Source organism: Hyperolius riggenbachi, unplaced genomic scaffold (assembly GCF_040937935.1).
Source record: "Hyperolius riggenbachi isolate aHypRig1 unplaced genomic scaffold, aHypRig1.pri scaffold_143, whole genome shotgun sequence".
Taxonomy (NCBI): domain Eukaryota; kingdom Metazoa; phylum Chordata; class Amphibia; order Anura; family Hyperoliidae; genus Hyperolius; species Hyperolius riggenbachi.
The window spans coordinates 301,674-445,852 of NW_027152357.1; the positions used below are offsets into that span (position 1 = coordinate 301,674).

Genomic DNA, 144,179 nt, shown 5'->3' on the forward strand with positions numbered 1-144,179 from the left:
TCACGTTATAGCGTTGGTGATGGGGGCATCACACTTCACTTTGGAATGTTGATAAAAATGCTGCATAGGTGGAAGAAGGAGAAGTGGAACCAGAGATGGGGAAGAGATCTTAGTCATATTTAGAAGATGGAAGTGGCCGATGACAAGTGATGGAGTCTCCCGTGAGAAATGTGTGATGCACCACAGGACCAGTCATGGTAGATGGAAAGAGGGAAGGCATTACTGGCGAAAGACAATGAAAACACTTTCCAAAACCTCATTTAAATGCTCTCGAATAGCTGGCATGGTCTGGAAAGAGAATTACTGCTAAAAAGGTGTGACGTGTGGACCTGCTTCATAACTGTCTGACCGCAAACATGTCCACAGGCTCTTCAGCCACCAAGCCATTCCATTGTGGGTCAATCATTCATGGTAATAGAACCAATTCAAAACACTTTGGCATGGAACGTCATCATGAGATCGGCCCACCGAGGCACAAAAATCTCCATACTGAAAGGTTTATTGTTACTGGGCCAAAACCATCAGGGATGGCCCATCTGTGAAAGGCACTAAAGTCGCATATTGGCCATATACGTGGCACCGAGCAGCTGAACTGAGCTGTTTTTTTGTGGTTTTATTTTCCATAGAGAGGCGCTCCTTTCACTTTAGAGCAGTTCCATTCTTTTTTCCCTTTTCTCCATAAAACAAACATACATTTTACCGCAACACTGTTTTTCTCAGTAGATCTGGGAAAAGTAAGTGCTTACAACTGGCACACAAGTCTCCAGGTCTGCAGCTGCTTGTGACACCTCTGAGACCCTCAGTGACATGAAGGGGACATAACTGGACATGTCAGGATGAATGGCCTCTCTATAGGTGGAATTTTTAGAATGTCTCTCATATATTCCATGAATTAGACATTCTAGAATTCTTCTAGTGAGGGGCTGACCTCTGTTCAGGAGTTTCTCATGAAGTGTCACAGATCAGTTAGCCATGGCATGGAGACATACTGTATCTGCCCTGCCTATAGGGATGGCAATGCTTGAATGTGATCAGTTTGATCAGCTGATAGATTTAAAAGGCTCTGATTTGCCAGTCCTGATCATGTGGTAAGCCAGGAAGTCACCGCAGCAGATCACAACCTTACAAATCTATCAGCTGATCATACTGATCACATGCTTCTCCATGAGTTCTCCTAAGCACTGCCTCCCTACCTGCCTATGGTTGATGCTATAGCCCTGATATGGCCTAATGTTAGTAACGGTCGATTAACCAACAAAAGTCTATGACGCAATGCCGACTGCGAAGCCAAAATCACCTCTTGCCCTTTAGCTATCTGCTTTACTACAAGATCCAGCCCAACGGAAAGTCTTCTGTGTGTCATGAAAATGGCTGGGGAAGAGGTCACCTCAGGAATGACACCACTGAGGGCCCATATCGGTTCCATATGTTGGCGGTACAGTAATAAATAAGATAGCGGCAAGGGGAGGGCTGACGTTACTCTTTGGAATGTAATTGGGTTGGGACTATCCTTTGGCAGATTTGGAATACAATATGGTTACATTGTCTTTCTTTGTGAGATCTGATTGTAACTCATACTGACCAGGAGCTGACGGTATGTGCTTCAGGCTTCATTTGGTATGTTGGGTACCATGAATATTATGGAACCCACCAAATGGTACGAATGGAACATGAGCCAATGAACAATGACTGAACCCCTTGTGAGTCTGGTTCCACTCCAGCTAATGGGTAGTAAAATCTGGAGAGAAAAGGCCTTCTGGTCATGCACTTGGGTCCTGGCATCGTGGGCAAACCGCCATGTCTTCTAGATAACGCTCCACCTGGATAGTGCTGGTGAAGATCTCAAACTTTGTCTGCAGAAGTTCTGTAGCCTCTTTGAGGACGACGTCGGCATCGCAGCTCTCATCTGAAAAGAAAAAATGTGAAGATAGACATTGATAACAGCGGATGACCTAAACCTCTTCTCATCATACTTACCAAAGCCTCACATGACCCAACTGACTATACTGCAAGTCCACCTATTTACATCGGACCCTGAGGCAGGCAGATTCACCAAAACGTATCTCAGGAATAACTCTTATTGCTTTCTTGCCTCAGCTAAAAAAAATATTTTCCACCACTTTCCAAGCAAAACAAATAACTGAAAATTAGTTGTTTCAGATTTACTTAATTTGATTTTCCTCGATTTATTCCTGTGGCAAACACCCACCAACCCCGTCTTACTAGGCCACAGTTGCCATACAGGTCTCATCCACTAGAGGGTTCTGGAGGCAAATCCACTGTGAGCAAAGTAAACGTTTAAGATTGGTTGGCGTGCCCATACATGGTACAATCGGTAAAATAAAGTTATTGATTTCACACTGGAAATCGGGAATTTTGCTGCCACCACTCTCTAGATTGGTGAGGTAGAAAGACCTCGGAGCTAGCTATTCCTAAAAGGAAGAAGACAATTATTTGCCACCTAGCTAACGGATCAGCAATATATAAAAGAACATGCGGTAGTGTGTCCCTTCTGGAGGACATAACATAGGAAGGAGGAGTCCTCACACAGACTTGCTGGAACACTGTGTAGTAGTTTATTGTCCCATCACACACACACACATGCAATTTGTATCTGACCAATCGGAATACACAGACAGTGTTCCAGCAAGTCTGTGTGTGGACTCCTCCTTCCTATGTTATGATCTGAGCAGCCTTGGAATCCTGCACCAGCACTCACACACCCTGGGGGGCGTTTTTCTCTGATGGACCCTTTTGGAGGACAGAGAGTTCTTGCACAGATCGCAATAATCCAGTAGCAAGGGCAAAACTGGAACAGTTATCATTTTATCATTATACACACAGATATACATGGGAGCTGGCAAATCAACATGTCTGGCAGCTGAACAGATTGGTTGGGTAGAATTAAAGGAGTTCTCTGGGGGGAGGGGGGCAGACACTTACCTGGGGCTTCTATCAGCTCCCTGTAGCTATAATGTCCCGCGTGCGGCATCGGAAGCTTACTGTGCAGGCGCAGTACAAGAGAACTTCGTACTGCGCCGAAAGCATCCGATGACGCGAACGGGAGCGCGCATTAATCGTCTTGTTAGACGAATAATTGCCCGGTGCCAGCGGTGGGGAATATAGATGGCCCGAATGGTTTGCCCGCGAACGGTTCCAGGCGAACTTTAGGTGGTTCGCGTTCGCCGGCGAAGGTGAACTTTTGCGGAAGTTCGGTTTGCCCCCATAATGCTCCATTACGGTCAACTTTGACCCTCTACATCACAGTCAGCAGGCACATTGTCACCAATCAGACTGCACTCACTCCTGGAGCCCCGCCCCCCCTTATAAAGGACAAGGTTCTCCTGTCATTTTACTCACTCGTCTGCTTACAGTAATTAGTTAAGGGACAGCTGCTGACAAACTCTGCTAGGGAGAGTTTAGTTAGGGTCTTGTAGGTTTGTTCCTAGCTGATGGTTATTCCTCCCTCCCTCCCTCCTCCCGGAGGGTCTCGTCTTCCAGGGTATTGTAGTATTTCAAAAGCCAGCTTACATGCCTTGGCTGGAAATTGAACCCAGGTCTTAGTGCTTGGTAGGTAGCTCACTTCACCACTTTACCACCACATACACTACATGCTGAAGCCAGCCTAGCATGATATATCCAAGAGAAAATTGCTTAAGGATTTGTAGTATGTCAAAAGCCAACTCACATTGGCCAGGAATAGAACCCAGGCCTACCGCTAGACTTACTTCCTCCCTCCAAAAGACACACATACATCCTCATAAAATCATTCAACAGCTACTGCATGCACAGTCTTTGTGGTACACAGTCTCTGTGGCACAATTGATTAGCGCGTTTGGCTGTTAACTGAAAGGTTGGTGGTTTAACCCCACCCAGACATGGCCTTGCCTTTTGTGTTCAACAGTTGTCCGAAGATAACCCCAGATAGCCACGTAGATTCATCTCTCTCTCTCTCTCTCTCTAGTAGGGATGGTGACCGCTTTCCGCGGAATTGTATTTTCCGCAATTTTGGGCGGAAATTGGTCATTCCATTCCGTTTGGTCAGAACAGAATTGCTTTTTCAATCCGGCGGAATTCCAAAATTGCCTGTGAAATTCTGCCGGTATCCATTGATGGTTTTAAGGTGAAAATTCACTTTAATGGCATCAAGTCCTAGGGAGAGAGAGAGAGAGAGAGCTCATTTTTCTCTTGGGTATATCACAATGGTACATGCTAGGCTGGCTTCAGCATGTAGCATTGTAGTGTGTTGTGTTGGTGGTATAATGGTTAGGATAGCAGCCTACCACGCGGTAGGCCTGGGTTCTATTCCTGGCCAATGTGAGTAAGCTTTTGACATACTACAAATCCTTAAGCAATTTTCTCTTGGATATATCATAATGGTACATGCTAGACTGGCTTCAGCATGTAGTGTTGGTGAGAGAGAGAGAGAGAGAGAGATGAAGGGCACTAGACCTGGGTTCAATTCCCAACCAAGGTATGTAAGCTGGCTTTTGAAATACTACAATTCCCTGGAGTGAGGAGCGGAGGAAGAGAGGAAGTACAATTCCTGAAGTTGTAAAGTAGTGTAGGCCTGCAATTGAACATTCAATGAGATGTTTGACCTTAAAACACTGCTTAGTATTACATTTAGATTTTTTGCTGGGACTTTTGATGTGTATTTCACTCAGCCATGTCTTCCTCCAGGTATTCGACCCCTTGAAACATTGTTTCTATCATTTTTCTAGTCAGCAGAAATTTTTCTGAATTTTCAAGTTTGCCTCCCCATTGAAGTCTATTGCGGTTCGCAAAAGTTCGTGTGAACCAAACCTTTCGCGGAAGGTTTGGTTCTGAAAATTGGAGGTTTGCGACATCTCTAGTGGGGAATGGCGGATTGGAGGAGGACAGCGCGGGACAGCTACAGGGGGCTGATAGAAGTCGCCCCCACCCCCGGGAGAACCCCTTTTAAGTAAAAGGTGAGAAATGAAGTAGAATGTCTAAAAGTTCAAAATACCGTGTTTGGATTCAAATAAGTGATAAAGTCTTTGTATTGAATAATGTAAAATGGGGATTTGTGGCCAGTGTCCTGCCGGCATATATATTGGTACGCGGGCGTCAACTAAAGAACAAAGGACCCTGGACCAAGTTTGATCTCTCCAGAGAGATTTTGGCAGGATTCCCGCTTTGCCAGTATCTCATTGCCCGTAGGTCGTACCAAGAAATGGACTGCATATTTGCCTTCAACAAGGCGTTACAAATTCACCCATATGAAATATGATTATGAAACAATAAAGTATGCTTGAGAACCTTTATTTCTCAGGGTGTGGATGTCCGATTTGCCTGGGAAATTCCCGGAAGGTGTGTCAGATTGGCCTTAACAACTTCTGAAAAATGTGTTCATTTAACTTGCTCCTAGTGGCTAGAAAAGCATCAAATATGAAAATGAAGGCTTTTTAAAGTTACAGTGCTGTGTGGAGGGAACCACATGTATGGTCCCTTCCTTTGGACTCTGGTAGGAAGTGTCGAGGCATGGGCAGGTGTGACTCTGCAGACATCCAGTGTGTGAAGGCTGCTTTTGATGTATAAAGTACTGCAGAACTAATGTGTTCTTCAGCTGGGTTTGTCAGCTGCTGTCAGCAGGAAGTGTTGATTCAGACAGGAAAAGTCTTGCTAAACTAATTACCTCTGTTCTGTGGAAAGTTAATGAACTTCCCTGTTGAAAAAGCTTGCTGTTCTGTGACTCTGTGTGTAAGTGAAATATGGTGCATTCGCTGCTTCTTCATTATCAGTATTGAAAGATCCCGCAAGCATCACAGCTTTGATATCGGCGTTGGAGAAGATTGCGAGGGCGTCACAATTCCTCTTATGTATGGATGACATATTTATTGAACGGAACTTGGTGTGTAGGTGGTTACGGTGGTTTGGCTTTCCTCACTCTGACCCCTTCTGTCGTCAGCAGCCAATACTGAGGTGACACCACTGAGGACCTGCCTAGTAGAGGTGACTGCCCCGGGGAGAACCTGAACAATTATAAACATCTGAAATCAATGATCCCATTCCCATGTGACAACAGACAGATGAGGAGATCCTGGGGAAGATACAGGAGAGATGAATGATGGCCCTGAAGGGTCTGGAGATGACCTGGGAAGATCAGAATCCTCACCAGCCGTGACAATGAGTCCACCACAGGAACTCCAGCCCAGTTCTCCTTTCCCTGGTGAGGATATATCCACATCCCGGCATATCTACCCAGTGGCGTACCTAGGGCATTTGACACCCGGTGCTAGGTATTGAAAGACACCCCCCCACCCACGGTCCACCACCTGCGGCGCGCTAAGCGCGCCGCGGCGAAAAAAATGGGCGTGGCTATGACCGGATGGGGCGGAGCTAATTTAAAAGTGCACCCAAGTTTTAGTCAACCTTTCTCCAGAAAATTCACATCATTGCGCAGCTTTTCTCCAGAAAATACACAAAATGTCAGAAGCTTTCAACATAAAATACACGTAATGCGAGAACATTTCACCAGACATTACACGTTATGTGAGCAGATTTCACAAGAAAATACATTCAATCATGTCGGCAGATTTGACCAGAAAAAAATCATTCAATCTTGCGGTAGATTTGACCAGAACATACACAATGTCAGCACCAGATTTCACCACAAAATACACAATATCGGTAGTTAAACTGACCACAAAATACACAATGACGGTAGTTAAACTGACCACAAAATACACGACGGTAGTTAAACTGACCACAAAATACACAATGACGGTAGTTAAACTGACCACAAAATACACAATGACGGTTGTTAAACTGACCACAAAATACACGACGGTAGTTAAACTGACCACAAAATACACAATGACGGTAGTTAAACTGACCACAAAATACACAATGTCGGCAGTTAATCTGACCACAAAATACACAATGTCGGTAGCAGATCTGACCACAAAATACACAATATCGGTAGCAGATTTGAGTGTTGGCAAGCTGATAGCCTGGTGGGTAGGTGGTTAAGGGTGAGCAGCCTGATTGCCTAGTGGGTAGGTGGGCAGCCTGCTGGGTAGCAGTGGTGGGTAGGGGGGCAGCAGTGGTGGGTAGGTGGGCAGCCTGCTGAGTAGCCTGGTGGGTAGGTGGTCAGCAGTGGTGGGTAGGTGGGTAGCATGGTGGGTAGCCTGGTGGGTAGGGGGGCAGCAGTGGTGGGTAGGTGGGCAGCAGTGGTGGGTAGGTGGGCAGCAGTGGTGGGTAGCCTGCTGGGTAGCCTGGTGGGTAGGTGGGCAGCAGTGGTGGGTAGGTGGGCAGCAGCGGTGGTTAGCCTGCTGGGTAGCCTGGTGGGTAGGTGGGCAGCAGTGGTGGGTAGGTGGGCAGCAGCGGTGGGTAGGTGGGCAGCAGTGGTGGGCAGGTGGGCAGCAGCGGTGGGCAGGTGGGCAGCAGCGGTGGGTAGCCTGCTGGGTAGCCTGGTGGGTAGGTGGGCAGCAGCGGTGGGTAGGTGGGTAGCAGTGGTGGGTAGGTGGGCAGCAGTGGTGGGTAGCCTGCTGGGTAGCCTGGTGGGTAGGTAGGCAGCAGTGGTGGGTAGATGGGCAGCCTGCTGGGTAGCCTGGTGGGTAGGTGGGCAGCAGTGGTGGGTAGGTGGGCAGCAGTGGTGGGTAGCCTGCTGGGTAGGTGGGCAGCAGTGGTGGGTAGGTGGGCAGCAGTGGTGGGTAGGTGGGCAGCAGCAGTGGGTAGCCTGCTGGGTAGCCTGGTGGGTAGGTGGGCAGCAGTGGTGGGTAGGTGGGCAGCAGCGGTGGGTAGGTGGGCAGCAGTGGTGGGTAGGTGGGCAGCAGTGGTGGGTAGCCTGCTAGCAGTGGTGGGCAGGTGGGCAGCAGCGGTGGGTAGCCTGCTGGGTAGCCTGGTGGGTAGGTGGGCAGCAGTGGTGGGTAGGTGGGCAGCAGCGGTGGGTAGGTGGGCAGCAGCGGTGGGTAGCCTGGTGGGTAGGTGGGCAGCAGCGGTGGGTAGGTGGGCAGCAGCGGTGGGTAGCCTGGTGGGTAGGTGGGCAGCAGTGGTGGGTAACCTGCTGGGTAGGTGGGCAGCAGTGGTGGGTAGGTGGGCAGCAGTGGTGGGTAGGTGGGCAGCAGCAGTGGGTAGCCTGCTGGGTAGCCTGGTGGGTAGGTGGGCAGCAGTGGTGGGTAGGTGGGCAGCAGCGGTGGGTAGGTGGGCAGCAGTGGTGGGTAGCCTGCTAGCAGTGGTGGGCAGCAGCGGTGGGTAGCCTGCTGGGTAGCCTGGTGGGTAGCAGTGGTGGGTAGGTGGGCAGCAGCGGTGGGTAGGTGGGCAGCAGCGGTGGGTAGCCTGGTGGGTAGGTGGGCAGCAGCGGTGGGTAGGTGGGCAGCAGCGGTGGGTAGGTGGGCAGCAGCGGTGGGTAGGTGGGCAGCAGCGGTGGGTGGCCGGGCCGGTGCACCTGTAAAAGAAAAAAAACCCATTCACTTACCTGCAGATGAAACCTCTCTTCCGAATCCCAGGCAGCCTCCGCAGCTCCTCTTGAATGTCCCGCGCCGTCTCCTGCTGCGTCATCAGTGCAGGGCTACGGGAAGATGGCCACCGAAGCCCGCACTGGAGACAAAAATAGACGGCAAGATGGCGTCGGCGGCCATCTTGCCGTCTATTTTTGTCTCCAGTGCGGGCTTCGGCGGCCATCTTCCCGTAGCCCTGCTCGGGTAAACTGAGGGCGGCTATCAGCCGCCCTGTCAGTGCCCGTTGCCGGCGCCCGTGGAGGGGAAGCGCCGAAGGAGGGGACCCAGGTGAGGGAGATGTGGGGGGGTATTTCCCCCCTCCCCGCCGACGCTGCCACCCCTCCTTCAGCGCTGCTTCCCCTCCTGTGTCATCAAGGCTTCTGGGGAGGTCTTGATGACACCCCCCCTGGAGCTGACACCCGGAGCGGAGCGCTCCTAGCCGCCCCATGGTAGGGACGCCACTGTATCTACCTCACCAGCAGCTCGAGGAAAGGGCTCCGGAGAGAGCGAGCTTGTCTATCCATCGCTGCTGGAATCAGGTGCCAGGCACCGATGGTTATAATATCAGTAATGTAATATTACTGATATTTTACTATAGACACACCCGGCCCCAATTCTCACACTAACACCCCCCTCCCCGCCCCAATATCCCACTATGCCTAACACTAACCCCCCCATCCCATTGTGCCTAACACTAACCCCCCCATCCCATTGTGCCTAACACTAGTCCCCACACCCCACTTCCTGATGCCTAACACTAACCCCCCACCCCCCATCCCACTGTGGCTAACACTAACCCCCACCTAGTGCCTAATACTAACCCCCCACCCCCCATCGAACTGTGCCTAACACTAATCCCCCACCTAGTGACCAGGCCACTCCAGGCCTGGGCACTGGAGACTTACTAGGGCTGGCTCCTAGTACACAGTTCTTCTGCCGTGGAGACTCAGCAGCACCCCCCATTTGCAAAGAGTTATCACACAGTACCTTAAATGAGTCCGGGACTCCGGGTTGGGGATGCAGGCTCCACGGGGGTTAGATTAGGCTCATAACTTAATGTCCAGTCCCAAAACTAATGCAATTTCCCCAGGTGTGACGCGTCATATCCTTTCTGTGATATGCAACTTCAAAGCTTTCCTGTTTTAGCTTCCCACTGTCCAGACTCAGTTACTCAGGATTGTATATTTGGTCAACAGGTAGCTGTTTATATGAATACAAAGTTCAAAGCAATGCAACACCTTTTCAGGATGCAGGACAAAATCGGAGGTTGTTATGTAATTACCTGTTTCCTTGTTATGGCACTCTAGACTTCTGTACTACAAGTTAAGGTGGCCATACACTGGTCGATTTGCCATCAGATTCGACCAACAGATAGCTCCCTCTCTGATCGAATCTGATCAGAGAGGGATCGTATGGCCACCTTTACTGCAAACAGATTGTGAATCGATTTCAGCCTAAAACCGATCACAATCTCTGGAGCTGCCGCCATACCCCCCCCCCCCCCCCCCCCCGCATACATTACCTCTTCCGGCCGGCGCGAGTTCCCGCTGTCTTCTTCTCTGCTCCGCTCCAGACCGTTCCGGCAGCTACTGAACTTCCTGTTCAGGGGAAGTTTAAACAGTACAGGGCGCTCTACTGTTTAAACTTCCTGCTGGGACAGGAAGTTCTGTGTAGCTGCAGGAATGGTCCGGAGCGGAGCGGAGAAGAAGACAGCGGGGACCAGGGGACTCGCGCCGGCCGGAACAAGTAATGTATACCCGCTGCATTGCGTCAGTCGTCTGGCATTCAAACGCCGCTATCGACGCACTCCCGACCCGCCGGCAACCGAGAAAAATCTTCCGCACGGATGGTTCGACGGGAATCGACGGGAACGATCGATTTCAGACGGAAAACGATCGTTCTGTCAGCGGTGTGCGTGGCGATTTCACAGCCGTTTCGATCACTGTGATCAAATCGGCCGTATATCGGCAGGAAAATAGTTGTGTATGGGCCCCTTTACAGGTGACAAAGCAAAGTACACATATGAGACAGTATTCCATAGCAGATCAAAGGTAAGGACCTGAGTGGCTATTGACTAATTAGCCATCTCCTAATTAGAGGCTAGGTAGACAGTTCCTAATTGAATGTCTAGCTTAATTTGCCTATCCAACGTAATTGATCTATTCAGTATTCAATGCAGACAATGGTAGCTCTTCGGGCCCTTTCACACCAGAAGTATTTTTCGGCGTTTTAACGCCACGGCCGAAGTTGGCGTTTTGCTAGGTAAAAGAAAGTCCATAGACTTTCATTTTACCTTTCACATCTAACTCGGAGTTTTGGAGCGTTGCGTTTCAACGCTCCCAGGAGCTTTTTCAGGGCTGTTTACAGCCGAAGTTGGCTGTTGGCGTTTCAATGATAGTCAATGGAAAACGCCAACTTCAGCGTTTTCAAAGCCTTTTCAAAGCGTTTTACAGCTAACTTGTTCACTTATTTTTATAGAAGAAAAAAAAAAGGACGTTTTCATATGGGCTGTAAAACTCTTTCAAAACGCTTTGAAAAAGCTTTGAAAACGCTATGTATTGGCGTTAAGCAAAAGGCTGACTTTTAGCCTTTTCTACCGCAGCCTCTAGTGTGAAAGAGCCCTTCCTGCTGGCCACTTTGTAGCGCTCGCTATGCTACTCTGATAAGGCATGCTATTAGTCTTAGTGAATCAAGCCCAATATTTTTGTGACTGCAAAAATCGAACACCCCCATCTATCTATCTATCTATCTATCTATCTATCTATCTATCTATCTATCTATCTATCTATCTATCTATCTATCTATCTAATTAATTAATCAGGAAGTGGTTTTCTGGACACATAAACCTGGTGTTTATACATCGAGGGTCCTCAGTTGTGTTATGCCGAGTGTGTGGCCATGTGGAGGCCTGACTTACCGATAGCCAGATGAACAGATGCCACGTTCTGGCTGAGGGTGAGAGCCCAGAGCTGCAGGCAGTGCACTGATTGGACCCCCTGCACGGATTGGAGCATCTCCTTCACTGAGTTGTACGCTATGCTGCGCGGTGTACCTGGGAGATAAAGGAAGAGTAATAATGTTTCCATACCTGTGTCCTCCTCCTCCGCCCACTATCCTTATCTCATGCTGTACACACAACAGCCACTATTCCATCCTCATGGATAAATGATAAGATTGTCTATTGGTTGGAAGGAAACCCTTCAGTAGACTGATCAGAAATAATTGTATGTGTGTTGGTAAACATTGATTGATTCGGCATATGTTGCATCATGTATGCAAGCAGCTGACCAGCCCGTGTGACAGGAGCCTGAGGGAATTGGCTCAGAATGAGGGATTGGCCAAAAAAGCCATTGTACAGCTGTGTCTGTGTTCTGATTGGTTGCCAGGTTGCCCATTATTGGTTGTACAATCTCTCACTCCCATCATGCATCACTTGTATTATGCCCTTCCTCCAGTGTTCTGATGGCTACACCTTCATAGATTCCTCTGGACTGTCTGGAGTCATTCCTATGAGCTTCTCATTGCTCCATTCCCACAAGCCATGCTGGACCATGTGTCAGGCCCCCTGAAACCTTCATCACCATCTTATCTACCGAATATGCCCAATCTGCTTCTCTTCCATTGGCCACTTTCCCTCAGTACCCCCCAGCCTGGCCTTACCTTCCATCAGCACCCAAAAGACGTCTCGCATGATGGTCATGGTGGTCCCAACAACAAAGATGGAAAAGAGGAAGGTGCAGAGGGGGTCAGCAACCTTGTAGTGCGGCTGGAAGAGAAGATACAGTTAGCAGATGACTCTTCATACACAGTTCCTGCACTTCCTGTGTCATAGCTGCTGCCACGTGATATACAGGCCACCATGTGACACTAATGTCCACCCCGTGTCTATCTGCCACGGGCTGGAGTCTTCTGACATCATCCTTCCATACACAGTTCCTGCACTTCCTGTGTCATAGCTGCTGCCACGTGATATACAGGCCACCATGTGACACTAATGTCCACCCTGTGTCTATCTGCCACAGGGTGGAGTCTTCTAACATCATCCTTCCATACATAGTTCCTGCACTTCCTGTGTCATAGCTGCTGCCACGTGATATACAGGCCACCATGTGACACTAATGTCCACCCTGTGTCTATCTGCCACGGGCTGGAGTCTTCTAACATCATCCTTCCATACACAGTTCCTGCACTTCCTGTGTCATAGCTGCTGCCACGTGATATACAGGCCACCATGTGACACTAATGTCCACACCGTGTCTATCTGCCATGGGCTGGAGTCTTCTGACATCATCCTTCCATACACAGTTCCTGCACTTCCTGTGTCATAGCTGCTGCCACGTGATATACAGGCCACCATGTGACACTAATGTCCACCCTGTGTCTATCTGCCACAGGCTCGAGTCTTCTGACATCATCCTTCCATACACAGTTCCTGCACTTCCTGTGTCATAGCTGCTGCCACATGATATACAGGCCACCATGTGACACTAATGTCCACCCCGTGTCTATCTGCCACGGGCTGGAGTCTTCTGACATCATCCTTGCATACACAGTTCATGCACTTCCTGTGTCATAGCTGCTGCCACGTGGTATACAGGCCACCATGTGACACTAATGTCCACCCTGTGTCTATCTGCCATGGGCTGGAGTCTTCTAACATCATCCTTGCATACACAGTTCATGCACTTCCTGTGTCATAGCTGCTGCCACGTGGTATACAGGCCACCATGTGACACTAATGTCCACCCTGTGTCTATCTGCCATGGGCTGGAGTCTTCTGACATCATCCTTCCATACACAGTTCCTGCACTTCCTGTGTCATAGCTGCTGCCACGTGGTATACAGGCCACCATGGGACACTAATGTCCACCCTGTGTATATCTACCATGGGCTGGAGTCTTCTGACATCATCCTTCCATACACAGTTCCTGCACTTCCTGTGTCATAGCTGCTGCCACGTGATATACAGGCCACCATGTGACACTAATGTCCACCCTGTGTCTATCTGCCACGGGCTGGAGTCTTCTGACATCATCCTTCCATACACAGTTCCTGCACTTCCTGTGTCATAGCTGCTGTCACGTGATATACAGGCCACCATGTGACACTAATGTCCACACCGTGTCTATCTGCCACGGGCTGGAGTCTTCTGAAATCATCCTTCCATACACAGTTCCTGCACTTCCTGTGTCAAAGCTACTGCCACGTTATATACAGGCCACCATGTGACACTAATGTCCACCCCGTGTCTATCTGCCACGGGCTGGAGTCTTCTGACATCATCCTTCCATACACAGTTCCTGCACTTCCTGTGTCATAGCTGCTGTCACATGATATACAGGCCACCATGTGACTAATGTCCACCCCGTGTCTATCTGCCACAGGCTAGAGTCTTCTGACATCATCCTTCCATACACAGTTCCTGCACTTCCTGTGTCATAGCTGCTGCCACGTGATATACAGGCCACCATGTGACACTAATGTCCACTCCGTGTCTATCTGCCACAGGCTGGAGTCTTCTGACATCCTCCTTCCATACACAGTTCCTGCACTCCCTGTGTCATAGCTGCTGCCACGTGATATACAGGCCACCATGTGACTAATGTCCACCCTGTGTCTATCTGCCACGGGCTGGAGTCTTCTGACATCATCCTTCCATACACAGTTCATGCACTTCCTGTGTCATAGCTGCTGCCACGTGATATACAGGCCACCATGTGACACTAATGTCCACCCCGTGTCTATCTGCCACGGGCTGGAGTCTTCTGACATCATCCTTCCATACACAGTTCCTGCACTTCCTGTGTCATAGCTGCTGTCACGTGATATACAGGCCACCATGTGACACTAATGTCCGCACCGTGTCTATCTGCCACAGGCTGGAGTCTTCTGACATCATCCTTCCATACACAGCTCCTGCACTTCCTGTGTCATAGCTGCTGCCACGTGATATACAGGTCACCATGTGACACTAATGTCCACCCTGTGTCTATCTGCCACGGGCTGGAGTCTTCTGACATCATCCTTCCATACACAGTTCCTGCACTTCCTGTGTCATAGCTGCTGCCACGTGATATACAGGCCACCATGTGACTAATGTCCACCCTGTGTCTATCTGCCACGGGCAGGAGTCTTCTGACATCATCCTTCCATACACAGTTCCTGCACTTCCTGTGTCATAGCTGCTGCCACGTGATATACAGGCCACCATGTGACTAATGTCCACCCTGTGTCTATCTGCCACGGGCAGGAGTCTTCTGACATCATCCTTCCATACACAGTTCCTGCACTTCCTGTGTCATAGCTGCTGCCACGTGATATACAGGCCACCATGTGACACTAATGTCCACACCGTGTCTATCTGCCATGGGCTGGAGTCTTCTGACATCATCCTTCCATACACAGTTCCTGCACTTCCTGTGTCATAGCTGCTGCCACGTGATATACAGGCCACCATGTGACACTAATGTCCACCCCGTGTCTATCTGCCACGGGCTGGAGTCTTCTGACATCATCCTTCCATACACAGTTCCTGCACTTCCTGTGTCATAGCTGCTGCCACGTGATATACAGGCCACCATGTGACACTAATGTCCACCCTGTGTCTATCTGCCACGGGCTGGAGTCTTCTGACATCATCCTTCCATACACAGTTCCTGCACTTCCTGTGTCATAGCTGCTGCCACGTGATATACAGGCCACCATGTGACTAATGTCCACCCTGTGTCTATCTGCCACGGGCAGGAGTCTTCTGACATCATCCTTCCATACACAGTTCCTGCACTTCCTGTGTCAAAGCTACTGCCACGTGATATACAGGCCACCATGTGACTAATGTCCACCCTGTGTCTATCTGCCACGGGCTGGAGTCTTCTGACATCATCCTTCCATACACAGTTCCTGCACTTCCTGTGTCATAGCTGCTGCCACGTGATATACAGGCCACCATGTGACTAATGTCCACCCTGTGTCTATCTGCCACGGGCAGGAGTCTTCTGACATCATCCTTCCATACACAGTTCCTGCACTTCCTGTGTCATAGCTGCTGCCACGTGATATACAGGCCACCATGTGACTAATGTCCACCCTGTGTCTATCTGCCACGGGCAGGAGTCTTCTGACATCATCCTTCCATACACAGTTCCTGCACTTCCTGTGTCATAGCTGCTGCCACGTGATATACAGGCCACCATGTGACACTAATGTCCACCCCGTGTCTATCTGCCACGGGCTGGAGTCTCCTGACATCATCCTTCCATACACAGTTCCTGCACTTCCTGTGTCATAGCTGCTGCCACGTGATATACAGGCCACCATGTGACACTAATGTCCACCCCGTGTCTATCTGCCACGGGCTGGAGTCTTCTGACATCATCCTTCCATACACAGTTCCTGCACTTCCTGTGTCATAGCTGCTGCCACGTGATATACAGGCCACCATGTGACACTAATGTCCACCCCGTGTCTATCTGCCACGGGCTGGAGTCTCCTGACATCATCCTTCCATACACAGTTCCTGCACTTCCTGTGTCATAGCTGCTGCCACGTGATATACAGGCCACCATGTGACACTAATGTCCACCCTGTGTCTATCTGCCACGGGCTGGAGTCTTCTGACATCATCCTTCCATACACAGTTCCTGCACTTCCTGTGTCATAGCTGCTGCCACGTGATATACAGGCCACCATGTGACACTAATGTCCACCCTGTGTCTATCTGCCACGGGCTGGAGTCTTCTGACATCATCCTTCCATACACAGTTCCTGCACTTCCTGTGTCATAGCTGCTGCCACGTGATATACAGGCCACCATGTGACTAATGTCCACCCTGTGTCTATCTGCCACGGGCAGGAGTCTTCTGACATCATCCTTCCATACACAGTTCCTGCACTTCCTGTGTCATAGCTGCTGCCATGTGATATACAGGCCACCATGTGACACTAATGTCCACCCTGTGTCTATCTGCCACGGGCTGGAGTCTTCTGACATCATCCTTCCATACACAGTTCATGCACTTCCTGTGTCATAGCTGCTGCCACGTAATATACAGGCCACCATGTGACACTAATGTCCACCCCGTGTCTATCTGCCACGGGCTAGAGTCTCCTGACATCATCCTTCCATACACAGTTCCTGCACTTCCTGTGTCATAGCTGCTGCCACGTGATATACATGCCACCATGTGACACTAATGTCCACCCTGTGTCTATCTGCCACGGGCTGGAGTCTTCTGACATCATCCTTCCATACACAGTTCCTGCACTTCCTGTGTCATAGCTGCTGTCACATGATATACAGGCCACCATGTGACACTAATGTCCCCCCTGTGTCTATCTGCCACGGGCTGGAGTCTTCTGACATCATCCTTCCATACACAGTTCATGCACTTCCTGTGTCATAGCTGCTGCCACGTGGTATACAGGCCACCATGTGACTAATGTCCACCCTGTGTCTATCTGCCACGGGCTGGAGTCTTCAGACATCATCCTTCCATACACAGTTCTTGCACTTCCTGTGTCATAGCTGCTCCCACATGATATACAGGCCACCATGTGACACTAATGTCCACCCCGTGTCTATCTGCCACGGGCTGGAGTCTTCTGACATCATCCTTCCATACACAGTTCCTGCACTTCCTGTGTCATAGCTGCTGCCACGTGATATACAGGCCACCATGTGACACTAATGTCCACCCCGTGTCTATCTGCCACGGGCTGGAGTCTTCTGACATCATCCTTCCATACACAGTAGAAACTTAAACTGGATATTATAAAAATACTAGTAAAAAGGCCCGCCCGTTAAAAAACGGGCGCTAGGTCACAGCCACTACCCCCGCAATGTGCGCACATGCTCAGTCCAAAAAAGCTAAGGACACCCAACCATTCATCTGATGACGCAGGGACACTTGCATTTTATTATATAGGATATTGTGAGAAATGTTGCATAATGGAAATGAACATTCTAATTATATTTGATTTATAGTCATACAGGCACATGGCCAGGACCTGGGGACTGAGATTACTATATCAGGATTGGCCATACATTGTATAGTCATACAGGCACATGGCCGGGACCCGGGGACTGAGATTACTATATCAGGATTGGCCATACATTGTATAGTCATACAGGCACATGGCCAGAACCCCGGGACTGAGATTACTATATCAGGATTGGCCATACATTGTATAGTCATACAGGCACATGGCTGGGACCCGGGGACTGAGATTACTATATCAGGATTGGCCATACATTGTATAGTCATACAGGCACATGGCCGGGACCCGGGCACTGAGATTACTATATCAGGATTGGCCATACATTGTATAGTCATACAGGGACATGGCCGGGACCTGGGGACTGAGATTACTATATCAGGATTGGCCATACATTGTATAGTCATACAGGGACATGGCCGGGACCCGGGGACTGAGATTACTATATCAGGATTGGCCATACATTGTATAGTCATACAGGCACATGACAGGGACCCGGGGACTGAGATTACTATATCAGGATTGGCCATGCATTGTATAGTCATACAGACACATGGTCAGGACCCGGGGACTGAGATTACTATATCAGGATTGGCCATACATTGTATAGTTATACAGGCACATGGCTGGGACCCGGGGACTGAGATTACTATATCAGGATTGGCCATACATTGTATAGTCATACAGGCACATGGCCAGGACCCGGGGACTGAGATCACTATATCAGGATTGGCCATACATTGTATAGTCATACAGGTACATGGCCGGGACCCGGGGACTGAGATTACTATATCAGGATTGTCCATACATTGTATAGTCATACAGGCACATGGCCAGGACCCGGGGACTGAGATTACTATATCAGGATTGGCCATACATTGTATAGTCATACAGGTACATGGCCGGGACCCGGGGACTGAGATTACTATATCAGGATTGGCCATACATTATATAGTCATACAGGCGCATGGTCGGGACCCGGGGACTGAGATTACTATATCAGGATTGGCCATACATTGTATAGTCATACAGGCACATGGCCGGGACCCGGGGACTGAGATTACTATATCAGGATTGTCCATACATTGTATAGTCATACAGGCACATGGCCAGGACCCGGGGACTGAGATTACTATATCAGGATTGTCCATACATTGTATAGTCATACAGGCACATGGCCAGGACCCGGGGACTGAGATTACTATATCAGGATTGGCCATACATTGTATAGTCATACAGGCACATGGTCAGGACCTGGGGACTGAGATTACTATATCAGGATTGGCCATACATTGTATAGTCATACAGGTACATGGCCGGGACCCGGGGACTGAGATTACTATATCAGGATTGGCCATACATTGTATAGTCATACAGGCACATGGCTGGGACCCGGGGACTGAGATTACTATATCAGGATTGGCCATACATTGTATAGTCATACAGACACATGACAGGGACCCGGGGACTGAGATTACTATATCAGGATTGGCCATACATTGTATAGTCATACAAGCACATGGTCAGGACCCGGGGACTGAGATTACTATATCAGGATTGGCCATACATTGTATAGTCATACAGGTACATGGCCGGGACCCGGGGACTGAGGTTACTATATCAGGATTGGCCATACATTGTATAGTCATACAGGCACATGGTCAGGACCCGGGGACTGAGATTACTATATCAGGATTGGCCATACATTATATAGTCATACAGGCACATGGCCGGGACCCGGGGACTGAGATTACTATAACAGGATTGGCCATACATTGTATAGTCATACAGGCACATGGCCGGGACCCGGGGACTGAGATTACTATATCAGGATTGGCCATACATTATATAGTCATACAGACACATGGCCAGGACCCGGGGACTGAGATCACTATATGAGGATTGGCCATACATTGTATAGTCATACAGGCACATGGCTGGGACCCGGGGACTGAGATTACTATATCAGGATTGGCCATACATTGTATAGTCATACAGGCACATGGCTGGGACCCGGGGACTGAGATTACTATATCAGGATTGGCCATACATTGTATAGTCATACAGGCACATGGCCGGGACCCGGGGACTGAGATTACTATATCCGGATTGGCCATACATTGTATAGTCATACAGGCACATGGCCGGGACCCGGGGACTGAGATTACTATATCAGGATTGGCCATACATTGTATAGTCATACAGGAACATGGCCAGGGACTGAGATTACTATATCAGGATTGGCCATACATTGTATAGTCATACAGGCACATGGCCAGGACCCGGGGACTGAGATCACTATATCAGGATTGGCCATACATTGTATAGTCATACAGGCACATGGCTGGGACCCGGGGACTGAGATTACTATATCAGGATTGGCCATACATTGTATAGTCATACAGGAACATGGCCAGGGACTGAGATTACTATATCAGGATTGGCCATACATTGTATAGTCATACAGGCACATGGCCAGGACCCGGGGACTGAGATCACTATATCAGGATTGGCCATACATTGTATAGTCATACAGGCACATGGCTGGGACCCGGGGACTGAGATTACTATATCAGGATTGGTCATACATTGTATAGTCATACAGGCACATGGCCGGGACCCGGGGACTGAGATTACTATAGCATTATTGGCCATACATTGTATAGTCATGCAGGCACATGGTCAGGACCCGGGGACTGAGATTACTATATCAGGATTGGCCATACATTGTATAGTCATACAGGCACATGGCTGGGACCCGGGGACTGAGATTACTATATCAGGATTGGCCATACATTGTATAGTCACACAGGCACATGGCCAGGACCAGGGGACTGAGATTACTATATCAGGACTGGCCATACATTGTATAGTCATGCAGGCACATGGCCGGGGCCCGGGGACTGAGATTACTATATCAGGATTGGCCATACATTGTATAGTCATACAGGCACATGGCCAGGACCCGGGGACTGAGATTACTATATCAGGATTGGCCATACATTGTATAGTCATACAGGCACATGGCTGGGACCCAGGGACTGAGATTACTATATCAGGATTGGCCATACATTGTATAGTCATACAGGCACATGGCCAGGACCCGGGGACTGAGATTACTATATCAGGATTGGCCATACATTGTATAGTCATACAGGCACATGGTCAGGACCCGGGGACTGAGATTACTATATCAGGACTGGCCATATATTGTATAGTCATACAGGCACATGGCCGGGACCCGGGGACTGAGATTACTATATCAGGTTTGGCCATACATTGTATAGTCATACAGGCACATGGCCGGGACCCGGGGACTGAGATTACTATACCAGGATTGGCCATACATTGTATAGTCATACAGGCACATGGCCGGGGACTGAGATTACTATATCAGGACTGGCCATACATTGTATAGTCATACAGGCACATGGCCGAGACCCGGGGACTGAGATTACTATATCAGGATTGGCCATACATTGTATAGTCATACAGGTACATGGCCGGGACCCGGGGACTGAGATTACTATATCAGGATTGGCCATACATTGTATAGTCATACAGGCACATGGTCAGGACCCGGGGACTGAGATTACTATATCAGGATTGGCCATACATTGTATAGTCATACAGGCACATGGCTGGGACCCGGGGACTGAGATTACTATATCAGGATTGGCCATACATTGTATAGTCATACAGGCACATGGTCAGGACCCGGGGACTGAGATTTCTATATCAGGATTGGCCATACATTGTATAGTCATACAGGCACATGGCTGGGACCCGGGGACTGAGATTACTATATCAGGATTGGCCATACATTGTATAGTCATACAGACACATGGCTGGGACCCGGGGACTGAGATTACTATATCAGGATTGGCCATACATTGTATAGTCATACAGACACATGGCCGGGACCCGGGGACTGAGATTACTATATCAGGATTGGCCATACATTGTATAGTCATACAGGCACATGGTCAGGACCCGAGGACTGAGATTACTATATCAGGATTGGCCATACATTGTATAGTCATACAGGCACATGGCCGGGACCCGGGGACTGAGATTACTATATCAGGATTGGCCATACATTGTATAGTCATACAGGCACATGGCCGGGACCCGGGGACTGAGATTACTATATCAGGATTGGCCATACATTGTATAGTCATACAGGCACATGGCCGGGGACTGAGATTACTATATCAGGATTGGCCATACATTGTATAGTCATACAGGCACATGGCCGGGACCCGGGGACTGAGATTACTATATCAGGATTGGCCATACATTGTGTAGTCATACAGGCACATGGCTGGGACCCGGGGACTAAGATTACTATATCAGGATTGGCCATACATTGTATAGTCATACAGGCACATGGCCAGGACCCGGGGACTGAGATTACTATATCAGGGTCTGCCATACATTGTATAGTCATACAGGCACGTGGCCTGGACCCGGGGACTGAGGTTACTATATCAGGATTGGCCATACATTGTATAGTCATACAGGAACATGGCCAGGGACTGAGATTACTATATCAGGATTGGCCATACATTGTATAGTCATACAGGTACATGGTCAGGACCCGGGGACTGAGATTACTATATCAGGATTGGCCATACATTGTATAGTCATACAGGAACATGACCGGGACCTAGGGACTGAGATTACTATATCAGGATTGGCCATACATTGTATAGTCATACAGGCACATGGCCGGGACCCGGGGACTGAGATTACTATATCAGGATTGGTCATACATTGTATAGTCATACAGGCACATGGCCAGGATCCGGGGACTGAGATTACTATATCAGGATTGGCCATACATTGTATAGTCATACAGGCACATGGCCAGGACCCGGGGACTGAGATTACTATATCAGGATTGGCCATACATTGTATAGTCATACAGGCACATGGCCAGGACCCGGGGACTGAGATTACTATATCAGGATTGGCCGTACATTGTGTAGTCATACAGGCACATGGCCGGGACTCGGGGACTAAGATTACTATATCAGGATTGGCCATACATTGTATAGTCATACAGGCACATGGCCGGGACACGGGGACTAAGATTACTATATCAGGATTGGCCATACGTTGTATAGTCATACAGGCACATGGCCAGGACCCGGGGACTAAGATTACTATATCAGGATTGGCCATACATTGTATAGTCATACAGGCACATGGCCGGGACCCGGGGACTGAGATTACTATATCAGGATTGGCCATACATTATATAGTCATACAGGCACATGGCCAGCCCAGGACCCGGGAACTGAGATTACTATATCAGGATTGGCCATACATTGTATAGTCATACAGGCACATGACCCGGGGACTGAGATTACTATATCAGGATTGGCCATACATTGTATAGTCATACAGGTACATGGCCGGGACCCGGGGACTGAGATTACTATATCAGGATTGGCCATACATTGTATAGTCATACAGGCACATGGCCGGGACCCGGGGACTGAGATTACTATATCAGGATTGGCCATACATTGTATAGTCATACAGGTACATGGCCGGGACCCGGGGACTGAGATTACTATATCAGGATTGGCCATACATTGTATAGTCATACAGGCACATGGCCGGGACCCGGGGACTGAGATTACTATATCAGGATTGGCCATACATTGTATAGTTATACAGGCACATGGCCGGGACCCGGGGACTGAGATTACTATATCAGGATTGGCCATACATTGTATAGTCATACAGGCACATGGCCGGGACCCGGAGACTGAGATTACTATATCAGGATTGGCCATACATTGTATAGTCATACAGGCATATGGTGAAGACCCGGGGACTGAGATTACTATATCAGGATTGGCCATACATTGTATAGTTATACAGGCACATGGCCGGGACCCGGGGACTGAGATTACTATATCAGGATTGGCCATACATTGTATAGTCATACAGGCACATGGCCGGGACCCGGAGACTGAGATTACTATATCAGGATTGGCCATACATTGTATAGTCATACAGGCACATGGCTGGGACCCGGGGACTGAGATTACTATATCAGGATTGGCCATACATTGTATAGTCATACAGGCATATGGTCAGGACCCTGGGACTGAGATTACTATATCAGGATTGGCCATACATTGTATAGTCATACAGGCACATGGTCAGGACCCTGGGACTGAGATTACTATATCAGGATTGGCCATACATTGTATAGTCATACAGGCACATGGCCGGGTCCCGGGGACTGAGATTACTATATCAGGATTGGCCATACATTGTATAGTCATACAGGCACATGGCCGGGTCCCGGGGACTGAGATTACTATATCAGGATTGGCCATACATTGTATAGTCATACAGGCACATGGTCAGGACCTGGGGACTGAGATTACTATATCAGGATTGGCCATACATTGTATAGTCATACAGGCACATGGCCGGGACCCGGGGACTGAGATTACTATATCAGGATTGGCCATACATTGTATAGTCATACAGGCACATGGCCGGGACCCGGGGACTGAGATTACTATATCAGGATTGGCCATACATTGTATAGTCATACAGGCACATGGCCGGGACCCGGGGACTGAGATTACTATATCAGGATTGGCCATACATTGTATAGTCACACAGGCACATGGCCAGGACCCGGGGACTGAGATTACTATATCAGGATTGGCCATACATTGTATAGTCATACAGGCACGTGGCCTGGACCCGGGGACTGAGATTACTATATCAGGATTGGCCATACATTGTATAGTCATACAGGCACGTGGCCTGGACCCGGGGACTGAGATTACTATATCAGGATTGGCCATACATTGTATAGTCATACAGGCACATGGCCAGGACCCGGGGACTGAGATTACTATATCAGGATTGGCCATACATTGTATAGTCATACAGGAACATGGCCAGGGACTGAGATTACTATATCAGGATTGGCCATACATTGTATAGTCACACAGGCACATGGCCAGGACCAGGGGACTGAGATTACTATATCAGGATTGGCCATACATTGTATAGTCACACAGGCACATGGCCAGGACCAGGGGACTGAGATTACTATATCAGGATTGGCCATACATTGTATAGTCATACAGACACATGGCCAGGACCCGGGGACTGAGATTACTATATCAGGATTGGCCATACATTGTATAGTCATACAGACACATGGCCAGGACCCGGGGACTGAGATTACTATAACAGGATTGGCCATACATTGTATAGTCATACAGGCACATGGCCGGGACCCGGGGACTGAGATTACTATATCAGGATTGGCCATACATTGTATAGTCATACAGGCACATGGCCAGGACCAGGGGACTGAGATTACTATATCAGGATTGGCCATACATTGTATAGTCACACAGGCACATGGCCAGGACCAGGGGACTGAGATTACTATATCAGGATTGGCCATACATTGTATAGTCATACAGACACATGGCCAGGACCAGGGGACTGAGATTACTATATCAGGATTTGCCATACATTGTATAGTCATACAGGCACATGGCCAGGACCCGGGGACTGAGATTACTATATCAGGATTGGCCATACATTGTATAGTCATACAGGAACATGGCCAGGGACTGAGATTACTATATCAGGATTGGCCATACATTGTATAGTCATACAGGCACATGGCCGGGGACTGAGATTACTATATCAGGATTGGCCATACATTGTATAGTCACACAGGCACATGGCCAGGACCAGGGGACTGAGATTACTATATCAGGATTGGCCATACATTGTATAGTCACACAGGCACATGGGCGGGACCCGGGGACTGAGATTACTATATCAGGATTGGCCATACATTGTATAGTCATACAGACACATGGCCGGGACCCGGGGACTGAGATTACTATAGCATTATTGGCCATACATTGTATAGTCATGCAGGCACATGGCCGGGGCCCGGGGACTGAGATTACTATATCAGGATTGGCCATACATTGTATAGTCATACAGGCACATGGCCGGGACCCGGGGACTGAGATTACTATATCAGGATTGGCCATACATTGTATAGTCATACAGGTACATGGCCGGGACCCGGGGACTGAGATTACTATATCAGGATTGGCCATACATTGTATAGTCATACAGAGACATGGCCGGGACCCGGGGACTGAGATTACTATAGCATTATTGGCCATACATTGTATAGTCATGCAGGCACATGGCTGGGTCCTGTTCCTCTATAGCTGGAGCCATTACTACTCTATTACCAAGTCTTCTTCCATGCATGAACTGGTGGGAGTATTACTATTCTAGTCCTCTTCTCTCCGCCTTCAGGATGCTGATTGGAGAATTCTCTTGCTGCCTCATCCAATGTGTTTTCTGATTCAGACAGAACAATCCATTGTGCACCAAGTATGATTAACCCATCACTCACCTCAAAATAAATAACAATGGCCGCCACCATGACTCCAATACTCTGCAGGAGGTCTCCGATCACGTGGATGAAGGCCGCCCGGACACTCGTGTTGCTGTGGGGTGGAAGGTGGAGAGGAAGACCCCCAATAGGGCTGTCTCCAATCTTCTCATAGCCGGAGGCGTGGCTGTGTCCATGGAAGGTGGTGGACTGGTGGAGGATGTAGGCCATACTGGGGAGCAGAAGAGAGATTGAGAGTCACAGACTTCTCTTCAGGAGGTGCCCAACATTCTCTTGTGAGCCACAGAAATGAGGGACATTTTTCCAGAACACGAAGAGCTCTGACACATGTGCAACTTCTGTAATTGAACCAATCATTTGTCATAACTTACTTACAGAGTTATTTGATTTAAAAGATGTACGTAATACGTCTACGTCCATTGAGTTCCATCAATAAATAAGGTACAACACCAGCCTGCACACTGCATTGCTCCCAACTGTCCCTCTGTCCTCCTCATTTGTCCCTCTTTCAGGACTTTGTCCCTCTTTCAGGACTTTGTCCCTCTTTCTATGTAAATATACATATTTATCTACTAAAAATGTGTTTGATTGACTCTAAACTTTAAACCCATCCTTTCAATTGATATATTGCTAACTAGCTGATGACCCGGCGTTGCCCGGGAATGTATTTGGCTGCTGTTGGCTCTTCCCACTTTCTCTAACCCTAATACACAAACAGTTAATGTCCAAGTTTTGGAACGTTGGGGTCTTTGGCATGAATAAATTGTATATTCCTATAGAAAGTAAACAAATCAGATTGGCTGTTTGTGGCTCCGCACCTCTCCAGTATTTGAACCCCAGTCACCCAATGACCAAATGTAACAGGATTGAGGAATCTGTATTTAACAGGGTAAAAATGGCAGCAATTTAAATATTCCCCTTAAAAATCAACAGGTGACTTTTGATTGGCTATTATAGGCTCCACCCACTTCCCTGAATATTAATCCCAGTCACCCAGTGACCATCTGGGCAAAGTTTGAGAACCCTGCCATTACCAGTGTAAGAATAGCTGCAGTTTATATTTTCCCATGTAAAAGTTAGGTTTTGCTTCGCCCACTATTTCTAACCTCGACTTACAGTCACTCAATGACCAAGTTTATGAGCTTTGGGGTCCTTGGCATCAATAAGTTGCATTTTACCACAATAATTTGTATTTTACCACAGCAACAAACAGCCAATTAAACAAATCTAATTGGCTGTTTGTTGCCCGCCTGCCCCCTTTTCAAAATTTAAACCCCAGTCTCCCAGTGATTGACAGTAGCAGATTTGAGGCCTCTGCCTTTAACCGCGTAAGAATGGCAGCAATGTAAATATTTCAAATGAAAATCAATAGGTGGATTTTTATTGGCTTTTGTAAGCTCCACCCACTTTCCTGAATATTAATCCCAGTCACCCGTGACCATCTGTGTCAAGTTTGGGAACCCTGCCATTAACAGTGTAAGAATGGCTGCAGTATACATTTTCCTTTGTAAAAAATTTAGTTGTTTTATCCGCCCACTTTTTCAAACCTTGACACACATCATCCAGGTATAACCAAGTTTTTTGAGCTTTGTGGTCCTTGGCATCAACAATTTAAATGTTCCCACTGAAATGAAACAAATATAATTGGCTGTTTGTGGCTCCACCCCCTTTTCAGAATGTGTATCCCAGTCACCCAATGACCGACTGTACCAAGTTTGAGGCCTGTGCCATTAAGAGTGTAAGAATAGCAGCAATGTAAATATTCCCCTTGAAAACCAATAAGGGAATTTTGATTGGCTATTGTAGGCTCCACCCACTTTACTGAATATTAATCCCAGTCACCCAGTGGCCAACTGTGTCAAGTTTGAGAACTCTGCCATTAACAGTGTAAGAATGGCTGCAGTTTATATATTTCCATGTAAAAAATGTAGTTGTTGGCTCCACCCACTTTTTCTAACCTTGACATACAGTCACTCAATGACCAAGTTTGAGCTTTGGGGTTCCTTGGCATCAATACTTTACATTTAACCATTAAAATTAAACAAATCTGAGTGTTTGTGGCCCCGCCCCCTTTTCAGAATTTTAACCCCAGTCTCCCAGTGACTGACTGTACCAGATTTGAGGCCTCTGGCATTAAGAGCGTAAGAATGGCAGCAATGTAAATATTCCCCTTGAAAATCAATAGGGGAATTTTGATTGGCTGTTGTAGGCTCCACCCACTTTCCTGAAAATTAATCCCAGTCACTCAGTGACCAACTGTGTGAAGTTTGAGAGCCCTGCCATTAACAGTGTAAAAATGGCTGCCGTTTATATTTTCCCCGTGAAATTTGTTTTTGACTCCGTCCACTTTTTCTAACCTTGACACACTCAATGACCAAGTTTGTGAGCTTTGGGGTCCTTGGTGTCAATAATTTGTATATTTGCATAGAAATTAAACAAATCTGATTGGCTGTTTGTGGCTCCGCCCTATATCCCTATATCCAGAATTTGAACCCCTGTCACCCAGTGACCCACTGTACCAGGTTTGAGGCTTCTGCCATTAAAAGTATAGGATTGGAAGCAATGTAAATATTCCTCTTGAAAATCAATAGGTGAATTTTGATTGGCTGTTAAAAACAAGGAACACCAAGAGCCCCACTAGTGTAATATGTACTGGTAAATGGTTACTAGATAGAGTAAATATTAATACTCACAAACCAGGGTTACCATTAGGCAACCACTGTAAAGGCAGGTGGGGAGATTTTCCTGACCCCACTCAGGAATAAGAAGTCGCTCTCTGTAGATGAGAAAAAGGGGGTTCAACCCTCCACCCAGGGTGGCCTCAATATTATGCAGGAGAACAGAGGCGCCAAAAGGATAAAAGGAAGCTAAATAAGCTTAAAAACCAAATTCTTGGTAATTAGAGGAGGTAGTGGTGGACTTATCTCCTACGACTGTAGTAAAGACAGTCAATATAGAGGTGCCAGGCTCTTCTACTGACCACATATGCTATTGCTCCATTGTTATTGCCTGATGAAGCGGGATCAAACCTGCGAAACGCGTTGCATATTTGGGGTTCATAAATAAAATATATTGACTGTCTTTACTACAGTCGTTGTGTGTCTACTTGGAGGAGGTAAGTCCACCACTACCTCCTCTATTTACCAAGAATTTGGTTTTAAAGCTCATTTAGCTTCCTTTTATCCTTTTGGCGCCTCTGTTCTCCTGCATAATTTGATTGGCTGTTGAAGGCTCCACCCATTTTCTTGAATATTAATCCCATTCACCAAGTGAGCAACTGGGCAATGTTTGAGATCCCTGCCATTAAGAGTGTAAGAATGGCTGCAGTTTATATTTTCCCTGTGAAATTTGTTTTTGAATCCACCCACTTTTTGTAACCTCGACACACAGTCACTCAATGACCAAGTTTATAAGCCTTCGCGTTCCTGGCATTAAAAATGTAAGAATGGAAGCAGTTTATCCAGCAAAGAAATCTGATTGGCTGTTTGTGGCTCCGCCCCTTTAGTGAATTTGAACCCCAGTCACCCAATGACTGACTGTAGCAAGTTTGAAGTCTCTGCCATTAACAGTGTAAGAATGGCAGCAGTTTAAATATTCCCCTTGAAAATCAATAGGTGAATTTTGATTGGCTGTTGTAGGCTCCACCCACTTTCCCAAATGTTAATCCCATTCACTCAGTGACCAACTGTGCAAAGTTTGAGACCCCTGCCGTTAAGAATGGCAGCAGTTAACATTTTCCCTTTGAAAATTAGTGGCTGAAATTTGATTGGCTGTTTTATGCTCCACCCACTTTTCCTGAATTTGTAACTTTGGTCACCAAGTGACCAAATGTGGCAAGTGTGGGGACTCTGGCTTGATTACTGTGAGAACGGCAGCCTTTTACATTTTTCCCATTGACTTGAATGAGTGAAATCTGATTTGCTGTTTGTAGCTCCGCCCAGGTGTGCAGGGGGGAGCGCGAGACCCCCAGAACATATCATCCCAGGTAGTGAGGGATCTGTATACCAAGTTTCATTCAAATCGGTCAAGGCGTTTTCGAGTGATCGTGGCACATACATACATACATACATACATACATACAGGGGTCGAGTCCTGCGTGGACGCGGGTGTACAGCGTCCACCCACTTTTTCTTCAGCGTGGACGCCGTCCACCCTGGCTTGTGTGGAGGGGAGCAGAGCAGAGAAGGAGAGCTATCGGGACAGCGGGGATGGGCGGACATCTCCCCCCCCATCCCTCACCTTCGTGCTCCCCTTCCTTCCTCTCCCCTCAAGTGTTTTGAAGTGTCAGGCCCGGCGGCGAAAGTGGGCGGAGACTTTCCGCCCATCCCCGCTGTCCCCATAGCTCTCCTTCTCTGCGCTGCTCCCCTCCTGCTGGGGGCACACCTGGCTACCTGGGCACATATACCCCTGCCTACATATACTGGGTACATATACCCCCTGCCTACATATACTGGGCATATATACCCCTAGCTACATATACTGGGCACATATACCCCCTGCCTACATATACTGGGCACATATACCCCTGGCTACATATACTGGGGACACATACCCCATGGCTACATATACTGGGGACATATACCCCTGGCTACATATACTGGGGACATATACCCCTGACTACATATACTGGGCACATATACCCCTGCCTACATATACTGGGCACATATACCCCCTGCCTACATATACTGGGCACATATACCCCCTGCCTACATATACTGGGCACATATACCCCTGCCTACATATACTGGGCACATATACCCCCTGCCTACATATACTGGGCACATATACCCCCTGCCTACATATACTGGGCACATATACCCCCTGCCTACATATACTGGGCACATATACCCCCTGCCTACATATACTGGGCACATATACCCCCTGCCTACATTTACTGGGTTATACCCCTGGCTACATATACTGGGCACATATACCCCTGCCTACATATACTGGGCACATATACCCCCTGCCTACATATACTGGGCACATATACCCCCTGCCTACATATACTGGGCACATATACCCCCTGCCTACATTTACTGGGTTATACCCCTGGCTACATATACTGGGCACATATACCCCTGGCTACATATACTGGGGACATATACCCCTGCCTACATATACTGGGCACATATCCTACTGGCTTCATATACTGGGCACATATACCTCTGTCTATATATACTGGGCACATATCCCACTGGCTCTATATACTGGGCACATATCCCACTGGCTATATATACTGGGCACATATACCCCTGCCTATATATACTGGGCACATTTACCCCTGCCTGTATATACTGGGCACATATACCCCTGACTACATATACTGGGCACATATACCCCCTGCCTACATATACTGGGCACATATACCCCTGCCTACATATACTGGGCACATATCCTACTGGCTTCATATACTGGGCACATATACCTCTGTCTATATATACTGGGCACATATCCCACTGGCTCTATATACTGGGCACATATCCCACTGGCTATATATACTGGGCACATATACCCCTGCCTATATATACTGGGCACATTTACCCCTGCCTATATATACTGGGCACATATACCCCTGACTACATATACTGGGGACATATCCCACTGGCTACATATACTGGGCACATGTACCTCTGCCTATATATACTGGGCACATATCCCACTGGCTATATATACTGGGCACATATCCCACTGGCTATATATACTAGGCACATATACCCCTGCCTATATATACTGGGCACATATACCCCTGGCTACATATACTGGGCACATATACCCCTACCTACATATACTGGGCATATATACCCCTGGCTACATATACTTGGGACATATACCCCTGCCTACATATACTGGGGACATATACCCCTGCCTACATATACTGGGGACATATCCCACTGGCTACATATACTGGGCACATATACCCCTGGCTACATATACTAGGCAACTATACCTCTGGCTACATATACTGGGCACATATACCCCTGGCTACATATACTAGGCAACTATACCTCTGGCTACATATACTGGGCACATATACCCCTGGCTACATATACTGGGCACATATACCCCTACCTACATATACTGGGCATATATACCCCTGGCTACATATACTGGGGACATATACCCCTGCCTACATATACTGGGGACATATACCCCTGCCTACATATACTGGGGACATATCCCACTGGCTACATATACTGGGCACATATACCCCTGGCTACATATACTAGGCAACTATACCTCTGGCTACATATACTGGGCACATATACCCCTGGCTACATATACTAGGCAACTATACCTCTGGCTACATATACTGGGCACATATACCCCTGGCTACATATACTGGGCACATATACCCCTACCTACATATACTGGGCATATATACCCCTGGCTACATATACTGGGGACATATACCCCTGCCTACATATACTGGGGACATATACCCCTGCCTACATATACTGGGGACATATCCCACTGGCTACATATACTGGGCACATATACCCCTGGCTACATATACTAGGCAACTATACCTCTGGCTACATATACTGGGCACATATACCCCTGGCTACATATACTAGGCAACTTTACCTCTGGCTACATATACTGGGGACTACTATACTCATGGCTACTTATACTGGGGAACCCTATAGACCTGGCTACCTGGGGTACCTATTTTGGGGGAACTGCTGTCAGATTATCTGCATTTTTGTGGAACCGCTGTTATGTATTTTGGGGAACAGCTGCCAGATTATGTGTACGTTAGGGGAACGGCTGCTGCCAGATTACGTGTATTTTGTGGAACTGCTGCCAGATTGTGTATGTTTAGGGGACCACTACTGCCAGATTATATGTCCTTTGGGTGTTACATGTATTTTGGGTGATCCGCTGCCAGGTTTAGCGTATTTTGGGGAACAGCTGCCAGATTATGTCATGTGTATGTTGGTGGAACTGCTGCTGCCACATTGTCTATTTTGGGGGAACCACTTCCATATTATCTGTATTTTGGAGGAACTTCTACCAGATTATGTGTCTTTTTGGTGAAATGCTGTCAGATTACATCTATTTTTGGGGGATACACTACGGCAGAGCTCAAACTTCCTCGGCAGACCTTTTACATCACTGCTAAGGTCATGTATATTTGGCCCCACCCATGACCATGCCCACGGTGTGCTTGACCACGCCCATTTTTGCCGTGCCGCGCAGGAGTTCTCCAAGTGAGTCCACTCACTTCTTTTCCCAGGACTAGACCCCTGCATACATACATCTGATTTTATATATATAGATTTGCAGATGTGTTTTCTCCAAAAGCAGCAGATGATGAGTTACCCCCTCATAGGCCTTATGATTGTGCTATGCATCTTCTCTCTGGAAGTACGCCTCCTCGTGGTCGTCTTTACAATCTGATTAGACCAGAAGAGAAGGCCATAATGGAGTATATCCAGGACAATTTACAATAGGGGTTCATCAGAACCTCTTCCTCAACAGCTTGTGCAGGGTTAATTTTTGTAGAGGAAAAAAGATGGTGGTTTAAGACCTTGTATTGATTACAGGGGGTTGAATAAGGTTACTGTAAAAAATCATTATCCACTGCCTTTGATTGATGATTTGTTTTCACAGGTCGTGGGTGCTAAAATCTTCTCTAAGTTGGACCTTAGAGGTGCTTATAACCTTATTCGCATCAGAGAGAATGATGAATGGAAGACTGCCTTTAATACTAAAGATGGTCACTATGAGTATTTGGTTATGCCTTTTAGGCTGTGTAATGCCCCTGCGGTGTTTCAGCTCTTTGCTAATGATATTTTTCGTGAGTTCCTTGGAAAATTTATGGTTGTTTATCTTGATGATATATTGATCTTTTCTTCTTCCTGTGTGCTAATAAATGTATCTCTGAGGTAAAACAAGTCACATTTCTGGGTTATGTGATATCTGATACTGGTCTGACCATGGATCAGGAAAAAGTCAAGGCGGTCTTAGAATGGCCTCAGCCTAACAGTCTTAAAGGGAACCAGAGATGAACGATTCACACAAAATAAACATATCAGTTGATAGCTTGTAAAGAATAAATGCTCTACCCGATAATTTTGCCACTCTGGTGTGACTTTTTGAGTGCTTTTTATCCATTATTGCTCCAGGAAATATCCAATATGGCCGCCGGCTCATATACCTTCTGCTTCCAGGTTATGAGGTGTTCTGGATGTGCTGTCTAGAGACTATAGACAAGCAGGGCTGCTGCTGCAGCATTTCATCTGTGTGCTTTCAACTTCATATTCTGGTATGCTGTGTGGCTGCCTGTAGGAAGTGTCTCTCATAGTAATGAAACTGCATACAGTAGATAATAATGATGACTGGCTGCACAGACAGAGCACACAGATCACACAGCCACACTTGTCTGTTTCAGAGATTTTTCCTGCAGCAGCAACCCCTCCAATGTCATCAGAGCTCTCAGTATGTAAAGCAGGAAATCTGAGCCAGGAGGGGGAAGGCTTGGGCTTGAAAACACTCCACAGAAGAGTGACTCAGCTATAATGATTCCAGGTCAAACCTCGACTGACTCAGTCAGGGTCCAGGGATTCTTATCACACAGATTATTAAGCAGAGAAGAATAAAACTAAAAGCAGGGTAGGTGTTTACTGTCATGTTCCCACTGATAAATGTAATAAAATACATGAGGGTGCTTCCTCTCTGGTTCTCTTTAAACCTTTACAACGTTTTTTGGGTTTTGCTAATTTTTACATGAAATGCATTAGTAATTTCTGTGCTAAAAGTCGCTCCTCTGACGGATCTCACAAAAAAAAGGGCAGATCCTTCCGGTTGGAGCTCTAAGGATGTTACGGCTTTTGAAGAGTTAAAACAGGCTTTTGTTCTGCCCCAGTTCTGGTTCATCGTGACATTCAAAAGTTTTTCATTATAGAGGTAGATGCATCTGTGGTGGGAGTTGGGGCAGTCCTGTCTCAGCTTTCTGGCAGTCCCGAGCAGCTACATCCTTGTGCATTTTTCTCTCGGAAGTTTTCTCCCTCAGAAAGAGATGATGACATTGGGAACACAGAGTTATTAGCCTTCAAATTGGCTCTAGAAGAATGGAGACATTGGTTGGAAGGAGCAGAGAATCCTGTGACAATTTATACCGATCATAAGAACCTTGAATACATTGAAAATGCCAACTGATTAAATTCTCGACAAGCCCGTTGGGCATTGTTCTTCTCCAGGTTCAATTTTTGTATCACTTATAAACCTGGCTCAAAAAACATCAAGGCTAATGCTTTTTCGAGATGTTTTGAGAAAGAAAATGTCAACATGGATCCTGTACCTATAATTCCTATCTTATCTCTGCTTGTAAATTGTCTCCTGACCTTTCCAACCAGTTGCTCAAAATTCAAAAACAGGCACCTCGGGATAAACGGCCTGAGAAGTTGTTTATTCCTTGTGACCTTCGAGAAATAGTCTTTACACAATTTCATGAGTGTAAATCTGCCGGTCATCCCGGGGTTAAAAGGACATCTAAGGGATGTTTGGTGGCCCTCTCTCAGTAAGGATGTTGATGCTTTTGTTAAATCATGTTCTGTTTGTGCCCGAAGTAAGGTTGCACGTGTTGCACCTCAAGGTACTCTGTTACCCTTACCCATTCCTGAGAAACCCTGGTCACACATATCCATGGATTTTGTGGTTGATCTTCCAGTTTCCCATGGTAAAACTGTCATTTGGGTAGTGGTGGACAGGTTTAGTAAGATGACTCATTTTGAACCTCTTCCTAAACTCCCATCGGCTAAGGTATTAGCCCAGATTTTAGTTGAGAATATTTTTAAAATCCATGGTATTCCTGAAAACATTGCATCTGATAGGGGGGTGCAATTTGTTTCTCAGTGTTGACGTGCTTTTTGTAACAAATTAGGAGTTTCGTTGTCATTTTCCTCTGGTTTTCATCCTGAGTCCAATGGACAAACTGAAAGGATGAATCAGTCTTTGGAACAATTTTTGAGATGTTTTGTTTCAGATTGACAAGAGGAATGGGTTCAGTTTTTGCCTTTTGTTGAGTTTGCTATGAACAATCAGATTAATAGTTCTACAAAGATGTCTCTTTTCAGATCATTTATGGTTCTAACCGTAAGTTTAATGCACTTTCTGGTATTTCCAATCTTCCTGAGCTTGAGGAATGGTCCTCAAGATGTAATCAAATCTGGAAACAAGTGCAGAATAACATTAGGAATGCTGTAAATACCCAGAAATTGTTCTCTGATATGCACCGAACTGTTGAGGATGAATTCATGCCTGGGGATTTGGTATGGATCTCAACCCGTTACATTCCATTACGCCAGACTTCTGCTAAGCTAGGACCCAGGTTTATTGCTCCATATCCAGTGGTGGAGGGTTACTTATCGAGTCAAATTGCCCAAATCCATTACAGGGGTTAACTACTTTCATGTTTCCCGGCAAAAAGGAAAATGAAGGCACTGAGCTTGCAAAAGATATACCTTTAATCCACGGTGGGAAGACACATCAGGGTATACAGTGGGGGTGAGGGAGGCCTCCCTCACCCCCACTGTATACCCTGATGTGTCTTCCCACCGTGGATTAAAGGAATATCTTTTGCAAGCTCAGTGCCTTCATTTTCCTTTTTGCCATATCACAGTGCTTTGTTCCGAGGTGCACGTGCATGCTATGAATACAGAATCCGGTGAAGCGGACCTATGCCTTTCTGTTAACATCTAGTGCCAGTCCTTTTTTCCTCACTGCTGTGCTACTTTCATGTTTCTCTTTTGAAATCTACGGTTAATTATAATACTTCAGAGCCACCCCCTCCACCCATGGAAGTCGATGGTGAACAAGAATTTGGTGTGAAGAGAATTCTTGATTCCCGTTTTCTGAGAAATTCATTACAATTCTTAATCGATTGGAAGGGATATGGACCAGAGGAGAGATCTTGGGTAGGGATGATTGGAAAGAGCAAATTCCGTTCCGCCGGAATTCGCGGATTGCGCCAGCACTTCATTCCTTCGCTTTGAAAATTCCGCCGGATTTTTGCGAAATTCCGCAGAATTCCAGATTCCGGCGGAAAAATTAAACTAATCGCAAATGGAACCTTCTTTATGCTAAATGGTAGCCCATAGAACCTATTGGCTGTTCCCTTAGTCCTTTCTCTCTTCCTCCCTTCTTGCCCCCTTCCCTCCTCCTCCGGAGGAGGGTCTTGTCTTCCAGGGAATTGTAGGATTTCAAAAGCCAGCTTACATACATTGGCCGGGAATCGAACCCAGGTCTAGTGCTTGGTAGGCAGCTCTCCTCACCACTATACCACCTTGCTTAGGGAATGAGCTTGCTTAGGGAATTGTAGGATGTCAAAAGCCAACTCACATACATTGGCCAGGAATCTAACCCAGGCCTACCGCTTTATACCATTATACCACCAACACAACACACTACAATTGTGATATACCCAAGAGAAAAATGAGCTCTCTCTCTCTCTCTCTCTCTCTCCCTCTAGGACTTGATGCTATTGAACTGAATTTTCAGCTTAAAACCATCAACGGATATCGGCAGAATTTCACAGGCAATATATGTGGTGATGACGATATGTACAGTAATACGCAGGACATGGCGACTATTTATATATGGTCATGATATTAGAGGTAACTGCCATCTTGTTTGTCTGCTATGTCTCACATGTGTATTCTGCTTTGAAGCGATTGTCATCTGGCTGTACTACATTTGCATCTAAAGCGGACTTCAGTGAATAGAGCTGGGGTTAATCAGACAATGGCAGAAGTGAAGGGTTTTGTTCCACCTTATCTGGAGCTGAAGCTTTGAAGTCATTGACAGCTGAAACATTTACACTTCTGTTGATGAAGGCTGTTAAAGCATTGTGAAGAACTCTAGACTAGCCAGGAAGAGCCTCCTCACCAAACGTTTGACATGTGTGTTAAACACTATTTCATTGTGAGGAAATTAAATTATTGGTGGAGGTGCAAACTATATCCTGTAAATTACATCTATTGGGAGATAGGAAATCTCTGCAATTAGGGACTGTCTACCCAGCCTCTAATTAGGAGATGGCTAATCAGGCCAATAGCAGCCGTATCCTTTCCTTTGATCGGCTAGGAAATACTGTCAACAATGTGTTTGTCACCTGTAACTTGGACTAGGGAAGTCTTTTCATGTATGTGCTAAAATACACTTTTACCTGTGGAAATTAGAGATGGGGAGAGGGGAATTGTCTGGAAAGTTAATTAAAACTAGTTCCTCCCCTTTCCAAGGAAGTTGCAGCCTCCAGGCGTATATCCCAGTATAAAAAGCAGGGCCAGATACCTAAAAATTATCTTCTCCCGAGAGTAGCTCATCGCTAGAGATGATCCCGAGGAAATCGGTAAATCCGTGTCTCTCCACGGTTGGACATTTGCGATGGTAAAAGTTCACTTTACGTTTATTCCATTTTTATTTTTGGCAACTTGTCTTGTGTGTATCTTGTAACTTTTACTTTGTAACTTTTTTATTTTGTTTTTTTGTACATCTTTTGTATATAGTATTTTCTGCATTGTTCCATTTTTTTCTGGAATATTAAATTGTTATTTAATAAGATTGACTTCTGCTGTACTAAACTAACACTCATAGCCTAGAAGAGACTGAAGTGTAACTAAGTCCATGCCTGATTGTATGATTGAGCAACACTACCGTATGAGATTGTAATTGCATTGTGTGTATGGGGCACTTCTGCGCTCGACAGCCGAGTGGGAAGTCTAACAGTATCGTTCGGAATGACTGTTAGTGGTTTTGCTTCACTACAGTGTAAGATTGCAACTGTGTGTGGGTGCGTGGCGTTCTCGTATTCGGCCTAAAGTGCAAAGCTGACCCAAATACGAAAACGCAGATTGCGTGTTGAGCACTCGACAGCTGAGTGGACGTGTCTAGCAACGGCTAGTGGTGGCAGTGGGAAGTGTTTGAGGGGTCCCAGCCTTGTTTGTAGCTTGAATAAGGCTGCTCCCCGCTTGATCTGGTCAAACCCACAGTCGGGAACCGTATACGCAGGCGTGCCGCGGGCCGGTTCCTGACCATGCCAGGGTGGGCTTGAACCACCAACCTTTCAGTTAACAGCCAAACGCGCTAACCAGTTGTGCCACAGAGACTGTGTACCACAAAGACTGTGCATGCAGTTGCTGTTGAATGATTTTATGGGGATGTATGTGTGTCTTTTGGAGGGAGGAAGTAAGTCTGCTCCAAGAAGTTTCAGAAGTAGCGTTGGTGGTATAATGGTGAGGATAGCTGCCGACCAAGTGGTAGGCCTGGGTTCGATTCCTGGCCAATGTATGTGAGTTGGCTTTTGACATCCTACAAATCCCTAAGCAAGCTCATTTTTCTCTTGGATATATCATAATGGTACGTGCTAGGCTGGCTTCAGCATGTAGCATTGTTGTGTGTTGTGTTGGTGGTATAATGGTTAGGATAGCAGCCTACCAAGCGGTAGGCCTGGGTTCGATTCCTGGCCAATGTATGTAAGCTGGCTTTTGAAATCCTAAAATTCCCTGGAAGACAAGTCCCTCCTCCGGAGGAGAAGGGAGGAGGGAAAAAGGGAGGAAATAAGGAAGTCTGTTGAGCAGAAATTCTTATTATTAAGTAGAAACTAGTCTGGTGGGAAAAAAAAATTAGCATTCCGTAAAATTCTGCGGAATTTTAATTCAAATTTTTCAGCGAAATTCCGCCATAGTGATATAGCAATTCCGTTCTATCACAACGGAACGGAATCACCAAATTCCGGCCGGAATCGCGGAATTCTTAATTCCGCGGAATCTAGCGACCATCCCTAATCTTGGGTTCCTGCTAAACAGGTACATGCTGATTTAGCAATGAAAGAGTTTTACGAGAATATTCCTGGTAAACCTAGGTTGGAGTGTCCAGAGTCCACTCCTGTAAGATCCTCAGCATGTGTGCGGTGACAGAACGCCGAGACCCGGGCTGCAGCTCAGATTTCCGGGTTGCGGCGAGCTGCTGACGTCACTGGAGCGCAGGGTGGCTCTCAGACGCCATTGGATAAGCGGAGGACGTGTTACCAGTGGCGCTCCGCAGATGTAAACAGTAGTTCACATGTGCCTACGTGTCAGCTGATCAGCTGACATGGTTAAGTTTCAATTCTGCTTTGTGTTGATTGGTTAGCTCTTGTATTTAAACTCAGTGAGCGCCCCCAGTCATCGCCCGTGATAGCATTAGCTGTGGCTTGTTGCTGGGTATGCACTCACTATCTGATTGATTGCTGTTGCCGATTACTGCCTTGTATTCTGACCACGCTTATCCTCTGATTGATTCCTGTTGCCAACTACTGCCTGGTATCCTGACTACGCTTATCTCTACTGGATTTCCTGTTGCCAACCTTGCTCTTGTACCTGGACTACGCTTGCTATCTGCCTGAATTGACCTCTGCTTGGACACGGACTTGCATGTAGAGATGAGCGTAATGACGTAATTACGATTTCGCGAAATTTCGCGTAATTAGTGTAATTACGATTATGGCCGTAAGTACATAATCGTAATGAAGAAGGATTTCGCGAAATTTCGCGTAAGCGTAATTTTCGCGTAATTTTCGCATTACAATGGGTATTTGTTCATGCCGTAATTTCGCATTAAACCGTAACGCTCCGTATAATATAAAAAAGCCGCCGACTTTAACGGTTAATAGCAAAGCCTGCTTAAAGTTTAGGAACACCAAATTCCCAGGGTATATTAAGGGGATCAGTGGGAATAAGAGGAATTTTTTTTTTCCAAAAAGACCTTATAGTTTTTGAGAAAATCGATTTTTAAGTTTCAAGGGCAAAAATGTCTTTTAAATGCGGAAAATGTCAGGTTTTTTTTGCACAGGTAACAATAGTGTATTATTTTCATAGATTCCCCCAAGTGGGAAGAGTTTTACTTACTTCGTTCTGAGTGTGGGAAATATAAAAAAAAACGACGTGGGGTCCCCCCTCCCAGACCTCTTTAACCCCTTGTCCCCCATGCAGGCTGGGATAGCCAGAATGCGGAGCACCGGCCGCGTGGGGCTCCGCACCCTAACTATACCAGCCCGCATGGTCCATGGATTGGGGGGTCTCGGAAGGGGAGGGGCAGCCAAGCTTTCCCCTCCCCCTCCGAGCCCTTGTCCAATCCAAGGACAAGGGGCTCTTCTCCACCTCCGATGGGCGGTGGAGGTGGAGGCCGCGATTTCCTGGGGGGGGGGGGGGTTTCATGGTGGAATCTGGGAGTCCCCTTTAAAAAGGGGTCCCCCAGATGCCCACCCACCCCTCCCAGGAGAAATGAGTATAGAGGTACTTGTACCCCTTACCCATTTCCTTTAAGAGTTAAAAGTAAATAAACACACAAACACTTAGAAAAAGTATTTTAATTGAACAAAAAACATAACCACGAAAGAAGTCCTTTAATATTCTTAATTAACCATTAATACTTACCTGTCCCTTTAAATAAATGATCCCTCGCAATAGCCTCGGAAATGTTCTATCAGTTACAATGTAACAAAGTTATTACAATGTAACAACTTTGTTACATTGTAACTACGCCGCACCCGACGTCACTCGCCGCTCAGCCGCCGCATACGCGTCTGCGCTGCACAGACCCGACAGAGCTCTGAGCTATATAGCTCAGAGCTCTCTAAGCATCTTTGAATTTGGGCTCCAAGGAGCCCCATTGGTCCATAGCAGACCAATGGGGTTCCTTCAAATCAGAACATTGTAACTGATAGAACATTTCCGAGGCTATTTCGAGGGATCATTTATTTAAAGGGACAGGTAAGTATTAATGGTTAATTAAGAATATTAAAGGACTTTTTTCGTGGTTATGTTTTTTGTTCAATTAAAATACTTTTTCTAAGTGTTTGTGTGTTTATTTACTTTTAACTCTTAAAGGAAATGGGTAAGGGGTACAAGTACCTCTATACTCATTTCTCCTGGGAGGGGGGGTGGGCATCTGGGGGACCCCTTTTTAAAGGGGACTCCCAGATTCCACCATGAACCCCCCCCCCCAGGAAATCGCGGCCTCCACCTCCACCGCCCATCGGAGGTGGAGAAGAGCCCCTTGTCCTTGGATTGGACAAGGGCTCGGAGGGGGAGGGGAAAGCTTGGCTGCCCCTCCCCTTCCGAGCCCCCCCCAATCCATGGACCATGCGGGCTGGTATAGTCAGGGTGCGGAGCCCCACGCGGCCGGTGCTCCGCATTCTGGCTATCCCAGCCTGCATGGGGGACAAGGAGTTAAAGAGGTCTGGGAGGGGGGACCCCACGTCGTTTTTTTTTTTATATTTCCCACACTCAGAACGGAGTAAGTAAAACTCTTCCCACTTGGGGGAATCTATGAAAATAATACACTATTGTTACCAGTGCAAAAAAAACTGACATTTTCCGCATTTAAAAGACATTTTCGCCCTTGAAACTTAAAAATCGATTTTCTCAAAAACTAGAAGGTCTTTTTGAAAAAAAATTTTTTCCTCTTATTCCCACTGATCCCCTTAATATACCCTGGGAATTTGGTGTTCCTAAACTTTAAGCAGGCTTTGCTATTAACCGTTAAAGTCGGCGGGTTTTTAAATGTTTACATTTTTCCTTTGAAACTTTAAGATCGATTTTCTCAAAAACTATAAGGTCTTTTTGAAAAAAAAAAATTTCCTCTTATTCCTTCTGATCTCCTTAATATATTCTCCAAATTTGAGGCTCTTGGCATTTAAGGGGGCTTTGCTATTAACCCTTAAAGTCGGCGGCTTTTTTACATTATACGGAGCGTTACGGTTTAACGCGAAATTACGGTAGCGTTTAATGCGAAATTACGGCATGAACGAAACGCGAAATTACGCGTTGAAAATTACGCTTACGGTATTTTCAATTACGATTTTAATGGCAATTACGCTACCGTAATTTCGCATCGTAATCGCAAATTTCGCATGCGTAATTATAGTAATGCGAAATTACGAAAATTTCGGCTCAACTCTACTTGCATGAATGCTGCCTGGACTGACCTCTGCTTGCTTTGACTACGCTATCTCTGGAAGTATTATCTGGACTGCCTTGCCTTTCTGGAACATCTATCTCTGCAGTCATCTGACTCATTCGTCTGGATTGTCTCATCCTCCAGGCCTCAGGTGACTACATACATATACTTGTGAATACTGTGCCCATTGCATTGCTAGAGTTATGGGGTTCTGTTGGTGAATTACTATCTGTCAGTCTGTATGCTACATCTGCCTGCAGGGTGTATTGCAGTATTATGTTAGATAGGAGTATGCGCAGGTGTTACGGGCTGGGCTCTGGGTCACTTATATGGGCATACAGCCTGACCTATAGTCATTGACCAGACAAGCCTGACACCCTGATAATAGTTGGGGGGGGGGACTCACATGACGTTGACGACCACGGCACAGCCGGAGGTGATCAGCATGACGTGCCCGTCTATGTCGTAGTCATTGTTGATGATGCGGGCGAAGGCCAGGTACACCAGCACCCCGGTCACTATCCAGATGGAGAGGACAGACGCCAGCGCCCCCAGAATCTCTGCAGAGAGAAGTGTCATGTGATAAGTCATGTGATCAGTGACACAAATCCACACACAGCTCACCTGTAAAGCATAAGAATTCTAATGCAAAAAATATGGAGGTGTTACAATGACCCGCCTCTCCTGGAAGACAGAGCCCCACCCCTCCTGAAAGACACCCCCACCCCTTTCTGAAAGACAGAGCCCCACCCCCAGGGCCAGATTTACCCTAAGGCACTGTAGGCGCGTGCCAACAGGCGCCTGAAGATGGAAAGGTGTAGTTCAGCGGTTGTTTGCAAGTTCATGATGGGTGAGGTCTAAGGTGCCAGGAAATCTGTGCCTATAGGCTCCTGTGAGGGGGCCTGCCCACCCCTCCTGGAAGATGTAGCCCCACCCATCCTGGAAGACAGAGCCCCACCTCTCCTGGAAGACAGAGCCCAACCCCTCCTGGGAAGATATAGCCCCACCCCTCCCGAAAGACAGAGGCCCACCCATCCTGGAAGACAGACCCCCACCATTCCTAGATGACAGAGGCCCACTCATCCTGAAAGACAGACCCCTCACTCTTCCTGGAAGACATAGCCCCACCCCTCATGGAAGGCAGAACCCCACCACTCCCAAAAGACAGAGGCCCACCCGTCCTGGAAGACAGACCCCCACCATTCCTAGATGACAGGGGCCCACTACTCCTGAAAGACAACCCCCCCCCCAGCCAGACAGAGCCCCACCCCTCATGGAAGGCAGAACCCCACCACTCCCAAAAGACAGAGCCCCACCCTTCCTGGAAGACAAACCACACCATTCCTAGATGACAGAGGCCCACTCATCCTGAAAGACAACCCCCCAGCCTTCCTAGAAGACATAGCCCCACCCCTCCTGGAAGACAGAACCCTATCTGTCCTGGAAGCCCTAATTATTTTTAATTGGAAATTTGGCCACCCTACACCCCAAGAAAGTGCACTCTGGCCTAAGACTCATGTTCTGGTATCCGGCCAAGGTGGAGATACATGGTCTCCCCGACACTGGTGAAGTACAAGTGCCCCAGCCTGAACCATCAGTGAGTCCCATCATTCTCCACTCACCAGAGCGATGCCAGCCAAAGGTCATGTTCTTGGTTGGAGGCCTTGTGGACATCCACAAGGAGAAGATACTGACACACATACTGCCCAGGTCAGTGAGGAGATGGGCTGCATCCGTCATGATGGCCAAGCTATGGGCAAGGTAGCCCCCTGGAAGAAGACAGAAGGGTCACAGGATGGACGAGGTTCCTCACCTATAGATAGAAGTCAGAGATCTGCTCACCTGCCACCTCGCCAATCATGAAGATGAAGCAGATAATGCAAGCGAAGTAGAGCTTCCTCCGGGCCTGGAGCTTGTGCTGGTTGTCTGAGGGAAACGTCTGGCCATGGCAGTGCTGCGACACCGGCCTCTCCAGCTCCACAGACACCTCTGAGGCACCATTGGGGAGGGGGAAGCCTGGGAAGAGGTCCTTGCTTCCCGAGAAGAACCTGAGGAGAGGAAGGAGAGGATCAGTCATCAATACATCCAAACATGTCCCTCACAGCTTCCTGCTCACCCTCCACACCTCACCACTACATCCAAATATGTCCCCTCACAGCTTCCTGCTCACCATCCACACGTCACCACTACATCCAAACATGTCCCATCACAGCTTCCTGCTCACCATCCACACGTCACCACTACATCTAAACATGTCCGATCACACACTCCTGCTCACCCTCCACACGTCACCACTACATCCAAACATGTCCCCTCACAGCGTCCTGCTCAACCTCCACACGTCACCACTACATCCAAACATGTCCCCTCACACAATCCTGCTCACCCTCCACACCTCACCACTACATCCAAACATGTCCTATCACAGCTACCTGCTCACCCTCCACACCTCACCACTACATCCAAATATGTCCCCTCACAGCTTCCTGCTCACAATCCACACGTCACCACTACATCCAAACATGTCCCATCACAGCTACCTGCTTACCATCCACACGTCACCACTACATCCAAACATTTCCCATCACACACTCCTGCTTACCCTCCACACCTCACCACTACATCCAAACATGTCCCATCACAGCTTCCTGCTCACCCTTCACACCTCACCACTTCATCCAAACATTTCCCATCACAGCTACCTGCTTACCATCCACACGTCACCACTACATCCAAACATGTCCCCTCACACATTCCTGCTCATCCTCCACACGTCACCACTACATCCAAACATGTCCCATCACAGCTACCTGCTCACCATCCACACGTCACCACTACATCCAAACATGTCCCCTCACAGCTTCCTGCTCACAATCCACACGTCACCACTACATCCAAACATGTCCCATCACAGCTACCTGCTTACCATCCACACGTCACCACTACATCCAAACATTTCCCATCACACACTCCTGCTTACCCTCCACACCTCACCACTACATCCAAACATGTCCCATCACAGCTTCCTGCTCACCCTCCACACCTCACCACTACATCCAAACATTTCCCATCACAGCTACCTGCTTACCATCCACACGTCACCACTACATCCAAACATGTCCCCTCACACACTCCTGCTCATCCTCCACACGTCACCACTACATCCAAACATGTCCCATCACAGCTACCTGCTCACCATCGACACGTCACCACTACATCCAAACATGTCCCCTCACAGCTTCCTGCTCACAATCCACACGTCACCACTACATCCAAACATGTCCCCTCACAGCTACCTGCTTACCATCCACACGTCACCACTACATCCAAACATGTCCCCTCACAGCGTCCTGCTCAGCCATTGGACTGCTCCCCTGGACACTTTGGCCTAAATTGTGGAAGAGTTCTTAAGCAAATTACCACATGTGGTAACAACATTTAGCAATTCTGGGGGATTTTAGTCATGTTTTACCACACGCGGTAAATTATGCGGTAATTTGCATTAATTTGCTCTGCACACCTGCTGCTCCCATTACCAGAGGCTCCTCCCCTGCTGGATTCTCCTATCTCTCAGGGGCTCTGGTGGTGAGATCTCTGTGCACCTAAGTTCCCAGCTCTGCACACCTGCTGCACCCATTACCAGAGGCTCCTCCCCCTGCTGGATTCTACTATCTCTCAGGGCTCTGGTGGTGAGATCTCTGTGCACCTGAGATCCCAGCTCTGCACACCTGCTGCTCCCATTACCAGAGGCTCCTCCCCTGCTGGATTCTCCTATCTCTCAGGGGCTCTGGTGGTGAGATCTCTGTGCACCTAAGTTCCCAGCTCTGCACACCTGCTGCACCCATTACCAGAGGCTCCTCCCCCTGCTGGATTCTTCTATCTCTCAGGGGCTCTGGTGGTGAGATCTCTGTGCACCTGAGTTCCCAGCTCTGCACCCCTGCTGCTCCCATTACCAGAGGCTCCTCCCCTGCTGGATTCTTCTATATCTCAGGGATGTGGTGGTGAGATCTCTGTGCACCTGAGTTCCCAGCTCTGCACACCTGCTGCACTTATTACCAGAGGCTCCTCCCCTGCTGGATTCTTCTATCTCTCAGCGGATCTGGTGGTGAGATCTCTGTGCACCTGAGTTCCTAGCTCTGCACACCTGCTACACCCATTACCAGAGGCTCCTCCCCCTGCTGGATTCTTCTATATCTCAGGGATGTGGTGGTGAGATCTCTGTGCACCTGAGTTCCCAGCTCTGCACACCTGCTGCCCCCATTACCAGAGGCTCCTCCCCCTGCTGGATTCTTCTATCTCTCAGGGGCTCTGGTGGTGAGATCTCTGTGCACCTGAGTACCCAGCTCTGCACACCTGCTGCACCCATTACCAGAGGCTCCTCCCCCTGCTGGATTCTTCTATCTCTCAGGGATCTGGTGGTGAGATCTCTGTGCACCTGAGTTCCCAGCTCTGCACACCTGCTGCACCCATTACCAGAGGCTCCTCCCCCTGCTGGATTCTTCTATCTCTCAGGGCTCTGGTGGTGAGATCTCTGTGCACCTGAGTTCCCAGCTCTGCACACCTGCTACACCCATTACCAGAGGCTCCTCCCCTGCTGGATTCCTCTATCTCTCAGGGGCTCTGGTGGTGAGATCTCTGTGCACCTGAGTTCCCAGCTCTGCACACCTGCTGCACCCATTACCAGAGGCTCCTCCCCCTGCTGGATTCTTCTATCCCTTAGGGGCTCTGGTGGTGAGATCTCGGTGCACCTGAGTTCCCAGCTCTGCACACCTGCTGCACCCATTACCAGAGGCTCCTCCCCCTGCTGGATTCTTCTATCTCTCAGCGGATCTGGTGGTGAGATCTCTGTGCACCTGAGTTCCCAGCTCTGCACACCTGCTGCACCCATTACCAGAGGCTCCTCCCCCTGCTGGATTCTTCTATCTCTCAGGGGCTCTGGTGGTGAGATCTCTGTGCACCTGAGTTCCCAGCTCTGCACACCTGCTGCACCCATTACCAGAGGCTCCTCCCCCTGCTGGATTCTTCTATCTCTCAGGGATCTGGTGGTGAGATCTCTGTGCACCTGAGTTCCCAGCTCTGCACACCTGCTGCGCCCATTACCAGAGGCTCCTCCCCCTGCTGGATTCTTCTATCTCTCAGGGGATCTGGTGGTGAGATCTCTGTGCACCTGAGTTCCCAGCTCTGCACACCTGCTGCACCCATTACCAGAGGCCCCTCCCCCTGCTGGATTCTTCTATATCTCAGGGGCTCTGGTGGTGAGATCTCTGTGCTCCTGAGTTCCCAGCTCTGCACACCTGCTGCACCCATTACCAGAGGCCCCTCCCCCTGCTGGATTCTCCTATCTCGCAGGGGATCTGGTGGTGAGATCTCTGTGCACCTGAGTTCCCAGCTCTGCACACCTGCTGCACCCATTACCAGAGGCTCCTCCCCCTGCTGGATTCTTCTATCTCTCAGGGGCTCTGGTGGTGAGATCTCTGTGCACCTGAGTTCCCAGCTCTGCACACCTGCTGCTCCCATTACCAGAGGCTCCTCCCCCTGCTGGATTCTTCTATCTCTCAGGGATCTGGTGGTGAGATCTCTGTGCACCTGAGTTCCCAGCTCTGCACACCTGCTGCTCCCATTACCAGAGGCTCCTCCCCCTGCTGGATGCTCCTATCTCTCAGGGGCTCTGGTGGTGAGATCTCCGTGCCTCTGAGTTCCCAGCTCTGCACACCTGCTGCACCCATTACCAGAGGCTCCTCCCTATGCTGGCTCCTCCTATCTCTCAGGGGATCTGGTGGTGAGATCTCTGTGCACCTGAGTTCCCAGCTCTGCACACCTGCTGCACCCATTACCAGAGGCTCCTCCCCCTGCTGGATTCTCCTATCTCTCAGGGTCTCTGGTGGTGAGATCTCTGTGCACCTGAGTTCCCAGCTCTGCACACCTGCTGCACCTATTACCTGAGGCTCCTCCCCCTGCTGGATTCTCCTATCTCTCAGGGGCTCTGGTGGTGAGATCTCTGTGCACCTCAGTTCCCAGCTCTGGACACCTGCTGCACCCATTACCAGAGGCTCCTCCCCCTGCTGGATTCCTCTATCTCTCAGGGGATCTGGTGGTGAGATCTCTGTGCACCTGAGTTCCCAGCTCTGCACACCTGCTGCACCCATTACCAGAGGCTCCTCCCCCTGCTGGATTCTCCTATCTCTCAGGGATCTGGTGGAGAGATCTCTGTGCACCTGAGTTCCCAGCTCTGCCCACCTGCTGCTCCCATTACCAGAGGCTCCTGCCCCTGCTGGATTCCTCTATCTCTCAGGGGCTCTGGTGGTGAGATCTCTGTGCACCTGAGTTCCCAGCTCTGCACACCTGCTGCGCCCATTACCAGAGGCTCCTCCCCCTGCTGGATTCTCCTATCTCTCAGGGGATCTGGTGGTGAGATCTCTGTACACCTGAGTTCCCAGCTCTGCACACCTGCTGCACCCATTACCAGAGGCCCCTCCCCCTGCTGGATTCTCCTATCTCTCAGGCATCTGGTGGTGAGATCTCTGTGCACCTGAGTTCCCAGCTCTGCACACCTGCTGCACCCATTACCAGAGGCTCCTCCCCCTGCTGGATTCTTCTATCTCTCAGGGGATCTGGTGGTGAGATCTCTGTGCACCTGAGTTCCCAGCTCTGCACACCTGCTGCACCCATTACCAGAGGCTCCTCCCCCTGCTGGATTCTTCTATCTCTCAGGGTTCTGGTGGTGAGATCTCTGTACACCTGAGTTCCCAGCTCTGCACACCTGCTGCACCCATTACCAGAGGCTCCTCCCCCTGCTGGATTCTTCTATCTCTCAGGGGATCTGGTGGTGAGATCTCTGTGCACCTGAGTTCCCAGCTCTGCACACCTGCTGCACCCATTACCAGAGGCTCCTCCCCCTGCTGGATTCTCCTATCTCTCAGGGATCTGGTGGAGAGATCTCTGTGCACCTGAGTTCCCAGCTCTGCCCACCTGCTGCTCCCATTACCAGAGGCTCCTGCCCCTGCTGGATTCTTCTATCTCTCAGGGACTCTGGTGGTGAGATCTCTGTGCACCTGAGTTCCCAGCTCTGCACACCTGCTGCGCCCATTACCAGAGGCTCCTCCCCCTGCTGGATTCTCCTATCTCTCAGGGGATCTGGTGGTGAGATCTCTGTACACCTGAGTTCCCAGCTCTGCACACCTGCTGCACCCATTACCAGAGGCCCCTCCCCCTGCTGGATTCTCCTATCTCTCAGGCATCTGGTGGTGAGATCTCTGTGCACCTGAGTTCCCAGCTCTGCACACCTGCTGCACCCATTACCAGAGGCTCCTCCCCCTGCTGGATTCTTCTATCTCTCAGGGGATCTGGTGGTGAGATCTCTGTGCACCTGAGTTCCCAGCTCTGCACACCTGCTGCACCCATTACCAGAGGCTCCTCCCCCTGCTGGATTCTTCTATCTCTCAGGGTTCTGGTGGTGAGATCTCTGTACACCTGAGTTCCCAGCTCTGCACACCTGCTGCACCCATTACCAGAGGCTCCTCCCCCTGCTGGATTCTTCTATCTCTCAGGGGATCTGGGGGTGAGATCTCTGTACACCTGAGTTCCCAGCTCTGCACACCTGCTGCTCCCATTACCAGAGGCTCCTCCCTATGCTGGATTCTCCTATCTCTCAGGGGCTCTGGTGGTGAGATCTCTGTGCACCTGAGTTCCCAGCTCTGCACACCTGCTGCACCCATTACCAGAGGCCCCTCCCCCTGCTGGATTCTCCTATCTCTCAGGGGCTCTGGTGGTGAGATCTCTGTGCACCTGAGTTCCCAGCTCTGCACACCTGCTGCACCCATTACCAGAGGCTCCTCCCCCTGCTGGATTCTTCTATCTCTCAGGGATCTGGTGGTGAGATCTCTGTGCACCTGAGTTCCCAGCTCTGCACACCTGCTGCACCCATTACCAGAGGCTTCTCCCCCTGCTGGATTCTTCTATCTCTCAGGGGATCTGGTGGTGAGATCTCTGTGCACCTGAGTTCCCAGCTCTGCCCACCTGCTGCACCCATTACCAGAGGCTCCTCCCCCTGCTGGATTCTTCTATCTCTCAGGGGCTCTGGTGGTGAGATCTCTGTGCACCTGAGTTCCCAGCTCTGCCCCCCCTGCTGCACCCATTACCAGAGGCTCCTCCCCCTGCTGGATTCTTCTATCTCTCAGGCATCTGGTGGTGAGATCTCTGTGCACCTGAGTTCCCAGCTCTGCACACCTGCTGCACCCATTACCTGAGGCTCCTCCCCCTGCTGGATTCTTCTATCTCTCAGGGGCTCTGGTGGTGAGATCTCTGTGCACCTGAGTTCCCAGCTCTGCACACCTGCTGCACCCATTACCAGAGGCTCCTCCCCCTGCTGGATTCTTCTATCTCTCAGGGGATCTGGTGGTGAGATCTCTGTGCACCTGAGTTCCCAGCTCTGCACACCTGCTGCGCCCATTACCAGAGGCTCCTCCCCCTGCTGGATTCTTCTATCTCTCAGGGATCTGGTGGTGAGATCTCTGTGCACCTGAGTTCCCAGCTCTGCACACCTGCTGCACCCATTACCAGAGGCTCCTCCCCCTGCTGGATTCTTCTATCTCTCAGGGGCTCTGGTGGTGAGATCTCTGTGTACCTGAGTTCCCAGCTCTGCACACCTGCTGCACCCATTACCAGAGGCTCCTCCCCCTGCTGGATTCTTCTATCTCTCAGGGGCTCTGGTGGTGAGATCTCTGTGCACCTGAGTTCCCAGCTCTGCCCACCTGCTGCTCCCATTACCAGAGGCTCCTCCCCCTGCTGGATTCTTCTATCTCTCAGGGCTCTGGTGGTGAGATCTCTGTGCACCTGAGTTCCCAGCTCTGTACACCTGCTGCTCCCATTACCAGAGGCTCCTCCCCCTGCTGGATTCTCCTATCTCTCAGGGGATCTGGTGGTGAGATCTCTGTATATCTGTGCACCTGAGTTCCCAGCTCTGCACACCTGCTGCACCCATTACCAGAGGCTCCTCCCCCTGCTGCTCCCATTACCAGAGGCTCCTCCCCCTGCTGGATTCTCCTATCTCTCAGGGGCTCTGGTGGTGAGATATCTGTGCACCTGAGCTCCCAGCTCTGCACACCTGCTGCACCCATTACCAGAGGCTCCTCCCCCTGCTGTATTCTTCTATCTCTCAGGGGCTCTGGTGGTGAGATCTCTGTGCACCTGAGTTCCCAGCTCTGCACACCTGCTGCACCCATTACCAGAGGCTCCTCCCCCTGCTGGATTCTTCTATCTCTCAGGGGCTCTGGTGGTGAGATCTCTGTGCACCTGAGTTCCAAGCTCTGCAAACCTGCTGCACCCATTACCAGAGGCTCCTCCCCCTGCTGGATTCTTCTATCTCTCAGGGATCTGGTGGTGAGATCTCTGTATACCTGAGTTCCCAGCTCTGCACACCTGCTGCACCCATTACCAGAGGCTCCTCCCCCTGCTGGATTCTTCTATCTCTCAGGGGATCTGGTGGTGAGATCTCTGTGCACCTGAGTTCCCAGCTCTGCACACCTGCTGCGCCCATTACCAGAGGCTCCTCCCCCTGCTGGATTCTCCTATCTCTCAGGGGATCTGGTGGTGAGATCTCTGTGCACCTGAGTTCCCAGCTCTGCACACCTGCTGCACCCATTACCAGAGGCTCCTCCCCCTGCTGGATTCTCCTATCTCTCAGGGGATCTGGTGGTGAGATCTCTGTGCACCTGAGTTCCCAGCTCTGTACACCTGCTGCACCCATTACCAGAGGCTCCTCCCCCTGCTGGATGCTTCTATCTCTCAGGGGCTCTGGTGGTGAGATCTCCGTGCATCTGAGTTCCCAGCTCTGCACACCTGCTGCACCCATTACCAGAGGCTCCTCCCCCTGCTGGATTCTTCTATCTCTCAGGGGCTCTGGTGGTGAGATCTCTGTGCATCTGAGTTCCCAGCTCTGCACACCTGCTGCACCCATTACCAGAGGCTCCTCCCTATGCTGGCTCCTCCTATCTCTCAGGGGATCTGGTGGTGAGATCTCTGTACACCTGAGTTCCCAGCTCTGCCCCCCTGCTGCACCCATTACCAGAGGCTCCTCCCCCTGCTGGATTCTTCTATCTCTCAGGCATCTGGTAGTGAGATCTCTGTGCACCTGAGTTCCCAGCTCTGCACACCTGCTGCGCCCATTACCAGAGGCTCCTCCCCCTGCTGGATTCTTCTATCTCTGGGACTCTGGTGGTGAGATCTCTGTACACCTGAGTTCCCAGCTCTGCCCCCCTGCTGCACCCATTACCAGAGGCTCCTCCCCCTGCTGGATTCTTCTATCTCTCAGGCATCTGGTAGTGAGATCTCTGTGCACCTGAGTTCCCAGCTCTGCACCCCTGCTGCGCCCATTACCAGAGGCTCCTCCCCCTGCTGGGTTCTTCTATCTCTCAGGGATCTGGTGGTGAGATCTCTGTGCACCTGAGTTCCCAGCTCTGCACACCTGCTGCACCCATTACCAGAGGCTCCTCCCCCTGCTGGATTCTTCTATCTCTCAGGGGATCTGGTGGTGAGATCTCTGTGCACCTGAGTTCCCAGCTCTGCACACCTGCTGCACCCATTACCAGAGGCTCCTCCCCCTGCTGGATGCTTCTATCTCTCAGGGGATCTGGTGGTGAGATCTCTGTGCACCTGAGTTCCCAGCTCTGCACACCTGCTGCACCCATTACCAGAGGCTCCTCCCCCTGCTGGATGCTTCTATCTCTCAGGGGCTCTGGTGGTGAGATCTCCGTGCATCTGAGTTCCCAGCTCTGCACACCTGCTGCACCCATTACCAGAGGCTCCTCCCTATGCTGGATTCTTCTATCTCTCAGGGATCTGGTGGTGAGATCTCTGTGCACCTGAGTTCCCAGCTCTGCACACCTGCTGCGCCCATTACCAGAGGCTCCTCCCCCTGCTGGATTCTCCTATCTCTCAGGGGATCTGGTGGTGAGATCTCTGTACACCTGAGTTCCCAGCTCTGCACACCTGCTGCACCCATTACCAGAGGCCCCTCCCCCTGCTGGATTCTCCTATCTCTCAGGCATCTGGTGGTGAGATCTCTGTGCACCTGAGTTCCCAGCTCTGCACACCTGCTGCACCCATTACCAGAGGCTCCTCCCCCTGCTGGATTCTTCTATCTCTCAGGGGATCTGGTGGTGAGATCTCTGTGCACCTGAGTTCCCAGCTCTGCACACCTGCTGCGCCCATTACCAGAGGCTCCTCCCCCTGCTGGATTCTCCTATCTCTCAGGGGATCTGGTGGTGAGATCTCTGTGCACCTGAGTTCCCAGCTCTGCACACCTGCTGCACCCATTAAGCTCCTCCCCCTGCTGGATGCTTCTATCTCTCAGGGGCTCTGGTGGTGAGATCTCTGTGCACCTGAGTTCCCAGCTCTGCACACCTGCTGCTCCCATTACCAGAGGCTCCTCCCCTGCTGGATTCTTCTATCTCTCAGGGCTCTGGTGGTGAGATCTCTGTGCACCTGAGATCCCAGCTCTGCCCACCTGCTGCTCCCATTACCAGAGGCTCCTCCCCCTGCTGGATTCTTCTATCTCTCAGGGATCTGGTGGTGAGATCTCTGTGCACCTGAGTTCCCAGCTCTGCACACCTGCTGCACCCATTACCAGAGGCTCCTCCCCCTGCTGGATTCTTCTATCTCTCAGGGGATCTGGTGGTGAGATCTCTGTGCACCTGAGTTCCCAGCTCTGCACACCTGCTGCGCCCATTACCAGAGGCTCCTCCCCCTGCTGGATTCTTCTATCTCTCAGGGGATCTGGTGGTGAGATCTCTGTGCACCTGAGTTCCCAGCTCTGCACACCTGCTGCGCCCATTACCAGAGGCTCCTCCCCCTGCTGGATTCTCCTATCTCTCAGGGGATCTGGTGGTGAGATCTCTGTACACCTGAGTTCCCAGCTCTGCACACCTGCTGCACCCATTACCAGAGGCCCCTCCCCCTGCTGGATTCTCCTATCTCTCAGGCATCTGGTGGTGAGATCTCTGTGCACCTGAGTTCCCAGCTCTGCACACCTGCTGCACCCATTACCAGAGGCTCCTCCCCCTGCTGGATTCTTCTATCTCTCAGGGGATCTGGTGGTGAGATCTCTGTGCACCTGAGTTCCCAGCTCTGCACACCTGCTGCGCCCATTACCAGAGGCTCCTCCCCCTGCTGGATTCTCCTATCTCTCAGGGGATCTGGTGGTGAGATCTCTGTACACCTGAGTTCCCAGCTCTGCACACCTGCTGCACCCATTACCAGAGGCTCCTCCCCCTGCTGGATTCTTCTATCTCTCAGGGGATCTGGTGGTGAGATCTCTGTGCACCTGAGTTCCCAGCTCTGCACACCTGCTGCGCCCATTACCAGAGGCTCCTCCCCCTGCTGGATTCTCCTATCTCTCAGGGGATCTGGTGGTGAGATCTCTGTGCACCTGAGTTCCCAGCTCTGCACACCTGCTGCACCCATTACCAGAGGCTCCTCCCCCTGCTGGATGCTTCTATCTCTCAGGGGCTCTGGTGGTGAGATCTCTGTGCACCTGAGTTCCCAGCTCTGTACACTTGCTGCACCCATTACCAGAGGCTCCTCCCCTGCTGGATTCTTCTATCTCTCAGGGCTCTGGTGGTGAGATCTCTGTGCACCTGAGATCCCAGCTCTGCCCACCTGCTGCTCCCATTACCAGAGGCTCCTCCCCCTGCTGGATTCTTCTATCTCTCAGGGATCTGGTGGTGAGATCTCTGTGCACCTGAGTTCCCAGCTCTGCACACCTGCTGCACCCATTACCAGAGGCTCCTCCCCCTGCTGGATTCTTCTATCTCTCAGGGGATCTGGTGGTGAGATCTCTGTGCACCTGAGTTCCCAGCTCTGCACACCTGCTGCGCCCATTACCAGAGGCTCCTCCCCCTGCTGGATTCTCCTATCTCTCAGGGGCTCTGGTGGTGAGATCTCCGTGCATCTGAGTTCCCAGCTCTGCACACCTGCTGCACCCATTACCAGAGGCTCCTCCCCCTGCTGGATGCTTCTATCTCTCAGGGGCTCTGGTGGTGAGATCTCCGTGCATCTGAGTTCCCAGCTCTGCACACCTGCTGCACCCATTACCAGAGGCTCCTCCCTATGCTGGCTCCTCCTATCTCTCAGGGGATCTGGTGGTGAGATCTCTGTGCACCTGAGTTCCCAGCTCTGCACACCTGCTGCACCCATTACCAGAGGCTCCTCCCTATGCTGGCTCCTCCTATCTCTCAGGGGATCTGGTGGTGAGATCTCTGTGCCCCTGAGTTCCCAGCTCTGCACACCTGCTGCACCCATTACCAGAGGCTCCTCCCTATGCTGGCTCCTCCTATCTCTCAGGGGATCTGGTGGTGAGATCTCTGTGCACCTGAGTTCCCAGCTCTGCACACCTGCTGCACCCATTACCAGAGGCTCCTCCCTATGCTGGCTCCTCCTATCTCTCAGGGGATCTGGTGGTGAGATCTCTGTGACCCTGAGTTCCCAGCTCTGCACACCTGCTGCACCCATTACCAGAGGCTCCTCCCCCTGCTGGATTCTTCTATCTCTCAGGGGATCTGGTGGTGAGATCTCTGTGCACCTGAGTTCCCAGCTCTGCACACCTGCTGCGCCCATTACCAGAGGCTCCTCCCCCTGCTGGATTCTCCTATCTCTCAGGGGATCTGGTGGTGAGATCTCTGTGCACCTGAGTTCCCAGCTCTGCACACCTGCTGCACCCATTACCAGAGGCTCCTCCCCCTGCTGGATGCTTCTATCTCTCAGGGGCTCTGGTGGTGAGATCTCCGTGCATCTGAGTTCCCAGCTCTGCACACCTGCTGCACCCATTACCAGAGGCTCCTTCCCCTGCTGGATTCTTCTATCTCTCAGGGGATCTGGTGGTGAGATCTCTGTGCACCTGAGTTCCCAGCTCTGCACACCTGCTGCACCCATTACCAGAGGCTCCTCCCCCTGCTGGATGCTTCTATCTCTCAGGGGCTCTGGTGGTGAGATCTCCGTGCATCTGAGTTCCCAGCTCTGCACACCTGCTGCACCCATTACCAGAGGCTCCTCCCTATGCTGGCTCCTCCTATCTCTCAGGGGATCTGGTGGTGAGATCTCTGTGCCCCTGAGTTCCCAGCTCTGCCCACCTGCTGCGCCCATTACCAGAGGCTCCTCCCCCTGCTGGATTCTTCTATCTCTCAGGGGCTCTGGTGGTGAGATCTCTGTGCACCTGAGTTCCCAGCTCTGCCCACCTGCTGCGCCCATTACCAGAGGCTCCTCCCCCTGCTGGATTCTTCTATCTCTCAGGGATCTGGGGGTGAGATCTCTGTGCACCTGAGTTCCCAGCTCTGCACACCTGCTGCACCCATTACCAGAGGCTCCTCCCCCTGCTGGATTCTTCTATCTCTCAGGGGCTCTGGTGGTGAGATCTCTGTACACCTGAGTTCCCAGCTCTGCCCACCTGCTGCGCCCATTACCAGAGGCTCCTCCCCCTGCTGGATTCTTCTATCTCTCAGGGGATCTGGTGGTGAGATCTCTGTGCACCTGAGTTCCCAGCTCTGCACACCTGCTGCACCCATTACCAGAGGCTCCTCCCCCTGCTGGATTCTTCTATCTCTCAGGGGCTCTGGTGGTGAGATCTCTGTACACCTGAGTTCCCAGCTCTGCACACCTGCTGCACCCATTACCAGAGGCTCCTCCCCTGCTGGATTCTTCTATATCTCAAGGATCTGGTGGTGAGATCTCTGTGCACCTGAATACCCAGCTCTGCACACCTGCTGCACCCATTACCAGAGGCTCCTCCCCCTGCTGGATTCTTCTATCTCTCAGGGGATCTGGTGGTGAGATCTCTGTGCACCTGAGTTCCCAGCTCTGCACACCTGCTGCGCCCATTACCAGAGGCTCCTCCCCCTGCTGGATTCTCCTATCTCTCAGGGGATCTGGTGGTGAGATCTCTGTGCACCTGAGTTCCCAGCTCTGCACACCTGCTGCACCCATTACCAGAGGCTCCTCCCCCTGCTGGATGCTTCTATCTCTCAGGGGCTCTGGTGGTGAGATCTCCGTGCATCTGAGTTCCCAGCTCTGCACACCTGCTGCACCCATTACCAGAGGCTCCTCCCTATGCTGGCTCCTCCTATCTCTCAGGGGATCTGGTGGTGAGATCTCTGTGCACCTGAGTTCCCAGCTCTGCACACCTGCTGCACCCATTACCAGAGGCTCCTCCCTATGCTGGCTCCTCCTATCTCTCAGGGGATCTGGTGGTGAGATCTCTGTGCCCCTGAGTTCCCAGCTCTGCACACCTGCTGCACCCATTACCAGAGGCTCCTCCCTATGCTGGCTCCTCCTATCTCTCAGGGGATCTGGTGGTGAGATCTCTGTGCACCTGAGTTCCCAGCTCTGCACACCTGCTGCACCCATTACCAGAGGCTCCTCCCTATGCTGGATCCTCCTATCTCTCAGGGGATCTGGTGGTGAGATCTCTGTGCCCCTGAGTTCCCAGCTCTGCACACCTGCTGCACCCATTACCAGAGGCTCCTCCCCCTGCTGGATTCTTCTATCTCTCAGGGCTCTGGTGATGAGATCTCTGTGCACTTGAGTTCCCAGCTCTGCACACCTGCTGCACCCATTACCAGAGGCTCCTCCCCCTGCTGGATTCTTCTATCTCTCAGGGGCTCTGGTGGTGAGATCTCTGTGCACCTGAGTTCCCAGCTCTGCACACCTGCTGCACCCATTACCAGAGGCTCCTCCCTATGCTGGCTCCTCCTATCTCTCAGGGGATCTGGTGGTGAGATCTCTGTGCACCTGAGTTCCCAGCTCTGCACACCTGCTGCACCCATTACCAGAGGCTCCTCCCTATGCTGGCTCCTCCTATCTCTCAGGGGATCTGGTGGTGAGATCTCTGTGCCCCTGAGTTCCCAGCTCTGCACACCTGCTGCACCCATTACCAGAGGCTCCTCCCCCTGCTGGATTCTTCTATCTCTCAGGGGATCTGGTGGTGAGATCTCTGTGCACCTGAGTTCCCAGCTCTGCACACCTGCTGCGCCCATTACCAGAGGCTCCTCCCCCTGCTGGATTCTCCTATCTCTCAGGGGATCTGGTGGTGAGATCTCTGTGCACCTGAGTTCCCAGCTCTGCACACCTGCTGCACCCATTACCAGAGGCTCCTCCCCCTGCTGGATGCTTCTATCTCTCAGGGGCTCTGGTGGTGAGATCTCCGTGCATCTGAGTTCCCAGCTCTGCACACCTGCTGCACCCATTACCAGAGGCTCCTTCCCCTGCTGGATTCTCCTATCTCTCAGGGGATCTGGTGGTGAGATCTCTGTGCACCTGAGTTCCCAGCTCTGCACACCTGCTGCACCCATTACCAGAGGCTCCTCCCCCTGCTGGATTCCTCTATCTCTCAGGGCTCTGGTGATGAGATCTCTGTGCACTTGAGTTCCCAGCTCTGCACACCTGCTGCACCCATTACCAGAGGCTCCTCCCCCTGCTGGATTCTTCTATCTCTCAGGGGCTCTGGTGGTGAGATCTCTGTGCACCTGAGTTCCCAGCTCTGCAAACCTGCTGCACCCATTACCAGAGGCTCCTCCCCCTGCTGGATTCTTCTATCTCTCAGGGATCTGGTGGTGAGATCTCTGTGCACCTGAGTTCCCAGCTCTGCACACCTGCTGCACCCATTACCAGAGGCTCCTCCCCTGCTGGATTCTTCTATCTCTCAGGGGATCTGGTGGTGAGATCTCTGTGCACCTGAGTTCCCAGCTCTGCACACCTGCTGCGCCCATTACCAGAGGCTCCTCCCCCTGCTGGATTCTCCTATCTCTCAGGGGATCTGGTGGTGAGATCTCTGTGCACCTGAGTTCCCAGCTCTGCACACCTGCTGCACCCATTACCAGAGGCTCCTCCCCCTGCTGGATGCTTCTATCTCTCAGGGGCTCTGGTGGTGAGATCTCTGTGCACCTGAGTTCCCAGCTCTGCACACCCGCTGCACCCATTACCAGAGGCTCCTCCCCCTGCTGGATTCTTCTATCTCTCAGGGATCTGGTGGTGAGATCTCCGTGCATCTGAGTTCCCAGCTCTGCACACCTGCTGCACCCATTACCAGAGGCTCCTCCCTATGCTGGCTCCTCCTATCTCTCAGGGGATCTGGTGGTGAGATCTCTGTACACCTGAGTTCCCAGCTCTGCACACCTGCTGCACCCATTACCAGAGGCCCTTCCCCCTGCTGGATTCTCCTATCTCTCAGGCATCTGGTGGTGAGATCTCTGTGCACCTGAGTTCCCAGCTCTGCACACCTGCTGCACCCATTACCAGAGGCTCCTCCCCCTGCTGGATTCTTCTATCTCTCAGGGGATCTGGTGGTGAGATCTCTGTGCACCTGAGTTCCCAGCTCTGCACACCTGCTGCGCCCATTACCAGAGGCTCCTCCCCCTGCTGCATTCTCCTATCTCTCAGGGATCTGGTGGTGAGATCTCTGTGCACCTGAGTTCCCAGCTCTGCACACCTGCTGCACCCATTACCAGAGGCTCCTCCCCCTGCTGGATTCTTCTATCTCTCAGGAATCTGGTGGTGAGATCTCTGTGCACCTGAGTTCCCAGCTCTGCACACCTGCTGCACCCATTACCAGAGGCTCCTCCCCTGCTGGATTCTTCTATCTCTCAGGGCTCTGGTGGTGAGATCTCTGTGCACCTGAGATCCCAGCTCTGCCCACCTGCTGCTCCCATTACCAGAGGCTCCTCCCCCTGCTGGATTCTTCTATCTCTCAGGGATCTGGTGGTGAGATCTCTGTGCACCTGAGTTCCCAGCTCTGCACACCTGCTGCACCCATTACCAGAGGCTCCTCCCCCTGCTGGATTCTTCTATCTCTCAGGGGATCTGATGGTGAGATCTCTGTGCACCTGAGTTCCCAGCTCTGCACACCTGCTGCGCCCATTACCAGAGGCTCCTCCCCCTGCTGGATTCTCCTATCTCTCAGGGGATCTGGTGGTGAGATCTCTGTGCACCTGAGTTCCCAGCTCTGCACACCTGCTGCACCCATTACCAGAGGCTCCTCCCCCTGCTGGATGCTTCTATCTCTCAGGGGCTCTGGTGGTGAGATCTCCGTGCATCTGAGTTCCCAGCTCTGCACACCTGCTGCACCCATTACCAGAGGCTCCTCCCTTTGCTGGCTCCTCCTATCTCTCAGGGGATCTGGTGGTGAGATCTCTGTGCCCCTGAGTTCCCAGCTCTGCACACCTGCTGCACCCATTACCAGAGGCTCCTCCCTATGCTGGCTCCTCCTATCTCTCAGGGGATCTGGTGGTGAGATCTCTGTGCACCTGAGTTCCCAGCTCTGCACACCTGCTGCACCCATTACCAGAGGCTCCTCCCTATGCTGGCTCCTCCTATCTCTCAGGGGATCTGGTGGTGAGATCTCTGTGCCCCTGAGTTCCCAGCTCTGCACACCTGCTGCACCCATTACCAGAGGCTCCTCCCCCTGCTGGATTCTTCTATCTCTCAGGGGCTCTGGTGGTGAGATCTCTGTGCACCTGAGTTCCCAGCTCTGCAAACCTGCTGCACCCATTACCAGAGGCTCCTCCCCCTGCTGGATTCTTCTATCTCTCAGGGATCTGGTGGTGAGATCTCTGTGCACCTGAGTTCCCAGCTCTGCACACCTGCTGCACCCATTACCAGAGGCTCCTCCCCTGCTGGATTCTTCTATCTCTCAGGGGATCTGGTGGTGAGATCTCTGTGCACCTGAGTTCCCAGCTCTGCACACCTGCTGCGCCCATTACCAGAGGCTCCTCCCCCTGCTGGATTCTCCTATCTCTCAGGGGATCTGGTGGTGAGATCTCTGTGCACCTGAGTTCCCAGCTCTGCACACCTGCTGCACCCATTACCAGAGGCTCCTCCCCCTGCTGGATGCTTCTATCTCTCAGGGGCTCTGGTGGTGAGATCTCCGTGCATCTGAGTTCCCAGCTCTGCACACCTGCTGCACCCATTACCAGAGGCTCCTCCCTATGCTGGCTCCTCCTATCTCTCAGGGGATCTGGTGGTGAGATCTCTGTGCACCTGAGTTCCCAGCTCTGCACACCTGCTGCACCCATTACCAGAGGCTCCTCCCTATGCTGGCTCCTCCTATCTCTCAGGGGATCTGGTGGTGAGATCTCTGTGCACCCGTGTTCCCAGCTCTGCACACCTGCTGCACCCATTACCAGAGGCCCTTCCCCCTGCTGGATTCTCCTATCTCTCAGGCATCTGGTGGTGAGATCTCTGTGCACCTGAGTTCCCAGCTCTGCACACCTGCTGCACCCATTACCAGAGGCTCCTCCCCCTGCTGGATTCTTCTATCTCTCAGGGGATCTGGTGGTGAGATCTCTGTGCACCTGAGTTCCCAGCTCTGCACACCTGCTGCGCCCATTACCAGAGGCTCCTCCCCCTGCTGGATTCTCCTATCTCTCAGGGGATCTGGTGGTGAGATCTCTGTGCACCTGAGTTCCCAGCTCTGCACACCTGCTGCACCCATTACCAGAGGCTCCTCCCCTGCTGGATTCTTCTATCTCTCAGGGCTCTGGTGGTGAGATCTCTGTGCACCTGAGATCCCAGCTCTGCCCACCTGCTGCTCCCATTACCAGAGGCTCCTCCCCTGCTGGATTCTTCTATCTCTCAGGGCTCTGGTGGTGAGATCTCTGTGCACCTGAGATCCCAGCTCTGCCCCCCTGCTGCTCCCATTACCAGAGGCTCCTCCCCCTGCTGGATTCTTCTATCTCTCAGGGATCTGGTGGTGAGATCTCTGTGCACCTGAGTTCCCAGCTCTGCACACCTGCTGCACCCATTACCAGAGGCTCCTCCCCCTGCTGGATTCTTCTATCTCTCAGGGGATCTGGTGGTGAGATCTCTGTGCACCTGAGTTCCCAGCTCTGCACACCTGCTGCACCCATTACCAGAGGCTCCTCCCCCTGCTGGATTCTCCTATCTCTCAGGGGATCTGGTGGTGAGATCTCTGTGCACCTGAGTTCCCAGCTCTGCACACCTGCTGCACCCATTACCAGAGGCTCCTCCCCCTGCTGGATTCCTCTATCTCTCAGGGGCTCTGGTGGTGAGATCTCTGTGCACCTGAGTTCCCAGCTCTGCACACCTGCTGCACCCATTACCAGAGGCTCCTCCCCCTGCTGGATTCCTCTATCTCTCAGGGGCTCTGGTGGTGAGATCTCTGTGCACCTGAGTTCCCAGCTCTGCACACCTGCTGCACCCATTACCAGAGGCTCCTCCCCCTGCTGTATTCTTCTATCTCTCAGGGCTCTGGTGGTGAGATCTCTGTGCACCTGAGTTCCCAGCTCTGCCCACCTGCTGCTCCCATTACCAGAGGCTCCTCCCCCTGCTGGATTCTTCTATCTCTCAGGGGCTATGGTGGTGAGATCTCTGTGCACCTGAGTTCCCAGCTCTGCACACCTGCTGCACCCATTACCAGAGGCTCCTCCCTATGCTGGATTCTCCTATCTCTCAGGGGCTCTGGTGGTGAGATCTCTGTGCACCTGAGTTCCCAGCTCTGCCCACCTGCTGCACCCATTACCAGAGGCTCCTCCCCTGCTGGATTCTTCTATCTCTCAGGGGCTCTGGTGGTGAGATCTCTGTGCACCTGAGTTTCCAGCTCTGCCCCCCTGCTGCACCCATTACCAGAGGCTCCTCCCCCTGCTGGATTCCTCTATCTCTCAGGGATCTGGTGGTGAGATCTCTGTGCACCTGAGTTCCCAGCTCTGCCCACCTGCTGCACCCATTACCAGAGGCTCCTCCCCCTGCTGGATGCTTCTATCTCTCAGGGGCTCTGGTGGTGAGATCTCTGTGCACCTGAGATCCCAGCTCTGCCCACCTGCTGCACCCATTACCAGAGGCTCCTCCCCCTGCTGGATTCTTCTATATCTCAGGGGATCTGGTGGGGAGATCTCTGTGCACCTGAGTTCCCAGCTCTGCCCACCTGCTGAACCCATTACCAGAGGCTCCTCCCCCTGCTGGATTCTATATCTCAGGGATCTGGTGGTGAGATCTCTGTGCACCTGAGTTCCCAGCTCTGCACACCTGCTGCACCCATTACCAGAGGCTCCTCCCTATGCTGGATTCTCCTATCTCTCAGGGGATCTGGTGGTGAGATCTCTGTGCACCTGAGTTCCCAGCTCTGCACACCTGCTGCACCCATTACCAGAGGCTCCTCCCCCTGCTGGATGCTTCTATCTCTCAGGGGCTCTGGTGGTGAGATCTCTGTGCACCTGAGTTCCCAGCTCTGCACACCTGCTGCACCCATTACCAGAGGCTCCTCCCCCTGCTGGATTCCTCTATCTCTCAGGGGCTCTGGTGGTGAGATCTCTGTGCACCCGTGTTCCCAGCTCTGCACACCTGCTGCACCCATTACCAGAGGCTCCTCCCCCTGCTGGATTCTCCTATCTCTCAGGGATCTGGTGGTGAGATCTTTGTGCACCTGAGTTCCCAGCTCTGCCCACCTGCTGCTCCCATTACCAGAGGCTCCTCCCCCTGCTGGATTCCTCTATCTCTCAGGGGATCTGGTGGTGAGATCTCTGTGCACCTGAGTTCCCAGCTCTGCACACTTGCTGCACCCATTACCAGAGGCTCCTCCCTATGCTGGCTCCTCCTATCTCTCAGGGGCTCTGGTGGTGAGATCTCTGTGCAACTGAGTACCCAGCTCTGCACACCTGCTGCACCCATTACCAGAGGCCCCTCCCCCTGCTGGATTCTCCTATCTCTCAGGCATCTGGTGGTGAGATCTCTGTGCACCTGAGTTCCCAGCTCTGCACACCTGCTGCACCCATTACCAGAGGCTCCTCCCCCTGCTGGATTCTTCTATCTCTCAGGGGATCTGGTGGTGAGATCTCTGTGCACCTGAGTTCCCAGCTCTGCACACCTGCTGCGCCCATTACCAGAGGCTCCTCCCCCTGCTGGATTCTCCTATCTCTCAGGGGATCTGGTGGTGAGATCTCTGTGCACCTGAGTTCCCAGCTCTGCACACCTGCTGCACCCATTACCAGAGGCTCCTCCCCCTGCTGGATGCTTCTATCTCTCAGGGGATCTGGTGGTGAGATCTCTGTGCACCTGAGTTCCCAGCTCTGCACACCTGCTGCGCCCATTACCAGAGGCTCCTCCCTATGCTGGCTCCTCCTATCTCTCAGGGGATCTGGTGGTGAGATCTCTGTGCCCCTGAGTTCCCAGCTCTGCACACCTGCTGCACCCATTACCAGAGGCTCCTCCCCCTGCTGGATTCTCCTATCTCTCAGGGATCTGGTGGTGAGATCTCTGTGCACCTGAGTTCCCAGCTCTGCACACCTGCTGCGCCCATTACCAGAGGCTCCTCCCCCTGCTGGATTCCTCTATCTCTCAGGGATCTGGTGGTGAGATCTCTGTGCACCTGAGTTCCCAGCTCTGCACACCTGCTGCACCCATTACCAGAGGCTCCTCCCCCTGCTGGATTCCTCTATCTCTCAGGGCTCTGGTGGTGAGATCTCTGTGCACCTGAGATCCCAGCTCTGCCCACCTGCTGCTCCCATTACCAGAGGCTCCTCCCCCTGCTGGATTCTTCTATCTCTCAGGGGATCTGGTGGTGAGATCTCTGTGCACCTGAGTTCCCAGCTCTACACACCTGCTGCACCCATTACCAGAGGCTCCTCCCCCTGCTGGATTCTCCTATCTCTCAGGGGATCTGGTGGTGAGATCTCTGTGCACCTGAGTTCCCAGCTCTGCACACCTGCTGCACCCATTACCAGAGGCTCCTCCCCCTGCTGGATGCTTCCATCTCTCAGGGGCTCTGGTGGTGAGATCTCTGTGCACCTGAGTTCCCAGCTCTGCACACCTGCTGCGCCCATTACCAGAGGCTCCTCCCCCTGCTGGATTCTCCTATCTCTCAGGGGATCTGGTGGTGAGATCTCTGTGCACCTGAGTTCCCAGCTCTGCACACCTGCTGCACCCATTACCAGAGGCTCCTCCCCCTGCTGGATGCTTCTATCTCTCAGGGGCTCTGGTGGTGAGATCTCTGTGCACCTGAGTTCCCAGCTCTGCACACCTGCTGCTCCCATTACCAGAGGCTCCTCCCCTGCTGGATTCTTCTATCTCTCAGGGCTCTGGTGGTGAGATCTCTGTGCACCTGAGATCCCAGCTCTGCCCACCTGCTGCTCCCATTACCAGAGGCTCCTCCCCTGCTGGATTCTTCTATCTCTCAGGGCTCTGGTGGTGAGATCTCTGTGCACCTGAGATCCCAGCTCTGCCCACCTGCTGCTCCCATTACCAGAGGCTCCTCCCCTGCTGGATTCTTCTATCTCTCAGGGATCTGGTGGTGAGATCTCTGTGCACCTGAGATCCCAGCTCTGCCCACCTGCTGCACCCATTACCAGAGGCTCCTCCCCCTGCTGTATTCTCTTATCTCTCAGGGATCTGGTGGTGAGATCTCTGTGCACCTGAGTTCCCAGCTCTGCACACCTGCTGCACCCATTACCAAAGGCTCCTCCCCCTGCTGGATTCTTCTATCTCTCAGGGGATCTGGTGGTGAGATCTCTGTGCACCTGAGTTCCCAGCTCTGCACACCTGCTGCGCCCATTACCAGAGGCTCCTCCCCCTGCTGGATTCTTCTATCTCTCAGGGATCTTGTGGTGAGATCTCTGTGCACCTGAGTTCCCAGCTCTGCACACCTGCTGCGCCCATTACCAGAGGCTCCTCCCCCTGCTGGATTCTCCTATCTCTCAGGGGATCTGGTGGTGAGATCTCTGTACACCTGAGTTCCCAGCTCTGCACACCTGCTGCACCCATTACCAGAGGCCCCTCCCCCTGCTGGATTCTCCTATCTCTCAGGCATCTGGTGGTGAGATCTCTGTGCACCTGAGTTCCCAGCTCTGCACACCTGCTGCACCCATTACCAGAGGCTCCTCCCCCTGCTGGATTCTTCTATCTCTCAGGGGATCTGGTGGTGAGATCTCTGTGCACCTGAGTTCCCAGCTCTGCACACCTGCTGCGCCCATTACCAGAGGCTCCTCCCCCTGCTGGCTCCTCCTATCTCTCAGGGGCTCTGGTGGTGAGATCTCTGTGCACCTGAGTTCCCAGCTCTGCACACCTGCTGCACCCATTACCAGAGGCTCCTCCCTATGCTGGCTCCTCCTATCTCTCAGGGGATCTGGTGGTGAGATCTCTGTGCACCTGAGTTCCCAGCTCTGCACACCTGCTGCACCCATTACCAGAGGCTCCTCCCTATGCTGGCTCCTCCTATCTCTCAGGGGATCTGGTGGTGAGATCTCTGTGCCCCTGAGTTCCCAGCTCTGCACACCTGCTGCACCCATTACCAGAGGCTCCTCCCCCTGCTGGATTCTTCTATCTCTCAGGGCTCTGGTGATGAGATCTCTGTGCACTTGAGTTCCCAGCTCTGCACACCTGCTGCACCCATTACCAGAGGCTCCTCCCCCTGCTGGATTCTTCTATCTCTCAGGGGCTCTGGTGGTGAGATCTCTGTGCACCTGAGTTCCCAGCTCTGCACACCTGCTGCACCCATTACCAGAGGCTCCTCCCTATGCTGGCTCCTCCTATCTCTCAGGGGATCTGGTGGTGAGATCTCTGTGCACCTGAGTTCCCAGCTCTGCACACCTGCTGCACCCATTACCAGAGGCTCCTCCCCCTGCTGGATTCTTCTATCTCTCAGGGCTCTGGTGGTGAGATCTCTGTGCACCTGAGTTCCCAGCTCTGTACACCTGCTGCACCCATTACCAGAGGCTCCTCCCCCTGCTGGATGCTTCTATCTCTCAGGGGCTCTGGTGGTGAGATCTCCGTGCATCTGAGTTCCCAGCTCTGCACACCTGCTGCACCCATTACCAGAGGCTCCTCCCTATGCTGGCTCCTCCTATCTCTCAGGGGATCTGGTGGTGAGATCTCTGTGCACCTGAGTTCCCAGCTCTGCACACCTGCTGCACCCATTACCAGAGGCTCCTCCCTATGCTGGCTCCTCCTATCTCTCAGGGGATCTGGTGGTGAGATCTCTGTGCCCCTGAGTTCCCAGCTCTGCACACCTGCTGCACCCATTACCAGAGGCTCCTCCCTATGCTGGCTCCTCCTATCTCTCAGGGGATCTGGTGGTGAGATCTCTGTGCACCTGAGTTCCCAGCTCTGCACACCTGCTGCACCCATTACCAGAGGCTCCTCCCTATGCTGGCTCCTCCTATCTCTCAGGGGATCTGGTGGTGAGATCTCTGTGCCCCTGAGTTCCCAGCTCTGCACACCTGCTGCACCCATTACCAGAGGCTCCTCCCCCTGCTGGATTCTTCTATCTCTCAGGGCTCTGGTGATGAGATCTCTGTGCACCTGAGTTCCCAGCTCTGCCCACCTGCTGCTCCCATTACCAGAGGCTCCTCCCCCTGCTGGATTTTCCTATCTCTCAGGGGCTCTGGTGGTGAGATCTCTGTGCCCCTGAGTTCCCAGCTCTGCACACCTGCTGCACCCATTACCAGAGGCTCCTCCCCCTGCTGGATTCTTCTATCTCTCAGGGCTCTGGTGATGAGATCTCTGTGCACCTGAGTTCCCAGCTCTGCACACCTGCTGCGCCCATTACCAGAGGCTCCTCCCCCTGCTGGATTCTCCTATCTCTCAGGACTCTGGTGGTGAGATCTCTGTGCACCTGAGTTCCCAGCTCTGCACACCTGCTGCACCCATTACCAGAGGCTCCTCCCCCTGCTGGATTCTTCTATCTCTCAGGGATCTGGTGGTGAGATCTCTGTGCACCTGAGTTCCCAGCTCTGTACACCTGCTGCACCCATTACCAGAGGCTCCTCCCCCTGCTGGATTCTTCTATCTCTCAGGGGCTCTGGTGGTGAGATCTCTGTGCACCTGAGTTCCCAGCTCTGCACACCTGCTGCACCCATTACCAGAGGCTCCTCCCCCTGCTGGATTCTCCTATCTCTCAGGGATCTGGTGGTGAGATCTCTGTGCACCTGAGTTCCCAGCTCTGCACACCTGCTGCACCCATTACCAGAGGCTCCTCCCCCTGCTGGATTCTTCCATCTCTCAGGGGATCTGGTGATGAGATCTCTGTGCACCTGAGTTCTCAGCTCTGCACACCTGCTGCACCCATTACCAGAGGCTCCTCCCCCTGCTGGATTCTTCTATCTCTCAGCGGATCTGGTGGTGAGATCTCTGTGCACCTGAGTTCCCAGCTCTGCCCACCTGCTGCACCCATTACCAGAGGCCCCTCCCCCTGCTGGATTCTCCTATCTCTCAGGCATCTGGTGGTGAGATCTCTGTGCACCTGAGTTCCCAGCTCTGCACACCTGCTGCACTTATTACCAGAGGCTCCTCCCCCTGCTGTATTCTCCTATCTCTCAGGGGCTCTGGTGGTGAGATCTCTGTGCACCTGAGTTCCCAGCTCTGCACACCTGCTGCACCCATTACCAGAGGCTCCTCCCCCTGCTGGATTCTTCTATCTCTCAGCGGATCTGGTGGTGAGATCTCTGTGCTCCTGAGTTCCCAGCTCTGCACACCTGCTGCACCCATTACCAGAGGCTCCTCCCCCTGCTGGATTCTTCTATCTCTCAGGGATCTGGTGGTGAGATCTCTGTGCTCCTGAGTTCCCAGCTCTGCACACCTGCTGCACCCATTACCAGAGGCTCCTCCCCCTGCTGGATTCTTCCATCTCTCAGGGGATCTGGTGATGAGATCTCTGTGCACCTGAGTTCCCAGCTCTGTACACCTGCTGCTCCCATTACCAGAGGCTCCTCCCCCTGCTGGATTCTTCTATCTCTCAGGGATCTGGTGGTGAGATCTCTGTGCTCCTGAGTTCCCAGCTCTGCACACCTGCTGCACCCATTACCAGAGGCTCCTCCCCCTGCTGGATTCTTCCATCTCTCAGGGGATCTGGTGATGAGATCTCTGTGCACCTGAGTTCCCAGCTCTGCACACCTGCTGCACCCATTACCAGAGGCCCCTCCCCCTGCTGGATTCTCCTATCTCTCAGGGGCTCTGGTGGTGAGATTTCTGTGCTCCTGAGTTCCCAGCTCTGCACACCTGCTGCACCCATTACCAGAGGCTCCTCCCCCTGCTGGATTCTTCTATCTCTCAGGGATCTGGTGGTGAGATCTCTGTGCACCTGAGTTCCCAGCTCTGCACACCTGCTGCACCCACTACCAGAGGCTCCTCCCCCTGCTGGATTCTTCTATCTCTCAGGGGCTCTGGTGGTGAGATCTCTGTGCACCTGAGTTCCCAGCTCTGCACACCTGCTGCACCCATTACCAGAGGCTCCTCCCCCTGCTGGATTCTTCTATCTCTCAGGGGATCTGGTGGTGAGATCTCTGTGCACCTGAGTTCCCAGCTCTGCAAAGCTGCTGCACCCATTACCAGAGGCTCCTCCCCCTGCTGGATTCTTCTATCTCTCAGGGATCTGGTGGTGAGATCTCTGTGCACCTGAGTTCCCAGCTCTGCACCCCTGCTGCACCCATTACCAGAGGCTCCTCCCCCTGCTGCTCCCATTACCAGAGGCTCCTCCCCCTGCTGTATTCTCCTATCTCTCAGGGATCTGGTGGTGAGATCTCTGTGCACCTGAGTTCCCAGCTCTGCACACCTGCTGCACCCATTACCAGAGGCTCCTCCCCCTGCTGGATTCTTCTATCTCTGGGACTCTGGTGGTGAGATCTCTGTGCACCTGAGTTCCCAGCTCTGCCCACCTGCTGCACCCATTACCAGAGGCTCCTCCCCTGCTGGATTCTCCTATCTCTCAGGGCTCTGGTGGTGAGATCTCTGTGCACCTGAGTTCCCAGCTCTGTACACCTGCTGCTCCCATTACCAGAGGCTCCTCCCCGTGCTGGATTCTTCTATCTCTCAGGGATCTGGTGGTGAGATCTCTGTGCACCTGAGTTCCCAGCTCTGCCCACCTGCTGCTCCCATTACCAGAGGCTCCTCCCCCTGCTGGATTCTTCTATCTCTCAGGGACTCTGGTGGTGAGATCTCTGTGCTCCTGAGTTCCCAGCTCTGCACACCTGCTGCACCCATTACCAGAGGCTCCTCCCCCTGCTGGATTCTCCTATCTCTCAGGGGCTCTGGTGGTGAGATCTCTGTGCACCTGAGTTCCCAGCTCTGCACACCCGCTGCACCCATTACCAGAGGCTCCTCCCCCTGCTGGATTCTTCTATCTCTCAGGGGCTCGGGTGGTGAGATCTCTGTGCACCTCAGTTCCCAGCTCTGCACACCTGCTGCTTCCATTACCAGAGGCTCCTCCCCCTGCTGGGTTCTCCTATCTCTCAGGGATCTGGTGGTGAGATCTCTGTGCACCTGAGTTCCCAGCTCTGCACACCTGCTGCAGCCATTACCAGAGGCTCCTCCCCCTGCTGGATTCTTCTATCTCTCAGGGATCTGGTGGTGAGATCTCTGTGCACCTGAGTTCCCAGCTCTGCACACCTGCTGCACCCATTACCAGAGGCTCCTCCCCCTGCTGGATTCTCCTATCTCTCAGGGGCTCTGGTGGTGAGATCTCTGTGCACCTGAGTTCCCAGCTCTGCACACCTGCTGCACCCATTACCAGAGGCTCCTCCCCTGCTGGATTCTCCTATCTCTCAGGGGATCTGGTGGTGAGATCTCTGTGCACCTGAGTTCCCAGCTCTGCACACCTGCTGCACCCATTACCAGAGGCTCCTCCCCCTGCTGGATTCTTCTATCTCTGGGACTCTGGTGGTGAGATCTCTGTGCACCTGAGTTCCCAGCTCTGCACACCTGCTGCACCCATTACCAGAGGCTCCTCCCCTGCTGGATTCTCCTATCTCTCAGGGCTCTGGTGGTGAGATCTCTGTGCACCTGAGTTCCCAGCTCTGCACACCTGCTGCACCCATTACCAGAGGCTCCTCCCCCTGCTGGATTCTTCTATCTCTGGGACTCTGGTGGTGAGATCTCTGTGCACCTGAGTTCCCAGCTCTGCACACCTGCTGCACCCATTACCAGAGGCTCCTCCCCCTGCTGGATTCTTCTATCTCTCAGGGATCTGGTGGTGAGATCTCTGTGCACCTGAGTTCCCAGCTCTGCAAACCTGCTGCACCCATTACCAGAGGCTCCTCCCCCTGCTGGATTCTTCTATCTCTCAGGGATCTGGTGGTGAGATCTCTGTGCACCTGAGTTCCCAGCTCTGCACCCCTGCTGCACCCATTACCAGAGGCTCCTCCCCCTGCTGCTCCCATTACCAGAGGCTCCTCCCCCTGCTGGATTCTTCTATCTCTCAGGGGATCTGGTGGTGAGATCTCTGTGCACCTGAGTTCCCAGCTCTGCACACCTGCTGCACCCATTACCAGAGGCTCCTCCCCCTGCTGGATTCTTCTATCTCTGGGACTCTGGTGGTGAGATCTCTGTGCACCTGAGTTCCCAGCTCTGCACACCTGCTGCACCCATTACCAGAGGCTCCTCCCCCTGCTGGATTCTTCTATCTCTCAGGGGCTCTGGTGGTGAGATCTCTGTGCACCTGAGTTCCCAGCTCTGCACACCTGCTGCACCCATTACCAGAGGCTCCTCCCTATGCTGGCTCCTCCTATCTCTCAGGGGCTCTGGTGGTGAGATCTCTGTGCACCTGAGTTCCCAGCTCTGCACACCTGCTGCACCCATTACCAGAGGCTCCTCCCTATGCTGGCTCCTCCTATCTCTCAGGGGCTCTGGTGGTGAGATCTCTGTGCACCTGAGTTCCCAGCTCTGCACACCTGCTGCTCCCATTACCAGAGGCTCCTCCCCCTGCTGGATTCTTCTATCTCTCAGGGTTCTGGTGGTGAGATCTCTGTGCACCTGAGTTCCCAGCTCTGCACACCTGCTGCACCCATTACCAGAGGCTCCTCCCCCTGCTGGATTCTTCTATATCTCAGGGATCTGGTGGTGAGATCTCTGTGCACCTGAGTTCCCAGCTCTGCACACCTGCTGCACCCATTACCAGAGGCTCCTCCCCCTGCTGGATGCTTCTATCTCTCAGGGGCTCTGGTGGTGAGATCTCTGTGCACCTGAGTTCCCAGCTCTGTACACTTGCTGCACCCATTACCAGAGGCTCCTCCCCCTGCTGGATTCTTCTATCTCTCAGGGTTCTGGTGGTGAGATCTCTGTGCACCTGAGTTCCCAGCTCTGCACACCTGCTGCACCCATTACCAGAGGCTCCTCCCCCTGCTGGATTCTTCTATCTCTCAGGGTTCTGGTGGTGAGATCTCTGTACACCTGAGTTCCCAGCTCTGCACACCTGCTGCACCCATTACCAGAGGCTCCTCCCCCTGCTGTATTCTCCTATCTCTCAGGGCTCTGGTGGTGAGATCTCTGTACACCTGAGTTCCCAGCTCTGCACACCTGCTGCACCCATTACCAGAGGCTCCTCCCCCTGCTGGATTCTTCTATCTCTCAGGGATCTGGTGGTGAGATCTCTGTGCACCTGAGTTCCCAGCTCTGCACACCTGCTGCACCCATTACCAGAGGCTCCTCCCCCTGCTGGACTCTTCTATCTCTCAGGGATCTGGTGGTGAGATCTCTGTGCACCTGAGTTCCCAGCTCTGCACACCTGCTGCTCCCATTACCAGAGGCTCCTCCCTATGCTGGATTCTTCTATCTCTCAGGGATGTGGTGGTGAGATCTCTGTGCACCTGAGTTCCCAGCTCTGCACACCTGCTGCACCCATTACCAGAGGCTCCTCCCCCTGCTGGATGCTTCTATCTCTCAGGGGCTCTGGTGGTGAGATCTCTGTGCACCTGAGTTCCCAGCTCTGCACACCTGCTGCGCCCATTACCAGAGGCTCCTCCCCCTGCTGGATTCTCCTATCTCTCAGGGGATCTGGTGGTGAGATCTCTGTGCACCTGAGTTCCCAGCTCTGCACACCTGCTGCACCCATTACCAGAGGCTCCTCCCCCTGCTGTATTCTCCTATCTCTCAGGGTTCTGGTGGTGAGATCTCTGTGCACCTGAGTTCCTAGCTCTGTACACTTGCTGCACCCATTACCAGAGGCTCCTCCCCCTGCTGGATTCTTCTATCTCTCAGGGTTCTGGTGGTGAGATCTCTGTACACCTGAGTTCCCAGCTCTGCACACCTGCTGCACCCATTACCAGAGGCTCCTCCCCCTGCTGTATTCTCCTATCTCTCAGGGCTCTGGTGGTGAGATCTCTGTACACCTGAGTTCCCAGCTCTGCACACCTGCTGCACCCATTACCAGAGGCTCCTCCCCCTGCTGGATTCTTCTATCTCTCAGGGATCTGGTGGTGAGATCTCTGTGCACCTGAGTTCCCAGCTCTGCACACCTGCTGCACCCATTACCAGAGGCTCCTCCCCCTGCTGGATTCTTCTATCTCTCAGGGATGTGGTGGTGAGATCTCTGTGCACCTGAGTTCCCAGCTCTGCACACCTGCTGCACCCATTACCAGAGGCTCCTCCCCCTGCTGGATTCTCCTATCTCTCAGGGGCTCTGGTGGTGAGATCTCTGTGCCCCTGAGTTCCCAGCTCTGCACACCTGCTGCACGCATTACCAGAGGCTCCTCCCCCTGCTGGATTCTTCTATCTCTCAGGGATGTGGTGGTGAGATCTCTGTGCCCCTGAGTTCCCAGCTCTACATTTTCCACATCTATCAGTAAAGCTGTGTGAAATACATTCGGGGTCGGCTGATGTGGGTAAATGAAGAGTCCATGTTTGGTGATTGTCCTCTGTGTGGTCTGAGGAGGGGGAGGGGAGCACAGCGATTGTCAGCTCTGCAGGGACAATGGAAACACGCGTCATTAATCAGCGGAGAGAGGCGGCCAGGCGTGGAATGAGATCCGCCTCTAATCATCTCCTCACTAATAATTATCCTTCATCAACTGCCTGACAGACCCATAATGGACTTTATTACAGCAAATCCCCGGGAGGGAGGGAGGGGGGACATGGCGGGATAGGGGGGGGGGGCGTCCAATCACAATGCCCGCTGCGGGGACTGATGACAAAATCATTGCAATACTGACAAGGGGGTCCGCGCTCAGTCACAAGTGATGTAAGACCCCCTCACACCAGCCTCCTATCTCTGCAGCGCACACAGCTCACCTGCCAAACCATTCTTACTACTGATTTATAAAGCAGCAACATATCCCATGGCGCTGTACAAAGCAAGACACAAACATGAGTACAAAATAATACAGACAATGGTGTACACCAATATACAAATACCAATATACCAATATACAAATACAGACCTGGAAATAATACAGACAATGGTGTACACCAATATACAAATACCAATATACCAATATACAAATACAGACCTGGAAATAATACAGACAATGGTGTACACCAATATACAAATACCAATATACCAATATACAAATACAGACCTGGAAATAATACAGACAATGGTGTACACCAATACACAAATACCAATATACCAATATACAAATACAGACCTGGACATAATACAGACAATGGTGTACACCAATATACAAATACCAATATACCAATATACAAATACAGACCTGGAAATAATACAGACAATGGTGTACACCAATACACAAATACCAATATACCAATATACAAATACAGACCTGGAAATAATACAGACAATGGTGTACACCAATACACAAATACCAATATACCAATATACAAATACAGACCTGGAAATAATACAGACAATGGTGTACACCAATATACAAATACCAATATACCAATATACAAATACAGACCTGGACATAATACAGACAATGGTGTACACCAATATACAAATACCAATATACCAATATACAAATACAGACCTGGAAATAATACAGACAATGGTGTACACCAATATACAAATACCAATATACCAATATACAAATACAGACCTGGAAATAATACAGACAATGGTGTACACCAATATACAAATACCAATATACCAATATACAAATAGAGACCTGGACATAATACAGACAATGGTGTACACCAATATACAAATACCAATATACCAATATACAAATACAGACCTGGACATAATACAGACAATGGTGTACACCAATATACAAATACCAATATACCAATATACAAATACAGACCTGGAAATAATACAGACAATGGTGTACACCAATATACAAATACCAATATACCAATATACAAATACAGACCTGGACATAATACAGACAATGGTGTACACCAATATACAAATACCAATATACCAATATACAAATACAGACCTGGAAATGATACAGACAATGGTGTACACCAATATACAAATACCAATATACCAATATACAAATACAGACCTGGAAATAATACAGACAATGGTGTACACCAATATACAAATACCAATATACCAATATACAAATACAGACCTGGAAATAATACAGACAATGGTGTACACCAATATACAAATACCAATATACCAATATACAAATACAGACCTGGAAATAATACAGACAATGGTGTACACCAATACACAAATACCAATATACCAATATACAAATACAGACCTGGACATAATACAGACAATGGTGTACACCAATATACAAATACCAATATACCAATATACAAATACAGACCTGGAAATAATACAGACAATGGTGTACACCAATACACAAATACCAATATACCAATATACAAATACAGACCTGGACATAATACAGACAATGGTGTACACCAATATACAAATACCAATATACCAATATACAAATACAGACCTGGAAATAATACAGACAATGGTGTACACCAATATACAAATACCAATATACCAATATACAAATACAGACCTGGAAATAATACAGACAATGGTGTACACCAATATACAAATACCAATATACAAATACAGACCTGGAAATAATACAGACAATGGTGTACACCAATATACAAATACCAATATACCAATATACAAATACAGACCTGGAAATAATACAGACAATGGTGTACACCAATATACAAATACCAATATACAAATACAGACCTGGAAATAATACAGACAATGGTGTACACCAATACACAAATACCAATATACCAATATACAAATACAGACCTGGAAATAATACAGACAATGGTGTACACCAATATACAAATACCAATATACCAATATACAAATACAGACCTGGAAATAATACAGACAATGGTGTACACCAATATACAAATACCAATATACAAATACAGACCTGGAAATAATACAGACAATGGTGTACACCAATATACAAATACCAATATACCAATATACAAATACAGACCTGGACATAATACAGACAATGGTGTACACCAATATACAAATACCAATATACCAATATACAAATACAGACCTGGAAATAATACAGACAATGGTGTACACCAATACACAAATACCAATATACCAATATACAAATACAGACCTGGAAATAATACAGACAATGGTGTACACCAATATACAAATACCAATATACCAATATACAAATACAGACCTGGAAATAATACAGACAATGGTGTACACCAATACACAAATACCAATATACCAATATACAAATACAGACCTGGACATAATACAGACAATGGTGTACACCAATATACAAATACCAATATACCAATATACAAATACAGACCTGGACATAATACAGACAATGGTGTACACCAATATACAAATACCAATATACCAATATACAAATACAGACCTGGACATAATACAGACAATGGTGTACACCAATATACAAATACCAATATACCAATATACAAATACAGACCTGGACATAATACAGACAATGGTGTACACCAATATACAAATACCAATATACCAATATACAAATACAGACCTGGACATAATACAGACAATGGTGTACACCAATATACAAATACCAATATACCAATATACAAATACAGACCTGGACATAATACAGACAATGGTGTACACCAATATACAAATACCAATATACCAATATACAAATACAGACCTGGAAATAATACAGACAATGGTGTACACCAATATACAAATACCAATATACCAATATACAAATACAGACCTGGAAATAATACAGACAATGGTGTACACCAATATACAAATACCAATATACCAATATACAAATACAGACCTGGAAATAATACAGACAATGGTGTACACCAATACACAAATACCAATATACCAATATACAAATACAGACCTGGACATAATACAGACAATGGTGTACACCAATATACAAATACCAATATACCAATATACAAATACAGACCTGGAAATAATACAGACAATGGTGTACACCAATATACAAATACCAATATACCAATATACAAATACAGACCTGGACATAATACAGACAATGGTGTACACCAATATACAAATACCAATATACCAATATACAAATACAGACCTGGAAATAATACAGACAATGGTGTACACCAATATACAAATACCAATATACCAATATACAAATACAGACCTGGAAATAATACAGACAATGGTGTACACCAATATACAAATACCAATATACCAATATACAAATAGAGACCTGGAAATAATACAGACAATGGTGTACACCAATATACAAATACCAATATACCAATATACAAATACAGACCTGGAAATAATACAGACAATGGTGTACACCAATATACAAATACCAATATACCAATATACAAATACAGACCTGGAAATAATACAGACAATGGTGTACACCAATATACAAATACCAATATACCAATATACAAATACAGACCTGGAAATAATACAGACAATGGTGTACACCAATACACAAATACCAATATACCAATATACAAATACAGACCTGGAAATAATACAGACAATGGTGTACACCAATACACAAATACCAATATACCAATATACAAATACAGACCTGGAAATAATACAGACAATGGTGTACACCAATACACAAATACCAATATACCAATATACAAATACAGACCTGGAAATAATACAGACAATGGTGTACACCAATATACAAATACCAATATACCAATATACAAATACAGACCTGGAAATAATACAGACAATGGTGTACACCAATACACAAATACCAATATACCAATATACAAATACAGACCTGGAAATAATACAGACAATGGTGTACACCAATATACAAATACAGACCTGGAAATAATACAGACAATGGTGTACACCAATATACAAATACAGACCTGGAAATAATACAGACAATGGTGTACACCAATATACAAATACCAATATACCAATATACAAATACAGACCTGGAAATAATACAGACAATGGTGTACACCAATACACAAATACCAATATACCAATATACAAATACAGACCTGGAAATAATACAGACAGTGGTGTACACCAATATACAAATACCAATATACCAATATACAAATACAGACCTGGAAATAATACAGACAATGGTGTACACCAATATACAAATACCAATATACCAATATACAAATACAGACCTGGAAATAATACAGACAATGGTGTACACCAATATACAAATACCAATATACAAATACAGACCTGGAAATAATACAGACAATGGTGTACACCAATATACAAATACCAATATACCAATATACAAATACAGACCTGGAAATAATACAGACAATGGTGTACACCAATACACAAATACCAATATACCAATATACAAATACAGACCTGGAAATAATACAGACAATGGTGTACACCAATATACAAATACCAATATACCAATATACAAATACAGACCTGGAAATAATACAGACAATGGTGTACACCAATACACAAATACCAATATACCAATATACAAATACAGACCTGGAAATAATACAGACAGTGGTGTACACCAATATACAAATACCAATATACCAATATACAAATACAGACCTGGAAATAATACAGACAATGGTGTACACCAATATACAAATACCAATATACCAATATACAAATACAGACCTGGAAATAATACAGACAATGGTGTACACCAATATACAAATACCAATATACAAATACAGACCTGGAAATAATACAGACAATGGTGTACACCAATATACAAATACCAATATACCAATATACAAATACAGACCTGGAAATAATACAGACAATGGTGTACACCAATACACAAATACCAATATACAAATACAGACCTGGAAATAATACAGACAATGGTGTACACCAATATACAAATACCAATATACCAATATACAAATACAGACCTGGAAATAATACAGACAATGGTGTACACCAATACACAAATACCAATATACCAATATACAAATACAGACCTGGAAATAATACAGACAATGGTGTACACCAATACACAAATACCAATATACCAATATACAAATACAGACCTGGAAATAATACAGACAATGGTGTACACCAATACACAAATACCAATATACCAATATACAAATACAGACCTGGAAATAATACAGACAATGGTGTACACCAATATACAAATACCAATATACCAATATACAAATACAGACCTGGAAATAATACAGACAATGGTGTACACCAATACACAAATACCAATATACCAATATACAAATACAGACCTGGAAATAATACAGACAATGGTGTACACCAATACACAAATACCAATATACCAATATACAAATACAGACCTGGACATAATACAGACAATGGTGTACACCAATACACAAATACCAATATACCAATATACAAATACAGACCTGGAAATAATACAGACAATGGTGTACACCAATACACAAATACCAATATACCAATATACAAATACAGACCTGGAAATAATACAGACAATGGTGTACACCAATATACAAATACCAATATACCAATATACAAATACAGACCTGGAAATAATACAGACAATGGTGTACACCAATATACAAATACCAATATACCAATATACAAATACAGACCTGGACATAATACAGACAATGGTGTACACCAATATACAAATACCAATATACCAATATACAAATACAGACCTGGAAATAATACAGACAATGGTGTACACCAATATACAAATACAGAATCAATACAGAATACAGCCCTGTTAATCACAGTGACCAAAGTAATATGAAGAAATGCAGAACTCCCAACTGTCCCCCTCTCCTCCTCATTTGTCCCTCTTTGTAGGTAAATATATATATTTCTCTACTAAAACATGTATTTAATTGACTCTTTATTCCCATCCTTTTAATTTACATATTACTAATTTAAAATGTTACTATGAAGGAAAATGAACCAGGATAGACAGGACCAGTGTAGTTTGAATTATAAAACAACATATGTTTCTTATGAAATCTTTATGGTATGCGTGTCTAGGGATATGATGGGGTTGTGATCAGGGGTGTGGAAGGGGTGTGGCTTAAGTGTCCCTCTTTCTCATCTCAAAAAGTTGGGTATGCTAAATGTGTAACAACATCCAAAACACAAAAGGGTGAGAGACCCCTGCCCCTGCAAGCTTACATTCTAGAGGAATGGGTAGGAGGGGTGCAGCCCCTGATGTCTGCCAGCAGTCACAGTGCAGCCCCCGATCTCTGCCAGCAGTCACAGTGCAGCCCCTGATCTCTGCCAGCAGTCACAGTGCAGCCCCCTGATCTCTGCCAGCAGTCACAGTGCAGCCCCTGATCTCTGCCAGCAGTCACAGTGCAACCCCCTGATATGTGCCAGCAGTCACAGTGCAGCCCCCGATCTCTGCCATCAGTCACAGTGCAGCCCCCTGATATCTGCCAGCAGTCACAGTGCAGCCCCTGATCTCTGCCTTCAGTCACAGTGCTGCCCCTGATCTCTGCCAGCAGTCACAGTGCAGCCCCCGATCTCTGCCAGCAGCCACAGTGCAGCCCTCTGATCTCTGCCAGCAGTCACAGTGCAGCCCCCTGATCTCTGCCAGCAGTCACAGTGCAGCCCCCGATCTCTGCCAGCAGTCACAGTGCAGCCCCCTGATCTCTGCCAGCAGTCACAGTGCAGCCCCCTGATCTCTGCCAGCAGTCACAGTGCAGCCCCCTGATCTCTGCCAGCAGTCACAGTGCATCCCCCTGATCTCTGCCAGCAGTCACAGTGCAGCCCCCTGATATCTGCCAGCAGTAACAGTGCAGCCCCCGATCTCTACCATCAGTCACAGTGCAGCCCCCTGATATCTGCCAGCAGTAACAGTGCAGCCCCCGATCTCTGCCAGCAGTCACAGTGCAGCCCCCTGATATCTGCCAGCAGTCACAGTGCAGCCCCCCGATCTCTGCCAGCAGTAACAGTGCAGCCCCCGATCTCTGCCATCAGTAACAGTGCAGCCCCCGATCTCTGCCAGCAGTCACAGTGCAGCCCCTGATCTCTGCCAGCAGTCACAGTGCAGCCCCCGATCTCTGCCATCAGTCACAGTGCAGCCCCCGATCTCTGCCAGCAGTAACAGTGCAGCCCCCGATCTCTGCCAGCAGTCACAGTGCAGCCCCCTGATCTCTGCCAGCAGTCACAGTGCTGCCCCCGATCTCTGCCAGCAGTCACAGTGCAGCCCCCGATCTCTGCCAGCAGTCACAGTGCAGCCTCTGATCTCTGCCAGCAGTCACAGTGCAGCCCCCTGATCTCTGCCAGCAGTCACAGTGCAGCCCCCGATCTCTGCCAGCAGTCACAGTGCAGCCTCTGATCTCTGCCAGCAGTCACAGTGCAGCCCCCTGATCTCTGCCAGCAGTCACAGTGCAGCCCCCGATCTCTGCCAGCAGTCACAGTGCAGCCCCCCGATCTCTGCCAGCAGTCACAGTGCAGCCCCCGATCTCTGCCAGCATTCACAGTGCAGCCTCTGATCTCTGCCAGCAGTCACAGTGCAACCCCCTGATATGTGCCAGCAGTCACAGTGCAGCCCCCGATCTCTGCCATCAGTCACAGTGCAGCCCCCTGATATCTGGCAGCAGTCACAGTGCAGCCCCTGATCTCTGCCAGCAGTCACAGTGCAACCCCCTGATATGTGCCAGCAGTCACAGTGCAGCCCCCCGATCTCTGCCATCAGTCACAGTGCAGCCCCCTGATATCTGCCAGCAGTCACAGTGCAGCCCCTGATCTCTGCCATCAGTCACAGTGCTGCCCCTGATCTCTGCCAGCAGTCACTGTGCAGCCCCCGATCTCTGCCAGCAGCCACAGTGCAGCCCTCTGATCTCTGCCAGCAGTCACAGTGCAGCCCCCTGATCTCTGCCAGCAGTCACAGTGCAGCCCCCGATCTCTGCCAGCAGTCACAGTGCAGCCCCCGATCTCTGCCAGCAGTCACAGTGCAGCCCCCTGATCTCTGCCAGCAGTCACAGTGCAGCCCCCTGATCTCTGCCAGCAGTCACAGTGCAGCCCCCTGATCTCTGCCAGCAGTCACAGTGCATCCCCCTGATCTCTGCCAGCAGTAACAGTGCAGCCCCCTGATATCTGCCAGCAGTAACAGTGCAGCCCCCGATCTCTACCATCAGTCACAGTGCAGCCCCCTGATATCTGCCAGCAGTAACAGTGCAGCCCCCGATCTCTGCCAGCAGTCACAGTGCAGCCCCCTGATATCTGCCAGCAGTCACAGTGCAGCCCCCCGATCTCTGCCAGCAGTCACAGTGCAGCCCCCGATCTCTGCCATCAGTAACAGTGCAGCCCCCGATCTCTGCCAGCAGTCACAGTGCAGCCCCTGATCTCTGCCAGCAGTCACAGTGCAGCCCCCGATCTCTGCCATCAGTCACAGTGCAGCCCCCGATCTCTGCCAGCAGTAACAGTGCAGCCCCCGATCTCTGCCAGCAGTCACAGTGCAGCCCCCTGATCTCTGCCAGCAGTCACAGTGCTGCCCCCGATCTCTGCCAGCAGTCACAGTGCAGCCTCTGATCTCTGCCAGCAGTCACAGTGCAGCCCCCTGATCTCTGCCAGCAGTCACAGTGCAGCCCCCGATCTCTGCCAGCAGTCACAGTGCAGCCTCTGATCTCTGCCAGCAGTCACAGTGCAGCCCCCTGATCTCTGCCAGCAGTCACAGTGCAGCCCCCGATCTCTGCCAGCAGTCACAGTGCAGCCCCCCGATCTCTGCAAGCAGTCACAGTGCAGCCCCCGATCTCTGCCAGCATTCACAGTGCAGCCTCTGATCTCTGCCAGCAGTCACAGTGCAACCCCCTGATATGTGCCAGCAGTCACAGTGCAGCCCCCGATCTCTGCCATCAGTCACAGTGCAGCCCCCTGATATCTGGCAGCAGTCACAGTGCAGCCCCTGATCTCTGCCAGCAGTCACAGTGCAACCCCCTGATATGTGCCAGCAGTCACAGTGCAGCCCCCGATCTCTGCCATCAGTCACATTGCAGCCCCCTGATATCTGCCAGCAGTCACAGTGCAGCCCCTGATCTCTGCCATCAGTCACAGTGCTGCCCCTGATCTCTGCCAGCAGTCACAGTGCAGCCCCCGATCTCTGCCAGCAGCCACAGTGCAGCCCTCTGATCTCTGCCAGCAGTCACAGTGCAGCCCCCTGATCTCTGCCAGCAGTCACAGTGCAGCCCCCGATCTCTGCCAGCAGTCACAGTGCAGCCCCCTGATCTCTGCCAGCAGTCACAGTGCAGCCCCCTGATCTCTGCCAGCAGTCACAGTGCAGCCCCCTGATCTCTGCCAGCAGTCACAGTGCATCCCCCTGATCTCTGCCAGCAGTCACAGTGCAGCCCCCTGATATCTGCCAGCAGTAACAGTGCAGCCCCCGATCTCTACCATCAGTCACAGTGCAGCCCCCTGATATCTGCCAGCAGAAACAGTGCAGCCCCCGATCTCTGCCAGCAGTCACAGTGCAGCCCCCTGATATCTGCCAGCAGTCACAGTGCAGCCCCCCGATCTCTGCCAGCAGTCACAGTGCAGCCCCCGATCTCTGCCATCAGTAACAGTGCAGCCCCCGATCTCTGCCAGCAGTCACAGTGCAGCCCCTGATCTCTGCCAGCAGTCACAGTGCAGCCCCCGATCTCTGCCATCAGTCACAGTGCAGCCCCCGATCTCTGCCAGCAGTAACAGTGCAGCCCCCGATCTCTGCCAGCAGTCACAGTGCAGCCCCCTGATCTCTGCCAGCAGTCACAGTGCTGCCCCCGATCTCTGCCAGCAGTCACAGTGCAGCCCCTGATCTCTGCCAGCAGTCACAGTGCAGCCTCTGATCTCTGCCAGCAGTCACAGTGCAGCCCCCTGATCTCTGCCAGCAGTCACAGTGCAGCCCCCTGATATCTGCCAGCAGTCACAGTGCAGCCCCCGATCTCTGCCAGCAGTCACAGTGCAGCCCCCCCGATCTCTGCCAGCAGCCACAGTGCAGCCTCTGATCTCTGCCAGCAGTCACAGTGCAGCCCCCTGATATCTGCCAGCAGTCACAGTGCAGCCCCCGATCTCTGCCAGCAGTCACAGTGCAGCCCCCTGATCTCTGCCAGCAGTCACAGTGCAGCCCCCGATCTCTGCCATCAGTCACAGTGCAGCCCCCGATCTCTGCCAGCAGTCACAGTGCAGCCTCTGATCTCTGCCAGCAGTCACAGTGCAGCCCCCTGATCTCTGCCAGCAGTCACAGTGCAGCCCCCGATCTCTGCCATCAGTCACAGTGCAGCCCCCTGATATCTGCCAGCACTCACAGTGCAGCCCCCGATCTCTGCCAGCAGTCACAGTGCAGCCCCCCCGATCTCTGCCAGCAGCCACAGTGCAGCCTCTGATCTCTGCCAGCAGTCACAGTGCAGCCCCCTGATATCTGCCAGCAGTCACAGTGCAGCCCCCGATCTCTGCCAGCAGTCACAGTGCTGCCCCCTGATCTCTGCCAGCAGTCACAGTGCAGCCCCCGATCTCTGCCATCAGTCACAGTGCAGCCCCCGATCTCTGCCAGCAGTCACAGTGCAGCCCCAGATCTCTGCCAGCAGTCACAGTGCAGCCTCTGATCTCTGCCAGCAGTCACAGTGCTGCCCCCGATCTCTGCCAGCAGTCACAGTGCTGCCTCTGATCTCTGCCAGCAGTCACAGTGCAGCCCCCGATCTCTGCCATCAGTCACAGTGCAGCCCCCGATCTCTGCCAGCAGTCACAGTGCTGCCTCTGATCTCTGCCAGCAGTCACAGTGCAGCCCCCGATCTCTGCCAGCAGTCACAGTGCAGCCACTGATCTCTGCCAGCAGTCACAGTGCAGCCCCCGATCTCTGCCATCAGTCACAGTGCAGCCCCCTGATATCTGCCAGCAGTAACAGTGCAGCCCCCGATCTCTGCCAGCAGTCACAGTGCAGCCCCCTGATATCTGCCAGCAGTCACAGTGCAGCCCCCGATCTCTGCCATCAGTCACAGTGCAGCCCCCCGATCTCTGCCAGCAGTCACAGTGCAGCCCCCTGATATCTGCCAGCAGTCACAGTGCAGCCCCTGATCTCTGCCAGCAGTCACAGTGCAGCCCCCGATCTCTGCCAGCAGTCACAGTGCAGCACCCGATCTCTGCCAGCAGTCACAGTGCAGCACCCGATCTCTGCCAGCAGTCACAGTGCAGCCTCTGATCTCTGCCATCAGTCACAGTGCAGCCCCCGATCTCTGCCAGCAGTCACAGTGCAGCCCCCTGATCTCTGCCAGCAGTCACAGTGCAGCCCCTGATCTCTGCCAGCAGTCACAGTGCAGCCCCCTGATCTCTGCCAGCAGTCACAGTGCAGCTCCCCGATCTCTGCCAGCAGTAACAGTGCAGCCCCTGATCTCTGCCAGCAGTCACAGTGCAGCCTCTGATCTCTGCCAGCAGTCACAGTGCAGCCCCCGATCTCTGCCAGCAGTCACAGTGCAGCCCCTGATCTCTGCCAGCAGTCACAGTGCAGCCTCTGATCTCTGCCAGCAGTCACAGTGCAGCCCCCGATTTCTGCCAGCAGTCACAGTGCAGCCCCCGATCTCTGCCAGCAGTCACAGTGCAGCCTCTGATCTCTGCCAGCAATCACAGTGCAGCCCCCGATCCCTGCCAGCAGTCACAGTGCAGCCTCTGATATCTGCCAGCAGTCACAGTGCAGCCCCCGATTTTTGCCAGCAGTCACAGTGCAGCCCCCGATCTCTGCCAGCAGTCACAGTGCAGCCCCCTGATCTCTGCCAGCAGTCACAGTGCAGCCCCCGATCTCTGCCAGCAGTCACAGTGCAGCCTCAGATCTCTACCAGCAGTCACAGTGCAGCCCCCTGATCTCTGCCAGCAGTCACAGTGCAGCCCCCGATCTCTGCCAGCAGTCACAGTGCAGCCCCCCGATCTCTGCCAGCAGTCACAGTGCAGCCCCTGATCTCTGCCAGCAGTCACAGTGCAGCCCCCGATCTCTGCCAGCAGTCACAGTGCAGCCCCCGATCTCTGCCAGCAGTCACAGTGCAGCCCCTGATCTCTGCCAGCAGTCACAGTGCAGCCTCTGATCTCTGCCACCAGTCACAGTGCAGCACCCGATCTCTGCCAGCAATCACAGTGCAGCCCCCGATCTCTGCCAGCAGCCACAGTGCAGCCCCCGATCTCTGCCAGCAGTCACAGTGCAACCCCCGATCTCTGCCAGCAGTCACAGTGCAGCCCCCGATCTCTGCCAGCAGTCACAGTGCAGCCCCTGATCTCTGCCAGCAGTCACAGTGCAGCCTCTGATATCTGCCAGCAGTCACAGTGCAGCCCCTGATCTCTGCCAGAAGTCACAGTGCAGCCTCTGATATCTGCCAGCAGTCACAGTGCAGCCCCCGATCTCTGCCAGCAGTCACAGTGCAGCCCCCGATCTCTGCCAGCAGTCACAGTGCAGCCCCCATCTCTGCCAGCAGTCACAGTGCAGCCCCTGATCTCTGCCAGCAGTCACAGTGCAGCCCCTGATCTCTGCCAGCAGTCACAGTGCAGCCCCCGATCTCTGCCAGCAGTCACAGTGCAGCACCCGATCTCTGCCAGCAGTCACAGTGCAGCCCCTGATCTCTGCCAGCAGTCACAGTGCAGCCTCTGATATCTGCCAGCAGTCACAGTGCAGCCCCCGATCTCTTCCAGCAGTCACAGTGCAGCCCCCGATCTCTGCCAGCAGTCACAGTGCAGCCCCTGATCTCTGCCATCAGTCACAGTGCAGCCTCTGATATCTGCCAGCAGTCACAGTGCAGCCTCTGATATCTGCCAGCAGTCACAGTGCAGCCCCCGATCTCTGCCAGCAGTCACAGTGCAGCCCCCCGATCTCTGCCAGCAGTCACAGTGCAGCCCCTGATCTCTGCCAGCAGTCACAGTGCAGCCCCTGATCTCTGCCAGCAGTCACAGTGCAGCCCCCGATCTCTGCCAGCAGTCACAGTGCAGCCCCTGATCTCTGCCAGCAGTCACAGTGCAGCCTCTGATCTCTGCCACCAGTCACAGTGCAGCACCCGATCTCTGCCAGCAATCACAGTGCAGCCCCCGATCTCTGCCAGCAGCCACAGTGCAGCCCCCGATCTCTGCCAGCAGTCACAGTGCAACCCCCGATCTCTGCCAGCAGTCACAGTGCAGCCCCCGATCTCTGCCAGCAGTCACAGTGCAGCCTCTGATATCTGCCAGCAGTCACAGTGCAGCCCCTGATCTCTGCCAGAAGTCACAGTGCAGCCTCTGATATCTGCCAGCAGTCACAGTGCAGCCCCCGATCTCTGCCAGCAGTCACAGTGCAGCCCCCGATCTCTGCCAGCAGTCACAGTGCAGCCCCCATCTCTGCCAGCAGTCACAGTGCAGCCCCTGATCTCTGCCAGCAGTCACAGTGCAGCCCCTGATCTCTGCCAGCAGTCACAGTGCAGCCCCCGATCTCTGCCAGCAGTCACAGTGCAGCACCCGATCTCTGCCAGCAGTCACAGTGCAGCCCCTGATCTCTGCCAGCAGTCACAGTGCAGCCTCTGATATCTGCCAGCAGTCACAGTGCAGCCCCCGATCTCTTCCAGCAGTCACAGTGCAGCCCCCGATCTCTGCCAGCAGTCACAGTGCAGCCCCTGATCTCTGCCATCAGTCACAGTGCAGCCTCTGATATCTGCCAGCAGTCACAGTGCAGCCTCTGATATCTGCCAGCAGTCACAGTGCAGCCCCCGATCTCTGCCAGCAGTCACAGTGCAGCCCCCGATCTCTGCCAGCAGTCACAGTGCAGCCCCTGATCTCTGCCAGCGGTCACAGTGCTGCCCCTGATCTCTCCTAGCAGTCACAGTGCAGCCTCTGATCTCTTCCAGCAGTCACAGTGCAGCCCCCCGGTCTCTGCCAGCAGTAACAGTGCAGCCCCCGATCTCTGCCAGCAGTCACAGTGCAGCCTCTGATCTCTGCCAGCAGTCACAGTGCAGCCCCCCGATCTCTGCCAGCAGTCACAGTGCAGCCCCCGATCTCTGCCAGCAGTCACAGTGCAGCCCCCCGATCTCTGCCAGCAGTCACAGTGCAGCCCTCGATCTCTGCCAGCAGTCACAGTGCAGCCTCTGATATCTGCCAGCAGTCACAGTGCAGCCCCTGATCTCTGCCAGAAGTCACAGTGCAGCCTCTGATATCTGCCAGCAGTCACAGTGCAGCCCCCGATCTCTGCCAGCAGTCACAGTGCAGCCCCCGATCTCTGCCAGCAGTCACAGTGCAGCCCCCATCTCTGCCAGCAGTCACAGTGCAGCCCCTGATCTCTGCCAGCAGTCACAGTGCAGCCCCTGATCTCTGCCAGCAGTCACAGTGCAGCCCCCGATCTCTGCCAGCAGTCACAGTGCAGCACCCGATCTCTGCCAGCAGTCACAGTGCAGCCCCTGATCTCTGCCAGCAGTCACAGTGCAGCCTCTGATATCTGCCAGCAGTCACAGTGCAGCCCCCGATCTCTTCCAGCAGTCACAGTGCAGCCCCCGATCTCTGCCAGCAGTCACAGTGCAGCCCCTGATCTCTGCCATCAGTCACAGTGCAGCCTCTGATATCTGCCAGCAGTCACAGTGCAGCCTCTGATATCTGCCAGCAGTCACAGTGCAGCCCCCGATCTCTGCCAGCAGTCACAGTGCAGCCCCCGATCTCTGCCAGCAGTCACAGTGCAGCCCCTGATCTCTGCCAGCGGTCACAGTGCTGCCCCTGATCTCTCCTAGCAGTCACAGTGCAGCCTCTGATCTCTTCCAGCAGTCACAGTGCAGCCCCCCGGTCTCTGCCAGCAGTAACAGTGCAGCCCCCGATCTCTGCCAGCAGTCACAGTGCAGCCTCTGATCTCTGCCAGCAGTCACAGTGCAGCCCCCCGATCTCTGCCAGCAGTCACAGTGCAGCCCCCGATCTCTGCCAGCAGTCACAGTGCAGCCCCCCGATCTCTGCCAGCAGTCACAGTGCAGCCCTCGATCTCTGCCAGCAGTCACAGTGCAGCCCCCGATCTCTGCCAGCAGTCACAGTGCTGCCCCTGATCTCTGCCAGCAGACACAGTGCAGCCTCTGATCTCTGCCAGCAGTCACAGTGCAGCCTCTGATCTCTGCCAGCAGTCACAGTGCAGCCTCCGATCTCTGCCATCAGTCACAGTGCAGCCCCCGATATCTGCCAGCAGTCACAGTGCAGCCCCCGATCTCTGCCAGCAGTCACAGTGCAGCCCCCGATCTCTGCCAGCAGTCACAGTGCAGCCCCCGATCTCTGCCAGCAGTCACAGTGCACCCACCGATCTCTGCCAGCAGTCACAGTGCAGCCCCCGATCTCTGCCAGCAGTCACAGTGCAGCCCCCCGATCTCTGCCAGCAGTCACAGTGCAGCCCCCGATCTCTGCCAGCAGTCACAGTGCAGCCTCCTGATCTCTGCCAGCAGTCACAGTGCAGCCCCTGATCTCTGCCAGCAGTCACAGTGCAGCCCCTGATCTCTGCCAGCAGCCACAGTGCAGCCCCCTGATATCTGCCAGCAGTCACAGTGCAGCCCCTGATCTCTGCCAGCAGTCACAGTGCAGCCCCGATATCTGCCAGCAGTCACAGTGCAGCCCCCGATCTCTGCCAGCAGTCACAGTGCAACCCCCTGATATCTGCCAGCAGTCACAGTGCTGCCTCTAATATCTGCCAGCAGTCACAGTGCAGCCCCCGATCTCTGCCAGCAGTCACAGTGCAGCCCCCGATCTCTGCCATCAGTAACAGTGCAGCCCCCGATATCTGCCAGCAGTCACAGTGCAGCCCCCGATCTCTGCCAGCAGTCACAGTGCAGCCTCTGATCTCTGCCAGCAGTCACAGTGCAGCCCCCCGATCTCTGCCAGCAGTCACAGTGCAGCCCCCGATTTCTGCCAGCAGTCACAGTGCAGCCCCCGATCTCTGCCAGCAGTCACAGTGCAGCCCCCCCGATCTCTGCCAGCAGCCACAGTGCACCCCCCGATCTCTGCCAGCAGTCACAGTGCAGCTCCCGATCTCTGCCAGCAGTCACAGTGCACCCCCCGATCTCTGCCAGCAGTCACAGTGCAGCCCCCGATCTCTGCCAGCAGTCACAGTGCAGCCCCCTGATCTCTGCCAGCAGTCACAGTGCAGCCCCCGATCTCTGCCAGCAGTCACAGTGCAGCCCCCTGATATCTGCCAGCAGTCACAGTGCAGGCCCCGATCTTTGCCAGCAGTCACAGTGCAGCCCCCGATCTCTGCCAGTGGTCACAGTGCAGCCCCCTGATCTCTGCCAGCAGTCACAGTGCAGCCCCCGATCTCTGCCATCAGTCACAGTGCAGGCTCTGATCTCTGCCAGCAGTCACAGTGCAGCCCCCGATCTCTGCCAGCAGTCACAGTGCAGCCTCTGATCTCTGCCAGCAGTCACAGTGCAGCCCCCCGATCTCTGCCAGCAGTCACAGTGCAGCCTCTGATCTCTGCCAGCAGTCACAGTGCAGCCCCCGATCTCTGCCAGCAGTCACAGTGCAGCCTCTGATCTCTGCCAGCAGTCACAGTGCAGCCCCCCGATCTCTGCCAGCAGTCACAGTGCAGCCTCTGATCTCTGCCAGCAGTCACAGTGCAGCCCCCGATCTCTGCCAGCAGTCACAGTGCAGCCTCTGATCTCTGCCAGCAGTCACAGTGCAGCCCCCGATCTCTGCCAGCAGTCACAGTGCAGCCTCTGATCTCTGCCAGCAGTCACAGTGCAGCCCCCGATCTCTGCCAGCAGTCACAGTGCAGCCTCTGATCTCTGCCAGCAGTCACAGTGCAGCCCCCGTTCTCTGCCAGCAGTCACAGTGCAGCCCCCGATCTCTGCCAGCAGTCACAGTGCAGCCTCTGATCTCTGCCAGCAGTCACAGTGCAGCCCCCGATCTCTGCCAGCAGTCACAGTGCAGCCTCTGATCTCTGCCAGCAGTCACAGTGCAGCCCCCTGATCTCTGCCAGCAGTCACAGTGCAGCCTCTGATCTCTGCCAGCAGTCACAGTGCAGCCCCCGATCTCTGCCAGCAGTCACAGTGCAGCCCCCGATCTCTGCCAGCAGTCACAGTGCAGCCTCTGATCTCTGCCAGCAGTCACAGTGCAGCCCCCGATCTCTGCCAGCAGTCACAGTGCAGCCTCCTGATCTCTGCCAGCAGTCACAGTGCAGCGCCCTGATCTCTGCCAGCAGTCACAGTGCAGCCTCTGATCTCTGGCAGCAGTCACAGTGCAGCCCCTGATCTCTGCCAGCAGTCACAGTGCAGCCTCTGATCTCTGCCAGCAGTCACAGTGCATCCCCCGATCTCTGCCAGCAGTCACAGTGCAGCCCCCGATCTCTGCCAGCAATCACAGTGCAGCCCCCGATCTCTGCCAGCAGTCACAGTGCAGCCCCCTTATTTCTCCTAGCAGTCACAGTGCAGCCCCCTTATCTCTGCCAGCAGTCACGGTGCATTGGGTGTTGTTGGGGTGTATTGCAGAGGGTTAGGGTTTACAGGATGATATTGGGGTGCATTAGAAAGGTTTGGGGTGTACAGGATGCAAGAGGCGTGGAGTGGAGAGCATTGGGTTTGGGTGTAGTGCAGAGGATTGGGGTGTACAGGGTGCTGTTGGGGTGTAGTGCTTAGTATTGGGGTGTACAGGGTGATGTTGGGGTGTAGTGCAGAGGATTGGGGTGTACCTGGTGATGTTGGGGTGTAGTGCAGAAGATTGGGGTGTACAGGGTGATGTTGGGGTGTAGTGCAGATTATTGGGGTGTACAGGGTGATGTTGGGATATAGTGCAGAGGATTGGGGTGTACAGGGTGATGTTGGGGTGTAGTGCAGAAGATTGGGGTGTACAGGGTGATGTTGGGGTGTAGTGCAGATTATTGGGGTGTACAGGGTGATGTTGGGATATAGTGCAGAGGATTGGGGTGTACAGGGTGATGTTGGGGTGTAGTGCAGAGGATTGGGGTGTACAGGGTGCTGTTGGGGTGTATTGCAGAGGATTGGGGTGTACACGGTAATATTGGGGTACTGGAATGTACATCTTCGGGTGTAATGAGAATGTCGGTGCAGAGAAGGACCCGGGAGTGAGATGTTGGGGACGGGAGTCGGGTGGTAATATGGTGCGGAAGTCCGGTGACATTGGGGATAGCGCAATAGTCGGAAGATATTGGAGAGTTCGGTGATATAGGGGTGCACAGCAGCAGTCGGGCGGTATTGGGGTGCAGAGCAATAGTCGAGAGATATTGCGGGTAGTGCGATAGTCGGAAGATATTGGAGAGAGTCCCGTGATATTGGGGTGCAGAGCGATAGTCGAGAGATATTGGGGTGCAGAGCGATAGTCGGAAGATATTGGAGAGAGTCGGGTGATAAATGGGTGCAGAGCAGGAGTCGGTCGGGTGATATTGAGGGTACTGCAATGGTCGGGAGGTATTGGGGGCAGTGCAGGAGTCGGGTGATATTGGGGGTAGTGCAGGGGTTGCTGATATAGGGGAGCAGGAGTCCCGTGATATTGGGGTGCAGAGCAGGAGTCGGTCGGGTGATGTCGGGGGTAGTGCAGGGGTTGCTGATATAGGGGAGCAGGAGTCGGAAGATATTGGTGGTAGTGTAGGGGTTTGGTGGTATTGGGGTGCAGAGCAGGAGTCGGGAGATATTGGGGGTAGTGCGATAGTCGGAAGATATTGGAGAGAGTCCCGTGATATTGGGGTGCAGAGCAGGAGTCGGGTAGTATTAGGGTGCAGAGCGATAGTCGGAAGATATTGGAGAGAGTCGGGTGATAAATGGGTGCAGAGCAGGAGTCGGTCGGGTGATATTGAGGGTACTGCAATGGTCGGGAGGTATTGGGGGCAGTGCAGGAGTCGGGTGATATTGGGGGTAGTGCAGGGGTTGCTGATATAGGGGAGCAGGAGTCCAGTGATATTGGGGTGCAGAGCAGGAGTCGGTCGGGTGATGTCGGGGGTAGTGCAGGGGTTGCTGATATAGGGGAGCAGGAGTCGGAAGATATTGGTGGTAGTGTAGGGGTTTGGTGGTATTGGGGTGCAGAGCAGGAGTCGGGAGATATTGGGGGTAGTGCGATAGTCGGAAGATATTGGAGAGAGTCCCGTGATATTGGGGTGCAGAGCAGGAGTCGGGTAGTATTAGGGTGCAGAGCGATAGTCGGAAGATATTGGAGAGAGTCGGGTGATAAATGGGTGCAGAGCAGGAGTCGGTCGGGTGATATTGAGGGTACTGCAATGGTCGGGAGGTATTGGGGGCAGTGCAGGGGTTGCTGATATAGGGGAGCAGGAGTCGGTAGATATTGGGGGTAGTGTAGGGGTTTGGTGGTATTGGGGTGCAGAGCAGGAGTCGGGAGATATTGGGGGATGTCGGGCAGTTGGTCGGGCGTCGCTCACCTCTGGATCTTCAGTCGGGTGTTGGTCCGGTTCGGCTCCACCAGGCGGCTGGTCTCAGAGTCTCGGGGCTCCATAGTGACGCCCGGATGGGGTGAGACACCCGCAGTGAGCAGCGCAGAGGAGGAGACGTCTGGCTGGGGGGTCACTGCGGTCCTCAAACACCAAAATCCGTCCTCACAGCTCCACAATCCGGAGGGGAGGGAGAGCCGCGTGTGAGGGGCGCCTCTGATCTCCGCCCGACCGTGACTTCTGCTAGAGGATGAGTATATATATATATACATATATATATACTGCTACTCCCACCATCCCCCACCACTCATACCACTACAGCCCCAATCATCCCCCATCACCACTACTACTCCTACTACTGCCCAAATCATCCACCATCACTACTACTACTCCTACTACTGCCCCAATCATCCTCCATCACCACTAATACTCCTACTACTGCCCCAATCATCCTCCATCACCACTACTACTCCTACTACTGCCACAATCATCCTCCATCACCATTAATACTCCTACTACTGCCCAAATCATCCTCCATCACCATTAATACTCCTACTACTACCCCAATCATCCTCCATCACTACTACTACTCCTACTACTGCCCCAATCACCCTCCATCACCACTACTACTCCTACTACTACCCCAATCATCCTCCATCACTACTACTACTCCTACTACTGCCCCAATCACCCTCCATCACCACTACTACTCCTACTACTGCCCCAATCATCCTCCATCACCACTAATACTCCTACTACTGCCCCAATCATCCTACATCACTACTAATACTCCTACTACTGCCCCAATCATCCTCCATCACCACTACTACTCCTACTACTGCCCCAATCATCCTCCATCACCACTACTACTACTACTACTACTGCCCCAATCATCCTCCATCACCACTAATACTCCTACTACTGCCCCAATCATCCCCATCACCACTACTACTCCTACTACTGCCCCAATCATCCTCCATCACTACTACTACTCCTACTACTGCCCCAATCACCCTCCATCACCACTACTACTCCTACTACTACCCCAATCACCCTCCATCACCATTAATACTCCTACTACTGCCCAAATCATCCACCATCACCACTACTACTCCTACTACTGCCCCAATCATCCTCCATCACCACTACTACTCCTACTACTGCCCCAATCACCCTCCATCACCACTACTACTCCTACTACTGCCCCAATCATCCTCCATCACCACTAATACTCCTACTACTGCCCCAATCATCCTCCATCACCACTAATACTCCTACTACTGCCCCAATCATCCTCCATCACCACTACTACTCCTACTACTGCCCCAATCATCCTCCATCACCACTACTACTACTACTACTACTGCCCCAATCATCCTCCATCACCACTAATACTCCTACTACTGCCCCAATCATCCCCATCACCACTACTACTCCTACTACTGCCCCAATCATCCTCCATCACTACTACTACTCCTACTACTGCCCCAATCACCCTCCATCACCACTACTACTCCTACTACTACCCCAATCATCCTCCATCACTACTACTACTCCTACTACTGCCCCAATCATCCTCCATCACCACTAATACTCCTACTACTGCCCCAATCATCCTCCATCACCACTAATACTCCTACTACTGTCCCAATCATCCTCCATCACCACTAATACTCCTACTACTGCCCAAATCATCCACCATCACCACTACTACTCCTACTACTGCCCCAATCATCCTCCATCACTACTACTACTCCTACTACTTCCCCAATCATCCTCTATCACTACTAATACTCCTATTACTGCCCCAATCATCCCCCATCACCACTAATACTCCTACTACTGTCCCAATCATCCTCCATCACCACTAATACTCCTACTACTGCCCAAATCATCCACCATCACCACTACTACTCCTACTACTGCCCCAATCACCCTCCATCACCACTACTACTCCTACTACTACCCCAATCATCCTCCATCACTACTACTACTCCTACTACTGTCCCAATCATCCTCCATCACCACTACTACTCCTACTACTGCCCCAATCACCCTCCATCACCACTACTACTCCTACTACTGCCCCAATCATCCTCCATCACCACTAATACTCCTACTACTGCCCCAATCATCCTCCATCACCACTAATACTCCTACTACTGCCCCAATCATCCTCCATCACCACTACTACTCCTACTACTGCCCCAATCATCCTCCATCACCACTACTACTACTACTACTACTGCCCCAATCATCCTCCATCACCACTAATACTCCTACTACTGCCCCAATCATCCCCATCACCACTACTACTCCTACTACTGCCCCAATCATCCTCCATCACTACTACTACTCCTACTACTGCCCCAATCACCCTCCATCACCACTACTACTCCTACTACTACCCCAATCATCCTCCATCACTACTACTACTCCTACTACTGCCCCAATCATCCTCCATCACCACTAATACTCCTACTACTGCCCCAATCATCCTCCATCACCACTAATACTCCTACTACTGTCCCAATCATCCTCCATCACCACTAATACTCCTACTACTGCCCAAATCATCCACCATCACCACTACTACTCCTACTACTGCCCCAATCATCCTCCATCACTACTACTACTCCTACTACTTCCCCAATCATCCTCTATCACTACTAATACTCCTATTACTGCCCCAATCATCCCCCATCACCACTAATACTCCTACTACTGTCCCAATCATCCTCCATCACCACTAATACTCCTACTACTGCCCAAATCATCCACCATCACCACTACTACTCCTACTACTGCCCCAATCACCCTCCATCACCACTACTACTCCTACTACTACCCCAATCATCCTCCATCACTACTACTACTCCTACTACTGTCCCAATCATCCTCCATCACCACTAATACTCCTAGTACTGCCCCAATCATCCTCCATCACCACTAATACTCCTACTACTGTCCCAATCATCCTCCATCACCACTAATACTCCTACTACTGCCCCAATCATCCTCCATCACCACTAATACTCCTACTACTGCCCCACCCATCCCCATCACCACTACTAATCCTACTACTGCCCCAATCATCCTCCATCATCACTACTACTCCTACTACTGCCCCAATCATCCCCCATCACCACTAATACTCCTACTACTACCCCAATCATTCTCCATCAACACTACTACTACTACTACTACTACTACTACTACTTCAATCATTCTCCATCACCACTACTACTCCTACTACTGCCCCAATCATCCTCCATCACCACTTCTACTACTGCCCCAATCATCCTCCATCACCACTAATACTCCTACTACTACCACCCCAATCATCCTCCATCACCACTACTACTCCTACTACTACCCCAAAAATCCTCCATCACCACTACTACTCCTACTACTGCCCCAATCATCCTCCATCACCACTACTACTCCTACTACTACCCCAATCATCCTCCATCACCACTACTACTCCTACTACTGCCACAATCATCCTCCATCACCACTACTACTCCTACTACTGCCCCAATCATCCTCCATCACCACTACTACTCCTACTACTGCCCCAATCATCCTCCATCACCACTAATACTCCTACTACTGCCCCAATCATCCTCCATCACCACTAATACTCCTACTACTGCCCCAATCATCCTCCATCACCACTACTACTCCTACTACTACCCCAATCATCCTCCATCACTACTAATACTCCTACTACTACCCCAATCATCCTCCATCACCACTACTACTCCTACTACTGCCCCAATCATCCTCCATCACCACTACTACTCCTACTACTGCCCCAATCATCCTCCATCACCACTAATACTCCTACTACAGCCCCAATCATCCTCCATCACTACTAATATTCCTACTACAGCCCCAATCATCCTCCATCACTACTAATACACCTACTACTACCCCAATCATCCTCCATCACCACTAATACTCCTACTACTGTCCCAATCATCCTCCATCACTACTAATACTCCTACTACTACCCCAATCATCCTCCATCACTACTACTACTCCTACTACTGCCCCAATCATCCTCCATCACCACTACTACTCCTACTACTGCCCCAATCATCCTCCATCACCACTAATACTCCTACTACTGCCCCAATCATCCTCCATCACTACTAATACTCCTACTACTACCCCAATCATCCTCCATCACCACTAATACTCCTACTACTGCCCCAATCATCCTCCATCACCACTACTACTCCTACTACTGCCCAAATCATCCACCATCACCACTAATACTCCTACTACTTCCCCAATCATCCTCCATCACTACTAATACTCCTACTACTTCCCCAATCATCCTCCATCACCACTACTACTCCTACTACTGCCCCAATCATCCTCCATCACCACTATTAGTCCTACTACTGCCCCAATCATCCTCCCTCACCACTACTACTCCTACTACTACCCCAATCATATCCCATCACCACGACTACTACTACTACTTCCCCAATCATCCTCTATCACCACTAATACTCCTACTACTGCCCCAATCATCATCCATCACCACTAATACTCCTACTACTGCCCCAATCATCCTCCATCACCACTAATACTCCTACTACTGTCCCAATCATCCTCCATCACCACTAATACACCTACTACTGCCCCAATCATCCTCCATCACCACTACTACTCCTACTACTGCCCAAATCATCCCCATCACCACTAATACTCCTACTACTACCCCAATCATCCTCCATCACCACTACTACTCCTACTACTACCCTAATCATTCTCCATCACCACTACTACTCCTACTACTGCCCCAATCATCCTCCATCACCACTACTACTCCTACTACTGCCCCAATCATCCTCCATCACCACTAATACTCCTACTACTACCCCAATCATTCTCCATCACCACTACTACTCCTACTACTACCCCAATCATCCTCCATCACCACTACTACTTCTACTACTGCCCCAATCATCCTCCATCACCACTACTACTCCTACTACTGCCCCAATCATCCTTCATCACCACTAATACTCCTACTACTGCCCCAATCATCCTCCATCACCACTAATACTCCTACTACTGCCCCAATCATCCTCCATCACCACTACTACTCCTACTACTGCCCCAATCATCCTCCATCATTACTACTACTCCTACTACTGCCCCAATCATCCTCCATCACCACTAATACTCCTACTACTGCCCCAATCGTCCTCCATCACCACTAATACTCCTACTACTTCCCCAATCATCCTCCATCACCACTACTACTCCTACTACTGCCCCAATCATCCTCCATCACCACTACTACTCCTACTACTTCCCCAATCATCCTCTATCACTACTAATACTCCTACTACTGCCCCAATCATCCTCCATCACCACTAATACTCCTACTACTTCCACAATCATCCTCCATCACCACTACTACTCCTACTACTGCCCCAATCATCCTCCATCACCACTTATACTCCTACTACTGCCCCAATCATCCTCCATCACTACTAATACTCCTACTACTGCCCCAATCATCCTCCATCACTACTAATACTCCTACTACTACCCCAATCATCCTCCATCACCACTACTACTCCTACCACTACCCCAATTATCCTCCATCACCACCACTACTACTACTACTACTTCAATCATTCTCCATCACCACTACTACTCCTACTACTGCCCCAATCATCCTCCATCACCATTACTACTCCTACTACTGCCCCAATCATCCTTCATCACCACTAATACTCCTACTACTGCCCCAATCATCCTCCATCACCACTACTACTCCTACTACTGCCCCAATCATCCTCCATCACCACTAATACTCCTACTACTGCGACAATCATACTCCATCACCACTAGTACTCCTACTACTACCCCAATCATCCTCCATCACCACTAATACTCCTACTACTGCCCCAATCATCGTCCATCACCACTAATACTCCTACTACTGCCCCAATCTTCCTCCATCACCACTAATACTCCTACTACTGCACCAATCATCCTCCATCACCACTACTACTCCTACTACTACCCCCAATCATCCTCCATCACTACTACTACTCCTACTACTACCCCAATCATCCTCCATCACCACTACTACTCCTACTACTGCCCCAATCATCCTCCATCACTACTACTACTCCTACTACTGCCCCAATCATCCTCCATCACCACTAATACTCCTACTACTGCCCCAATCATCCTCCATCACCACTACTACTCCTACTACTGCCCCAATCATCCTCCATCACCACTAATACTCCTACTACTACCCCAATCATCCTCCATCACCACTACTACTCCTACTACTACCCCAATCATCCTCCATCACCACTACTACTCCTACTACTGCCCCAATCATCCTCCATCACCACTACTACTCCTACTACTGCCCTAATCATCCTCCATCACCACTAATACTCCTACTACTGCCCCAATCATCCTCCATCACCACTAATACTCCTACTACTGCCCCAATCATCCTCCATAACCACTACTACTCCTACTACTGCCCCAATCATCCTCCATCATTACTACTACTCCTACTACTGCCCCAATCATCCTCCATCACCACTAATACTCCTACTACTTTCCCAATCATCCTCCATCACCACTACTACTCCTACTACTGCCCCAATCATCCTCCATCACCACTAATACTCCTACTACTTCCCCAATCATCCTCTATCACTACTAATACTCCTACTACTGCCCCAATCATCCTCCATCACTACTACTACTCCTACTACTGCCCCAATCATCCTCCATCACCACTAATACTCCTACTACTTCCCCAATCATCCTCCATCACCACTACTACTCCTACTACTTTCCCAATCATCCTCCATCACTACTAATACTCCTACCCCAATCACCCTCCATCACCACTACTACTCCTACCACTACCCCAATCATCCTCCATCACCACTACTACTACTACTACTACTACTACTACTACTACTACTACTTCAATCATTCTCCATCACCACTACTACTCCTACTACTGCCCCAATCATCCTCCATCACCACTACTACTCCTACTACTGCCCCAATCATCCTCCATCACCACTAATACTCCTACTACTACCCCAATCATCCTCCATCACCACTACTACTCCTACTACTACCCCAAAAATCCTCCATCACCACTACTACTCCTACTACTGCCCCAATCATCCTCCATCACCACTACTACTCCTACTACTGCCCCAATCATCCTCCATCACCACTAATACTCCTACTACTGCCCCAATCATCCTCCATCACCACTACTACTCCTACTACTGCCCCAATCATCCTCCATCACCACTAATACTCCTACTACTACCCCAATCATCCTCCATCACCACTACTACTCCTACTACTACCCCAATCATCCTCCATCACCACTACTACTCCTACTACTGCCCCAATCATCCTCCATCATTACTACTACTCCTACTACTGCCCCAATCATCCTCCATCACCACTAATACTCCTACTACTGCCCCAATCGTCCTCCATCACCACTAATACTCCTACTAATTCCCCAATCATCCTCCATCACCACTACTACTCCTACTACTGCCCCAATCATCCTCCATCACCACTACTACTCCTACTACTTCCCCAATCATCCTCTATCACTACTAATACTCCTACTACTGCCCCAATCATCCTCCATCACCACTAATACTCCTACTACTTCCACAATCATCCTCCATCACCACTACTACTCCTACTACTGCCCCAATCATCCTCCATCACCACTTATACTCCTACTACTGCCCCAATCATCCTCCATCACTACTAATACTCCTACTACTGCCCCAATCATCCTCCATCACTACTAATACTCCTACTACTACCCCAATCATCCTCCATCACCACTACTACTCCTACCACTACCCCAATTATCCTCCATCACCACCACTACTACTACTACTACTTCAATCATTCTCCATCACCACTACTACTCCTACTACTGCCCCAATCATCCTCCATCACCATTACTACTCCTACTACTGCCCCAATCATCCTTCATCACCACTAATACTCCTACTACTGCCCCAATCATCCTCCATCACCACTACTACTCCTACTACTGCCCCAATCATCCTCCATCACCACTAATACTCCTACTACTGCGACAATCATACTCCATCACCACTAGTACTCCTACTACTACCCTAATCATCCTCCATCACCACTAATACTCCTACTACTGCCCCAATCATCCTCCATCACCACTAATACTCCTACTACTGCCCCAATCTTCCTCCATCACCACTAATACTCCTACTACTGCCCCAATCATCCTCCATCACCACTACTACTCCTACTACTACCCCCAATCATCCTCCATCACTACTACTACTCCTACTACTACCCCAATCATCCTCCATCACCACTACTACTCCTACTACTGCCCCAATCATCCTCCATCACTACTACTACTCCTACTACTGCCCCAATCATCCTCCATCACCACTAATACTCCTACTACTGCCCCAATCATCCTCCATCACCACTACTACTCCTACTACTGCCCCAATCATCCTCCATCACCACTAATACTCCTACTACTACCCCAATCATCCTCCATCACCACTACTACTCCTACTACTACCCCAATCATCCTCCATCACCACTACTACTCCTACTACTGCCCCAATCATCCTCCATCACCACTACTACTCCTACTACTGCCCTAATCATCCTCCATCACCACTAATACTCCTACTACTGCCCCAATCATCCTCCATCACCACTAATACTCCTACTACTGCCCCAATCATCCTCCATAACCACTACTACTCCTACTACTGCCCCAATCATCCTCCATCATTACTACTACTCCTACTACTGCCCCAATCATCCTCCATCACCACTAATACTCCTACTACTTTCCCAATCATCCTCCATCACCACTACTACTCCTACTACTGCCCCAATCATCCTCCATCACCACTAATACTCTTACTACTTCCCCAATCATCCTCTATCACTACTAATACTCCTACTACTGCCCCAATCATCCTCCATCACCACTAATACTCCTACTACTTCCCCAATCATCCTCCATCACCACTACTACTCCTACTACTGCCCCAATCATCCTCCATCACCACTACTACTCCTACTACTGCCCCAATCATCCTCCATCACTACTAATACTCCTACTACTTTCCCAATCATCCTCCATCACTACTAATACTCCTACCCCAATCACCCTCCATCACCACTACTACTCCTACCACTACCCCAATCATCCTCCATCACCACTACTACTACTACTACTACTACTACTACTACTACTTCAATCATTCTCCATCACCACTACTACTCCTACTACTGCCCCAATCACCCTCCATCACCACTACTACTCCTACCACTACCCCAATCATCCTCCATCACCACTACTACTACTACTACTACTACTACTACTACTACTACTACTACTACTACTTCAATCATTCTCCATCACCACTACTACTCCTACTACTGCCCCAATCATCCTCCATCACCACTACTACTCCTACTACTGCCCCAATCATCCTCCATCACCACTAATACTCCTACTACTACCCCAATCATCCTCCATCACCACTACTACTCCTACTACTACCCCAAAAATCCTCCATCACCACTACTACTCCTACTACTGCCCCAATCATCCTCCATCACCACTACTACTCCTACTACTGCCCCAATCATCCTCCATCACCACTAATACTCCTACTACTGCCCCAATCATCCTCCATCACCACTACTACTCCTACTACTGCCCCAATCATCCTCCATCACCACTAATACTCCTACTACTACCCCAATCATCCTCCATCACCACTACTACTCCTACTACTACCCCAATCATCCTCCATCACCACTACTACTCCTACTACTGCCCCAATCATTCTCCATCATTACTACTACTCCTACTACTGCCCCAATCATCCTCCATCACCACTAATACTCCTACTACTGCCCCAATCGTCCTCCATCACCACTAATACTCCTACTAATTCCCCAATCATCCTCCATCACCACTACTACTCCTACTACTGCCCCAATCATCCTCCATCACCACTACTACTCCTACTACTTCCCCAATCATCCTCTATCACTACTAATACTCCTACTACTGCCCCAATCATCCTCCATCACCACTAATACTCCTACTACTTCCACAATCATCCTCCATCACCACTACTACTCCTACTACTGCCCCAATCATCCTCCATCACCACGTATACTCCTACTACTGCCCCAATCATCCTCCATCACTACTAATACTCCTACTACTGCCCCAATCATCCTCCATCACTACTAATACTCCTACTACTACCCCAATCATCCTCCATCACCACTACTACTCCTACCACTACCCCAATTATCCTCCATCACCACCACTACTACTACTACTACTTCAATCATTCTCCATCACCACTACTACTCCTACTACTGCCCCAATCATCCTCCATCACCATTACTACTCCTACTACTGCCCCAATCATCCTTCATCACCACTAATACTCCTACTACTGCCCCAATCATCCTCCATCACCACTACTACTCCTACTACTGCCCCAATCATCCTCCATCACCACTAATACGCCTACTACTGCGACAATCATACTCCATCACCACTAGTACTCCTACTACTACCCTAATCATCCTCCATCACCACTAATACTCCTACTACTGCCCCAATCATCCTCCATCACCACTAATACTCCTACTACTGCCCCAATCTTCCTCCATCACCACTAATACTCCTACTACTGCCCCAATCATCCTCCATCACCACTACTACTCCTACTACTACCCCCAATCATCCTCCATCACTACTACTACTCCTACTACTACCCCAATCATCCTCCATCACCACTACTACTCCTACTACTGCCCCAATCATCCTCCATCACTACTACTACTCCTACTACTGCCCCAATCATCCTCCATCACCACTAATACTCCTACTACTGCCCCAATCATCCTCCATCACCACTACTACTCCTACTACTGCCCCAATCATCCTCCATCACCACTAATACTCCTACTACTACCCCAATCATCCTCCATCACCACTACTACTCCTACTACTACCCCAATCATCCTCCATCACCACTACTACTCCTACTACTGCCCCAATCATCCTCCATCACCACTAATACTCCTACTACTTCCCCAATCATCCTCTATCACTACTAATACTCCTACTACTGCCCCAATCATCCTCCATCACCACTAATACTCCTACTACTTCACCAATCATCCTCCATCACCACTACTACTCCTACTACTGCCCCAATCATCCTCCATCACCACTACTACTCCTACTACTGCCCCAATCATCCTCCATCACTACTAATACTCCTACTACTTTCCCAATCATCCTCCATCACTACTAATACTCCTACCCCAATCACCCTCCATCACCACTACTACTCCTACCACTACCCCAATCATCCTCCATCACCACTACTACTACTACTACTACTACTACTACTACTACTTCAATCATTCTCCATCACCACTACTACTCCTACTACTGCCCCAATCATCCTCCATCACCACTACTACTCCTACTACTGCCCCAATCATCCTCCATCACCACTAATACTCCTACTACTACCCCAATCATCCTCCATCACCACTACTACTCCTACTACTACCCCAAAAATCCTCCATCACCACTACTACTCCTACTACTGCCCCAATCATCCTCCATCACCACTACTACTCCTACTACTGCCCCAATCATCCTCCATCACCACTAATACTCCTACTACTGCCCCAATCATCCTCCATCACCACTACTACTCCTACTACTGCCCCAATCATCCTCCATCACCACTAATACTCCTACTACTACCCCAATCATCCTCCATCACCACTACTACTCCTACTACTACCCCAATCATCCTCCATCACCACTACTACTCCTACTACTGCCCCAATCATCCTCCATCACCACTACTACTCCTATTACTGCCCTAATCATCCTCCATCACCACTAATACTCCTACTACTGCCCCAATCATCCCCCATCACCACTAATACTCCTACTACTGCCCCAATCATCCTCCATCACCACTAATACTCCTACTACTGCCACAATCATACTCCATCACCACTACTACTCCTACTACTACCCAAATCATCCTCCATCACCACTACTACTCCTACTACTACCCCAATCATCCTCCATCACCACTACTACTCCTACTACTGCCCCAATCATCCTCCATCACCACTACTACTCCTACTACTGCCCTAATCATCCTCCATCACCACTAATACTCCTACTACTGCCCCAATCATCCTCCATCACCACTAATACTCCTACTACTGCCCCAATCATCCTCCATCACCACTCCTACTCCTACTACTGCCCCAATCATCCTCCATCATTACTACTACTCCTACTACTGCCCCAATCATCCTCCATCACCACTAATACTCCTACTACTGCCCCAATCATCCTCCATCACCACTCCTACTCCTACTACTGCCCCAATCATCCTCCATCATTACTACTACTCCTACTACTGCCCCAATCATCCTCCATCACCACTAATACTCCTACTACTTCCCCAATCATCCTCCATCACCACTACTACTCCTACTACTGCCCCAATCATCCTCCATCACCACTAATACTCCTACTACTGCCCCAATCATCCTCCATCACCACTACTACTCCTACTACTGCCCCAATCATCCTCCATCACCACTAATACTCCTACTACTACCCCAATCATCCTCCATCACCACTACTACTCCTACTACTACCCCAATCATCCTCCATCACCACTACTACTCCTACTACTGCCCTAATCATCCTCCATCACCACTAATACTCCTACTACTGCCCCAATCATCCCCCATCACCACTAATACTCCTACTACTGCCCCAATCATCCTCCATCACCACTAATACTCCTACTACTGCCACAATCATACTCCATCACCACTACTACTCCTACTACTGCCCCAATCATCCCCCATCACCACTAATACTCCTACTACTGCCCCAATCATCCTCCATCACCACTAATACTCCTACTACTGCCACAATCATACTCCATCACCACTACTACTCAGGGCCGGGCCGAGGCATAGGCTGAAGAGGCTCCAGCCTCAGGGCGCAGTGTAGGAGGGGGCGCAGAATTTATTCAGCTGTCATTCCTAATTGTGCTTGAAGCAGAAAGAAATAAGAAAAGGGGATACATGGCAGTGACTGCAAGCCAGATAACTATATATTAAGGTGTTGGGGAGGTTGTGGGCCCTGTGGCACCTCTTAGTCTAATAGCAATCAGTGTGTGACGGCTGGGGAGGCAGGGATGGAGGGGCGCACTTTGGTGTCTCAGCCTTGGGTGCTGGAGGACCTTGTCCCGGCTCTACTACTACTCCTACTACTACCCAAATCATCCTCCATCACCACTAATACTCCTACTACTGCCCCAATCATCCTCCATCACCACTAATACTCCTACTACTGCCCCAATCATCCTCCATCACCACTACTACTCCTACTACTGCCCCAATCATCCTCCATCATTACTACTACTCCTACTACTGCCCCAATCATCCTCCATCACCACTAATACTCCTACTACTTCCCCAATCATCCTCCATCACCACTACTACTCCTACTACTGCCCCAATCATCCTCCATCACCACTAATACTCCTACTACTTCCCCAATCATCCCCTATCACTACTAATACTCCTACTACTGCCCCAATCATCCTCCATCACCACTAATACTCCTACTACTTCCCCAATCATCCTCCATCACCACTACTACTCCTACTACTGCCCCAATCATCCTCCATCACCACTTATACTCCTACTACTGCCCCAATCATCCTCCATCACTACTAATACTCCTACTACTTTCCCAATCATCCTCCATCACTACTAATACTCCTACCCCAATCACCCTCCATCACCACTACTACTCCTACCACTACCCCAATCGTCCTCCATCACCACTACTACTACTACTACTACTACTACTTCAATCATTCTCCATCACCACTACTACTCCTACTACTGCCCCAATCATCCTCCATCACCACTACTACTCCTACTACTGCCCCAATCATACTCCATCACCACTAATACTCCTACTACTACCCCAATCATCCTCCATCACCACTACTACTCCTACTACTACCCCAAAAATCCTCCATCACCACTACTACTCCTACTACTGCCCCAATCATCCTCCATCACCACTACTACTCCTACTACTGCCCCAATCATCCTCCATCACCACTAATACTCCTACTACTGCCCCAATCATCCTCCATCACCACTACTACTCCTACTACTGCCCCAATCATCCTCCATCACCACTACTACTCCTACTACTACCCCAATCATCCTCCATCACCACTACTACTCCTACTACTACCCCCAATCATCCTCCATCACTACTAATACTCCTACTACTACCCCAATCATTCTCCATCACCACTACTACTCCTACTACTGCCCCAATCATCCTCCATCACCACTACTACTCATACCGCTGCCCCAATCATCCTCCATCACCACTACTACTCCTACTACTACCCCAATCATCCTCCATCACCACTAATACTCCTACTACTTCCCCAATCATCCTCCATCACCACTACTACTCCTACTACTGCCCCAATCATCCTCCATCACTACTACTACTCCTACTACTGCCCCAATCATCCTCCATCACCACTAATACTCCTACTACTGCCCCAATCATCCTCCATCACCACTAATACTCCTACTACTGCCCCAATCATCCTCCATCACCACTAATACTCCTACTACTGCCCCAATCATCCTCCATCACCACTAATACTTCTACTACTACCCCAATCATCCTCCATCACCACTAATACTCCTACTACTTCCACAATCAACCTCCACCACCACTACTACTCCTACTACTGCCCCAATCATCCTCCATCATTGCTACTACTCCTACTACTGCCCCAATCATCCTCCATCACCACTAATACTCCTACTACTGCCCCAATCGTCCTCCATCACCACTAATACTCCTACTACTTCCCCAATCATCCTCCATCACCACTACTACTCCTACTACTGCCCCAATCATCCTCCATCACCACTAATACTCCTACTACTTCCCCAATCATCCTCCATCACTACTAATACTCCTACTACTGCCCCAATCATCCTCCATCACCACTAATACTCCTACTACTTCCACAATCATCCTCCATCACCACTACTACTCCTACTACTGCCCCAATCATCCTCCATCACCACTTATACTCCTACTACTGCCCCAATCATCCTCCATCACTACTAATACTCCTACTACTACCCCAATCATCCTCCATCACCACTACTACTCCTACTACTGCCCCAATCATCCTCCATCACCACTACTACTCCTACTACTTCCACAATCAACCTCCATCACCACTACTACTCCTACTACTGCCCCAATCATCCTCCATCACCACTACTACTCCTACTACTGCCCCAATCATCCTCCATCACTACTAATACTCCTACTACTGCCCCAATCATCCTCCATCACTACTAATACTCCTACTACTACCCCAATCATCCTCCATCACCACTACTACTCCTACTACTACCCCAATCATCCTCCATCAGTACTAATACTCCTACTACTACCCAAATCATCCTCCATCACCACTAATACTCCTACTACTACCCCAATCATCCTCCATCACTACTAATACTCCTACTACTACCCCAATCATCCTCCTTCACTACTAATACTCCTACTACTGCCCCAATCATCCTCCATCACTACTAATACTCCTACCAGTGTTGCTCGGATAATTTCCATGATTACGGAATAGCCCTGATTTTGAGCATTTTTCCACTATTCTACTGCCGAATCCGAAGCCATGATCGACTTTCAATCACGGTATTCAACCACGAGGCAGCCGTGATTACAAATCGCGGTAGAAAGTGAAACCTGTGATTAGTTCGATCATGATTGGGTGGAAATGACGTCCCTGGGCCAATCGGAGGCCCCCAGCCAGGCCCTAGCAACCAATCATAGGAGGGGAGGCTATGCCCTCCCCTCCTGTATATAAAAAAGCAGCCATCTTAAAAAGCTTCATCCTTGTTAGACTGTGGCACTGAGAGGATCATCTCCAGGCCATTGTTACGTAGAAAGGACCAGAGGCGCCAACAGGATAAAATCAGACAGTAAAAGGTTTAAAAATGCTTAGGAGCCAGTGGTGGACTTACCTCCTGCAAGCGGACACAAGAAACTGTCTATTCAAATCAATATAATTTATTGGTATACTCCAGGGGGGTTGCAACGCGTTTCACAGGATTAAGCCTGCTTCCTCAGGCAATAGAACATAGGAGCACACAACAGCAATGAGTCCGGGTAACACCTGGCGCCTGCGGTCCTTTCTACGTAACAAGTAATATCCACCCTTGGTGGAGGGGATACCACTTTTCTCCTATCTACAGAGATCGACTTCTTAATCCTGAGTGAGGACAGGACAATCTCCTCACCTGTCTATACAGTAGTTGCAGGGCCGGGCCGAGGCAGAGGCAAGAGAGGCTCCAGCCTCAGGGTGCAGTGTAGAAGGGGGAGCACAACTCACTCAGCTATCACTTCCCTATTGTGTTTGAAGCAGAGAGAAACAAGAAAAAGGGATACATGGCAGTGACTGCAAGCCTGATAACTAGAGATTAAGGTGGTGTGGGTCCTGGAGTGCCTCTTAGTCTAAGAGCAATCAGTCTGTGAGGGCTGGAGTGGGAGGGATGGAGGGGCGCACTTTGGTGTCTCAGCCTTGGGTGCTGGAGGACCTTGTCCGGGCTCTGAGTGGTTGCCTGGAGGTAACCCTGGTTTGTGAGTATATCTTGTACTCTCTTTCATAACCCCATCTTGTTTATACCTACTACACTATATTGGGCTCTCGGTTTCTCTCTTTACATATATCTCCAGGCCATTTGTTCCTAAAGCAAGAGCATTTTGTACTAAAAACATAGCGTTTTTACTCCTCACATTGCTCTTATACTGTACAGTACACTTGTATTTAGCTAGCTAGCCAGTGAGTGATTACTGAAGTTAGCTGTAGTCAGTGCAGTTCAGTGAGTGTACTGGCTGATTGCTGTGCTCAGTGCAGGAAGGTTCACTGAGTCTATTGCTCTATCAGTGACCGTATAGCCTTGGATTTAGCTAGCCAGTGAGTGTTCAACTTCAGTTACCTGTAGTCAGTGTAGTCACTAGATGGCTCGAACCTCCGATTTTCGGTTCGCGAACCTCGAACGCGAACTTCCACAAGAAGTTCGGTACGCGCAAACTTTTCGAACCGCAATAGACTTAGATAGGGAGGCGAACTTTGAAAACTAGAAACATTTATGCTGGCCCCAAAAGTGATGGAAAAGATGTTTCAAGGGGTCTAACACATGGAGGGGGGCATGGCGGAGTGGGATAGACGCCAAAAGTCCCGGGGAAAAATCTGGATGTGACGCAAAGCAGAGTTTTAAGGGCAGAAATCACATTGAATGCTAAATTGCAGGCCTAACGTGCTTTCAAACATCTTGCATGTGTATACATCAATCAGGGAGTGTAATTAGTGTACTGCTTCACACTGACACACCAAACTCACCGTGTAACGCACCGCAAACATCTGTTTGTGTAGTGACGGCCGTGCTGGACTGGTGCGCACCATGGCGAGATTGCTCTTCCTCAGTGATATCAGGTAATGTCTGACTGCCTTATTAACTTTCCATGGTTCTTTCTCTACCATAGTTAAAGCTTATATCTATTTATTTAAATTACTTTTTCTGCTGGCTTTTCAGTACCTGTAGCGAGAATGTGTTATGGAGGGCAAGTCTGCCATTCATGCAACTGTGTGAAACTTTCTATGGTACTTTCTCAGTAGCATGGTGACCACGGGTAATGGCCGGGGAATCGGTTCGATTCCGGTCCGGAGTGGGAGCCTGAGAAACTGCTACCCCCACACATCCAAGGAAGGACCCATTGTGCTATATAAGTAATGTACCTGCTCTGACCGTGCTTTGCAGACCAGGCATCTGTGGTCAGATGAGCCCTTGACCCAGCGCTGTGTACCAGAGATGACACCACTTGCCTTTAACGAGAATCTGTTATGGAGGGCAAGTCTGCCATTCATTCAACTGTGTGACTGATAAAGAAGTTTCCATATTACTTTCTCAGTACCATGGTGACCACGGGTAATGGCCGGGTAATGGCCGGGGAATCAGGGTTCGATTCCGGTCCAGAGTGGGAGCCTGAGAAACGGCTACCACCACCACACATCCAAGGAAGGCAGCAGGCATGCACGTCCCGAGGTAGTGACCAAAAATAACAATACAGGAGGACTTTCGAGGCCCTGCTGTATATGTGACAAATCAACTTTAATACCTTTAACCACTTGAGGACCACAGTCTTTTCGCCCCTTAAGGACCAGAGCCTTTTTCTCCATTCAGACCACTGCAGCTTTCACGGTTTATTGCTCAGTCATACAACCTACCACCTAAAGGAATTTTACCTCCTTTTCTTGTCACTAATACAGCTTTCTTTTGCTGCTATTTGATTGCTGCTGCGAGTTTTACTTTTTATTATATTCATCAAAAAAGACATGAATTTTGGCAAAAAAATGACTTTTTTAACTTGCTGTGCTGACATTTTTCAAATAAAGTAAAATTTCCTATACATTTGAGCGCGAAAGTTATTCTGCTACATGTCTTTGATAAAAAAAAAACCATTCAGTGTATATTTATTGGATTGGGTAAAAGTTATAGCGTTTACAAACTATGGTGCCAAAAGTGAATTTTCCCATTTTCAAGCATCTCTGACTTTTCTGCGCACCTGTCATGTTTCATGAGGGGCTAAAATTCCAGGATAGTACAAATACCCCCCAAATGACCCCATTTTGGAAAGAAGACATCCCAAAGTATTCACTGAGAGGCATGGTGAGTTCATAGAAGATTTTATTTTTTGTCACAAGTTAGCGGAAAATGACACTTTCTGACAAAAAAAAAAAAGTTTCCATTTCTTCTAACTTGCGACAAAAAAAAAAATGAAATCTGCCACGGACTCACTATGCTCCTCTCTGAATACCTTGAAGTGTCTACTTTCCAAAATGGGGTCATTTGTGGGGTGTGTTCACTGTCCTGGCATTTTGGGGGGTGCCTAATTGTAAGCACCCCTGTAAAGCCTAAAGATGCTCATTGGACTTTTGGCCCCTTAGCGCAGTTAGGCTGCAAAAAAGTTCCACACATGTGGTATTGCCGTACTCAGGAGAAGTAGTATAATGTGTTTTGGGGTGTATTTTTACACATACCCATGCTGGGTGGGAGAAATATCTCCGTAAATGACAATTGTTTTATTTTTTTTACACACAATTGTCTATTTATAGAGATATTTCTCCCACTCAGCATGGGTATGTGATAAAATACACCCCAAAACACATTATACTACTTCTCCTGAGTACGGCGATACCACATGTGTGGCACTTTTTTGCACCCTAACTGCGCTAAGGGGCCCAAAGTTCAATGAGTACCTTTAGGATTTCACAGGTCATTTTGAGAAATTTCGTTTCAAGACTACTCCTCACGGTTTAGGGCCCCTAAAATGCCAGGACAGTATAGGAACCCCACAAATCACCCCATTTTAGAAAGAATACACCCCAAGGTATTCCGTTAGGAGGATGGTGAGTTCATAGAAGATTTTTTTTTTTTGTCACAAGTTAGCGGAAATTGATTTTAATTGTTTTTTTTCACAAAGTGTCATTTTCCGCTAACTTGTGACAAAAAATAAAATCTTCTATGAACTCACCATACTCCTAACGGAATACCTTGGGGTGTCTTCTTTCTAAAATGGGGTCATTTGTGGGGTTCCTATACTGCCCTGGCATTTTAGGGGCCCTAAACCGTGAGGAGTAGTCTTGAAACCAAATGTCGCAAAATGACCTGTGAAATCCTAAAGGTACTCATTGGACTTTGGGCCTCTTAGCGCACTTAGGGTGCAAAAAAGTGCCACACATGTGGTACCGCCGTACTCAGGAGAAGTAGTATAATGTGTTTTGGGGTGTATTTTTACACATACCCATGCTGGGTGGGAGAAATATCTCTGTAAATGACAATTGTTTGCTTTTTTTTTACACACAATTGTCCATTTACAGAGAGATTTCTCCCACCCAGCATGGGTATGTGTAAAAATACACCACAAAACACATTATACTACTTCTCCTGAGTATGGTGATACCACATGTGTGACACTTTTTTGCAGCCTAGGTGCGCTAAGGGGCCCAACGTCCTATTCACAGGTCATTTTGAGGCATTTGTTTTCTAGACTACTCCTCACGGTTTAGGGCCCCTAAAATGCCAGGGCAGTATAGGAACCCCACAAGTGACCCCATTTTAGAAAGAAGACACCCCAAGGTATTCCGTTAGGGGTATGGTGAGTTCATAGAAGATTTTATTTTTTGTCACGAGTTAGTGAAAAATGACACTTTGTGAAAAAAACAATAAAAATCCAATTTCCGCTAACTTTTGACAAAAAATAAAATCTTCTATGAACTCATCATACACCTAACAGAATACCTTGGGGTGTCTTCTTTCTAAAATGGGGTCACTTGTGGGGTTCCTATACTGCCCTGGCATTTTACGGGCCCAAAACTGTGAGTAGTCTGGAAACCAAATTTCTCAAAATGACTGTTCAGGGGTATAAGCGTCTGCAAATTTTGATGACAGGTGGTCTATGAGGGGGCAAATTTTGTGGAACCGGTCATAAGCAGGGTGGCCTCTTAGATGACAGGATGTTTTGGGCCTGATCTGATGGATAGGAGTGCTAGGGGGGTGACAGGAGGTGATTGATGGGTGTCTCAGGGGGCGGTTAGAGGGGAAAATAGATGCAATCAATGCACTGGGGAGGTGATCGGAAGGGGGTCTGAGGGGGATCTGAGGGTTTGGCCGAGTGATCAGGAGCCCACACAGGGCAAATTAGGGCCTGATCTGATGGGTCGGTGTGCTAGGGGGTGACAGGAGGTGATTGATGGGTGTCTCAAGGTGTGATTAGAGGGGGGAAATAGATGCAAGCAATGCACTAGCGAGGTGATCAGGGCTGGGGTCTGAGGACGTTCTGAGGTGTGGGCGGGTGATTGGGTGCCCGCAAGAGGCAGATAAGGGTCTAATATGATGGGTAACTGTGACAGGTGGTGATAGGGGGTGATTGATGGGTAATTAGTGGGTGTTAAGAGGAGAGAAGAGATGTAAACACTGCACTTGGGAGGTGATCTGATGTCGGATCTGCGGGCGATCTATTGATGTGGGTGGGTGATCAGATTGCCCGCAAGGGGCAGGTTAGGGGCTGATTGATGGGTGGCAGTGACAGGGGGTGATTGATGGGTGGCAGTGACAGGGGGTGATTGATAGGTGATTGACAGGTGATCAGTGGGTTATTACAGGGAATAACAGATGTAAATATTGCACTGGCGAATTGATAAGGGGGGGTCTGAGGGCAATCTGAGCGTGTGGGCGGGTGATTGGGTGCCCGCAAGGGGCAGATTAGGGTCTAATCTGATGGGTAACAGTGACAGGTGGTGATAGGGGGTGATTGATGGGTAATTAGTGGGTGTTTAGAGGAGAGAAGAGATGTAAACACTGCACTTGGGAGGTGATCTGATGTCGGATCTGCGGGCGATCTATTGATGTGGGTGGGTGATCAGATTGCCCGCAAGGGGCAGGTTAGGGGCTGATTGATGGGTGGCAGTGACAGGGGGTGATTGATGGGTGGCAGTGACAGGGGGTGATTGATAGGTGATTGACAGGTGATCAGTGGGTTATTACAGGGAATAACAGATGTAAATATTGCACTGACGAATTGATAAGAAGGGGTCTGAGGGCAATCTGAGCGTGTGGGCGGGTGATTGGGTGCCCGCAAGGGGTAGATTAGGGTCTAATCTGATGGGTAACAGTGACAGGTGGTGATAGGGGGTGATTGATGGGTGATTGATGGGTAATTAGTGGGTGTTTAGAGGAGAGAAGAGATGTAAACACTGCGCTTGGGAGGTAATCTGATGTCAGATCTGCGGGCGATCTATTGGTGTGGGTGGGTGATCAGATTGCCCGCAAGGGGCAGGTTAGGGGCTGATTGATGGGTAGCAGTGACAGGGGGTGATTGACGGGTGATTGACGGGTGATTGACAGGTGATTGACAGGTGATTGACAGGTGAGCAGGGGGGATAGATGCATACAGTACACGGGGGGGGGGGGGGGGGTCTGGGGAGAATCTGAGGGGTGGGGGGGTGATCAGGAGGGGGCAGTGGGCAGGGGGGGGGATAAAAAAAAATAGCGTTGACAGATAGTGACAGGGAGTGATTGATGGGTGATTAGGGGGTGACTGGGTGCAAACAGTGGTCTGGGGGGTGGGCAGGGGGGGTCTGAGGGGTGCTGTGGGCGATCAGGGGGTAGGGGGGGGGGAATCAGTGTGCTTGGGTGCAGACTAGGGTGGCTGCAGCCTGCCCTGGTGGTCCCTCGGACACTGGGACCACCAGGGCAGGAGGCAGCCAGTATAATAGGCTTTGTATACATTACAAAGCCTATTATACATACGCGCAGCGGCGATCCGGGTGCTGGTAACCCGCCGGCGCTTCCGAACGGCCGGCGGGTTACTACGAGCGGTGGGCGGAGCGAGTCCCCGGTGGCTGATCGCGTCACGAATGACGCGATCGCCACATTGCCACTCCCGCAGCCGCCCCCGCCGATGGGCGTATTGCGGTCGTTTGGGCCCGGACTTTGCCGCCGCCCATCGGCTGGGGGCGGTCCTCAAGTGGTTAATGACAATCTGTTCTGGAGGGCAAGTCTGCCATCCATTCAAGTGAAAGGTATGCACTGACTGCCAGGTATAATACAATGTGCAGTCACAGATGCAGTGAAAGGTATGCAGTGACTGCAAACAGCTGTTTGTGTAGTGATGGCTGTGCTGGACTGGTGCGCACCATGGCGAGAGTGCAGGTGATGGTGGCTTTCCAGCCCATATGGTCGGGCTGAGGTAGCTCAACGACAGAACAAAAGTGACTGAGTGTTCAGCTGATCGAATTTGGTCTGTCCACAATGAAGCAACGACCTTATTATCTTGGGTGTAGACGTGGGATTAAAGAATGTCCGCATGTCCGACATCACCATGAGACCGCTGGAGCGTCCTGTCCTTGCCTGCGTGGACATGGGAGAAGGATTACTGGCAGTGGTACCTTTATTCCATTGTGCTGTGACATTACCCTTAAAGGGATACTGTAGGGGGGTCGGGGTAAAATGAGTTGAACTTACCCAGGGCTTCTAAAGGTCCCCCGCAGACATCCTGTACACGCCCAGCAAGTCACCGATGCTCAGGCCCGCCTCCGGTTCATATCTGGAATTTCAGACTTTAAAGTCTGAAAACCACTGCACCTGCGTTGCTGTGTCCTCGCTCCCACTGACGTCACCAGGAGTGTATAGCACAAGCCCAGTATGGTTGTGCCTGTGCAGTACGCTTCTGGTGACATCAGCGGGAGCGAGGACACGACAACACAGGCGCAGTGGTTTTCTGACTTTAAAGTCTGAAATTCCAGAAGTGACCCGGAGGCGGGGCCGGAGCATCGGTGAGTGGCTGCGCGGGCACAGGATCTCTGCGGGGGACCATTAGAAGACCCAGGTAAGTTCAACTCATTTTCCCCCGACCCCCCCTACAGTATCTCTTTAAGCGCATTGTAAAGCATAGTTTCCAGCTTGTTCTGCAAGTTCTGCATCCTTTCTGCCTTCTCGTGAGTTGGTAACATCTCTGCCACTTTGTGCCTATACCGAGGGTCTAGTAGCATGGCAAACCAGTACAGCTCATTCTCCTTGAGTTTTTTTTTATACGGGGGTCCCTCAACAGACTGGACAGCATGAAAAACGCCATCTGCACAAATTTGGATGCCGACGTACTATCCATCTTCTCTTGCTCTTCCTCAGTGATGTCAGGCAAGTCCTCCTCCTCCTCCTCCCCCCAGCCACGAGCAATACCACGGGAACATCGAGCAGCACAAGCCCCCTGTGACGCCTGCTGCGGTTGTTCTTCTGCCTCCTCCTCCTCCCCAGAAAAAACACCTTCCTCATTATCTGACTCCTCTTCCCCACACGACTCTTCCTCCTCCTCCTCCCCCCTCTGTGCTGCCGCAGGTGTTGAGGAAACATCTGGTTCTGTGAATTGATCCCACAACTCTTCCTCCTGTTCCTGGTTACGCTCCTCCAAAGCTTGATTCACCACTCTACGCATGCCACGCTCCAGGAAAAAACCATATGGGATCAAGTCACTGATGGCGCCTTCACTGCGACTCACCATGTTTGTCACCTCCTCAAACAGCCGCATGAGCCTGCAGGCATTTCGCATGAGTGTCCAGTACTTTGGCCAGAACATCCCCATCTCCCCAGACTGTGTCCTTTGACTGCACTTGTAGAGATACTGGGTGACGGCTTTCTCCTGTTGTAGAGATACTGGGTGACGGCTTTCTCCTGTTGTAGAGATACTGGGTGACGGCTTTCTCCTGTTGTAGAGATACTGGGTGACGGCTTTCTCCTGTTGTAGAGATACTGGGTGACGGCTTTCTCCTGTTGTAGAGGTACTGGGTGACGGCTTTCTCCTGTTGTAGAGATACTGGGTGACGGCTTTCTCCTGTTGTAGAGATACTGGGTGACGGCTTTCTCCTGTTGTAGAGATACTGGGTGACGGCTTTCTCCTGTTGTAGAGATACTGGGTGACGGCTTTCTCCTGTTGTAGAGATACTGGGTGACGGCTTTCTCCTGTTGTAGAGATACTGGGTGACGGCTTTCTCCTGTTGTAGAGATACTGGGTGACGGCTTTCTCCTGTTGTAGCAGGCGGTTGAACATCAAGGCCCACATGCAATTCATTTTTTCTCCTGAGTTCTCTCCTAGGTAATATTTTCACAACTTGTCATTAAATGCCTCTTAAGCCACCAGCAAGCAAGAAAATACTCGGAATAAATCAGATAGTACTTACTGTATTCACCAATGTTTGGGAAGTTTTTCAATTATAAAATGCTGAAATTTTAGTTTAAAGAGAAGATGAAAATGATCCCCTAAGAGATAACTCAGGGGAAAAATGATTTGCATATGGGCCTAGGAGCATTGAATTCCAGTGAGTGGGGCTATCGCAAATCAGGCGTCTCACCAGCAAGTTGTTTCTCCGCTGAATCTCTGCAAAGCATGCCATGGCCGTGTAAGAGCGCCTGAAATGCTCACACAACTTCCTGGCCTGCTTCAGGACGTCCTCTAAGCCTGGGTACTTGGACACAAATCTTTGCACGACCAGATTCAGCACATGTGCCATGCAGGGTACGTGTGTCAGCTTTCCCAAATTCAACGCAGCAATCAGATTGCTGCCGTTGTCACACACCACGTTGCCGATCTCAAGCTTGTGCGGGGTCAGCCACTGATCCACCTGTTTGTTAAGAGCAGCCAGGAGAGCTGCTCCAGTGTGACTCTCCGCTTTCAGGCAAGACATGTCTAACACTGCGTGACACCGTCGTACCTGGCATGCAGCATAGGCCCTGGGGTGCTGGGGCTGTGTAGCTGGAGAGGAGATGGCGGCACCAGCCAAGGAGGAGGAGGAGGATGACGACAGCGAAGCGGTGGTAGCAGGTGGAGAGGAGGTGGCAGGAGGCCTGCCTGCAACCTTGGAGGTGTGACAAGTCGGTCCGCTGCGCAGCCACGTACTCCCTGCTTGCCAGCGGTCGCCAGGTTGACCCAATGGGCTGTGTAAGTAATGTACCTGCCCTGACCGTGCTTGACAGACCAGGCATCTGTGGTCAGATGGACCCTTGACTCAACTCTGTGTGCAAGAGATGACACCACTTGCCTTTCAACTTCACGGTACAGTTTGGGTATCGCCTTTTTAGAGAAATAATTGCGGCCTGGTATCTTCCACTGTGGTGTCCCAATGGCCACAAATTTTCGGAAGGCCTCAGAGTTCACCAGCTGGTATGGTAACAGCTGGCGAGCTAACAGTTCCGCCAAGCCAGCTGTCAGATGCCGGGCAAGGGGGTGACTGGCAGACATTGGCTTCTTCCACTCAAAGATTTCCTTCACGGACACCTGGCTGTGGGCAGAGGAGTAGGAACCGCTCAAGGTGAGAGGCGGAGTGGAGGAGGGTGGCTGTGAAGGTGCAAGGGAGAAAGTGGCTGAAGATGCTGCACCTGAAGGAGGAAGAGGAGAAGGAGGGTGGCTTTGCTTTTGTGTGCTGCTTTTGCTCAGGTGCTCTTCCCATTGCTGTTTGTACCTTTTCTGCATGTGCCTTCGTAAGGCAGTTGTCCCTACGCGGCTGTTGGCCTTTCCATGGCTCAATTTTTGGCGTCAGAAAGTACAGATGGCATTGCTCATATCTGTGGCAGACACACAAAAAAATGTCCACAACGCTGAGCCCCCCTGGGGTGATGGCACTATGGTGGCATCAGCAGCTGACGTTGAAGGGCATGTTGGCTGGCTGTCCATAGGTGGCGATACATGGCGCCGGACACTGCCACCAGCTGTTTCTGATGACACGCTTCCCCTGCTTCTTTCAGGGACTCATCTCCTCCTACTCCTCTCTGACTCCCCCTCTGAACTGTCCACCTGTTCATCTCCTCTATTGGGAAGCCACGTGACATCCGTATCATCGTCATCATCATAATCATCCTGCCCAGCTTCGCTTGCATCAGACACCTCCAAAACTGCACCAACAGCAGGTACTTCATTATCCTCATCCTCACACGTTACGTCCATACTGTCACCTAACTCAGACATATGAGGTGGTGTAACTTCCTTAGCGCCTTCATCTTGTTGTAACAATAATGGCTGTGAATCAGTGATTTCACCACCAAATAACTCCTGCGAAGTGTCAAATGCAGCGGATGTGGTGCTTGTAGTAGCGCTGGTGGCTGCAGAAGATGAGGTGTTCTGTGTTAAATAGTCAACCACGTACTGACAATCTTGGGAGTTGATGGCACGTGCCTTCTTCTGAGCACTATACTTTCAGGGGTCCAGGGCCGCACAAAATCACATCAACACGACCTCACACAGACCTGCCGGGTGGCCTGCCTCTGGATCTTCCTCTGGCTCTGCCTCTGCCTGTTGTTTTGTCCATATCAGGGGGGATGAAGTGAAAGGTATGCACTGACTTGACTAATACAATGTGCAGTCACACAGGTGCAGTGAAAGGTATGCAGTGACTGGTATTACAATACAATGGGTAGCTGTCACACAGGTGCAGTTAACAGGTATGCACGGACTGGTATATTAAACAGCATACGGTCTCACAGGTACTGTGAACAATTATGCAATGACTAGTATTAAAACTTTGCAGCTGTCACACAGGTACCGTGAACAGGTATGCAGTGACTAGTATATAATACAGTATAATGCTGAGTGCGGTAACGTAGGTGCACTGAACAAGTATGCAGTGACTGGTATCTATCAAAACAATGTGCAGATGTCACACACACACACAGGTACCGTGAACAGGTGCATTGACTGGTGGTATATGACACTGCGTGCGCTCACGTAGGTAGGTAGGTGCACTGAACAGGTAGGTATGCAGTGATTGGTATTACAAATGTGCAGCTGTCACACACACAGGTACCATGAACAGGCGCAGTGAGTGACTGGTATATAACACTGTGTGTGCTCACGTAGGTAGGTAGGTGCACTGAACAGGTAGGTATGCAGTGATTGGTATTACAAATGTGCAGCTGTCACACACACACCGGTACTGTGAACAGGTGCAGCGACTGACTGGTATATAACACTGCGTGTGCTCACGTAGGTAGGTGCACTGAACAGGTAGGTATGCAGTGATTGGTATTACAAATGTGCAGCTGTCACACACACACCGGTACTGTGAACAGGTGCAGCGACTGACTGGTATATAACACTGCGTGTGCTCACGTAGGTAGGTGCACTGAACAGGTAGGTATGCAGTGATTGGTATTACAAATGTGCAGCTGTCACACACACAGGTACTGTGAACAGGTGCAGCGACTGACTGGTATATAACACTGCATGTGCTCACGTAGGTAGGTGCACTGAACAGGTAGGTATGCAGTGATTGGTATTACAAATGTGCAGCTGTCACACACACAGGTACTGTGAACAGGTGCAGTGACTGGTGATATATAACACTGTGTGCGCTCACGTAGGTAGGTAGGTGCACTGAACAGGTGGGTATGCAGTGATTGGTATTACAAATGTGCAGCTGTCACACACACACAGGTACCGTGAACAGGTGCAGCGAGTGACTGGTATATAATACTATCAAAAACCTGAGCGGTTCTTGCCTTTATCATGATTGCTAACTCAGTAAAGGACCAGCCTTTAAAGCGTTGCTATCATATAAATCCGGCATAGTGGGGTCTGAACCCTCTATAACAGTAATTATAGATTGACGGTATACCTTGAAATGAATCAGAGCACTCAGTATATGATTTTATATAAAAAATTGTATTTTCTTATCATACAGCATATATACAAAATATGAAGAGTTCCAAGTAGTGTTTCCTTCTAACAGTATTCCATCTCATCAAGGCTTTATAGCCAAACGATCAGCAATCTTCTAAGTACATTCAAAAAAAGAATATAACAGCTGTGTTATGTAGAATAAGATCAAAAGTAGTCTCATCTGTATCAATAGCTGTGTATCTAGTAGCTGTGTATCTAGTAGCTGTGTATATAATAGCTGTGTATCTAATAGCTGTGTATCTAGTAGCTGTGTATATAATAGCTGTGTATATAATAGCTGTGTATATAGTAGCGGTGTATATAGTAGCTGTGTATCTAGTAGCTGTGTATATAATAGCTGTGTATCTAGTAGCTGTGTATATAATAGCTGTGTATCTAGTAGCTGTGTATATAATAGCTGTGTATATAATAGCTGTGTATCTAGTAGCTGTGTATATAATAGCTGTGTATCTAGTAGCTGTGTATATAATAGCTGTGTATCTAATAGCTGTGTATATAATAGCTGTGTATATAATAGCTGTGTATATAATAGCTGTGTATATAATAGCTGTGTATCTAGTAGCTGTGTATATAATAGCTGTGTATATAATAGCTGTGTATATAATAGCTGTGTATCTAGTAGCTGTGTATATAATAGCTGTGTATATAATAGCTGTGTATATAATAGCTGTGTATCTAGTAGCTGTGTAAAACTTGTAGTAATCTTCTTAAAGAAACAGCATAAAAATAGCTTCTAAAAAACTTCTTGCTAACATCTTAACAGAATTTAAAGCGGAATATAACCCTGCATTTCAACTTTGCTCTAAAACATTATTTACAGCATATTATATGCAACCAGCATTATTTTTTTTACTAGACCAGCATTGGAAGGGTTACACACAGAGCTTTAAAGTTCCGTGGAGAGAAATGCTGCCACAGCCGAAGTTTAGATAGATACATTTAAGTAAACACAATGTAACAAGTGTGGAATGTGACGCACACTCTGACTGTGCAGGAGCTCCCGCACACGGAGAGAGAGTAAGTCACATTCCTCACTTGTTACATTGTGTTTATTTAAATGTATCTATCTAAACTTCGGATGTGGCAGCATTTCTCTCCACGGAACTTTAAAGCCCTGTGTGTAACCCTTCCAGTGTTGGTCTAGTAAAAAAAAAAATGCTGGTTGCATATAATATGCTGTAAATAATGTTTTAGAGCAAAGTTGAAATGCTGGGTTATATTTTGCTTTAATGCTGAAAAATGAATAAAGTAAATTGCCAGAATATTAAGCATATCACCCCTCCTCTGTCATCTCTTCAGCATCTAGAACCGCTTGTGGGAAGGTAGCTTCTGCCTTGTGTGTCTTCTCAGGAGATTGGTAGGCTAGTGCAAACCATGAGCTTTCAGCTCCTACTTTTATAGTGATTGGATGCAATATGGCTACCTAATCCAGAATTTCCCTAAATCCCAGGTTCTGATTGGCTGAAACTTCTGTGCGTAGCTCCCTATGTTTGACATTTAAAATACCCATAACACTTTTTTATTTTGAATACCTTAATTATCTTAACTGTGAGAATCTACGTAGGTTTGCAATGTTTACACATTCTGATTAGGTCATTTCTGACGCAGTTAATTAAAAATGGACGTCACCAGCCATCTTGTCTGCTGGTTGACCTTTTTGCCCCAGACATTTGGACTTTTAAACATTAAACAATGTCATTCATGACGCATTTCTGATAATGTGTCCTTCTGCTAATTAGTTTGGAATGTGTCTGTACTTTCCCAAAATGAAAAATTGGTCAGGTTGACCCAATAAAAAGTCTACAGCAATTTAAGGCTTATTGAAACATACAGGGCTTCTAATATACTTATTTAAATATAAAGCTTATTATATAATTCTTCTTAAAACAATTAATCATATAATATATAATTGTATATTAAAACTTAATAATATAAAATACTTTTCCATATTTGTTTGTCTTTCTTATGAAGATATAAAAATAATTTCCACCACCAGATGTCATTATTTCATCATTTAAATAATAAGCAGTATTAATAATATTAATTATAAGACTATGAAACTGCCAGGTGGCATAATTGTCCTAAATACAGGACAATAGAAAAAACCTATTGACATTCCAGAATTTTTGATAAGACCTCCTAACCCAAACAGAATCCAGCATTAAATGTAATTCAAAGTATTAAATTATATTATATGTAATTATAGGTTTAACAATAATTATTTCTTTCTTTAGAAGGACTGTAATGATTATTAATATTTAGATTAATAATATTTATGTATAACAGTAGTGAATGCTAATATGGATATTGGGAATGCTGTAGATGTGATATACTTGGACTTTGCAAAGGCCTTCGACACTGTTCCCCACAGAAGTCTGGTGCAAAAGTTGAGGATGCAAGGACTGGGGAAGAGTCTGTGTGCATGGATAGGGAACTGGCTAATGGACAGAAAACAAAGAGTTGTGGTCAATGGATCGTACTCAAAATGGGAGACTGTTAGCAGTGGGGTCCCACAGGGGTCTGTTCTGGGTCCAGTGCTCTTCAATTTATTTATTAATGACCTAGTAGATGCAGTAGTGAGCAATGTTGCTGTTTTTGCAGATGATACAAAATTGTGCAGAATCATCAACTCTCAGGAAGATAGTGTCATATTGCAACAGGATCTGGATAGGATGGCTATATGGGCACATACATGGCAGATGAAATTCAATGTTGACAAATGTAAGGTCATGCATTTTTTTCATACCAATGGTCTAGCACCATACAAAATAAATGGGATACAGTTGGGAACATCAAACTTGGAGAAGGACTTAGGGGTACTCATCGACAACAAGTAAAATAATCATATTCAATGCCAAGCCGCTGCAGCTAAAGCTAATAACATTTTGGGATGCATTAAAAGGGAAATAAAAACTCGAGATGCTAGCATAATATTGCCCCTGTTTAACTCTCTAGTAAGGCCACATCTGGAATATGGAATTCAGTTCTGGGCACCACATTACAAAAAAGATATTGCAGTTTTAGAGCAGGTGCAGAGACGAGCAACAAAATTGATGCGTGGGATGGAAGGTCTCACTTACCAAGAAAGGTTAGATAAACTGGATATATTTAGTCTAGAGAAAAGACGCCTTAGAGGGGATCTAATTAACATGTATAAATACATCAGAGGGCAATATAATAGCTTGGCGGATGAGCTTTTTGTCCCTAGGCCTTCTCAAAGGACTAGAGGACATGATCTGCGCATGGAGGAAAAACGTTTTAGCCATTTATTTAGGAAAGGGTTCTTTACAGTAAGAGTGATTAAGATGTGGAATGCATTGCCACAGGAAGTCGTTATGGCAAACTCTATACCTGCATTTAAAGGGGGCTTAGATGCTTTCCTTGTGTTGAAAGACATCCATGGCTACAATTGCTAGGTTATGCCTAATGATGTTGATCCAGGGATTTTATCTGATTGCCATCTGGAGTCGGGAAGGAATTTTTCCCTTTTGGGGCTAATTGGACCATGCCTTGTAAGGGTTTTTTTCGCCTTCCTCTAGATCAACAGGGGTATGTGGGGGACGGGCTGGAGTTGTACTTTGTACTGGTTGAACGCGATGGACGTATGTCTTTTTTCAACCAAAATAACTACGTAACTATGTAACTATGTAATAATTGAGAAAATGTATATATATGACTGCTGCAGTAATGTAAACTTCTTCTTTTCAGTCTTCACACAGTACGCTTATCTATAACTTTGACATTTGAAAGATGCTTTGTAACATAAACAAACATGTTTTAGCTTCTTGTAAGTAGAATAATCTTATAAGCTTCACAGCCTGGAATATGCTGAGATGTCTCAGAGCAATATTTTAAAAAAAGTACTCTTATTTTACAGATAACAATGAAATTTTGCATAGAACATTAAAACTTAAAACATACACATGACAGCTTTTCCTGCATAAATAAATCTTTAGAATTCTGACAATATAACACTGCTTGCGGTCACGTAGGTAGGTACACTACTGAACAGGTATGCAGGGATTGGTATTACAAATGTGCAGCTGTCACACACACAGGTAGTCACTGAATGTGCTGGGCCTGGCAGTGGCACACACACAGTAGGAATTACCAAGGGGCCAAGGTCCAGCAGCTGCGACTGACTGACAGGGCTGTGTATGCAACACAAGTGTCTGTGGGACACACACAAATAGATCACAAGAACATCATTAGCTCTTTAAGAGCTGTTGAGTGGGGCTTTTTAGCAATAAGTATCAGCAAGGAGCAAGCTAACAAGCCTAGCTCAAGAGCCTAACTAAGCTTTCCCTATGTCAGCAGCCAGCTTCTCTCCCTTCTCTAATTACTGCAGCCACACGAGTGAGTGAAATGGCCGGCGCTGCCTGACTTTTATAAGGGGGGTGTGGCTCCAGGAGGGAGTGCAGCCTGATTGGCTACCCTGTGTTTGCTGACTGTGATGTAGAGGGTCAAAGTTGACCCTAGTGATGTAGTATAGGGGGTGGGTCAAAATCGCATATAGTTTGCGGTTCACCGCGAACCACCGAAGTTCGCGCGAATAAGTTTGCATGCGAACCGTTCGGGCCATCTCTAGTCAGTGTCAGTGGCAGTGTACTGATTGCTGTGCTTTGTGCAGGCAGGGCCGGATTTGTACTTTCCAGCGCCCTAGGCCGGCTGTCACCAACCGCCCCCCCCCCCCCCCCCCATTCTGTCCAACTCTGACTAGTGATCACTGGGTTACATGGGCTCCTGTCTGTTTTGCTGCTTTGCCCCCCCCCCCGTTCAAAGAAGCAGTGCATGCTCTGTCCACTCCATGTAATTTTGCACTCCAGCCTGGATGCACAGCAGCCGATAGTGTTCTGGGCTTGCATAATTCAGAAATGATGCTCATATATGAGCAGCACTTGTCACGTACACATACCCATAACACTCCAAGCCTCTACAGGAGTGCATAATAACAAGAAGCCCGAGAGGACAGAGTATGCACTGCTTCTTTGTCCTTTGTGCGACTTGCTTCAGTCAGAGTCACAAACAGGTGATGGTGCAGCGCAAAGGAGAGAAACCCATCCAAAGCAGAACAGGTAAGTAGAAGGATCCAACACTACACACGCTGGCATAGATGTCATGTAATGCTAGGTACACACGATGCAATTCTGAGATTTACTGTCACATCGATTGTTTACAATGTCTGATCTGATTTCCGATCAATTTTTCAATCGATTTTCCGTTCATTTCTATGAAAAAAATCATTCAGAAAATCTATCGGATAGCAGATGGGACATGTTGGAAATAGTCGATCTGACAGTAAATCTGTCAGAAAATTGCATCATGTGTATCTAGCATAAGCTCAGGTGTTCTTTACACAGTGACAATTTAGCACTTGGGGCAAGTTAAGACAGATCTTAATCAGTCAGCAGGAAGTGTTTACGTTTTGTAATAGAATGATAATATTTATTGGCTAACCAAAAGAAAATAGTGAGCCTTTGGCTAATGAGCCATCTTCAGACTTTGTTCCTGTATACAAGATGTAAGATGTTGGGGAACCCAGATATATATAAAGTCAGCAGGAGATGCATACATTGTTTTGTAAATATAAATAAATGTAATACAGTTGTCATTCTGTTTCAAAACATCCTGCTTTCACTGATGGCTAAAACAGAACAATGCTTTGCTGCTTGTAAAACATGTCAGGAAAGAGTTAACTTTCAGGAAAGAGTTATGAACATGTCAGGAAAGAGTTAAACTGTAGCAAAGAGAATGTTGCTGTCAGGAAAGAAAACAAACCATAAATCTAACAGGTCTCAGGTCTTTAACAGCTCTGACCAAGTAATAAACATCAGTCAGGGGGAGAGGAGAGCTGATAATTCCTGTCCGTAAATGCGTGCTGCATAAAGAAACTAATCTGAACTCAAAAGTTCTACTACTTGAGCCCATATATTTTTCTTCTCACAGCAGCTTGTATGTCCCCACTCATTATACTAAGGACAAGATCCTCAGATGACAACACATGCTGACTGTCATCACACACACTCTGCAGTGAGAGAGATGCAGGGATCTCTGGAATTCAGGCAGAATAGAGCAAAGCAGAAGTGATTTACTTTGACATGTGACCTCTTATCTCTCCAAGTCCAGCGCCCTGCTGAATTTTATCGCCCTAGGCCTTGACCTTTGTGGCCTTTCCAGAAATCCGGCCCTGTGTGCAGGCCGGTTCAACTTCCCACTGATCCCACTGCTCTATTACTGTATGCTTGTTAGCTAGCTAAGCCAGCCAGTGATCAACTTCAGTTAGTTGCAATCACTGCCACTGGTCAGTCAGTAAGTTTAGTCAGTGACATTGTACTGCTCTATTACTGCAGGCAGACTGCTGTCCATTAATGTTTGTGCTCTTTCTTATTTTACTGTATATCATATGTATTCAGCTATCAGTATTCAGTATATCACTTGTGTTCAGCTCATTAGCCAGCGATCAACTTCAGTTAGTTGCAGTCACTGGTCAGTCACTAGGTTTAGTCAGTGACATTGTACTGTGCCAGTAGCATGCAGTGTAGTCAGACCGCGGCACTGTCCAGTGCTTTTTATGTTCTATTACTGTATTCAGTATTTGCGCCGTCTGCGCATTTGTTCTTTTCATTTTTTTGTGCTTTTCTGAAAAAGCAATAAAAGCCCCCTGTTATTGTCTGTCTGTCCCCAGGCCCACACACACACACGTATAGTCTGTCTGTCCCCAGGCCCTCACACACACGTATAGTCTGTCTGTCCCCAGGCCCACACAAACACGTATAGTCTGTCTGTCTCCAGGCCCTCACACACACGTATAGTCTGTCTGTCCCCAGGCCCTCACACACACGTATAGTCTGTCTGTCCCCAGGCCCTCACACACACGTATAGTCTGTCTGTCCCCAGGCCCACACACACACGTATAGTCTGTCTGTCCCCAGGCCCTCACACACACGTATAGTCTGTCTGTCCCCAGGCCCACACACACACGTATAGTCTGTCTGTCCCCAGGCCCTCACACACACGTATAGTCTGTCTGTCCCCAGGCCCACACACACACGTATAGTCTGTCTGTCCCCAGGCCCACACACACACGTATAGTCTGTCTGTCCCCAGGCCCACACACGTATAGTCTGTCTGTCCCCAGGCCCACACACACACGTATAGTCTGTCCCCAGGCCCACACACACACGTATAGTCTGTCTGTCCCCAGGCCCACACACACACGTATAGTCTGTCCCCAGGCCCACACACACACGTATAGTCTGTCCCCAGGCCCACACACGTATAGTCTGTCTGTCCCCAGGCCCACACACACACGTATAGTCTGTCTGTCCCCAGGCCCACACACACACGTATAGTCTGTCTGTCCCCAGGCCCACACACACACGTATAGTCTGTCCCCAGGCCCACACACACACGTATAGTCTGTCCCCAGGCCCACACACGTATAGTCTGTCTGTCCCCAGGCCCACACACACACGTATAGTCTGTCTGTCCCCAGGCCCACACACACACGTATATTCCGTCTGTCCCCAGGCCCACACACACACACGTATATTCTGTCTGTCCCCAGGCCCACACACACACGTATAGTCTGTCTGTCCCCAGGCCCTCACACACACGTATAGTCTGTCTGTCCCCAGGCCCACACACACACGTATAGTCTGTCTGTCCCCAGGCCCACACACACACGTATATTCCGTCTGTCCACCGGCCCACACACACACGTATAGTCTGTCTGTCCCCAGGCCCTCACACACACGTATAGTCTGTCTGTCCCCAGGCCCTCACACACACGTATAGTCTGTCTGTCCCCAGGCCCTCACACACACGTATAGTCTGTCTGTCCCCAGGCCCTCACACACACGTATAGTCTGTCTGTCCCCAGGCCCTCACACACATGTATAGTCTGTCTGTCCCCAGGCCCTCACACACACGTATAGTCTGTCTGTCCCCAGGCCCACACACACACATATAGTCCGTCTGTCCCCAGGCCCACACACGTATAGTCTGTCTGTCCCCAGGCCCACACACACACGTATAGTCTGTCTGTCCCCAGGCCCACACACACACGTATAGTCTGTCTGTCCCCAGGCCCACACACGTATAGTCTGTCTGTCCCCAGGCCCTCACACACACGTATAGTCTGTCTGTCCCCAGGCCCTCACACGTATAGTCTGTCTGTCCCCAGGCCCACACACACACGTATATTCCGTCTGTCCCCAGGCCCACACACGTATAGTCTGTCTGTCCCCAGGCCCTCACACACACGTATAGTCTGTCTGTCCCCAGGCCCACACACACACGTATAGTCTGTCTGTCCCCAGGCCCACACACACACACGTATATTCCGTCTGTCCCCAGGCCCACACACACACGTATAGTCTGTCCCCAGGCCCACACACACACGTATAGTCTGTCTGTCCCCAGGCCCACACACACGTATAGTCTGTCCCCAGGCCCACACACACACGTATAGTCTGTCCCCAGGCCCTCACACACACGTATATTCTGTCTGTCCCCAGGCCCACACACACACGTATAGTCTGTCTGTCCCCAGGCCCTCACACACACGTATAGTCTGTCTGTCCCCAGGCCCACACACACACGTATAGTCTGTCTGTCCCCAGGCCCACACACACACGTATATTCCGTCTGTCCACCGGCCCACACACACACGTATAGTCTGTCTGTCCCCAGGCCCACACACACACGTATAGTCTGTCTGTCCCCAGGCCCACACACACACGTATAGTCTGTCTGTCCCCAGGCCCACACACACACGTATAGTCTGTCTGTCCCCAGGCCCACACACACACGTATAGTCTGTCTGTCCCCAGGCCCTCACACACACGTATAGTCTGTCTGTCCCCAGGCCCACACACACACGTATAGTCTGTCTGTCCCCAGGCCCACACACACACGTATAGTCTGTCTGTCCCCAGGCCCACACACACACGTATAGTCTGTCTGTCCCCAGGCCCTCACACACACGTATAGTCTGTCTGTCCCCAGGCCCACACACACACGTATAGTCTGTCTGTCCCCAGGCCCTCACACATACGTATATTCCGTCTGTCCCCAGGCCCACACACACGTATAGTCTGTCTGTCCCCAGGCCCACACACACACGTATAGTCTGTCTGTCCCCAGGCCCACACACACACGTATAGTCCGTCTGTCCCCAGGCCCACACACGTATAGTCTGTCTGTCCCCAGGCCCACACACACACGTATAGTCTGTCTGTCCCCAGGCCCACACACACACGTATAGTCTGTCTGTCCCCAGGCCCTCACACACACGTATAGTCTGTCTGTCCCCAGGCCCACACACACACGTATAGTCTGTCTGTCCCCAGGCCCACACACACACGTATAGTCTGTCTGTCCCCAGGCCCACACACACACGTATAGTCCGTCTGTCCCCAGGCCCACACACACACGTATAGTCTGTCTGTCCCCAGGCCCACACACACACGTATAGTCCGTCTGTCCCCAGGCCCACACACGTATAGTCTGTCTGTCCCCAGGCCCACACACGTATAGTCTGTCTGTCCCCAGGCCCACACACACACGTATAGTCTGTCTGTCCCCAGGCCCACACACGTATAGTCTGTCTGTCCCCAGGCCCTCACACACACGTATAGTCTGTCTGTCCCCAGGCCCACACACACACGTATAGTCTGTCTGTCCCCAGGCCCACACACGTATAGTCTGTCTGTCCCCAGGCCCACACACACACGTATAGTCTGTCTGTCCCCAGGCCCACACACGTATAGTCTGTCTGTCCCCAGGCCCTCACACACACGTATAGTCCGTCTGTCTCCAGGCCCACACACACACGTATAGTCCGTCTGTCCCCAGGCCCACACACACACGTATAGTCTGTCTGTCCCCAGGCCCACACACGTATAGTCTGTCTGTCCCCAGGCCCACACACACACGTATAGTCTGTCTGTCCCCAGGCCCACACACGTATAGTCTGTCTGTCCCCAGGCCCTCACACACACGTATAGTCTGTCTGTCCCCAGGCCCACACACACACGTATAGTCTGTCTGTCCCCAGGCCCACACACGTATAGTCTGTCTGTCCCCAGGCCCACACACACACGTATAGTCTGTCTGTCCCCAGGCCCACACACGTATAGTCTGTCTGTCCCCAGGCCCTCACACACACGTATAGTCTGTCTGTCCCCAGGCCCTCACACACACGTATAGTCTCTCTGTCCCCAGGCCCACACACGTATAGTCTGTCTGTCCCCAGGCCCTCACACACACGTATAGTCCGTCTGTCCCCAGGCCCACACACACACGTATAGTCCGTCTGTCCCCAGGCCCACACACACACGTATAGTCTGTCTGTCCCCAGGCCCACACACGTATAGTCTGTCTGTCCCCAGGCCCACACACACACGTATAGTCTGTCTGTCCCCAGGCCCACACACGTATAGTCTGTCTGTCCCCAGGCCCTCACACACACGTATAGTCTGTCTGTCCCCAGGCCCACACACACACGTATAGTCTGTCTGTCCCCAGGCCCACACACGTATAGTCTGTCTGTCCCCAGGCCCTCACACACACGTATAGTCCGTCTGTCCCCAGGCCCACACACACACGTATAGTCCGTCTGTCCCCAGGCCCACACACACACGTATAGTCTGTCTGTCCCCAGGCCCACACACGTATAGTCTGTCTGTCCCCAGGCCCACACACACACGTATAGTCTGTCTGTCCCCAGGCCCACACACGTATAGTCTGTCTGTCCCCAGGCCCTCACACACACGTATAGTCTGTCTGTCCCCAGGCCCACACACACACGTATAGTCTGTCTGTCCCCAGGCCCACACACGTATAGTCTGTCTGTCCGTCCCCAGGCCCACACACACACGTATAGTCTGTCTGTCCCCAGGCCCACACACGTATAGTCTGTCTGTCCCCAGGCCCTCACACACACGTATAGTCTGTCTGTCCCCAGGCCCACACACGCACGTATAGTCCGTCTGTCCCCAGGCCCACACACACACATATAGTCTGTCTGTCCCCAGGCCCTCACACACACGTATAGTCTGTCTGTCCCCAGGCCCACACACACACGTATATTCCGTCTGTCCCCAGGCCCTCACACACACGTATAGTCTGTCTGTCCCCAGGCCCACACACACACGTATAGTCTGTCTGTCCCCAGGCCCACACACACACGTATAGTCTGTCTGTCCCCAGGCCCTCACACACACGTATAGTCTGTCTGTCCCCAGGCCCACACACACACGTATAGTCTGTCTGTCCCCAGGCCCACACACACACGTATAGTCTGTCTGTCCCCAGGCCCACACACACACGTATAGTCTGTCTGTCCCCAGGCCCACACACACACGTATAGTCTGTCTGTCCCCAGGCCCACACACACACGTATAGTCTGTCTGTCCCCAGGCCCTCACACACACGTATAGTCTGTCTGTCCCCAGGCCCTCACACACACGTATAGTCTGTCTGTCCCCAGGCCCACACACGTATAGTCTGTCTGTCCCCAGGCCCACACACACACGTATAGTCTGTCCCCAGGCCCTCACACGTATAGTCTGTCTGTCCCCAGGCCCTCACACACACGTATAGTCTGTCTGTCCCCAGGCCCACACACGTATAGTCTGTCTGTCCCCAGGCCCACACACACACGTATAGTCTGTCCCCAGGCCCTCACACGTATAGTCTGTCTGTCCCCAGGCCCTCACACACACGTATAGTCTGTCTGTCCCCAGGCCCACACACACACGTATAGTCTGTCCCCAGGCCCACACACACACGTATATTCTGTCTGTCCCCAGGCCCACACACACACGTATAGTCTGTCTGTCCCCAGGCCCACACACACACGTATAGTCTGTCTGTCCCCAGGCCCACACACACACGTATAGTCTGTCTGTCCCCAGGCCCACACACACACGTATAGTCTGTCTGTCCCCAGGCCCTCACACACACGTATAGTCTGTCTGTCCCCAGGCCCACACACACACGTATAGTCTGTCTGTCCCCAGGCCCTCACACATACGTATATTCCGTCTGTCCCCAGGCCCACACACACGTATAGTCTGTCTGTCCCCAGGCCCACACACACACGTATAGTCTGTCTGTCCCCAGGCCCACACACACACGTATAGTCCGTCTGTCCCCAGGCCCACACACGTATAGTCTGTCTGTCCCCAGGCCCACACACACACGTATAGTCTGTCTGTCCCCAGGCCCACACACACACGTATAGTCTGTCTGTCCCCAGGCCCTCACACACACGTATAGTCTGTCTGTCCCCAGGCCCACACACACACGTATAGTCTGTCTGTCCCCAGGCCCACACACACACGTATAGTCTGTCTGTCCCCAGGCCCACACACACACGTATAGTCCGTCTGTCCCCAGGCCCACACACACACGTATAGTCTGTCTGTCCCCAGGCCCACACACACACGTATAGTCCGTCTGTCCCCAGGCCCACACACACACGTATAGTCTGTCTGTCCCCAGGCCCACACACACGTATAGTCTGTCCCCAGGCCCACACACACACGTATAGTCTGTCCCCAGGCCCTCACACACACGTATATTCTGTCTGTCCCCAGGCCCACACACACACGTATAGTCTGTCTGTCCCCAGGCCCTCACACACACGTATAGTCTGTCTGTCCCCAGGCCCACACACGTATAGTCTGTCTGTCCCCAGGCCCTCACACACACGTATAGTCTGTCTGTCCCCAGGCCCACACACACACGTATAGTCTGTCTGTCCCCAGGCCCACACACGTATAGTCTGTCTGTCCCCAGGCCCACACACACACGTATAGTCCGTCTGTCCCCAGGCCCACACACACACGTATAGTCTGTCTGTCCCCAGGCCCACACACACGCGTATAGTCCGTCTGTCCCCAGGCCCACACACACACGTATAGTCTGTCTGTCCCCAGGCCCACACACGTATAGTCTGTCTGTCCCCAGGCCCACACACACACGTATAGTCTGTCTGTCCCCAGGCCCACACACGTATAGTCTGTCTGTCCCCAGGCCCTCACACACACGTATAGTCTGTCTGTCCCCAGGCCCACACACACACGTATAGTCTGTCTGTCCCCAGGCCCACACACGTATAGTCTGTCTGTCCCCAGGCCCACACACACACGTATAGTCTGTCTGTCCCCAGGCCCACACACGTATAGTCTGTCTGTCCCCAGGCCCTCACACACACGTATAGTCCGTCTGTCCCCAGGCCCACACACACACGTATAGTCCGTCTGTCCCCAGGCCCACACACACACGTATAGTCTGTCTGTCCCCAGGCCCACACACGTATAGTCTGTCTGTCCCCAGGCCCACACACACACGTATAGTCTGTCTGTCCCCAGGCCCACACACGTATAGTCTGTCTGTCCCCAGGCCCTCACACACACGTATAGTCTGTCTGTCCCCAGGCCCACACACACACGTATAGTCTGTCTGTCCCCAGGCCCACACACGTATAGTCTGTCTGTCCCCAGGCCCACACACGCACGTATAGTCTGTCTGTCCCCAGGCCCACACACACACGTATAGTCCGTCTGTCCCCAGGCCCACACACACACGTATAGTCTGTCTGTCCCAGGCCCACACACGTATAGTCTGTCTGTCCCCAGGCCCACACACACACGTATAGTCTGTCTGTCCCCAGGCCCACACACGTATAGTCTGTCTGTCCCCAGGCCCTCACACACACGTATAGTCTGTCTGTCCCCAGGCCCACACACACACGTATAGTCTGTCTGTCCCCAGGCCCACACACACACGTATAGTCTGTCTGTCCCCAGGCCCTCACACACACGTATAGTCTGTCTGTCCCCAGGCCCACACACACACGTATAGTCTGTCTGTCCCCAGGCCCTCACACACACGTATAGTCTGTCTGTCCCCAGGCCCACACACACACGTATAGTCTGTCTGTCCCCAGGCCCACACACACATGTATAGTCTGTCTGTCCCCAGGCCCACACACACACGTATAGTCTGTCTGTCCCCAGGCACACACACGTATAGTCTGTCTGTCCCCAGGCCCACACACACACGTATAGTCTGTCTGTCCCCAGGCCCACACAACGTATAGTCTGTCTGTCCCCAGGCCCTCACACACACGTATAGTCTGTCTGTCCCCAGGCCCACACACACACGTATAGTCCTGTCTGTCCCCAGGCCCACACACACACGTATAGTCTGTCTGTCCCCAGGCCCACACACACACGTATAGTCTGTCTGTCCCCAGGCCCACACACACACGTATAGTCCTGTCTGTCCCCAGGCCCTCACACACACGTATAGTCTGTCTGTCCCCAGGCCCACACACACACGTATAGTCTGTCTGTCCCCAGGCCCACACACACACGTATAGTCTGTCTGTCCCCAGGCCCTCACACACACACGTATAGTCTGTCTGTCCCCAGGCCCACACACACACGTATAGTCTGTCTGTCCCCAGGCCCTCACACACACACGTATAGTCTGTCTGTCCCCAGGCCCTCACACACACGTATAGTCTGTCTGTCCCCAGGCCCCACACACGTATAGTCTGTCTGTCCCCAGGCCCACACACACACGTATAGTCTGTCTGTCCCCAGGCCCTCACACACACGTATAGTCTGTCTGTCCCCAGGCCCACACACACACGTATAGTCTGTCCCCAGGCCCACACACACACGTATAGTCTGTCTGTCCCCAGGCCCACACACACACGTATAGTCTGTCTGTCCCCAGGCCCTCACACACAACGTATAGTCTGTCTGTCCCCAGGCCCACACACACACGTATAGTCTGTCTGTCCCCAGGCCCACACACACACGTATATTCCGTCTGTCCACCGGCCCACACACACACGTATAGTCTGTCTGTCCCCAGGGCCCACACACACACGTATAGTCTGTCTGTCCCCAGGCCCACACACACACGTATAGTCTGTCTGTCCCCAGGCCCACACACACACGTATAGTCTGTCTGTCCCCAGGCCCACACACACACACGTATAGTCTGTCTGTCCCCAGGCCCCGTATAGTCTGTCTGTCCCCAGGCCCACACACACACGTATAGTCTGTCTGTCCCCAGGCCCACACACACACGTATAGTCTGTCTGTCCCCAGGCCCTCACACACACGTATAGTCTGTCTGTCCCCAGGCCCACACACACACGTATAGTCTGTCTGTCCCCAGGCCCACACACACACGTATAGTCTGTCTGTCCCCAGGCCCACACACACACGTATAGTCTGTCTGTCCCCAGGCCCTCACACACACGTATAGTCTGTCTGTCCCCAGGCCCACACACACACGTATAGTCTGTCTGTCCCCAGGCCCTCACACATACGTATATTCCGTCTGTCCCCAGGCCCACACACACGTATAGTCTGTCTGTCCCCAGGCCCACACACACACGTATAGTCTGTCTGTCCCCAGGCCCACACACACACGTATAGTCCGTCTGTCCCCAGGCCCACACACGTATAGTCTGTCTGTCCCCAGGCCCACACACACACGTATAGTCTGTCTGTCCCCAGGCCCACACACACACGTATAGTCTGTCTGTCCCCAGGCCCTCACACACACGTATAGTCTGTCTGTCCCCAGGCCCACACACACACGTATAGTCTGTCTGTCCCCAGGCCCACACACACACGTATAGTCTGTCTGTCCCCAGGCCCACACACACACGTATAGTCCGTCTGTCCCCAGGCCCACACACGTATAGTCTGTCTGTCCCCAGGCCCACACACACACGTATAGTCTGTCTGTCCCCAGGCCCACACACACACGTATAGTCTGTCTGTCCCCAGGCCCTCACACACACGTATAGTCTGTCTGTCCCCAGGCCCACACACACACGTATAGTCTGTCTGTCCCCAGGCCCACACACACACGTATAGTCCGTCTGTCCCCAGGCCCACACACACACGTATAGTCTGTCTGTCCCCAGGCCCACACACGTATAGTCTGTCTGTCCCCAGGCCCACACACACACGTATAGTCTGTCTGTCCCCAGGCCCACACACGTATAGTCTGTCTGTCCCCAGGCCCTCACACACACGTATAGTCTGTCTGTCCCCAGGCCCTCACACACACGTATAGTCTGTCTGTCCCCAGGCCCACACACGTATAGTCTGTCTGTCCCCAGGCCCTCACACACACGTATAGTCTGTCTGTCCCCAGGCCCTCACACACACGTATAGTCTGTCTGTCCCCAGGCCCACACACGTATAGTCTGTCTGTCCCCAGGCCCACACACACACGTATAGTCTGTCTGTCCCCAGGCCCACACACGTATAGTCTGTCTGTCCCCAGGCCCACACACACACGTATAGTCTGTCTGTCCCCAGGCCCACACACGTATAGTCTGTCTGTCCCCAGGCCCTCACACACACGTATAGTCTGTCTGTCCCCAGGCCCACACACACACGTATAGTCTGTCTGTCCCCAGGCCCACACATGTATATTCCGTGTGTCCCCAGGCCCACACACACACGTATAGTCTGTCTGTCCCCAGGCCCACACACACACGTATATTCCGTCTGTCCCCAGGCCCACACACGTATAGTCTGTCTGTCCCCAGGCCCTCACACACACGTATAGTCCGTCTGTCCCCAGGCCCACACACACATGTATAGTCTGTCTGTCCCCAGGCCCACACACACACGTATAGTCTGTCTGTCCCCAGGCCCACACACGTATAGTCTGTCTGTCCCCAGGCCCTCACACACACGTATAGTCTGTCTGTCCCCAGGCCCACACACACACGTATAGTCTGTCTGTCCCCAGGCCCACACACGTATAGTCTGTCTGTCCCCAGGCCCTCACACACACGTATAGTCTGTCTGTCCCCAGGCCCACACACGTATAGTCTGTCTGTCCCCAGGCCCTCACACACACGTATAGTCCGTCTGTCCCCAGGCCCACACACACACGTATAGTCTGTCTGTCCCCAGGCCCACACACACACGTATAGTCTGTCTGTCCCCAGGCCCACACACGTATAGTCTGTCTGTCCCCAGGCCCTCACACACACGTATAGTCCGTCTGTCCCCAGGCCCACACACACATGTATAGTCTGTCTGTCCCCAGGCCCACACACGTATAGTCTGTCTGTCCCCAGGCCCACACACACACGTATAGTCTGTCTGTCCCCAGGCCCACACACACACGTATAGTCTGTCTGTCCCCAGGCCCACACACACACGTATAGTCTGTCTGTCCCCAGGCCCTCACACGTATAGTCTGTCTGTCCCCAGGCCCACACACACACGTATTGTCTGTCTGTCCCCAGGCCCTCACACGTATAGTCTGTCTGTCCCCAGGCCCACACACACACACGTATAGTCTGTCTGTCCCCAGGCCCACACACACGCACGTATAGTCTGTCTGTCCCCAGGCCCACACACACACGTATAGTCTGTCTGTCCCCAGGCCCTCACACACACGTATAGTCTGTCTGTCCCCAGGCCCACACACACACGTATAGTCTGTCTGTCCCCAGGCCCACACACACACGTATAGTCTGTCTGTCCCCAGGCCCTCACACACACGTATAGTCTGTCTGTCCCCAGGCCCACACACACACGTATAGTCTGTCTGTCCCCAGGCCCACACACACACGTATAGTCTGTCTGTCCCCAGGCCCTCACACACACGTATAGTCTGTCTGTCCCCAGGCCCACACACACACGTATAGTCTGTCTGTCCCCAGGCCCACACACACATGTATAGTCTGTCTGTCCCCAGGCCCACACACACACGTATAGTCTGTCTGTCCCCAGGCACACACACGTATAGTCTGTCTGTCCCCAGGCCCACACACACACGTATAGTCTGTCTGTCCCCAGGCCCACACACGTATAGTCTGTCTGTCCCCAGGCCCTCACACACACGTATAGTCTGTCTGTCCCCAGGCCCACACACGCACGTATAGTCCGTCTGTCCCCAGGCCCACACACGCACATATAGTCTGTCTGTCCCCAGGCCCTCACACACACGTATAGTCTGTCTGTCCCCAGGCCCACACACACACGTATATTCCGTCTGTCCCCAGGCCCTCACACACACGTATAGTCTGTCTGTCCCCAGGCCCACACACACACGTATAGTCTGTCTGTCCCCAGGCCCACACACACACGTATAGTCTGTCTGTCCCCAGGCCCTCACACACACGTATAGTCTGTCTGTCCCCAGGCCCTCACACACACGTATAGTCTGTCTGTCCCCAGGCCCACACACACACGTATAGTCTGTCTGTCCCCAGGCCCACACACACACGTATAGTCTGTTTGTCCCCAGGCCCACACACACACGTATAGTCTGTCTGTCCCCAGGCCCACACACACACGTATAGTCTGTCTGTCCCCAGGCCCACACACACACGTATAGTCTGTCTGTCCCCAGGCCCACACACACACACGTATAGTCTGTCTGTCCCCAGGCCCACACACACACGTATAGTCTGTCTGTCCCCAGGCCCGCACACACACGTATAGTCTGTCTGTCCCCAGGCCCTCACACACACACGTATAGTCTGTCTGTCCCCAGGCCCGCACACACACGTATAGTCTGTCTGTCCCCAGGCCCTCACACACACACGTATAGTCTGTCTGTCCCCAGGCCCACACACACACGTATAGTCTGTCTGTCCCCAGGCCCACACACACACACGTATAGTCTGTCTGTCCCCAGGCCCTCACACACACACGTATAGTCTGTCTGTCCCCAGGCCCACACACACACGTATAGTCTGTCTGTCCCCAGGCCCACACACACACACGTATAGTCTGTCTGTCCCCAGGCCCACACACACACGTATAGTCTGTCTGTCCCCAGGCCCTCACACACACGTATAGTCTGTCTGTCCCCAGGCGCTCACACACACGTATAGTCTGTCTGTCCCCAGGCCCACACACACACGTATAGTCTGTCTGTCCCCAGGCCCACACACACACGTATAGTCTGTCTGTCCCCAGGCCCACACACACACGTATAGTCTGTCTGTCCCCAGGCCCACACACACACACGTATAGTCTGTCTGTCCCCAGGCCCACACACACACGTATAGTCTGTCTGTCCCCAGGCCCGCACACACACGTATAGTCTGTCTGTCCCCAGGCCCACACACACACGTATAGTCTGTCTGTCCCCAGGCCCTCACACACACGTATAGTCTGTCTGTCCCCAGGCCCTCACACACACGTATAGTCTGTCTGTCCCCAGGCCCACACACACACGTATAGTCTGTCTGTCCCCAGGCCCACACACGTATAGTCTGTCTGTCCCCAGGCCCACACACACACGTATAGTCTGTCTGTCCCCAGGCCCACACACGCACGTATAGTCTGTCTGTCCCCAGGCCCACACACACACGTATAGTCTGTCTGTCCCCAGGCCCACACACACACGTATAGTCTGTCTGTCCCCAGGCCCTCACACACACGTATAGTCTGTCTGTCCCCAGGCCCACACACACACGTATAGTCTGTCTGTCCCCAGGCCCACACACACACACACGTATATTCCGTCTGTCCCCAGGCCCTCACACACACGTATAGTCTGTCTGTCCCCAGGCCCACACACACACGTATAGTCTGTCTGTCCCCAGGCCCACACACACACGTATAGTCTGTCTGTCCCCAGGCCCACACACACACACGTATAGTCTGTCTGTCCCCAGGCCCACACACACACGTATAGTCTGTCTGTCCCCAGGCCCACACACGTATAGTCTGTCTGTCCCCAGGCCCTCACACACACGTATAGTCTGTCTGTCCCCAGGCCCACACACGTATAGTCTGTCTGTCCCCAGGCCCACACACACACGTATAGTCTGTCTGTCCCCAGGCCCACACACGTATAGTCTGTCTGTCCCCAGGCCCGCACACACACGTATAGTCTGTCTGTGCCCAGGCCCACACACACACGTATAGTCTGTCTGTCCCCAGGCCCACACACACACGTATAGTCCGTCTGTCCCCAGGCCCTCACACGTATAGTCTGTCTGTCCCCAGGCCCACACACACACGTATAGTCTGTCTGTCCCCAGGCCCACACACACACGTATAGTCTGTCTGTCCCCAGGCCCACACATGTATATTCCGTCTGTCCCCAGGCCCACACACGCACGTATAGTCTGTCTGTCCCCAGGCCCACACACACACGTATAGTCTGTCTGTCCCCAGGCCCACACACACACGTATAGTCTGTCTGTCCCCAGGCCCTCACACACACGTATAGTCTGTCTGTCCCCAGGCCCTCACACACACGTATTGTCTGTCTGTCCCCAGGCCCACACACACACGTATAGTCTGTCTGTCCCCAGGCCCACACACACACGTATAGTCTGTCTGTCCCCAGGCCCACACATGTATATTCCGTCTGTCCCCAGGCCCACACACGCACGTATAGTCTGTCTGTCCCCAGGCCCACACACACACGTATAGTCTGTCTGTCCCCAGGCCCACACACGTATAGTCTGTCTGTCCCCAGGCCCTCACACACACGTATAGTCTGTCTGTCCCCAGGCCCTCACACACACGTATTGTCTGTCTGTCCCCAGGCCCTCACACACACGTATAGTCTGTCTGTCCCCAGGCCCACACACACACGTATAGTCTGTCTGTCCCCAGGCCCACACACACACGTATAGTCTGTCTGTCCCCAGGCCCTCACACACACGTATAGTCTGTCTGTCCCCAGGCCCTCACACACACGTATAGTCTGTCTGTCCCCAGGCCCACACACGTATAGTCTGTCTGTCCCCAGGCCCACACACGTATAGTCTGTCTGTCCCCAGGCCCACACACACACGTATAGTCTGTCTGTCCCCAGGCCCTCACACACACGTATTGTCTGTCTGTCCCCAGGCCCACACACACACGTATATTCTGTCTGTCCCCAGGCCCACACACGCACGTATAGTCTGTCTGTCCCCAGGCCCACACACGTATAGTCTGTCTGTCCCCAGGCCCTCACACACACGTATATTCTGTCTGTCCCCAGGCCCACACACGCACGTATAGTCTGTCTGTCCCCAGGCCCACACACGTATAGTCTGTTTGTCCCCAGGCCCTCACACACACGTATAGTCTGTCTGTCCCCAGGCCCACACACGTATAGTCTGTCTGTCCCCAGGCCCTCACACGTATAGTCTGTCTGTCCCCAGGCCCACACACGTATAGTCTGTTTGTCCCCAGGCCCACACACACACGTATAGTCTGTCTGTCCCCAGGCCCACACACACACGTATAGTCTGTCTGTCCCCAGGCCCTCACACGTATAGTCTGTCCCCAGGCCCACACACACACGTATAGTCTGTCTGTCCCCAGGCCCACACACACACACGTATAGTCTGTCTGTCCCCAGGCCCACACACACACGTATAG

At 50.6% G+C, this 144,179-nt stretch overlaps 1 protein-coding gene across 1 annotated transcript; it reads right to left on the reverse strand.

Annotated features, from left to right (window-relative positions):
• Window positions 1–1,760: 1,760 nt before the first annotated feature.
• Window positions 1,761–94,315, reverse strand: LOC137543658 (proton-coupled zinc antiporter SLC30A2-like). The gene is made up of 8 exons (XM_068264784.1): window positions 94,242–94,315; window positions 44,686–44,891; window positions 44,466–44,612; window positions 43,250–43,403; window positions 25,900–26,110; window positions 12,126–12,231; window positions 11,383–11,517; window positions 1,761–1,906 (listed from the first exon to the last, which is right to left on the reverse strand). The coding sequence occupies exons 1-8, from the start codon at window positions 94,313–94,315 to the stop codon at window positions 1,761–1,763; spliced, it is 1,179 nt and encodes a 392-aa protein (XP_068120885.1).
• Between the last annotated feature and the right edge of the window lie 49,864 nt (window positions 94,316–144,179).

Coding starts and splice junctions, on each gene's coding strand:
- LOC137543658 (XM_068264784.1), bottom strand. CDS start 94,315: ATGGAGCCCCGAGACTCTGAGACCAGCCGCCTGGTGGAGCCGAACCGG. Junction 44,613..44,685: donor CATGATTGGCGAGGTGGCAG/GTGAGCAGATCT, acceptor GTCTTCTTCCAG/GGGGCTACCTTGCCCATAGC. Junction 11,518..12,125: donor CTTTTGGGTGCTGATGGAAG/GTAAGGCCAGGC, acceptor TTTATCTCCCAG/GTACACCGCGCAGCATAGCG.